This window comes from Elaeis guineensis, chromosome 2, assembly GCF_000442705.2.
Source record: "Elaeis guineensis isolate ETL-2024a chromosome 2, EG11, whole genome shotgun sequence".
Classification (NCBI taxonomy): domain Eukaryota; kingdom Viridiplantae; phylum Streptophyta; class Magnoliopsida; order Arecales; family Arecaceae; genus Elaeis; species Elaeis guineensis.
Window position 1 is genome coordinate 124,869,184 of NC_025994.2, and position 115,287 is coordinate 124,984,470.

The window sequence follows — 115,287 nt, forward strand, 5'->3', positions numbered from 1 at the left end:
TGCTGTGTGTTATCATTTTTCTTACAGTTTTGTAGAGCTACTGTCAGATTGGAGAGTTATTCTTGTCAGATAAAAGCATGTTGTAGTCATTGTTTTCTGATTCCTGTTAAATAGTTATTCGGTGCATCTAACAAAGAAGCTCTTACAAACCTACTTGTCATTAATTAAATTGAAAAAAATTAGAGACGAGAGAAGTTTGAGAGGGGAAGAAACAGAGTGAATCCATGTAGACACTCCTTTATATTTTCTTTTGCTCCACGTGAGGCTAAGGGTTCTCCATTTTCGTCAACGGACCACGAAAGAGAGGGGATCGACCTAATTGAAGGACAGAGGAAAATAGAAATAATATTTTAACCTTGAGAAAAATATGGTGAGGGAAAAAAACACACTACAACAAATATCTGATGCTCCAACTACTAATGGTCTTGCTCTCATTTATTTTATTCCAGTTATCTTTCTTTCTCCTTCCAGATGTTTACTTTGGAAATATTAAATGAAGACAAGCATTTGATGTCTTTTAATTGCATGGACCCTCTAATTACATTTATGGAATGATATGGACTGTCCTTCTTGTTTGTTCTATTCTTCATATGACTTTGGAATGAAAAATATGAGACATGTCAGTTGGAATGATGACGGACCAACAAACAAGATGATCTGGAATGGTGGTCTGGCAACTTGCAATTGGCTTTGGTGTCGTCTAGGATTTGCTATGATAGAAACATGGAAGCTAATTATACAGCGTTTGGAAGCAGTCAGCATTAATCGCTAATTATTTAAATGTATCAAGAGTGGTAGCTCCAATAAGAGACAAATTTCACATATATAATATGAAAGTGTTTACTTGATTGTATTTTTAGTGATTTAACATGGCCTGTCATGCTGTTGATCCAATTGACCTTTAGTGCATGACATGAATTTCTTGTTGGCTACACAAATATAGCGTGTTGGGCAAGGACAAATACATCTTAATAGCTAGGCTACAATAGAATTTTAACTGATTTGTGTATCAGGGAACTTGCTAATATTCAAAAAAAGAAAAAACACTAATCTAGATTGAGAACTCCAACTTATAGGCCGTGTAGAAACTCGTTGGTTATGCATATCGTTTAAATAATAAATTGAGCAAATCATTTTATTACTAAAACAAACTTTGCGGTCAAGCGGTCTTTAGTTGACGTCAATTAGATGATAATTATTTATGGAGAAGAATTTTCCCCTCTTTTTTTTGGAAGGAGGATAATAATTATATATGATTTGAACGATCGTAATCTGAAACGATGGAAGTTTGCAATAGCTTCCAGCATTGTCCAGCTGACCATGCTACGCGTTTTGTCTTCATAAATTTTTTCCTTTATAATTTTTTTGAGCGATTTTTTCCCTGGTAACATATCGATGATGATCAATTCTTTAGATTTTTTTTTTTTAAAGAAAAATCTTGTCTTCTTACTTCTCGGGCATTCAAATAGTCAGGTAAAAATGAAGGACGCACTCAATGCGGAATAAATGATGACCCACATGCACTTATTTTTTTCCCCCAGAAGCCTTGAAACAGTTGAAACTCTTGTTAGATTCTTTAGAAGCCAAAGTTGCATGTATTCTATTCCATGCTCAAAAGACTTGCATGAATCCAACTGGGTCAACGGTTTGATTCCTTTTTTTAGAAAAAAAAAAAAAAGTTCAAACAAAAATGCTTTGATCAAGCATTGAATCGAGTATTCGCCTTTTTTAAATGCCTTCCACAGGAATTCAAGCAAGGTGTACTTATAACATCAAAGAGTAGAAAACTTTAAAGAAGGATTTGCCTTTACAAGCATCCAAGTCTATGCTCAATAGATCTGGTTCAAGAAGTCATCTATTTTTCTCTCTCTCTCTCTCTCTTCTTCTTCTTCTTCTTCTTCTTCTTCTTCTTCTTTTGTGTTGGATCAACTACCAATACTTCATTTGTTAAAAAGCCCACATTGGGTGATGGCATTACGTGCGTAAATCAAAAGTCTTGGCATAGCCTTAGCCCTTAGGCCTCATGAGTTCACCTAAATTGCGTCATTCTTGGGGAATTGAGAGGTTAGAGAGCGGGGTGGACGACTCCTCTTCTCTCTTTCTTTCGTCGTCGCATCCCGAAACCCCTCTGCCGCGCCTCCACTGCCCCTCCTCCCTCCAGAGTCCACCATCGTGCCACCGAGGTCCACCCGCCCTCCCTCTTCCGTCCTTTTTGTAAATCTCTCGCAGCCCTTGTTACCTCTCTAATTGGGCTAATTTTATCTCTCTATTCCTCAATCTAACTCTTCCTACATGCTTAATCGTTGTATTAAATATGTTTATATATTATAATGAATAATATTGGCCACGACTCTTCCTCGATGTGAATACCTGTGAATGATCTTGATTTGGATCTGTTGTCGTAAAATAGAAGTCCCCAACTTGGGATTTATGTTTTGAGATTTTTTTTTTTAATAAATCTTGTAATACATAAAAAGGCATATGGTATTGTCCTGTGAATGATGTGGATAATTGATAGTTCGAAAGCACTTTGATTGTGATATGAGTAGAGGGTTGGGTGAGAGATTTGGATCAGCGGCATATGGTATTCAAGATAATTTAAGCGTGAGTGCAATGGAATTATTCTTGCGGAGCTATCAAAATTGTGTTTTATCTTTTAATGTTTCCTACATTGTATTAGATATTTCTAAAACTTGGAACCTTTGAACTGTAGTTAAATATTGTGTTTTGGGTAGCTACAGATCTTTACCGTGGACGGTTGTGGTGTTTGAATTTAGGTTAGTATGTTAAAGACGTTTACTTGTTATTATCTTGGATCAAAGAAACAAAATTTTGCTTCATTTTACCTCTAATATTGTTAAGTGGTTGACTAGTGATACAGGTTACAGCCTTGCATATTTTTTCTAGGACCATGTCCTGGGAGATATGCAGCCATGTCATGGAGCCTAGCCTAGTCACGGATTTGGGGCTTGCCAGGACTTCACATGGTTGTTTTTTCAACTTCCTATTGTTGATGCTAAGTGGCAAAATATTATGTGCCTCAAGTAAATTATGTCACGTTACAACCAGTGATGAAGTATAAAAGCCTTTCTTAATGAAGTTCGGTGGGTTACCCTCCCTTTCCCTTGGCAAAGAAAAAAATTTATAAGCCATGGATTTTGATTATAAAGACCATCAATTTGAATCTATTGAAAAAAAATTGACCCTGCAAAATATTTTGTTTTCTGATCTCGTGGGGTGCACCCACATTTGATTGATGTGAGTATCCATTTGTAATCAAAAAAAAAAAAAAAAGAAAGAAAGAAAGATTGGCCGACCAAGTAACAAGGTTGTAATCATAAATCAAAATATCTTTATTAAAGAAAGGGAGAGCATGGAGGGAGAGATGGATATACATATTTTTAATCTTCTAACTTTTTGAGTTCTGGTGCCCATTATTGTCGTCACAATGGTGATAGCATGGTAGGGAGAAAGAAAAAGGAGTGAAGGTGACAATTTTGAGATTAAATTAAATTAGAAAAAATTATCGTCATCATCATTATTTTTAGTAGTGGACCAGTGATGTTGATAGAAATCACAATTAATGACTTGTGAGTGAGAAGAGGAATTACAACCAGTAAGAGAGGATAAAAATTTGGATAGAGGAGAAAAATGAGAGGAGATTTTTATAACATCTGAATGATCCTAAAATATATCAAACTGCTTGAAATCAAATAAATCTAAATGGTTAAGCTCAATTCAAACCATTTTAATGTGGACTTGAATTCAATAATCGAATTGTTCCGGTTCCTAACTTGTCCAAGTTGAAATGATTAGACAATCTTTAATTGAAAAGATCAGGCAACATATTACCAAAGTTTGTCTGAATTGGTTCGATCGTAACCTTACCTCCATGAATTTAAATCTAATAAATTTTAATATTTAAATCAAAACTTTGAAATGTTGTCCCGGAGTCTTTGATTGTTCCACTTAATATCTCTTACTATGGAATATTTTAGCTCTATATAGAAAGAGAGAAATAAGAGCAATGCACATCCTTAGTTTAAAAAACATAATATATCAATACTAAATACAGTATAAACAACAAAAACTTGAACTAGATTGGGGGACTTTATCCATATTCATATTTGGATCCTCTCCTTCTTCCTTTCTCAAAAAAAAAAAAAAAGGATCCTCTCTAATCCAGGTTTGGAACTTGGGAGGGTAGTCATACGCTAAATCATAGGTCATTTATGAGCTCGACGTCAGCTCGCAATTTAGAGGCCACTCATTCATGCTTTGAGAAAAAGGCACAGGGGGCCGATATTTTGCAAAACACGGATGATGACCCGTTTATCACTGACCACAATACGAACTGCAACATATGGACGACCTGCGATGTAATAATTAACAATAGCCTCCAGTGATGTATCAAGAAAAAAAGAAAAAAAAAAAAGCCTCCAGGTCAACTCGTAATAAAACCTCTGAAGCCAGCACACCCAAAACTTTTCACTTCTACCAAACAAAGGGGCAATGGACAACAAAGAAAATAAATCATATTTATCAGATGCCATCTAGATTTTTTTTCTTTTTTTTTTTCAAGGATGAAAGAGAGACTCCGGATAAATTTGGTCGCAGGGGACCTGGATGAGGTCGGCGGTCTGTGCCGACTTTAGAATGCGTTCCATGGACTTCGTCGCTTTCGATTTTAGTCTTCAGATTCAATGCCGAATTTACTTGTGTGCCAACGGTGTGAGGCGGGGAGAGCATATTCTCTTCGATTAACTAGTATATATCCGGCACAATGTACGAGATATATTTTTTATTTTAAAAATAATATATATTTTTATTAATATTTAAATAAATATAATAATAATAAGTATCGAACTTGAACAGTGAATATTATCAAATTTGAGTATATCTTGTATATATCTAATGGCTCAAGTTTCACGCGTGCTCTTAAATTCTTTATTTTTTTTATTTTTTTAATTATTTTTGAATACTTCCATCTTTCCTTTCTCTACTCTCACATCCTTCTAATCCTCTAGATGGCTAAGTCGGCTATGTTACTTAGAACTAGAATGATCTTGTTTTATTGAATCGCTACTACCACCAACGACAGCAGTATTTTCGAGCTCCAAACAAAAAGAGGACATATATTAGTGGCAGAATTTAGTCATAAAAACATCTTCGATGGCTACATTCTCATCTCTAATAGAAGAAGGTGAGGATTGAAAGTAGTCTTGTGAGATTTTAATCAAGAATTGATTAATAAAATAGTCGATGCGAGTATGTCTAACTGATAGCTCGCGAGAAAATCTAAGTATTAGAAGTTGAGGAAAAAAATTTTTCTATATGAAAATTTTGGGGGCGGTTAACTAGGAGGAGGAGAGGAGAATGGAAAAAAAAGAGAAAATTTTGAAAACATAAGAGCGACAAAAGGCCATGATTATTCTCATGATATTATGTTTACGTTTATCCTATTGTAGCTGAAATATTTGCTTATGAAATTAAATAATTATTTATTAAATATATTTTTTAAAAAAATATTTTTTATGTATATATAGTGGATATATTTTTTATAAATATAATAAAAAATTATGATTATTCTGTAGTATCTCTCTCATATATATATATATATATATATATATATAATATTTTTAAAAAATTCATATATATGTGATATATTATTCATAAACATAATAGAAGGAGGGCTTTATACTTGAGGCAGCTTTATCAAATATGCTATTTATTATCTTACTTTAAATACATGATAAAAAAAAAAAATATTTATTATTTTAAATAATTTATAAAGAAGATTTTTTATCTTTTTGTTAAATTTATTTTTGATTACAGACATACCATACATAGGTATAGCATAAATATATTTTTAAATACTATTTAATATTTATTTAAATACTATCTATCTTTTCAAACCATATATTAAAATATTATTTATCATTTTTATGTATATATATATGATAAATATACCATGTGTACGGCGAACGGAGGCTTTATCAACACGGAGAAGGCTCTAGTTGATAGAGGCATATATATATATATATATATATATATATATATATATATATATATATATATATATATATAAAAGGTAAGGGCTAATATTTATATTTTGGACAGAATTAATTAATAAATTTAATTTTTATTCCCCGTCCCAACCTATAAAATCGGAAAGGTGACAGCGGCCTCGGCACACACTCGAAAGAAAGAATTGCGGCCTCGCCCAAACAAAGAAACACACAACCTCTATCCTCACGAACTCTCGTCTTTTTGCCTTCTTCCCTTTCCGATTACTCTCGAGGTAGATCTTGATCTCGTCCTCGAACCCCACCATGCATCGGTTCATTTGTTGTGGAGAAATTAGGGCTGGAGCTCGGCGATTGGCCTCGAATTGGTTCTCTCCTTCCTCCAGCTTTACGTATGTTCTTTTCCGGATCGCTTCGAATCTTGAAACAATAATTGGGTCTCGGATGTTCTTGAACAAGTTAGGATGTATGATCGTTAAGTTTTTGCCGTATATGGCATTAATTCGATTCAGATTTTTGCATCCACGCTGCAATTTCTTGGAACCTAGCGTGCCTAGATATAGGCTCAACATTCAGAGGTTTTCGGAAGAGCTGGTTTGAATCGATTATTTTCGTTAATATTTTACTTTTCTTTTATTGATATAGTTACAGCGTTTTTTTTTTGTGTGCAAGTCGTTTGTTTGTGTGCACGTCGTTTGTTTGTGTGTGTATGTCTGTATTTCTTGTTTCTAGTTGCTGTTTGTTATCTGGATTGTTTCGAATGTGGAACAATACTAGGGTTTTGGATGTTCTTGAAAACTGTTTGGGTTTAGGATCTTTAAATTTTTGCAATACATGCAATTGCTTTGACTCAGATTCATGTTTCTAGTTGTTGTTCGTTATCTGGATTGTTTTGAATATGGAACGATCGTAGGGTTTTGGATGTTCTTGAAAACTATTAGGGTTTAGGATCTTTAAGTTTTTCCTATGGATGCAATTGCTTCGATTCAGATTTATCCCTTTATGTTGTAATTTCTTGCACCCACTGTGCCTATATTTAGTTTGAACCTCAATGGTTTCAGGCATAGAAGCTTGTAGAGTGGCTTTGAATCAATTCTTTTCATTAATCTTAGTGAAATCGAGCAGAATTAGATGAGTTGGTAATGGTTCTTTCTGTTCTTGCTAATTGGATGTGTCACTTCTAGGTATAACTCATTTTATGGATCATTTTTGAACCAGCTAAACATTATTGAGTTCTGGATGTTTCTTCAGAACTTTTTGGGCTACTGCTTTCGTGCCTATGCCTCTGTGATGTGGTTTTAGATACTACCATGGCTAGGTTTAGTTTGTTTGGAGGCTTTTGTTCGAATCAATTCTCTTCATGAACCTCCTGCTTTCTTGGAATTGGTCAGAATCAGATGGTTTGAAATAATTGATTTCTGGTTTTATGCTATATATTGAATATCATCCACAAGTTCTTGATTTCTTTATTTTTATCAAATTTATTGTATTGTAATGTATTCTTTTTTCCTTTTTTTTCCCATCTACTGTAATATGTAAGTTACTAGCTTGCAATTATTCTATGGTCAAAAAATCAAATAATCATGGTTTCGAATAGTTACCATTGTATATTATTGACTTGAGATTTTAAGGATGAATTCTAACCTATGTGTTTCGATTTTGTTGATTGTGCCACACAAACAAATTTAGTTAATTAAAGGGTTTATGGCATTAGCGCTTGCTTTTCTTTCCTGTATTTGTAACTGTGGTATTGGTTTGAACCAATTAAATAATGATAATTATGTACTTCTGTTCTTATATATACATAATGCCAAGGTATCTAGGAAGTGCATGGATAACTGATTTATTCTGCAAAAGCTTAAGTCTTCTCAAAAGATTTACTGAAAGATGCTTGGTTTATATTTGATCTTATTGAATTTACATCAAAAGGCTGATTTAATTGGCTGTGAGCCTGTGATCAAAGTTTGGCTTTTAGTGTCATTTGTGCCACTGACAGCTAGTAATTCCATTCCATATAGTTTATTGGTACACGATACGGATACCTTAACTTCATTTTTTTAATCTATTCAATGCAATTTCTTTTTTGTACGTCAATTATTTTGCAACCTTCGATTTAACATATAGTAATTTCTTTTTATAGTTGGCATATTTGATGAATGTCTCTTCTGCTTGTACACAAGTTTATCTGCTGTAATGCATGTTCATATGCGCTAAATGAAGATCTATATATTTATATGATCGTTTCATGTAAATTTAGTACTTCTTAATTTGATGAATCTAGGAGTTTTGTATTTGTGTCTTGTTTCTAACTTCCTTGCAATCTCAATGTTTTGTAGATCCTTACACTCACCACCTTTTGCTACAATTGCTGTGGAAGAAATTTCAGGCTCTCATCCTGCAGAAGTATATAATTTGGGTACATTCCACTTCAGATGACTGATTGTACACATTGTTCTGCATCTGTAAATGCTTGTAGTATTTGTTTTCCATATATGCTGTATGCTCATATGTGAATCTTGTAGAAAACCAGATCTGTCTGGTTAATGGAAAGTGTGTATCTAATCATGCAACCAAGCTGTTCAAGCAAAAGGCTTGTTATAATCATTAAATCATGATGATTAGTTGACTGGACTTTATAGATTAGCATCTCATAATAATTTTTTCCCTAAAACATTGTCTGGATAAGAATATGGTTCATGCAGTTGAGATATAAATCTTGAAGAGTTCCGAGGTTTCTAGCTTCTTTGAATGGATTTTGTTTTCTGTCAACATCATCAAGTTCTTCTCATATAATTACATTATTAGCTTTAAGAATACATAAATTGAGTGGTTACAATTATTACTTCAACTGCTCTGAGACAATGGACTGCTAAAAGAAGAAATAATGGAGAAGTTGCTATTCTATAAGATGTATGTGCTCATGCTTTTACTTAGAGTAGAGCAAGAATAATTGCTTCAATAGCAAGGACAAGCTATGGTTATCTCATTAGTATGCGGTGTTATGCAGAGATTTTTATCCAAATTGTACTTTTAGTGACTCAAAATGATGGGGAAGAGGCATGTTGGTTCATCATTATGCTTTATTTGAGAGACGAATGTAAGATTGTGATGGGATGGGGAAGGCTTTTTTGTTTATTGTTATGTCATCATCATCCGAGGAAGAACAGACAAAGTGTAATGTGATGTTTTCTACTATAGGAGTCTGCAAATATTTTTCTTGTGAATTGGACTTTCACTTAATCATGTACCTGATCATAATAACCTCATATTTTGTTCTAGCACGCAGAAAACTGTAGACATATTGCCTTGTAAAGGCCATTATGATGTTCATTAGAGATTAATAATTCTATTGTTGTGGAGGGAAACTTATGCTGTATTAGTACTTGAGCTAGAGCCAGATCATGATACTTTCGAGCTAGTAGGAAGATAAATAAGAAAATTATTGCATAGTGGGCTCTCTTCTTCCATGTATTAAAGAGATGATTGATGGGGGCAAACACTCATTTATCTCTGTTCTATCTAACATTTTGTATGTTCTTAGAATGAAATTCTGTGGTTAGATTCATTTGTGTTGTATATATTGTCTGCTTAACACTGCTTGTCCAGAAGATGATGTATCAAAAGCATGGGATGATGTCTGTGTTCAGTGCAGGGTGACTGGAAGGCATCAGCGAATTGGAATTGGGTGCCTGATCCATTAAATGGTGAACCATTCATTAAAGTTGCCAATGTGCAGGAAGCGGAAATTAAGGCATGTTACTTCTATGGTTCCACATTATGTTTTCTTTTCCGACCATATCAAGATAATTCAATTGCAGAGTCTGTTTTCTCACTTGATCTCAAATGAATGTAAAGCAACACCATTTTTTAAGTTCCCATTATATATTCCCATTTTGTAGTCATCTTTGTAGATGTCAATATCGTTCTTTGTGATTATGATCTTAAACCTTGGAAATTTAAGGGTTGCACTTGTTTTTTGCAGCCATTTGTGGAGAGCTTATCCAAGTGTCCAAAATATGGGCTTCATAACCCACTTAGAGGCCAAGAAAGGTCTGGATCTCAGTTACTAAAAATAAATATATGGTTTTCAGATAATACATGCATCTACACATATATAATTGAAGAACTTTTTGGATACATCTTTTCTAGATACTATCTTACAAAATCTTGTTTTTTACTTTTTGCCTATCCTTCGAGAGAGCTCCCAACAAGAATGATCTATTTGGGCCATGGTTCTTTATGCCCTTTGTCTTAGGGTAACCCAGTCTTCCTTTTGTAATGTTTGCAAAGATGAATCAGTTAATTTTATCTTTCCATTCTCTTTTTCAATGCAAAGCCTTCATAGGCAGTAATTTAAGATTTTCTTCTTCGTTTCCTTCATGCAACTGAATTAGACTTTTTTTTTTTTGGCTTACTAATGAGGCACAGTATTTTTTTCATGGAAATAACCTTATGCTAATTTTTTAATATTATTTTTTTTAAAAAAATTATGTTAACAGTAATCCACTTTTCATTTTGATTTGAGAAATTTGATTTCCTGTTTTCATTGTTCTTTTATATAGTTTATACAACTTTCTCACTCCTTTTCTGAACCCCACCTCCCCCCCACTTTTTTTTTTTTTTTGTAGCATAAGGTCTTCAAAGGCTTTGTTATAGTCACTTTCCAATACAAAAATTTTAGCATCTGTTAATTGATGTTTTGCAGTTTTCATTGTCTGTAGTAAGCGCTCACATGTCCTCATCAATCTCTGCTCATTCCTAACACCTTAGCATGTTTGCCATCTCTGCTGATACACCACCTATCTTTATTTCTATCTTCTCTGGCAGTGAGACAGGCGCATAGATACTGCCCCCCCCCCCCTTCTTTTCCAATGTACAGTGCACAAACTGTTCTGGAATAGAGAGATGGGGAAAAGATCATCTGTTTGCTTTACCTGAATACTATGGTCTTATTTTCTTGGACTTACTATCTACCTTGACACAGTTTTCAATCTGAATGGAACCATATTTTGTAGATATCTTCTGCTGGGTGATGTATCTGCAAAAGCTGCTCATATGCTTGCTCAGCCAGAGGTAATATCTTTTCCAAATAGAAAAATGGCTCCTTTCCATTATATTTGATTCAAAAGGCAGTAAAACCTCTGGATTTGCATCTGCATGTTTGAACAGTTAACATGCTTTAGACACAACACTATGCTTATTTACATAAATTATAGCTTTTGATTCTTGTGCATGATATTAGGTTTCGGATTTCTTTTCGAGGCTTATTCAAAGAGTTTCCCCTAAGAGTTACAAACAAGCTCTTGGTGAAGTCCATGTCACCCAAAAGTTTTTGGAGAATTTCTCTGGAGATCAGGTATAAACTGACAAAGGACTATTTGGTTCCTTAAACTGACAAAGGACTGTTTGGTTCCTTTCCTTCTGCCTGAAATGATCTCTTAACTCTCTTACTTTAGCTGAACTAATGCATCTTCTTGATGGATTTATTTATTCATACTATGTTTTCTTATGGTCAACTTCAAGATCTATTTCGTATACACTTTAACTCTCTTTGGTTTCTACAAATGCTAGATAAAGAAAGTTAGAAAGAGGGAAATCCTCTTGTCCTGTTGTCAACAGTTATAAGAAAATTCATGGAGGAAAAAGAAACGGATAAAAAAAGTAGCAAAGTTCTTTCCAAGATGCACAGAACCAGGCTGTGTCGTAACCCTGCAATTTCCTCAGTTGTGTGGAAAAGATAACACTGTTAGTTTTAGTCTTTACATGTAGGTGGAGGAAAATGGTCAGAAAATAATGGGAAATATAAGCTTTTCTCTATTCTGTTATTTTTTCTTGGTGAGGCATAATACCTTCAATTCATCATCCTTTCTCATGTGTTGTTCACTGTGTGATAGCATTGAGGTTGATTATCATAATCCTTTTCATTACTTTACAATCTTTTTCTCATTTTTTTCCTTTTTGGTGGTTAAAACTATCCTGTGTTTTGTGGTTTTGCATCTTGTATATGTTCTTTGTCAACCGTAACTTCTGTTTTACCAAATACAGTTCCATTGGTACTTGTTGTCCCCGATCATTCGATTCATTTCCCACCTTTGATCTGGCAGGTCCGCTTTCTGGCTCGTTCATTTGCAGTACCTGGCAACCATCTTGGGCAACAAAGTCATGGTTATCGTTGGCCATACGGTCCTGTAAGGCTTCTATTCAACACTTGTTATGAACTATTTTCAGATTTTATAAATACCTTCCATACCAATATGGACCATTTGGAATACATGATAATTGATGCCTTGAGCGTTAGCATTGAGGGTGGACATGGGAAGACATGAAGGAATTAAAATTTAAAAGTTCAGAGCTGCGTTTTGTACAGTAGCAAATTCATTTCCAGGGGATGGTGTTAAGCTATTAATTACGGATTTCTGCTTTTGGAAAATTTATATTGTTTTTCACTCTGTGATGCTTGTGTTATCAGCCATATTTTCACGGACTCTCTTCTAGACCACTATATGTACTATAAGAAGTTCATATTTGACGTAGCAAACCTTCTAACTTGACAAAATACCTGCTTATGTGCACATGCTGATGCACCTATTACCAATTATATTTGTTTATACATGATAAATAAGTTTCTATTTATTTAATTGCATTCAGACTGTTAAAGACCAAAAATGTTCTAGAATTCATTGTTGTCAATCTAAACAGGTTGCAATAATCACTCCATTCAATTTTCCTTTGGAGATTCCCCTATTGCAACTGATGGGTGCACTTTATATGGGCAACAAACCAACTCTTAAGGTTGATAGCAAGGTATGCAAGTGAAATTTATGGTATTGGAGCTTATCAATTTCATCTATAGAAATTTTGTGAATTGTTTACTAGGAAATGACAATCAAGCTCTTGGCAGCAGAAAGCTAAATACTACCTATTGATATAAAAACTAAAGGATGTTTCAGTGATTGCATGCAAAGATAGTGTCCCGCATGTCTAGGATTTTGAGCTCATGCCTCGGTAATGTTTTCTGGTAGATCTTCTTGAAGTGTATCATGGAAAGAAGGCCTTTGCATGTGTCTAAACCATTTGACATTTTTGCCTGTCATTTATATACACTGATATTTGTATTGGCTGTTCAAAGACATGCTCTGTCCTTTTTGATTTACTTTATTGTTGTATTTTGGAAGAAATAGGTGATACCACCACATGCTTGATTGGTTGATGAATTCTTTGTTTTGTATGCATGTAGGTGAGAGACACCATGCTGTATTCTATACTTGATTTTTTTGGATTGCATATTTTATTTTTAATAGAAGAAGCAGACAATAGGGCCACAAGATACATGTAACAGGCGCAGTCACCACCTCAACCCCATTGGCTGAGCTCCTGGCAGAGGGAGGGCCAAAGACCTACACCCATTGTATCAAGGTTATGATAGAACCCAGTCACAAGAGCACAAAGCTGAATACTTTCCGTACAAAAAACCATTGAAAAAAGAGAGTAGAAGGTGGGGGTATTCCCATCTTTTCTGATAATGCATCACCAGCACTAAAGAGAGATCAGAACTTCGGCCTCCAAAGTTTGACTTGGAACAGTTTCCTGGCCGCATGCAGCCAATGAATGAACTGGAACATGCCTCTGCACCACCTCAAGCAAAAGTCTGGAGCATCGAAGCAGTTCAGGTGATGGATGACCAGGGGTGAGACTACAGATGTTTTTCCTGTCCAAAGATAATTGATCCAGGTGACAGAAAATCTCAGTGGTTCTCTATAAAAAGGGAAACTTTAGGAGAGAGGAACAGGGGGAAATTAAGTTTCTTACTTAGCTGTAGTTGTAGGATTTGTGCTATGTAAAGAGTTGAATGAGTCTTCTACACAACGAAAAGTAATGTGCAGTGCATCGCAAGTGCTTTCCTTCAGATCTAGCATTGATCTAATTAATTTAGAAGTTGGTAATACAAAGAAATAGGAAACAAGTACCAAAAATTTGGCATATGGCTTCCCATCTGATCATCATGCAAGCAAGTCAAGAAGCATGGAAACATGTTGCATGCTTTTTTGTGTCTTTTGAAGAAATTAGAAAGCTTCTTCCATACTTATGCACAACCTTTATTTTTGCATAGAATCTCTGGGCAGAGCTTTTTGAGTTCATTAGATACATAAGTTCTATCACAGTTTATCAATATCCTATAGTATTTCTGACTTCACCTTTGTTCTAATAAACCAATTTTTCCCTTTTGAATTCCTTTACATCATTGTCTTATAATCACTTCTAGTGAGTTAGAAGTTGTTGCTGACACTTAAAGGTGTTGTTACTGTAATGGCAAACAAATTTTGTAAGTTATATGTCTCATCACCAATCCTAATCTAATAATTTAAAATAATTTTTCTAGATCAAGTCCTTACATAACAATCATCATTATTCATTACTTTCTATTCCTCTTTGAGAGTACCTTCCATTTTCATCCTGTCGTGCAGCCGGTGCACATTGGCTAAATGAATCTGTTCAATGCACATTGAGCCAAGAGAGGTGATCGACATTCATGCAGTTTTCCCCTAAGTTTTGTTTTCAAAGTGAGGGTCACCTGTAGTTTTCATGCACCTGCCATTTTATTTGATGCGATGTATGATGATGCCGTGAGTGGTCTCTTTTAGATGGAAACCTTATCCTCCATAGAACCTCTCACTGACACTATCCAAATTTACCAGTATATATGCATTGGATCACATTATGGGCTCTTTCTCTATTCAGTTCTAGAGTTTATGGACATAATAAAAGATAAATGCATGATATATTTGTTGTCGCTAGATGTTTGGGAAGCTTTCCTATTATTATGCTTTTGCTCTAGCATTTTTTTGTTACAAAATCTATTCATGTTTATCAGTCTTTTCATTTCTGTTCATTTAAACTTATCTTGTTGTCTGCTTGCTTCTTTCTTACTTTACATAAACAATTAGTAATCAGTAATGGCTGTGATAGGTAAGCATTGTGATGGAACAGATGCTTCGATTGCTTCATTATTGTGGGCTGCCTGAGGAGGATGTTGACTTCATCAACTCTGATGGTGTTACCATGAACAAGTTCTTATTAGAGGTTTGGTTTGCTCAAAAGCACCTTACATATTGATTTTATAGATGTTACAAAAGACAGTTATACATTTGAAGTTACTGTTACACTTTCTCATGATTTCACTGCATCCTTTGCAAAATTTGTTATCGATATTTGAAATCAAGGTTTCAAATGCTGGCCTGTGCTGTGCCAGAAGCAACATGTGGCTTAGGTCGGCAGAGTGTCCATTATAATAAAATGGCATGAGCATCATTATTATGTTTTCAGTTTTGGCCCAATGCTGTAGTTGTGCTGGCACACCCACTGGCAACAGCATTTGAAACCATTTTCATGCTTATTAATTACCACAAATTACAGTTCTATAGGTCTTACAATTTTATTTTAATTTATTGGCATGCTGAATGCATTATGTCCGGGTTGTTTTCTGATTAAGCCTTTTGGCTTACAAACTTGTGCCTTAATGAAAGACATGATTGTCTATATGATTATCAACTAAGCAATATTAGACTGTATTGTTCTCATTTTATAGTTCAACTCTGTGGGACTCCACATGTTTCTTTGTCACATAATAATCTAAATTTTAAAGTTTGAATTTGTTGATTGAATAATTTGCTTATATTCATCTTGCTTTAGTGGGAACGTTTCTCTGATCTGGTTAAACAGGCAAAGCCAAGAATGACCCTTTTTACTGGGAGCTCCCGAGTGGCAGAAAAATTAGCTGCTGACTTAAAAGGGCGTATTAGATTGGAAGATGCTGGTTTTGATTGGAAGATACTGGGTCCAGATGTACAAGAGGTTCATTCAAATGATCATCTAGTCCACCCTTCCTGTAATCTCAAAGTTTCCATGTGTTCACTTTATACTGACCAGGTTACATCTCAACCTCTTTGACAGGTTGATTATGTTGCATGGGTGTGCGATCAGGATGCCCATGCTTGTAGCGGTCAAAAATGCTCTGCTCAGTCGATCTTATTCATGCATGAGGTATCCTCTGTCATTTTAAAATTCTATGTATGCTTCAGAGATACAATAAAGAGATAATCTGATATACGTAACATGGAAGTTGCCAATATTTAATCCAAGTGTACTCTTGTGAGAATAACATGCTCAGGTAATTTAGGTCGAGGGGAACAGTTATCTATTTTTTATAATATTGAGTTTAACATTAACAACTGACTTACTGAAAAAACTGACATGCTGTCAGAATTTATAGGGTAATGTGCTGAGAGGTGAAACTCTCAGTACAGATGGATATTTTATTCTCTTTTTCCAACAAATGTGGAATGTGATTGGGAATCTCTATCCTATGCGGTGAACTGGAAACTTCTTGGGTATGTCATGTTTTTTTTTTTCAGTTTTCTAGAAGAAAGGGCTTTAAAGTGAAGGATTTTTCGAGCATCAAATGTGTGGGTTTGGCATATGTATATTTATGTGTACATGTAAATATCTGCATATGTATAATTTATGTATATTGATTTGTTTTTCTTAAACAATTAGCGGAAGGAGTAGGACCATGTTGCTATAATTGTGTGTTCTCATTTTAAATTTTTCCATAACCTGATGTTCAGTTGTGATAGGATAAGATTAATTCACTGTATGTACGATTTTTCTGGTACATCAGTGTTAAACTTTTGCTACTATGTGCAGAACTGGGTTTCAAGTGAACTAATTCCTAAAATGCTATGTCTGGCTAAGAGAAGGAAGCTGGAAGATTTAACGATTGGCCCTGTTCTTACTGTAAGTGTATTGATTTTACTGCCAGCTTACAAACTAGTGTTTCTTCACTTAAATTATATAATAGTAAAAATTCTCTAGTCTGTAAAGTATAAAAAGTTTTTGAACCCAGGTTGGAGATCAGTTACTTATTTTTAATATCAACTTGGAGTTCAATCATTAATCTCATGTGCCCCTAAAAAAATCATTAAACTCCTATGTATGTTTCCTGAAGAAAAGGACAAAGCATTAAAATTTTATTAAGATATTATTTGATAAGACCCTGATTAGTATAGGCTAGAAAGGTGGGACAGCATCTGAAGTCATTTTGGAAATATTCTTTCGAAGCCAGAAAATTAATAGGATCTTTTCCTGTATGTTATGTCCTTGTGAGAAGCTGTATGGATTTTTGGAAAGAGTAATTCTAGATTAACACAGGAATCTTACAAAAAAGTCACACAGAGTCCTGCATCAACAGCTCGTACTCCATCAAGTACTACCTTTTAGTGAAAGGTGTAATGGGTGTGTTACACGTCATCTGTGTAAATCTTGAGTGAGATTTATGTCTACCCCAGAATTACTCTCATAGTAAAGGTCAAATCCTATAGAAAACAAAGAGTGTACGATGCCATGGAAATGATGGACTAAGCAAAAGCGGGGGCAGAGATCGAGATAGAGGAGAAGCAAGTGGGAAAAGAGAGATAACAAGTGGAATCCATCACTACATTTAAGAAGAATAGAACAATTCATTCTTTATTGCATGACTTTATATGTCATATCTCTTAATTAATATATCACAACATACTAAAAGACAAACAATAATTACTTCCATAAATTCTAGGACACATGCATGAACCATAATTAATAAGCTTGTAAACACTAAGAAATGCATTTCATATTTATGAACACATGATTAAAATATAATAACCACTAGCTATTCATTGCTCCTATAACTGATGCTTCCCCTGCATGGAACTCACCCGTCACTTAATTTTTATCTTTTAGGCGTGGTCCCAAAATACTTAGTTAAGAATCCAGACAAGCTTGTTTTGACCGCTTATGTGATCTATCCCATTATCATAAGTTGAATCTTCTTTCCTTGATGCATGAAGTAATAAGTATTAGCCTGCACATCATGTTTTGCTCATTGATCATAAAGCCATGGATGTCTGATCAGGATATGTGGGGTTGTCAGGTGTGCTATGTAACATAAACTCGATCAACAAAATTTCTTCCAATGGAAGAGTTGACAAAGCATTTCTTTGTGATCATGACCATCTTTTCAAAATTGAGACTAGCTAGATGAAATAGCCAAGATCTAGGCTGGGTCTTCAATGAGTGCTTGAACCAACTCACTGGACATAATATTAAAAATGGTCCATTATTTATGACAAGATCATAAAGCTGTCTACCACACTTAGCATAACACAATATGCTGTTGCACCTTCAATCATGAATAATGTGGGATGGTGATAGATAAAGGGTCTCTCCTTCATCTCCATATATAATTCATACATCATTATCTTAAGGGGTGTTTGAATCTTCTGGCACATCTTTCATGGAATCTTTGCTTAAATTTACAAGTCTTTTGGGACATGGTGATGCTATGTGGCACAACTCCTTGTTTTTGAAACATCTATTAGCAGATGCTCCTTTGTGGTCATCAAATCAGTCTCATAAGTATGATGCACTGAAAAAGATGATAATGGACATCAAGCATACATTTCTTCAACAATTTTCTTTATGATATGCTTCGCGAACTATTCACATATTACATGTCATCATGTCACACTCGGTTTGACAACAGAGGCCGGCTTGATAGCGAGCACAAAAGATTTCTTAAGGTTCCATTGTTCCAGTTCAAGCAAGTAAGTCAAAATTTCTGTGGAGTCAACTGATTCATCGTCTTGTTGAACAAGGCAGAGCTTTATATGAAGAGATTAAGGATAACATATTATAAGTATTGCCTGAAGTAGTTGCTTCTTCTCCAGCCATCTAGAAATGTCTCCTCTTCAAGATCGTTTGTTTAGCTCCTTTTGACTTTTGCCACCAGATTGACCTTGAGCTGTTTGGCTAAAAAAATTGAACAGTATCCCATAAGTTGATGCCAAAAATGTTCAATGCATGAAGAAGAAGTTTAGATTCCATTTTTTCCATAGAAATCTAGATTATAAAGTTCTGTTGCCTTCATAATATTATCTGGAAGTCTCCTCTGGGCGAAGATGTTTCTAGAACTAAGGAGTAGATGCAAAAGTTTGTGGGGGGTGGTTGGGAGATTGGGATGTTACCATATTATGAGGATGCCTAGGAGAATTCTTAAAATGGAGGAGGTGCAAAAGCTTAAGGAGGAGGATTGGGAGGATGGAATGTTACCACATTATGAGGTTGCCAAGGCTTCATCAATATGCTTGAGTGGTCCCTTTCCTTAAGCTAATCTCCCGTCTGTGGGGAATAAACAACACTGGATGATGATGGTTGCCTGTTCGTAGAAGTTTTGGTTGTTACGACTTCAAATAGCATCAAGTTATCTAAAGTGATGATCAAATTTGTTTGCTTGTTCTTTATTTGATTGGTTAGTTCTTTGAAACCTTCATCTATCCTTCTTTCTACCCTAGAAAAGAACTCTTCATGTTGATGAATTAGCTCCTTGTGATTTCGAAGAAGTTTGCAGTGTTCTTCGTTGTTGAACAGCATTTGTTCATAAGTGATCAAACTGATGCTCTGATACTGACATGAAAATGATAGAAGATTAAGCCCAAGATGAGGAAGAGATCGAGGTAGAGGAGAGGGAGATAATAAGTATAATTCACCACTAAATTCAAATAGAATAATACAACAAATCCAATTCTTCACTATCATTCATTATCTACTAACTCCTGACTTTATATAGATAACATATGATTCTTGATATCCCATAATTACTTTAATAAATTATAGGAGAGATATGCATAAATTATAAATGATAAGCCTAGAAACACTAAGAGACACATTTCATATTTATGAATACATAATCAAAGCATAATGACCACTAGCTATTAATAACTAATAAATGCATTTTGACACTGATGATAGCATTTCATAATCTGTCGTTTCACCATATTGGAATGGAGGACTGGATTTTCGGCTAATAGTGCTTTTCTGGTTCTTGTTGATGGCTTGATACCCCTACTCTTCTAACAATGAAATGATCTTATCAGTCAATAAAATGTTTTAGCTAAATGTGGTTGTCTACGTGGAGAAGTGCTAACTGATTATCTGAGTAGGATACTGGTGGCCATCTTGATTGTCTCCTCTATCTGTGGATGATGGTACATTTGTTTCACACTGATCATATACCTCCCAGTAGACACCCATAATTCATGCTCATATGCAGCTAAAATATTAGTGAACATAGATGATATTTGTACCGGAAATAATTGGGAACTATGCAAAGTTTATAGTTTGGTTTGTTTAAGTCATTGTAATTTTTGTCATTTCAAGTTAAACCTATAGCTTCTTGAATAGGTGATATTTTTGTGTTACATGGTTTTAATCCGTGGTTGGTGGTCATGCCACTTGCATTGCAAGCATTAAGGAATAACTGTTTTACCGCATCTTTCACTATGTTTCTATCCAACATACCCGTTAGCATTGGTAATAGCATACGTTTAGCCCTTCTATATAGTAATTTAGAAAACATTGGCAGGCATGGTAAGATATTTCATGTTATAAACTAGCATAAAGCTTGCACAATGCATGAGACACATCTTTTATTTAAAAAATATAACATCCTTAAAATATTATTTTTATTTATTTCATTTTTTAAATAATAAATATTTTATTAATATATAAAATATTTATTTACTAATAAATATTTTTATTAGTTTTACTAAAATATCATTTTATCAATACATTAATATATTCTTAAACATTATTAATCTTCCAAAAACATTATTGATAAAAATATTATTTTCCTAAAATATATTTTTATTAAAATTCTTATTTTATTATCAATATTATTAATATTATCACATTAAGATTATAACAAACCAACAATAGAAATGTTTGAAGAGTTTGCAAGATTATAAGTTAAAATGTTGTTCATTTTCTACTACACTAAAAAATATATCCTTCAAAAATCTTTTCGTGTGCGTGTACTTACTCATGGACATAATGGAGGGAAGCTTTGCCAACACCACTCTTTTGTTTAGAAAATGTACCTTCTCTAAAATATTTTTTATTAATTATGTAGTTATTTAAAAATAATATATATTTCATTACTATATAAAAATATTTATTTCATCTGTCAATTACATCTCAGTGCACTGATGTATTTCTCTTGTGATCTAGAAATAGAACACCTGCAAAAGCAACCTTATTATATATGTGTAATAGTTTTTATTTTATTTTATTGCTACACCTTAACTTGGATATAGCACAAAATATAGAGGCTGTGTCCCTCCTCCGCTACCCTCCAGACTCCACCATTTCAACGTTGAAATAGATGGAACAAGTAAATTCACTCCCTGTTTTATGTATTTTTCTTGTAAACACTAGGATTGTTGCAAAAGGTGGGGCATACACATCACTCTGGTATATCAGTATCAACTAGTCCTACTATACCCATAGATCTAAACTTGACCACTCGTGCTCAGCACATCACAGTTTTCGCATGTGCCCATTTTCTAAACTTGACTCATGAAAATGTATCTTTAACACCTTAGCCCTTATACTTCTCCTTGACAGTGACACTCAGCATTACATGTGAAGAAAGAAAATTTGCTGCAATTGAAAACTCTATCGAAATTCATGTTAGAGTTCATGATGGTTATGTTTAATTTTGGGACTAGTGTTTCGTTTCTTCAAGGTGCCCCAAACTGATGATACATATTCCATGACTGTTGAATTGAACAAGATCTTCCCAAAAGCTGTACAGTTCCTCTTAGTATACGTTTCAAAGTGTCCTTCACTTTTTTTTTTTTTTTTTGCCACAGGTTACAACTGAGAGCATGCTGGAACACATTGACAAGCTGCTTAATATTCCAGGGTCAAAACTACTTTTTGGTGGTGAACCCTTGGAGAATCATTCTATTCCAAAAATATATGGTGCTTTAAAACCAACAGCAGTATTTATTCCCTTAACAGAAATACTTAAGAGCAACAATTTTGATCTTGTCACAAAAGAAATTTTTGGCCCATTCCAGGTATTAATAGGAAGCTATGGAATTCTTCTTTTATTGAATGCTTGTGTTTAGTTAAAGTTATTTTCTTATTTGTAAATTACAGTATTTAGATGAATATCCACATCATTCATTTACATTCATCATGCTATCCTATTTTCAGAGACAAGATCCTAGCAATTAGCTTTGACATCAGTAATTTTTGCACATTGAATACACATAAGCAGTATATGTGTAGAAGAATTAAGAAATTCTCGTCCAAGATGTTTGTTGTAGTAATCAATATTTTGGAATCTGTACCTAGGTAGGCTTCTGAAAGAATCTACATTATGTAAGACAGCTAATTTTTTTAGAGTTCCAAGATATTTTATTCAAGAGTGAAAGATAAATCTAAAACAAGAAAAGGACCAGGAAGTGGTTTCACTGCAGCTGTAAGAGATTGGTGATTTTTGGAAGGGGAAGAATTTTTGTTTCCTGCGGTATTCTTTTTCATCTGGTTCTATTAATAATAAGATACACTGTATGAATATTGTGGAACTTCGGATGTGAAAAGATACACATTATTTGGTTACCAGTATACTCTGCATGGTGTAATAGTTTTCTTATTTCTTCCCTGTTCTTTGCTGCCTTCCAATGGAATTTGTTACTTAAGCTGGTGTCTGTGCCCAGATTATTACAGATTACAAACATGATCAGCTTTCGATGGTGTTGGAAGCTTGTGAGAGGATGCATGCACATTTGACAGCTGCGGTGGTTTCAAATGATCCATTATTCCTGCAGGCAAGATTTACGACAACCTAAATATTAGCTTTCAGTCTACAGACACATTGATTCACTTAACTGTGTCGAAAGTTCTCAGAGGTTTCTGGTCACCTTTTTCTGATATTCTGAAATTGTATGTGAGATCATCTGAAATTCATGGAATCTAAATAAATTACCTAATTACCTTCCAACCTTTTGTCTTTTAGTTTGTATTTTGATCCCCTCCTACCAAAGAAGAACAAGAAACATTGATAAGTTTTCTCAGCATTTTTTGAAGAAATATAAGACCTTAATGGGGAGATGTCCCCGAAAAAAAGACACTAAAGATTTCAATTGTAACTGCACATTAGATTTGCAATGTTCGATGCAATTTTTTTTTTGACTGACTAATAGTATTCATTCTATTCAAAATCTAATCGTAACTAAGTGCCTCATCTCACCAATTTGGTAATGTCTGGATACTCTTTACTAGCAGTTTGTATAAGGTCTTCTGGAAGTTTCTTTCCTAGAACTTGCATTTGACTTAGCTCTGGTCTTTTCAACTCCATCAGCACATGATCTTGTTATGGTGAAGTCTACTTTTTCCTATTATTAAGTCATTTCTTGAGAAAATTGAAAAACGTGGACAGTATCAGGTAAATATTAGTTCAGGGAACATGTTATGGTGTTGGTTGAGCATCATGCAAACAACATAGTTGGGTTCTGTACATGGGTCTTAAATTATGACTTAATCGAGCTGCAACATTTCAGCTCTGTTAGTGAGATTTTTCCATGATAATAGACCAGTTTCCATGAAAAAAGAAGACCACAGCTTTTTCATCTATAATTATTAAATCTCTTAATGAATTTTGATGTTTAACCATGATTTTTTGCTAAAAAAAAAAAATCGCTAAACTTCTCTCCGCAGGAAGTTCTTGGGAAGTCTGTTAATGGAACGACATATGCTGGAATTAGGGCTAGGACAACGGGGGCTCCACAGAACCACTGGTTGGTAAAACATCTTATGAACTTATGTTTGATTAACTATGTTTCGTGGAGCATGAAGAGTGGACTGTAAATGATTCACAGGTTTGGACCAGCTGGTGATCCTCGGGGTGCAGGAATTGGAACTCCGGAAGCAATTAAACTTGTTTGGTCTTGCCATAGGGAAATTATCTATGATATTGGTCCCTTGCCACAGCATGGGGAAATTCCATCAGCTACATAAATTAATGAGAACAAGGTCACCGTCAGTGTGTGCGTGTGTATGAGAGAGACAGGGATTTTTTTTTTTTTTTCCTCCATTGAAGATAATGAGGCCTTTTTACGAGGTTTCACCGAGTATAAATTAACATGCAAGGCAATTTCTCCTTCTATGGAATCGAAGAAAATGTCATGTTGGTTTGAAGTGCAAATTGTTATCTGTTTCTGAGGACAATGTTCATGACAGCGATGGTGCATGTTAATTACTATTCCTTGATGGTGTAATTGTCGGTTAACCTGTACCATAATACAACTCGTATGAGGCACGTGGTTTATACGAACAGCACACCTGACAGAGCCTCCCCTCGGTATTTTGGACTTCTGAATTCTACAGAACAGATTATGTATCGTTGGTTGGACCTACGGCCTCGACTGAGAAGCAATGTAGGGAACTGCTTGGTCCAGCTCCGTTCGCTACGTATATCATACGATTTTGGTACGTTTTTTCTGGATTGTTTTATTTTGCGAAGCTAATAATATCTAGGACTCATTTTGTTCATGAATAAACCCTAGAAGTGCCAAATAAGGAGCCTATTCAGCCAATATCGAAAAGCTGTGCGCACTTGGCACACTGTTTTTATGGTAAAAAGGTCCATGGCATGTTACCAAAAAGAAAAAAAAAGGGGGACACGGCAGCTGGAGACGGAAGGTCTAACTTTGTTCACGTTGATGGGGAACCGCCTGTCAAACCAACTTTTACATTGTCGTAGTCTTTCCGAGATTTCTAATCAAATAAAGTTTCAGATTTATGATTGGAATCTTTACTATGCACTAAAGTAGAGTCTAGTACTCTTAGCACGACATTTGTTAAGCTTTAAATATGCTATGTGTCAAGAAGCTATGGATATGCTATGTCGTTATTTGTTTATGCTATGTCGTTATTTGTTTTTTTTTTTCACAAATTAAAAGAAGGGTGATTTCCTGTTCCGATACGCAACTCAGATCACCCACTGACCCGTGTCGAGTAGTAGATGGGGTGAGAATGCGGAGAATATGAAGGCATTTCATCCATCCTTTCCTTGTGGCACCCATTTTTCTTGAATCTTGATCCGATCAAACTTATCAGGAGTCGGAAGTTCCGCAGAATTATTTGAATGGTTCAAAAACAACCCGTTCGGCAGAACTAATTGAATGATTCGAGAACAAGCCGGTTGTATCTGATTCTTAATGGCAAGTCTTTAAGATTGTATTAATTATATGGATATACCATAGCTTCCTAGCTTCATTTGTTATTATTGCTCTTCATCTTAGAATTCATTACATTAATGTATCTGCAGGTTAGTGGCATAAAGATATTGATATTGTTATTTAAAAGCCACTTTTTCAAATTGTGAAGGTACTTTGACTATGTCACCTACATACAGATGATTGCTATAATTTTTTTTAATGGATAAGAGGATTGCTACAATGGTGTAACATGATGCTTTAGTCATATTCTTATGGAAGCCATAGTGCTTCAATTGTGGACAGCGATGACCATTTGTAGGGGTGATATACGAGCTTAACATTTAAACCAAGAGGAAGAAAAAAACCCATAAAACAAGAAATTAAAAATTAATCGCGGGTGGGTTGAGCCTTCTTCTCCCAACATGTGATTGGATTGCAAACCAGTTATTATAGTTAGTGACAATTTGGAATAAGATAAATTAATTCGAAAACACAATAGAATTCTTGTGAAATTATTTAGCAAATCTACATTTAGACTCAAAAAAAAGAAATTTAGTGGATATTTTATTTTTCTATTACTACAACAAATTTTCTCTTGAACCAAATAAATATTATTAAAAAAATTCCAGCTCCATCCTATTTCTTTTTCTCGACCATGGCTTCTTCCATTATTCTATATCAGATTATGATAAATTAGCAAAAAAATTTATACCATAACTTTTACTTATAAAATTTATATTTTTTTTTCAACCTGTTAATTTTTGTCCGAGGATCAAGGCATCGCTATGTTTGGGTAATAGATTTAAGTAATATGACAAATGTTTGTTTTATGTGAAAATATGCTTGATAATACATTGTTATCAATGAGACATTTAGTATATTGTTATGATTTATTATTTACTTATTTGTACTTAATATGATTTCGTAGCCTTAACACAAGTCAAATTATAGTGATTTTTTTTTTCAATATAGAAAAATAGTAGATTGGTGTTGGTGTCGGCTTACTAGAGTTGAATAGCTAATATTTTTCTTCTCCTTTGAGGTGTTAGGATTATAAACCTATTTCATAATTTAGAGATTTACGGTGGACATATCTAAAAATTTATCAAAATTTGTTGTTTTTTGTAGATTATTGTTTGATTATTATTTGGTGGTTGAAAAAATTTATTACTACATTAGATGTTAATCTAATTTTCAGATTAGGCATCTTGAAGCTAGAAAAATTTAGTATAAAATTTAATTCAAGAATTATTAATTATTCTAATATCTTAATTAGACTTTTAACAAAAAAAATATTTTTTGTAAGTGACTTTGCAGTTTTAGATCCATCTATTGAGTAGACTTACTTCACAAGGTATTTGTTATATCTTGCTCTTTATTTATTTATTGATAAACAAAAAATTGTAAGAATTTTTTAGAACTTTATTATTTGAAATTTATTTTATTATATTATTTATTACTAGAGCCAATAAATTGAGTGATTTTTTTTCCATATTTTTATGTTACTTGTTAGTTCAGTTATGTATATAGAATGCTCATACCATTTGATTGTGGAAGTATTAGATCATTTAGATGACTTCTCCTTACTATATTTAATTTTATAAGTTAAATTAAATATATTTTTAATTTGAGATAAAATATCATTCTAAAGAGATATAATGTCTATAATGGTCAGTAGTTTTATAAACAAAAAAAGTTACATCAAATTTTAAAATTTTTGATAAGATATTTATAATGATTCTAACTTCATATCCTTATTTATCCACCATATAAAAACTGTGTGCAAAAAAAAAAAAAATATTAATTGTAGTTTTCCCCCTCTCTTTTTTTTTTCTTTCTTATTTTTTCATTACTATTTCTCTTTTATATATATATATGTGTGTGTGTGTGTGTATAAGCTAATTATTTTATCAAATCCTAACAATAGTATATAATTTTTGATCTTTTCTTTCTTTCTTTTTTTTTTGGTCCAACAAAGAATGCGCAGGAAAGAAGAAATATAATCAAGATAATTTTTAAAATGAAAAATAATTATTACTGTATATTTAAAAAAATATTTATAAAATATTTTTGATTATATTTTAAAAAAATTGTTTAAAATCCGCTGTGAAGCGTGGTTACCTTTTTTTTTTTTGGCAAGGTGAAAACTTAAATTAAGAAAACAGAATATGTACATAAAACTTAGGTGACCTTGTACATAACTGGGAGAAACAAAATTAGGCCACTAGAGTGAATAGACAAGATGAGTTTTTATAGACAAAGTGGAAGTATACATAGTTGAAGTAACATAAAAAGTAAAGAAGCTGACAAAATTAGCAGTGAGGCTGCTGACAGAGACAAAGTTTATGAGAGAATGTGAGATCTTTGAGAGTAACTGGCTGAAAACCAAAAATGATGGTCAGAGAGTGCAGAGATTATATATGCTGAAAGTTTGTAAGTTGCAGCAATGCTGGCAGTGTAGAACCTACTCCAAATTATAAGAATCGAAGAAAAGCAGTTTTACCCTATCCCTTGCATTCATGAAAATAAAGGTTAAAGAGTAAGCTGAAGCAAATAAATTCTGAAAGAAGGCATGTATCATCCGAAGTATAACATAAAGTATAATAGCTGTTAAACTTAAAAATCTTCTGTCGAAACCACAGCATTGTGTCATGAAGCGTGCCATGATAAAAACAGCCCTCTTGAAGGAATGTATCTATGTGAGACAATAGCAACAAACAAGAGGGTAAAAACTTGTAGTGCCATAGAGTGGCGTGCTCAATATGAAGTCTGTCATTTTGTAAAATTTATACCAAAGAAGGAGTTGGATCTTCTGACGCCAAGGAAAAGCCACCCCTTGGAGCAAATTGGACTAGTCTGTAGCTTGATTGTGCTCCCTTTTAATATGTGAAATGTAGCAAGCTGGGAGAGTATCCTTAAGAGCCATCAGATCCTTAAAGATTGGAAGATTTGCAAAATCATATGAAGAGGGAGTAGTAATCCAATAGATTATCATTAAGGAATCATCCTTTAGAAAGAATTGTTAGTCAGAGTGATGAATAACTGCAGCTTTTAGGCCCATCCAAGAAGCCAGGAGTTCAGCATGGGGAACAGAGCGATGTGGAAAGCATTTATCTGGAGCAAGCAAGAGACAGCCTTTGGCGTCTCTTATGACGAAAGCAACTCCAATTTTGTCAGGCTGCACTGAAGCATCGAAATTTAAAAAGAATTTGCCAAAGGGAGGGAACAACCTGTTTGAGGTGTTTGTATAAGAAGTGTGCTGGAATTGCACACAAAAATTGCTCCAAGACTCTGGCTGATAATTAGAAGTAAAAATTTCATTAATACTCATAAAATAAGAAAGTAGTTGTCTGACCAGTTGAGGGGGAGGAGTAGTAAGCTGCTGAAAGATCCATTCATTTCTGCTCTTCCATATTAGTCAGACCATGTGACTCATCATCGCTTTGGTCCTCTTCTCTACCTTGGCATTTGCTAAACAGGTTGTCAAAGCCGGCAAAAGAGGAATGAAGAATTGCTCAGAAGTCATGACGAGCTGTGCGCAGCATTGGTTAGCAAAAGGGCAATACATAGTAACATGTTCAGGATCTTTCACCGTATTAGCACAGAGATCGCAATGAAGCATATTGTCAGGAATAATACCCCTTTGATTGAGAGGTAAACAATTCCATAAAAATTTCCGGAAAAAGCATTTCATCCTCTTTTGAACCAAAAGTTTTTAAATCCATTGAAAATTTTGTGCATTGTGATTAATAGAGTTATGTGCTGAAATAACAGTAGCAATATCCAATACAGAAACTTCAGAAGAGGCTGTATGAAGCCAAATAAACTGATGCAAGAGAATTGATATTTGCATGACGACAGACATTATATCAGTATTAAAATAGATTGCGAAGCGTGATTACTTGCTAGCAGCGTAGTAAAGTAGAATGCAGATAAGAAGTGCTGAAACTTCCATAGTCCCGTACTTTCACAGCCTTATCTTTTGTCCCCAGCCTCAACATTGTTTTTTCCCATGGCCCTTTCGCTTCGGGTTAGGGTTTATTCCCACTTGGCACCGCCAGAGTAGAAAACCTTAGGGCAAGGTTTATGGGTTGTGAAACGTGTCATCAAGACGATAAAAATCGTCCTCGACTTAAATGACCTTTTTTTTGGCTAACTGGCTTTAATGCCTTCAAATCTATAGATACCCTGCCAGAAAAAAAGAAAACAAAACAAAACAAAACAAAAACTGCAGATATTGTACTCGCTAAATGCCTCGCAAACCAAGCATGTTCAGCTGTTGCTCAAGATGCACCGTACTACGAGTCCCTATCGCCGCTCGCGTCACACCAGACATCACAACGAATATTCTGTGGAAAAAATTCATGGCGACCGTGATACACGGGCCCTTTAATTGTAACAAAAATAAGAAGGCCATTTATTCCTGTCATCCGCCATCCACGAACCGTTGACCGTCCAAAAGTTTGCACAAGCGTACAGCCAAAACATAGCGGCGCGGAACATCGCTCGCTATCATGTACGACACGCCCGGATGTTTCCGAATTTTAAGGCCCAACAAATAACTATAGCTTTTGCAACCACAAGAACTTTACGTAACGCCACTTCAAAAGGCAAAAAAAGGCTCGAAAGGATTAGGTTCGGCCAAGAGCATCCTTGCACGTCGAAATGAACTAGCAATATCTTACCATGCTCCAGATCCAATCGCTCTGAATGAATATAATGCAAGCTCAGGCCAAGAAGCACAGCAAGGAAAGAAAAATTGAATTCAGATATAAATCTAGTCTTAAATCATTCGAAATTATATGTTTTCCATGAATCAACTTGTCAACACCACAAGCTATAAGCTTAAAACTCTAACAAAGCAAAGTTAATCTATTAAAACTCTAAAAACAACATGCTTTCGGGGCCACGCCACGAACTTTTTCGCCTGTGCTGTGAAACAGAAAATTGCTGTGGGGTGCGCGCAAGCCACCCAGAACCTGTCCCTTATCCCCCCCCTTTACTCTCTCCATTCCCCTCCTCCTGTGTATCTACACCCAACCTGCAGAATTGTTGTGCTTTGCTTGCAGTATCATCGCCACAGATTGCAGCTCAGTGTTCCACAATTTTTGGGCCCTTGTATTCAGCAGCCAATACAAAGCAGTCATCAGGCATTCCCACCCTCTCTTTCAGCCAAGCATACCTCTCGTGCTCATCAGGCACAAAAACCACATCGCCTGAAATAGAATGACATATTTATGTATCAAGGACGTGAAGTCTACATAAGCAAGTTGACTTCTAACATCCAACGAGTTCCATCCATTTGTTCTATAAGTTAGATTTATCGATGATTTTCCCTAGACATGTTTGCAAGAAGTTTTACAAGCCATGGGTTAAGATGTCCTAGGAGGGGAAGAGGAAATAGGAATCCAACAACAGGAAAGATGGGTTTCACTTTCATCTAGTTTATTCTTCCACAAACAATCACTGAGAAATACCAGTACCATTTAAATCTTGAAACTGTTGTGGTCTGCTGTCACATTCGGAAAGACAGAAACAAGTGGGAACTTGCTTATGGAACTTCGGGACATTTAACGGGAAGAAGATGTGGAATTGAACACGAAACTTGTGCTAGCAATTTTACAGGAGCGCTGGGTGGGAAGCTAAAGAGCTCATACAGGATCATCCACATGCGAGCAATAGTTATTCTAATTTCCTTGGTCAACCACAGCATTCGACAACATCCACCGTTCCAAGGTTTTAAGGTGGGAATTAACGTTACATCATGATAACCATAATAGTATAGAAATATAATAACGCATAACACAACAATAATAGTGCCACCATCTAATTATGTAAGCAGTTTTCATCAAAAGAAATGCATACAATGAATTTTCATGATCGTTACATGATGCAAGCGTGTATATATATATATACTATCATTGATGTCTTAATGCAAGTAAATCCGAATGAAATGTATGCAAATGAGTTCGAAATAAGACCATACCAGAGGATCTCAAATATGGGAGATCATCATTATAATATGTGCAATCTCTTCCTTCATATGTAGAATAAGGTGGGCCAAGCACATCCAGCACTGCACAAGGGGTCACTGCAGTAAAACGATGCATGTTGCCTCCAGCAGCTGGATACAGTATGGATGTGTTACATGGCACCTTGAAAACATCATCGGTATTAACCTTCGCTAGCCGAGCACCTGAAGTTTGCCCCAAGAACAAGGAAAAAAGAAAAGGAAGATTAAATATCACAATCTTCAACTCAGCATATTGCAAATCCAAAAGAACTTACCATCTGTGTTCCTAACCATCTCGTTGGAGTTCTGAGGATTGCTAACCCAATCGTACGACTTGATGTGCATGGACCCAAAAAGAATCTTGCTAAATACAGTCATTCCTGGGTGATTATGCAGTGGGATGACAGCAGACTTAGGCATGCAGAAGATGCATATCTGCAGGACGCATTTAGCAATTCAAGAGAAACATGGATTACCAAGTAGCATTTAGGAACAGATGCAACACAACTGTTCGTCTAACAGGAATTTACAGTACCGAAAACTTGGGAGACTCATAAAGGGATAAATATGTTATCACAGGAGGCCCTTGAGACACAGCATTGCTGCGAAAACATGGCAGGTTCGGAGTCAGGCCAACATCTTCTGGTTTCATATCATCTGCAGGAGAACGAAATGAGTGCAATTATCAGACTAAGTCACACATGTACATAACATGGCCCACTACCTATTTATAATTTTTATTTCTAATACATGAGGAAGCTAATCACATGATAGATTATCTCCAACACCCGAATCCCTGTCTACAGAGACACAATGGAACGACTGCAATTGATAGCTGAAGGCTTAAACAGATCATATACACAATAAAGCATGATTTTCACTGAATCCTAATTTTGCATACATGTTTGTCTATAGGAGTCAATACATGATATTTGCTTCATATTAATACGTGTTTGTCTTGGGAAGTCAAAACATATAACCAATAACAATAAGCAGAGCCATCACCATGAGCTTTAGATGAAAGCATCCTTCTATCATAATTCATGCAATGAGTACCCTTAATCCCCGATGCCATAACAGGATCAGCATTGGTGAAGATTTGTAAGTCCAGATATCTCGACCATCAAACAATACTAACAAGTATGTCTCCTTGTCCATATCACTTTGTCACAGAGTCAACAAAGTATCTTTGAGTGATAACTATATCAAATATTACTTCCACTACCTTGAGTCCCTTCTATTTTGTTTGATTTCCTTTGGTATAAGCCAATATCAACATCTAATCTATGCCCAACAGAAAACCGCTAAGAGAAACGAGACAAAGCAATCACTTGTAATTGCATCAAGCATCTTACAATTTGAAACCGATATCATGAAATGCAGCAATAGTTGCAATTCCGAGAAAACCAATGATCCAAATAAGACAAGAATCCAAAATAAACACAAAATTAATATTTTCTTTCCATGGCATCAACTCTGCCGAATCTATAGCAAGCCTTGGCTTATATCATAAAAAGAATAAAATTTTACCATTAATCCAAATCAAAAAGCAGGATTCAAAAGTTCTGCACAATGCTTATTAAGATTTAAGAAAACAGGCGTTTAATCCTATCGCATTCGTCGAACCATCCACCATACAAGATTCACATCCTCCCCAACTCCTGTGAAACGTAATAGAACGCAAATTTTCTGGGACACAAAAATCGAAACTTTTCATTGAAAAGGAGAGAGAGCTCGTACCAAGAATGGCGCGAAGGCGCTCGATGTCCTCCGCGGCGGGGACGACGTCGGCTCCACAATCGGCGAATACCTCCTTGCAGGTATCGAACAGCCTCTGGACGACCGTCGGCATCGGCGGCGACTTCTTCTGCCGCCGCTTGTTCTTCTTGGCCGACCTTCTCTTCTCCTTCGCCGCCACCTCCTCCTTCCCCGCCGCCTCCTCCTTCCCCTTGCGGTCCGCCATCCTCCCGTCAACCCCCATCAAGATCGGCCCGACTCGCTCCACCAACCCCCTCAGACCCAATCAAGATGAGGAGGAAACTAGAATTGCTAGATTCCTACCAGTTGAGAAATGGGGGAAAAGATGGGAATTTGATGGCTTTATACAGGTGTAGAATTCTACTTGTGGGAATTGGAAAAGAGGGAATACCTGTGGATGGGTGATGGCAGTATAAAAAGGGGGAGGGGTTTGGGGGTTTTGGCTGAGACAACTAGTTTGGGTGAAAAAACCAGGGGCCATGCCAAGGGAGATTCCCGCTTTCCTGTGGGCTACTCCCAAACAGCCGTGGATTTTTCTCTCTGGAAATGGACCCAGACAAATATCCACGTACCGCATTTATCACTGTATATGGTATTTCCATATTAAAAATGTTTCGGATTCAAACCTGGCACAAGGAAATGCCAAAATCTACGTGTCAGGAGAAAAATATTGGTCGCTTATACGGGAGTCTGCAGTGTATAACTCTGATATCCTAAACTGGATAGATTCTCTCTTTCTGCCGAATAATTTTTTTCGCTTAAAATAAAATTAAAATCTGATCGAATATGATTTAGATATCAATATATTTATATTCATATTTATTATTTTTAATAAATATAAATATAAATATTATTTTAATATAAAAATTTACATTCATATTTATTTTAAATAAATATGGATACAATTCACATATTAAAAATATAGATATAAATTAAATAATTAAATTTTATAATTATAAAATTAAAAATATTACTAACTAGATTGTAAGTCAAGCCAATAACATATTCATAAATTTATATTTTTTAATAAAAATAATAAATATTATATAAAATTATAAATTAATATCGATAAAATTTTTAAATTTTTATTCATATCTTAATTAATTTGAATGCATAAACATAACCCGACAGATATTGTGCATATTATTTTCATTCTTGTTCTCAAAAACGTAAATGTAAATGTACATATTAATTTAATATTTGATGAATAAAAAAAATTATTGATTAGATGTAAAATTTCGTATATGCACTGTACACAATTGATCAGCAAGAGTGCATCATCTAATATTTTTAATTTTTTTTAATTAATGATATATTTGATATATTTTATTTATATAAATGAAAAAAAAATATTTTTAATTGATCTGTATTTTCTATTCTTGGTAAAATTTGGGCTTTATCCTAAATTTGGTTGTATCCATTGAGTTAATTACTGAAATATTTTAAATCAATAAAATTTTATAAATATTGTACTTATGAATTTTAATAGCATTTGTCATACATGCCAGTTCTTTATAATATAACTATGGATTGCTGATCCTTGGGTTGACTTAGCATTTATCGTCATTTTTTAAAATTGAATATCATTTTTAATAGTATTTAATCTAATGCTTAATTGCAAAAGCCAAAGCACTTCCTTCCTCGTTGGTAACGAAGAAAGCCGGTTGAGAAGTAATGTTCAAGGATATATCTGACCAAGAGGAAGTGGAGGACTGGTTCGAGGCTGAAGAGGGGCACGTGAAGCCATAAGATGGTCACGAGGGAAAAATTTTTTTGGCCGGGGAGAGGTTTGGCCTCGTGAGTATTGTCTTCGCTAAGCTACATGGAAGAATTTTGAGAGCCGCACAAAGAGTAACGCAAGGGAGGGAATGACTCCATCATCCATATATTCAGTTTAACCTAACAGCCGGTAGTAGAAGTGTCCTACTTCGTGCAGTGGTTATGCTTGAAGAGCAAATTGGGACGTGCAAAAAAAATTAATGATTGGTTTTCTTTCACGATGACTACATATTATTAGATTGTTCATTGCATAGGTCTCAAAGCATTCAAAATTCTTCCAATCATCTATCTATATTGATCTTGAAGTAATTATTGTGCAATTCAATAATGGACTCTTACAGAGAAGGATGAATCCTTCTTTTATGTGAAAGATTCATCCTTATTCATTGTGGAATAGGATATGCTCCATAAATAGGCATCCTGATCGGGAAAAAAAAAAAAAGCAACTGCAAATACTGTCGGTGGTTCTTCCTTCCTGTCCCATTCATCTTAAGAGTAGCTTGATTTGCATCCTTCTCTAGTAGGACTGGACTAAATTTTAGGAAGATTGGAGTCCCAGTTCAATGAATTATAGCCCACCCTTCCATTTACCTTATGGCTGATTGATATCCCACGTGTTTCCTGATTTGCTAACTATACCGTAATTTAGGAAATGTGGCACAGCATTGGCCATCAAACTTTATCCATGCCAAAGTATCAGAAATTTCCATGAAAAAAATTATTATTGTGACTGCTAATTGTTTGGAGCTTGGCCATTTGCGCTTGGATGCCATCCTTTGCATTTTTAATTTTGTAAGTTAGACATTGCACGTTGAGTTGATCAAATATGATCAGAAGGGATAGGCATCCTTACGTAAAATAAAATTCTCAAGGTGCAAAGCGAATGCATATGACTGCTAACAGTCCAATAAATTGCATTTTAAGAAAGACATTTGAACATGGCCCAAGTTGGGTGTTAGTCCTATACATATAGTATGTAAAAATTCTCTTAATAATTTAAATTTTGATTTCATCAGTAAGTGATATATATATATGTGTTATTTATATAAATCAATAAAAATTTATTATTGGTTGATCGGCATTTTCGATTCTCTCTTTCTATGGTAAAAGGTGAAGGAGTATATATAGTCAAATAAGTTGTATTTTTGTAACAAGATATTTGAGCATTCCCTCACTTTGTTGTGGATGTTAGGTGTAGAATATGTAAGAATTCTGTTAATAGGTCAACCAAATTATTGTTAATAACAAAGTAAATTATTTATTTTTAAAAGATTTTCTCTTTTCTTCTTTTTTTTTAATTCAATTCTCTAATTTTATATCTTCCCACGTAACCCAAGTTTATGGTCTTTACTTAATGAATTTCAAGTAATAGTTTTAAATTTATGTGAAATAACATCATAGATAATGAGGATTTTCATATTGATTCTTAGGTGATACAAGCATGCAAAAATTATTAAGTATTTAATGGATGGCTGCAATCTCAACAATAAAATGGTTAGGCACACCTCATTGGCTACATGATTGCACCAATATAATTAATTGGTATGTTTATGTTGCTTCTCTCTTTAAACAATATTTGTTGAGAAAAATGTATTAACTAATACAAAAGGCGGCTTAAAGAGTACATGTTACAATTACTTCATGTAAAAAAGTTCAACAATACTGGATGCTTGTAATATAAATATAAGGGAATTGTAACAAAAAAAGTCGTGTGAAATATAGATCTTTATAGCTTGCTTTGACAAATATTCAACTGCATATTTTTTATCGCACATACATCCATTATAAAAAAAACTAACTATCAATGATAATTAATTACCATCACTAATAGTCAAATATTAACGAAGAAACATCGTCACTAAAAATAAGACGAAAATAATCTCATCGTTAATTACCATTATCAGCGACGACAAACTCGCCATTGCTAATAACGATAATTAGCAATGATATTAATGACAAGAGCTATCGCTAATAATTTTAATTTTTTAATTAAAATATCAAAAATTATTAACGATGATTTTTATCATCGCTACTGCCGTCGCTAATAATTTTTTAATAAAAATTAAAAAAAACTATTAGCGACGATAGATATCATCGTTAATAGTTTTAATTTTTTTAAAAAAAATTATAATTAAATATTTTAAAATTTATTTTAATCATATTAACAAGCAATAATATTTTTTAAAATCTGTTATAAATAAAATAATAATTATTTAACATAATTATAAATATAAAATTAATTATATTATATTAAAATATAAATTATATAATTTTATAAATTTATACTGCTTTACAAGTATCAAAATTATATACATATAAAAAGAAGCATGTAAGATCCTCCTCATCCTCCTCCTGCTTCTGTACATCCTCTCCAATAACTGGTGGATGAGAACTGGATATCCAAATATCCTGTAACGAAGAAAAATAAAATATTATTAATAAATTTTGATATAAAAATATATATATCGAGATGGAGATGTATATTTCGATGTACTACTTCGATTCTCGAACAGATTATTCCTACATGTTCCATTCGACGATATGAAGCTATAGACACTTTCGGCCCATCGATTGGATGGTTAGATTGAATTTTTATCTCCTACATCTCTTTTTCGGACTCAAGCCTAAGTATGTGAAGCTTCTAAATATAAATATTTAAAATAAATAAATAAAATTATTAATAGACTTACCTGCATTAAGAGTCGGACGCTGCTTCGTATAACTGTGGAGTCACTGGTGACCTCACGTTGTCTAAATCTGAGTATCAAGACATCATAAAGAATATTATATTAGATAATAAATGATAAAATAACATAAAAGAGAATATCTAAAGTATTAGAGTTTACCGCATTGAAGACCAACAATTACAATGATCTATCTCTATCACGATGAAATTTTTGAAGATTACTCGGACCTATCGGCCAAGGCTATAGACTCATTGAATACATTAGTGTAACACGCGTGCGGCCCAAAATATCTAATTCTAGCACCGCAGGCCAGAGTCGGTCCGACAATGGTTCGACCTCGAACCCCTATCATCGTCCTTTTCATCCTCCTCTTACTCCTGTACGTTCTCTCCAATAGCTAGTGGATGAGAGTCGGATATCCCAGCATCCAGTAATGAAGAAAAATAAAATATTATTAATAAATTTTGATATGAAAGGATATATATTGATACGAAGGCGTATATTTCGATATATTACTTCGATACTCGAACAGATTATTCCTACATATTCTATTCGATAATACGGAGCTATAGATATTTTCGACCCATTCATTAGATGCTTAGATTGAACTTTTACCCCCTAGATTTTTTTTTTTGAACTCAAATCTAAATATGTGAAGCTTCTAAATATAAATATTTAAAATAAATAAAAAAAATTATTAATAAACTTATCTACTTTGAGAGTTGGATGCTGTTCCGTGTGACTATAGGGTCACTGGTAACCCCATGTCGTTCGAACCTGAGAGTATCAAGATATTATAAAGAATATTAGATGATTCAAATGATTAAAAAAGAAAAAAAAGGTTAGATGATTCAAGAGAAACGAGTAAACTTACCAGCACCAGAGAAATTCCAGTTGGCAAAGTAGCTTGGTATAGCAACAAAGAATTTTCCTTCAAAGTCTAGAAGATAGCATTAGAGAGTTTCCAAGTCTCAATTTGTTGAAAGTTAAAAGGAAAGAAAATAAAGAATGACGAAGGAGAAGGGGATGCAAAGATTTAGAGGCCAACATGAGGAAAAGATCCCTCCCACATTATCTTCTTCTCCTTTCCATCTAATGATGGCTCTGTCAGTTGTCTGCGGAGCAACAGACCTTCCAAAGCTGCCTCATCTTATCGATGAGGAGAAGGAGGCATACAAAAAAGAGGAGAAGATGGAGAGGGCATGAGCTGGAGAACTGAGAGGGGACGCGGTGCAGAGAATCCGATAGAAGACAGCGGCGATGGGGAAGTGACGTAGGGATATCGGTGGACACGGTGGTGCATGTGAGCTAGGAAACTAAGATATGTTTTCAACTATTTACAACTTCATTTCTTCATTCACACTAAACTTATCTAATTTCACTGTCAACTTTAAAGGTATCATGTTGGCCTCCTTGACTCCGATTCGAAAAAATTTTTTGAGCTTCGGACTTGATTTAGGATTTAAAATTCAATTGTCGAGTTGTTTCAGCCACCCTCAGAATAGATGAGTAGGTCAAAGCCAGTCCGATGGTGGTCCGATCTCGAATCCCTACCATTGACGGCAGTAGGGCTACTCTCACTGAAGAGCTTCTCGAAGTGGTTCTACCTTTCAAAAATAATATTAATTTTAATAATATTATTAATAATATTATTAATTTTAATAATATTATTAATAATATTATTTAAATTAATAATATTTAAATTTAAATATTATTAATTTAAAATAATCAAATAAATTTAATTTTAAATATTTAAATTTTAAAAAGATAGGAATGGGGTGTGGCGACGGTGACATCGTCGTTAATACTTACAGTACAATGGTGGGACAGGTCCGACAGTGTGGATCCGATGGCACGGTGCTCCGACGACTGGGGCTCCGAAGGAGGGAGGTGAGGCTGCGGGTCAGATAAATAGGTGGAATCTATATTTTGTTGAACGAAAAAGCTTTTGACCAAATGATAAATTAGCTTATATAAATCAAATAAATAGGTGGAATCTAAGGTGCCTGGTAAATTATATAAAAGAATAGAGGCAAATAAGTAAATAAGCAGACCCAACTAGACGAAGCAATCATATTGCTCAGAGACTAATAATGAAGTCAAAATAATTCGCACATAAAGCAAAATTCAAATACCCGTATAAAGGATTCCATGGTCTATCGAGCAGCATCAATGAAAATTCGATCTTGCACCTGCTGAAATGACCTTAAATTTCGATAGCTGTTGTTTAGGTACGTAGTTTAGAAATATGAAAAGATGAAACCAGAAAAGGAAAATCATACAAACTAGTAGGTACTACGGTAGAATGGCAAGAAAAGGCAAGCAAAAGCACAAAGCAGTACTTATGAAGAAATTTGAAGCATCCTGCGGTCCCAACTTGCCAGCCAAGAACATCAAGTGAACCCTCTCATTGCTGATAGGAGTGGAAAATATAAGTCAAATTAAGCAAACAACAGCTGCTCTTCATATGATCAATTACCACACATTATTTAAAGTATCTTCTACAAAATTCCTTCAGTTAGTTTACATGAAAGATTGCAAAGGAGAAAAATAAACCTTGAAACTGTCATCAGAGATTGAATTTCTGGTACATTCAAAGAGCTATTGAGCAATTCTACTAAGCTAAACTTCATCACGAGCTTGTTGATACCAGCAAACACCAAAACCTTAAGATCAGGATTTTCTAAACATTTTGGACATATAAATTAAAGTCTTTTGCCATATTTTTGGAAATTTAACCTAACTACTATATGACAGATATTTGGAGTGCTAGGGCAACCCTCATAACACTTAAATCGATGTTTTTTTTAGTTCATTAAAATGGTAAATCTTGAGATTCTGATCAAAACACAAAAGAGAATATTCATGTACTAAATAGTATATCCAACACAAATCAACTAATAATAACCATCAAATATTGATGGGCCAACACATAAACTTCATAATTAATAAAGTTGAGAGGAGTCAATGTGGTTTCTTTTCTCAGTTAAACCAACTCTGAAAAATAAAGATAATTCAGAAAATACAAGCATGAATTAATATAAATAGGCACAGACAATTCTAAAATATATATTTTAAAATCATGGATATACACAAGTACAAGCATATTTATTTATTAAATAGGCATAAAAGCAAACCCAATATAGGGATATATATGTTGTTATAGTCTACAACTTTACATTAACAAACTGATAGAATATTAGCAACTTAACAAATTGTCAGAAAGAATTCATAGAGCACATAGGTTTAGATATGAGTCATATAACTATTTAGTGAGTCTCTGCAAGCATTGGCATCAAATTATTTTGCTGAGAGTTAAAAGTTAATCAAAAAAAATACTAGATATAAACTAAAGAAGCCCATGTACAGCATATCAATCAAAACTACAAATCTACAATGTAAGCATGTTTAGATCTACTGAGTGAAGAGAGGGGCAGTGGCTCTTGTTGGTGCTATTGCAGCAGGCAAAGGAGCCGATGGTGGCTAATGGCGGTGAGTAATAGTGGCTGTTCAAGGGGAAGAGAGTGGCGGTGAGGCAATTGGTGGTGATTGATCGATGGTCAGGTGACAGGGGTGGAAAGGAGGGGATGTCGAGGGTGCTAAGTAGTGGAATGGTGGTGATCCGCCTTAGGCTATCGATGGATGAGCACACGAGGTGATGAGGTTGCTGGGCACAGTGAGGCACCGACTGATGACCTTGATGGGCACGGGCTACACGATGATGTGGCGCAGCGAGGTGGTGTGGTGAGGCGGCGGCTGATGAGGTTGATGGGAATGGTTGGGCATTCGAAGGGGGGAGGCAGGGGCCACGGTTTGGCGGCTCAGGGAGGTGGTTTGGTGGCTCAGGGAGGTGGTTTGGTGGCTCATGGAGGCGGGCCGGAGGCTCGAGGCTCGGAGAGGCAGTCGGTGGCTCGAAAAAATCGGATCCGATGATGGAAGAAAGAGGGGGACCGGAGGTAGCCAAGGGGAGGCGGGCCGGGGGCTCGGGGAGGTGGGAGATAGCCAAGGGGCTCAGGATCCAGTGGACGGGGGCTCGGAGAGGTGGGAGGCAGCCGAGGGGCTCGAGATCTAGTGGACCGGGGCTCGGAGAGGCGAGAGGTGGCTGAGGGGCTCGGGGAGGTGGGATCCGACGATCGATCGACCGTCGGTAGAGAAAAAGGAGATCCGAAGGCTCGAAGAGGAAAAAATCGGGGAGAGGGGGTCGATCGCTAGTGGAGAAAAACGAGAGGGGGGTAGGGAAAAATGAGGATGCACATTTAGATAAAAACCATGGGAACCGAGGGATGGGCGAAATCGAAAAAAAAATTTAGAGTTACTAGCGATGGCAAAATACCATCGCTGATAAGATAACTCCCTCACTAATAATCTTAAAATCAAATTAAAAAAATAAAATTATTTTTTATTAGTAATGCAACTAGCCGTTGCTAAAAGTCAAAAATACCGTCGCTATTTTTTTTTTACAATGGTAAATTTATTGATCGCCATTTACCGTCGGTAAAAAATATTAATAGCGACGATTAAATTGCCGTCGCTAATAGCCATCGGTAAAAAAGATTTTTCTTGTAGTGACGTAACATTAACACATGGAACAGCAAGGAATATGATAACGTAGATACAAACAATTTCTCATAGAGTTTTATTTTAATTATTAATTGCTTTCAAATGCTAGCCCTAAGTCAGATATAAATTAAAGAATAAAGGTTTAACATTAGATCAATGTACAGTCATATGGAAAATGTCAACCTATAAAATAAATTCAAATATGATTTCGCTTGCAATAGCATTAAAGGTAATCTTAAATAAAAATTACATTTGAATATCTGAAAAACATCAATCCAACTAAATATTTGAAAAGCATCTCTCATATGTTGTAAAATTAGTGATCCAGCTAATCAGAGGTGGCAATGCTCGGAAATATGAGTAAGCAATTATTAGCTAAGTTGGTTGGCAGCCCTCTCCCATGAGCTTAACTTGGAGGAAAAGTCTAATATTTAAACTGACACACTACCATCTTATTGTTCAAAAAGACAGATATATTATTGAATATGTGTGGAGGATAGAGAGCTAATGATCAACGGCATGTTTCTTATCTAATTAGAGTTGGTTATGTCTACATTACATGACATAAATATAGTACTATGGCTCTCTATCCTCCATCACCCTTGCTTAGGAAACAAAGACCATACACTATTCAACATGGCCAACCCTAAGTCGCTTGGCCAAGATCAAATTGTTATAGTTCATCAGTTTTGTTATATTTTTGGCATATTATTATCACTAAGGGTAATTAATTTCGTAGGAATTCTAACATGAGTTGAAGGAACCATGTGCCCAATACCAATAGATTGTGTTGCTTGTCACGGTGTTAATTAGATCAAAAATACGAGGATGTATCATAAAAAAAATTGATAGTGTGCTATGAACCATCTTAGCACACCAACCCCCTACAAATGATCGATAGTGGACACATCAATACCCAAATAAAATTTTGATGATACACAAACATAACTCTAAAAATGCCATATATTATTTCAACTCAATACAATATTAAAAACTTCACCTACACAATTTGTAGCTGAAATTTGGAACACTTGATTCCATAATATGTAATGAGACCACGGAGACAATGCGTCATAAGCAAAGGGATAGAATTCAGAAAATTTATTTAAAGGAAAAAACTAGTTGAAAGTTACTAAATTATTGGTAATCGTACGTCCGTTCCCGGGTGTTCAACAGCTAATTTATCCATTTGCGGGTGGCAGCATCAAAAGCGGAGATGGGCGGAAAGAATTTTCCAGAGCAATGCACGAAAAAAGCGTGGGCGGATATAGCCGCGAATGTCTGCACGCCAAGGATGCCCTCCGTGGACCGTCAAACGAGAGAGGGGCCAGTTGCGGGCTCGGGAGAGAGAGAATAGGAAAGAAAAGATAAGAGGGGAGGCTCATCTGGGCAGTGCCGGTCCCGATATTTTTTAAGTTTAGGATTAAATAAAAAAAATATTTTTTTATTAAAAATTAATATATTTTAAATATTAATTATTATTAAAAAATTAATTTATGTATAATAATTTTTTTATAGATATATTCACTAAATAGTATATAAAATTTATCATTAATTTATTTAATTATTTTTTATTATAATATTATAAAAAATTACCTCTGCATCTAATTGAAACATCAATATAGAATTTAGATTTGGAATGGTCGTCTAGTTCGATCTATCATAAGATCGACCCTGCATTTAGATCGTTATCTTCTTTTTATACCGAAAGTTAATGATGGGCTCCCTTTCTCTCTTTTGAGAAAAAAGCATGCATGCAATATACATTAAAATTATGAAGCACATGTTTTACTATAAAAACAAAGACAGTGGTTGATGATGTATACAATCATATAATGCACGTTACGTAGGATACAAATTATCGAGAATGAGAGACAATCGAGATGGTGCAGCTAAAATATAATATTAATCGAAATGCTAATTATGGCACGAAGAATTCTTGCTTCAACAAAGTATTCCAATAAGTGTGAGGCTTGCGAGTATAATATACTCGATCTCATCTGCATACCGTTGGAGAAATTATTAGATGAATCAGATCTAATATAAATTTAAAATATTTTTAAAAAATATTTTAAATAGATCTATTTTATCCTAATCGGAAAATATAAGATGGATTCATTTTACCCTGGATCTGTCCACCTAAAGGTGCGAGCCTAAGAGCATATCTGTGGGCATAACCTTCTCCTCGGCACGCAGGCTTGCATTTATGGGTACATAGGATTGTTGGTGGTCCAGTTACGACAGACATCGCATGTGCCATGCTAGACCCGTCATCATGATGATGTCAGAGAATCATCTGGTTTCAAAGTCTAGAAGGGAGGACCATATATACCGTTGTTCAAAAGGGAAGGGCCGAGAGAAAACCAACAATAGCTTGCATGCATGACTTGTGCAACTCTACCTCTTGGCAATATTCCACCAAATCAGCTAAGGTGGTAAGATTGTACCCAAAAAAAACTAAGGTGGTAAGGTTTGACCTAATCGAATAGACTCAAGGTGGGTTCAGATTAAGTAGAAAAAAGAGACCTCCAACGGCCTGTTTGTCATATTAATTAAATCAGATCTCTTCATTGAGAAATTACGATCCAGATTGTTTACTTGAAATATTTGGACGGTATCTTGAGGGGACGTGTGTTTTAAGTCAGTGCTCTATGTTCCTATCCTCAGTTTGAACTTTGGATGAAGCCCATCTTTGTTATAGCAGTAGATGAGAAAACAAAATTTATAGAGTAATGATTCATGGCTCCAAGTGCACAGAAATATTCCCAGATTTTAATTGCATATTTTGTGTGAAAGAATGATTGGTTTTCTTTCATAATATCGAACATTGGATCATGTCCACGTTCACATAGATCTCGAAGTATTCTGAACTCATTCATTAATCCACTTATTGGAATCTCAAATCACCTTGCACGATCGAATGGTGGGTTTGTGTGAAGGAGGGTGAATCCTTTTTTTTGCGCATAAAATACAACCCTTAGTGACGAGGGAAAAATGGTGCAACCACAAAATACAATGGATAGGTTTATTGTGGAGTTGCCAAGTCCTCTACTGTGAACCGTATGAGCTTTTTGTGTGCATTTACGGGCACCTGCAAAGTATTTTTCAGATCTGGATGCTATTATAGCTTGCTTCCAGTATAAATATTATGTTTGTGTACGTGAAAGATTGTCATGTAATAAAGCCAGTAAATTGAGTGATTGAAACAGGTGATCTATAAAAGTACACGTTGCACGTACAAATCTACTCATGCGGTCCATTGGAAACATACGGCAACATTTTCGTTTCCCAATCAGATTTGGTTGCTGCTACTTGTTCATGCTGGGTTGTTTAGTTGTATTTTTATTAGTTGTTGAGGCCTTTGTCCACTCATATTACAAATTAAAAAAAAAAAAGGTTCAGTCTGTTGGCTCTCCATGCCGCAATCTTTTCACAATACTATTTGGCATGCACATATATAACTGGATGCAAATAGACTTCTAAGCCGTATATGCGAGACCACAGTAAGCAGCACATTGTTTTGTAAAACTTTGGATGAAAAGTATGAAACTGTCAGACCCAACCACCTTTAAATTCGTCAGGATGAGAGCAGCCAGTACTGTAAAGCTGGAAATTTTCTGGAGTCATGAGAACGTCCACCCAACAACAAGGATTTTATCTGAGAAAGTAGGCAAAGATAACCTAGTTTTTCTCAAAAAAAAACAAAAGGATAGCCTGGTTGCTGCTTGCCAGCCAGCGCAGCACATTAAAAAGATGGCAAGGATGAGAACAAGAAAAGGTAAGACAAAAAGATTGCAAACATAGAGAAAACAAGGTACAGGCATTTGATGGCTGTTTACATGCAACCAAGCTAACCACGTTCTGTTGGATGGTTGTATCATAATTAGAGAGCCCGGCCAATATTGTTTTATTAATTTAGACTAAGGAAAAATAAACTTTCAGCCCTGCAACTTGTACGTTCCCACCAGTCGAGGGGTGTGATACGAAACCAAACTAGGGGTGGAGCATCAAAAACAGGGGGTGGCTGTTGTAATATTCTTGATTAATTAAACGACACAAAGTTCAATACTTCTTGCTATATGGGTAGGCCAAGTGATAAAATGTTGACAGTGTCGTAAAAATCAGCTACGCATCAAGCGAAGATTTGTTTCCTTCTTGTTTCCGTGCATGCCTGGTAATTCAGATGACATAACCATTTTAAAAGGTCTCACACTTAAAAAAAAAAAAGAAAAGAAAAGAAAAGAAAAGAAAAATGGACACTGGAATGGTTCATGGTGGCTAAGGTTCTAGCTTTCTTTTTTCTTATTCTTTTTTGTTTTTTGGCTGGCTTTCTTTTTGAAGAGGTCAAGACGTTAAAGTCACGATCACACGAAGTTATTAAGTCCTTGCACGAGGTTTTTTTTCCAGCGAACGTGAGTTGAAATAGCTTATGAGAGAGAAACGAGTTTGTGAATCCACCTTTCTGGCATTTCAAAAATTGCTCTTGCTTAGCAAGTCAGCAATTTGACATGAGAGAAGTGGACAGCGAATCACCCCATTTACACGTTAGAGTGCTTCAGATATTATAGTTTTTCGAGTTTGCACCAAAGAAAGACGCAGTGATCCGTGTTGGTTGGTCTGTTTTATAATTGCTATAAAGCTTACGTACCTGTATTATCAACTTACACTTGGAAAACAACTGTGCTAAATTTCAAAGCACTAGAGCATTAGCATACGAGAACTTAATGCTTTAATAAAGTGGATGCTGGAATATGGGATGCTCTTATCACCCATGGACACAGTTTCATGGGAAAAAAATTAAAGATGGATGCGTAATCAAAGAGAACAAGTGGCCTTTAAACTTCATGAGATCAACTTCTCAGTCCATATTATAGTGTACATCATTCCAAAAGGTGGGATTTATGTTCGCTGGCTTAAGGGATGTAGCTTAATTTATAACCAGAAATAAAGGTACTCACAAACTTTTACAACATTCAATATTGTTAAATATGCCAGAACACTTTTCTGGCTAGTGGCGTGAAACAAAGTAATAAGACTTTTGACATCTTTCCTTTTCTTTTTTTTTTTCTTTCAATTAACATTAAGAAAAGCTGCAGACGCCTGCACCAGCCCCACGTACTCAAGAGCAGAACTATTTAGGTTGCATTTGGTAGGCAGAAATCTATTCGGATGGCTGATAATTTAATATAATATTTAAATTATTATATTTAATATATTTTTTAAATAATAATTTAAATTATTTTATAAAAAATATTTAAATTATTTTGAAGAAGAGTGACTATCTAAATTATTATTTTTTTGATAATATTTTTATAAAAATTTTGAATAAAAATATTTTTAAAAAAAAATCATACAAAACTCATTGTCTAATCCTCTCTCTTCTCCCTCACCCACGTACGCCCCGGCCCGTGACTCCTCCATCTTCTTTTGCTTGCCCATGGCTCCTCCATCCGTATCCCCCACCACCTCCGAGTCGCTCCTTCATACCCATCCCCACTATCTCCATCGCTTCACACATGCCTGCCCCTACCCCATCTTCCAATGCCTGTGATTTTCTACACCCCTTGATCTACCACTTCTCTATGCTACCACCATACCCACATCATTTTTGTTATTTCTCATTAGAAAAAAAAATTGTATAAGGGCAAAATTATTGGAAGTATTTTGGAAATTGAATTTTACATTATCGGTAATCAATTGTCATACGAAACATTCAATCAAAATTTTTAATAATTTTACTACAACATTATATATATATATATATATATATATATATATATATATATATATATATCAAATATAATAATCAATATTATAAATTATTTAATGATAATTATTTTGAAAGTAATCCACATTATTTTTCAAAGTTATCTCACAGATGCACCAAATGCAACCCTAGGTTTTCTACCGTCTTTCTTTTACTGTGCTCGCATAGACAGGGGATCTATATTTATGTCCTCCTTTAGGAGGCCTGGTAGGTGATGGGCTATTGAAAAGGTTAGCCCTTCATGCAATTCCACTGGAGCCCCCTCAAATTTGATAGCAGTAGGATTTTAGCCCAAATCTCAGGTGCAAGCAGCAAGAGACATTTAACAGGCCAAGCTCGGATTTGTAAATATTTCCTCAATGTTGTGTTACAAATACCATGAGACAGGGAATTGGAAGGAAAAGTTTCGCTTGGCTCCTTTTTTTCAAGTTTGAAAAACGAAATAGATCAAGTTCAGCTGACATAAGGGTTGAGTAAACTCTGGTTAACAAAAAGTTAGAAAACTAACAACTCGAAAAATGCTAGATATGACGTCTATAAATTTATAAGTAGCCTAGCTTTTACAACCAAATCGTCGTCATACTCATGTCACAATCTGCTGCTGTATTTAGTTTATCCAAGGGGTCTGGAAGGAAGATACGTGCCAGAGAATTACATTTTGTCCTGATACTGTTCAGAAGAGTTTGACAATCTATAAGCAATCCATGAAGTCCAGAAACAACACGAAGGAAAATGATAAAAATCAAACTCAGAGAACATTGTGCCTCTGGCTACGATAAGGTAGAGAAAACAAATGAAGCAATATCATTTGGACCTGTGCGTCCATTCTTGCGTCAGGATGATGGAAGACAAAACTGTCGTACCTTTTTTTTCAGTTCTTTTCAAGGATGGAGCTATCGTTCAAACAACCAGGTTTTCTCCTAAAACTTCAATTTTCCCGGATGCCTTCTTGGCCTCAAGAAAAATTCCAGAGCCCCCGAACGGTAACTAGATCCTTACAGATTGAAGAGACCTTTCCGATGGTTTTTCGAACTGTAGTACTAATAGAAAGATTAGATTATAACATGATCCAGAATGGCACGTGATGGGAATGTGGTCCCTCGGAGCAGACCAGCAATTGGTGCGGCCATCAGAACCCGGAACACAATAATGAGCAAATGGTAGAGGCACCTTAGTACATGATCCCCATAAATTCGAGTCCTGAGGTCTTCTTCTTCAGATAGCATGAGGATTGAGGAGGAAAACTTAAGGTAAGAAGGGTGAAGAGATCTTCGGTATTCATTGGGAAAAACAGTTCCTTGATGCCGTCCAAAGACAAATTTCCTTGTTCATCTCCCTTTGCCTTTTGTGCTGTAAATGACTTGAAAATTTTGCAAGATAGACAAAAGCATGAATCATTTTCAAATAAACAAACATTTGACCATCCACTCCTCCAAGACCCTGATCTTGGACCATTATTAGCAACACGGCGATTTAGCTGCTTATAAAATACAGCATCTTTCCCTAAAACGAATAGTTTACACATTATTTTGGTCATGCCATGATCAACGATATATGATCCTATTGACTTCAAACAGTCAACAGAATAGATTTACAGCCAAAATACAGGATGAACGGTTGCGTCCCTAATTAATCTTGAGAGTTCGATCTGAAAACTCAGAACATGTAGACCACGCTGTCATGAATCCGGGACTTCTGATTCTGTGCCACGCACTCAGAGATCCACATCAGGTTCCTTATTTCCTGCTCCCTCAGTCTCATGTAGGCAAAGAACACAGCATAGTGAAACTGCATCATGATAAAAAAATTGTTAAAATATGTACGTCCCTACTAGAGTAGCCAAGCAGAACGGCTTAAATTCTAGAAACACATACGAGCCATGGGAACACTTTTCAGAATAGCACAAGGCAGAATTCCAGAAATCCTAAGAATTTAGTAGTGTCTGTATACTTTTGGACAATAATCCCGCTGGCCATTAGATTACATGCAAGCCATCAAAATCAAACTGATAAAGTCTTAGATTACATGCAAGCCATTAAAATCAGACTGATAAAGTCCTGAAAGGGATGAATCCTCAAAATGATCAAAGGAACTGTGATAACAGGTCTACAAATTAATTACCCAAGTTACTAGCAATAGTTCCCAAAGATGCTACCAGGAGCAGCCTACTAGCATTTATTACAGTATTCTACTCCTTAAACCTGAGAGCAGGTGTGGGTATCTAAAAATACTTCTAGTATGTTCCGGGCGCAGGTTTAACATTCTGGGAAGATTACAAAGCAGGTGTGTTAGTCTACTACGACATTATAGTAACTATAATATACTTGCCCTACAAACTGAAATCAGTTTACGCACGTCTCCTGAACCTAAAGGCAAAATCTTCAAACCCCTTAAAACAGATAGCAGCAACCAAAAAAATATCTTAACAAATATGATAAATAGAAACCAAACTGAAGCAAAAGCATGCCAATATTTGCTCTGAGGTCAGTTTCGTTTCAACCCTTTAGCAAAATGCAAATATTTTAGAAACTTGCAAATTGTAAGTGGAAATGACAGGAATATGACATGGCATAGTTATGTACCCATAATAATGGCCTTAATAATGTACCTATATATGTGTAGAAGAGAACAAAATGCAGACATGGCAAAATAAAACGCCCTCAACAATTGTTGAAAAAAGGACAGTGATCAACTCTAGGCACGAAATTTTCCCTCTCTATAAAAGGATAATCAAGAAGGACAAATATACCAAGTCAAATACAAGGAATAAAGACAGTGGATATAATCATTATAGTGGTTGAATATGACTAAAACTAAGATCAATCAATAAGAAAAAGCAGATATACATCAAAGTTATGTGCTTCCAGAGAACAGCATAGTATTGCAACTATAATTCCATAGAAGTAGTAAAACGAGACAACTCAAAACAGCAAATAAAACCTTCTGCACCATCAAGAGACTTGCCAATTATAGAAGCAAAAGGGAAATGAGTAAGTCTTATAAAGCATGTCTGACCTATGCAGACACCTGAGCAATTCTAAGAGCTTCAACATATGACGACACAAAACTATCAATGCAAAGCCTGAAATTGTACCTGCTGTTCAAAAGCTAAGCAGAGCCTTTTAACTTCCTCTTCATAGAATGCTTTGTCCAGCATCTGGCTTTCACCATAAGACATTTTGGCAAAAATTGACTGATATGGAGGGTATTTTTCCATAACACCACGAACCTGCAAAAGTTGTCGACATGCAATGGGACATGGTAATGATCACAGACATCGCACTTTCATAGAACTCACAGAACAAAAGGATTAATCCAAATTACTGTATGCAGGTCAAGAATGCACAGTGAAGAACTAAATATGGAAAATATAAAGTCATTATTTTTGGCTAAAACACAGTGATCACATATTAATATCTTGCCAGTCAAAAGTGAAAAGCACAAAAAATAATAGCATATGCAGGAATATTTATATCTACTCTCAAGTCCCTGTAGTATGGAACACTGATCCAAGATGTCGTTTGTTAAAATGGGTTGGGGCATGCAAAACACAAACTATGAGACTGAAACAGACAGCAAAATTGAAGGTACAAAAGGATAGATAAAAACGAAAAAAGTGGAGTGTTGGCCAATCCCATCGCTCTAGCTGCTCCTCATGACAGCAGAGCGGCCAAAGGAGGCCACATCTTGATGTATGCCCATCACACATCATGTGTGCCACATCAACCTCTCCCGTGGAATACCACGCCACCCTATCACTTAAAGGGGAAGCGCTCGGCCTAGGGCATATTTCTTTTACTCAAGAAAGATAGCAGCATACATACTGAACAAGATACGTACAAACATCCAATAGTCAACGTTAAAAATGAAAACTTTCTACTTGTTTCTTGGTTTTGAAAGCAACATGAAACTGCTGAAATTTCCAATTTGGCAATGCACGTACACCGCTGAAGACACGCACTTGGACAGAATGCCAATTGCATTGTCAGAATTATTCATCTTGGACCAATCTGCAATGCAATTTAGACTGCAAAGTATACAGTTCTGGAAGATGCATAAAAAATTTTTAAGGTACCAATGAATAGTAGCAGCATTTTAGAGATAGACAAACTCATCAAGAACGCTACATAGGTAAAGGATGAGCAAGTTCTTTGGATTATTCAAGATACTACACACAGCCACACATACAACTGACATTACCGCCTTATAAATTCTCAAAGGAAATCTGCCCCAGAAACTTACCTGGTCAATGTCCTCACAGACTGCAAGTTCTTCATGACCATAGGGATACCTACAAAGCACGAAGTTGTTAATCTATCAAGCAAATGTGCTAAGAATCATTTAGACCTAGCCCAGTGATCAAAGGGTCAGTAGATACTCACAACAAACCAAAATTAGAATAAAGCTTCCGTCGATCATCTCTAGTCAACTCAGTTCCGATACTGTACAACAAAAATAAATAAATAAATATATTAGCAACATAAATGGTATGATGCAATTATAAGATGCTTTAACCAGATTCAGAGCAAAACGAGCAAAACATTTCCAACAGAGCATGCAGAAAATTATTAGACTTCCAAGTAGGTAATATACAGGGAAAGAATACATTGATAACATGGCATGTCCAAAAAAATACAGAAATTCCTTCAAATAGATGCACTATCTTACGGACCCACCTGTTTATGGTAATATTGACAGCTCTTCTATCAGCTTCAAAAGCAAGGAGATCAGACATTATCTCAGCAGTTGCTCCACCTAGTTTCTATTTTACAGCATCATCAGACAAAAAATGTAATTAACATGTGCATACTATTGAATAGATGATTATTATTTACCTGACAGAATTTATAAAAATCCTCGAGGTAAGCTTTGTAAAGAGTGTTCCTCATAATTTCAATATTCATGTCATCCAAGTCCTACCAGAAATTGCCAATCAGATATGCTAAAATATTGAACGTGGCAAAATAATGAATCTAACAGAAATTTTTGCACCTTCCAAAATATGCTAAATCAAATTTTAACTTAATATTTAGCCACCAAATTGGTACCTCAGATGTTATGCATTCTGAGAAGTATGGAGCCAATGGTGTGTCAACAAGAACTAATCTGTATAGCTCACGCATGTTTTGAGCAACAGCAAGGGTTGCAATGCTGTGGAAGAAAGGAAACACCTGAGATATACCATCATAGATGCTTGAAACAACAAAAGCAAAACTCAGCAGTACTGCAAATAAATACCTGTCAAACATACCCAAAGGATGGCATTTTTCTAATAACTCCTGAACATCTCTCTCATGCAAGGTCCCGGTAACAATAAGGACAACATTGTCAATCATGTGACCATACCTATAAGCAACAATAGACGAATAAGGTTTCCTTGCAACCCAAAAAAATATGTCTTGCAATCTGAATTTTAGATAAAAATCACATTGAAAAGTGTGCAGAAAGAATGGATATGATAATACATACGTTATGTACTCCAAAAAAGTAGACAATGGCTCCGTCGCTTGGCATAACATATGTTTGTACTCGTCAACCAGTTTCAGAGTGCACTTCTCCACAATTGTAGTTGTATGTAACGGAGAAGGCTCTGCAAGCAGCAAAAAAGGCTTCATCTCAAATAATCAAGTTACAATACCAAAAGAAAACAAGAATGAGTAATTTGTATATAAGAAATCGACATAGAAATACTAAGATGCGCAAATATTTCTCATGCAATTGGATCATTGTAAGCATACTGTGGAATTTTGGTCTCGGTAGTCCACATACGACCATCAATCTTGGAGATCACAATGAAATCCAGACCTACTTATTCTTCTTCAACAATAATATTTACAATATTGACATGAGATCATGCTTTCAAGAAATCTTTCCTCGATCCATTACTGTTTTAAATTTTTAATAATAAAATAGATCACGCGACCAACACTCCTATAGAGAAAAGGAAGATCAAGACCGCAAAACCGGGAGGCCAAATGAAAAGGGAGAGACCTTGCGAGGATAAATGGAAGCCAATATGAATCGTATGGGAGAGAGAGAGAGAGAGAGATGCGGCTCACCGTTCTGGAGGTAGGGACCGTACTCCGTGGCGGAAAGGTGCATCTTGATGTCGTCTAGGGTTTCGCACTGGCAGAGATTGTTGTAGTCGGCGACGGTGAGCAGGCCAGACCTGTGGCCCCGGACGATCGCCTCCAGGTAACCGCCATGGATGTTGAATGTTAGGGCTTCGAATCCGTACATCTTCGCCTCGAGATCGTCCCGCGGAAAGGGAGGAGACCCGATTCGACCGCCAACCTCTAAGATCTGGGACGAGATCGAAAGGAATTCGAGAGATCGAAAGAGATAAAGAAGAGGAAAGATGAGGCGAAACCCTAGAACGCCAGAGGAGCGACCAAGAAATCGAGAAGAGGAAGGCGTGGGGTGATGGAATGGAAACCCGTGTCCAAACGCAGGAACCGTCAAATATATTAGCTGGATTGAATATTGGGCCGGCCCAATGTTAAGTATGTTGGGTTTAATGGGCTTTGATTATCTTGCTTTAGAAACATTCGCCCAAAATGCATTGGTATACGTTGGACCAGTGGTTGTGGGCCTGCTAGCCCAGGACAACCCACATAGGGTGTAGGGATTTTCCATCAAACATCCATGATTTTACAAGAAAAAAAGTTTTTTCTTCTGTTCTAATGATGCATCCAGGGATCTTTTAATGATTTTTTGTCCTTGGATTTAAGTATGAGACAAGCAGCATTCTAAACAAATATATATTGGATATTCTAGAAAAATATGCTTTATTTTTTCTTGCTGGACCTTGCTTCTATTTCTTGGTCATACTTGCTAGGAAGGAAAGTGCAAAATATAATGTCATAATAGCCTATTAGATTTCTAAAGTTTTTATTTATTGATAATTATAACCTAATTGGAGAGAAGAAAATAATTCTTTCAAGCTACTTAACTCAAGTCTCTCAAGAAAATTTAGCAATAGTGATAAGATTGATAAGATTGATGAAAAGAATCCTGATTCCTCTTTTCATTTATTAATCTCTCATGAGCTAAGATGCATAAGCTCTATTTATATTTATAATGTCCATTTTTATATAGTTCAAATTAGATTTCTTTTTTAGTTCAAATAGCATTCAGCTTTTCCAAAATATACGTGACTAGTGAAATAAATATGAAAAAACTAAAATTCTACATGAGATAGATATCGATTTCTATATTGATTTTGTCTTCAATCATCCTTGTTAATTCTTATTGGATAAAGAGACAGCTCTAGGCTAAATTTTTCTCAAAAATAAAGGTTTTGGCTTGAATAAAATATTTTTCGAGACCCAAATAATAGAATTCGGCTTTAGAATGTTGTATAACTTGAAAACTTATTCATGTTTTATAGTTTTAATAAAAAGAATATATCAATGGGATATTATATGATTAAGTTACAGCATTCAAGAGTTAGACATATGATTCTCGAAAATAGTCTATATCAAGTTTGATAATCTTCCTAAATTAAATTATGATGCAAATGAAGGATCATATATTTATCATATTTTTAACAAGGCTCAAAATCATGAACATCAGGGTTCTTCTAATAGGATCCTATGAAGATTGAAAGTAAGTGACTGAAAATTCAGCAAGAAAGTGAGGTGCAAGGTTTTCTACTTATTCCATTAGTTTTAGTTTTAAGTTTCCAATTCTAAAGTTCTCCCTTGTTGTTCTATTTTCCAATTCTTTTGCTCCTAGTATGATCTTTCTTTACTTCTAATTATAATTTTGCTTCTTCTACTTTTTCTATGCTATTTAATTTGTCATGCTCCAAATCTGCCTCTTAGGGTGAGATCGTGACATGGCCGCTTATTGAATGGTTATTCGAATTCAAAGGTTTAATATATAGACTCCCAATTCACATACCTATCCTAGGTCTTTCAATAAATTTGTCACATTTTTTCTATCCCCACTCTTCTTCATTTAGGACTCATTTATTTGGGGAAGAATTTTTCTTTTCAAAAACTTGCTAGAAAGTTTTTTTCTGAGAATAAAATTTTAACATATTTGATTAACTATAAGAAAGTAATTTGTTATAGACCAGTTTATATTTAATTGAACATCTATTTTTCTAAAAAAAATTGTATAAAATATCTATTATACTCTTAGTAAATATAAGACCATACTTTTTGCTCACAAATTTTATATAAATATTAATATTATAATATATTAATATATAAATATCAATATAAATATAATATCAATATATGATAATATAACATTAGACCATAATAATTTATTATGCTAATATAACACCAATATATATTAATATTATATTAATATAATATTAATATTTTAATATAATAAATTTATTAATATATATAATATTAAATATAAATATGATATTAATATTAATAAAAAATAATATATTAATATAAATATTAAAATATAATAAAAATTATAATATCAATATTATATTTAGATAAATATTAGTATAATATTAATATAAAATTATATTATTATTTAATATTCCATCCTAGCCATCAGTTGATATTTTGCAAAATCTGAGTGATGGATGTTAAAAAGATATTTTGAAAAAAAAAAGTATCATTACTTTTTATTCCATAGGAAGTATCAAAATCCATCTTCCTCATGAATTTTTACTTCAAACGTTGGAAGTGACTTCCCATGAAAAAAAATTTTCTACTTTTTTTTTCTTAAAACTCCAACCAAATAAGAGACTCTCTCTACTTTCAGAGATTGCCACTTCTCCTCTCCACTTTTCATCAATTAAACAAATCCTTAATGGTTTGGATTCCAGACACACTATAAGAATCTAGACTATTAGCAATGGTTAGTTGCCATCGCTAATAGTCCACTTACCGTCGCTAATAACCGCACTGTCACTAATTCTATCATAATAGCCAATATGAAAAAATCTGATTGCTAAATATTTTTATCAGCAATGGCAATCCTAGTCGTTGCTAATAAGACTATTAGCGACGGCTTTAGCGATGAAAAAATTCTATCTTTAATTATTTTTTAATTTTTTAATTAATATTTTAAAAAAATTTTAAAAAAATATTAGCGATAGTATTTTCGTGGCTAATGCCATCACTAATAATTATTAGCGATTGATAATACCGACGCTAATATCATTTCTATTTTTTTTTTAATTTTAAATTAAATAAAAAAATTTAAAAAATATTAGTGATGACATTATCATCGCTAATGCCATCACTAATAAGTATTAGCGACGGTACTCTCCATCACTAATACCATCTCTAATAATAAATTTTATTTTTTAAAAAAATTAATAATAATATTTTTAAAATCTATTTTAATTAATCATAATGAATTAAAATTCTTAATACTTGTTATAATTAAAATTCAAAGATAATATGACAATCAAAAATTTAAAACTAATTATATTATATTAAAAATATAAATTATAAAATTATTTTTTATAAATAGTATTAAAAAATATAATACATAAAAAAAAATCAGATTCGATCCTCATCGTCGTCCGTCTCCTCCTCCTTCTGCTCCTCTTCAGTAATTGGTGGATGAAAATCGGATGTCCCAACATTCTGTAATGAAAAAAATAAAATAATATTAGTAAGTTTCGATACGGAGATGTATCTTTCGATATACTTTTTCGATTCTCAAATATATTATTTTTATATATTTTATTCGATGATACGGAGCTATAGACACATCCGACCCATCGATTGAATAGTTAGATTGAAATTTTAGCCCATAAATCTCTTTTTCAGACTCAAACCTAAATATATGAAGTTTCTAAATATGAAAACTTAAAACAAGTAAAAGGATTTAGTAATAATTATCAGATGTGGTTGAAATGATGAGCTCAGCTGGTCGCATAGCTACGGATCTCGGAGAAGCTCCATGATCATATCACGGATGGCATCCAGAAGGCTCTGAGGTCGCTAGCTTAGAAGCCTCTGTACGACCTCCTCCATGTGCGCATCACTCCAGATTTGGGACATCGAGGCCTATGAGGATGTCTTAGGATATCGAGTCGGTGGAGGATCGAAGCTGTAGTCGAATCCTATGATCCGACTCCAACTCACCCCTCCAATGGCCCTGAGCCATCCCTCAAGATTAACGAAGGCTGAGAAGATGGATCATCGTCGTACCTCTCAGCAACATACGTCGTGCAACGCATCTGCACAGTTCAAAAATATATTAGTTCTAATATAAAATCAAATCCTATAACAATTTAATTAGTCAATAAAGTGTGAAGTTCTTACCACGATCTATTGGACGTATAATCTAAATAGTCAGCAGTCCTCCTTGACTGGCGTGTGGTCTGCCACAACTGCAGCTGGTTTGATGGACGATTTAACTGTCGTATCTATAATAAATAAATAATAAAATTAAATTAATTAAAGCATGCATATAATAATTTTTATAATTCTAATGAAGAGTTTTGGTATATATTTCTTACCAATCTGTCGGCCACAACATGTGTGCCAATGGAGTAGCCGTGTGCCTGATCGGATCTTGCTGGATGGCCTGGTTCTGTCAGACCCTCTACCGCCTATCGGTATACTCCTCGCTGCTCCACTGGTTGCAGAAGGCCTCCCATACATCCGTCCGCATCCAGTGATCCCTGTCTGACTTTTAGTCCGATGGTGACTGAAAATCGAAATGCTTGATGGCAGATTACTGTAGGCTGTGTAGTCCATCTTGAAACCTACGTATGGCCACCTGCTCGAAGATCGGACGGCCAGCCTCCTCATCTTGAGGAGATAAGAATCGATAGTAGTCCTGTAAGCAAAAGCATGCGTGTATTAATAAATAGAATACAAACATACTACGAATTATTAAATTAAATACCTTTGACTTATCCGAAATATCTCTCAGGCTGCATCACATGCCCTCGATGACCAACTGGAGAACGTGTCCACCGGCCCCAGCACCAATCGTCGAATGATTTTGGTAACCACACGAAGCATGGAGCTCTCTTTAAATGTGCTGCAAAATTGATTTTGATCAGTAAATGTTGGACATCACAATGGTTAAATTTTAAACGTATTCGGTAAAGATATAGTACTTACGAGCAGCTCTGAATATGGATAAGCAATCTATCCTCTGGTCAAGTTGGGGGTACCGCGAGCTGGGTGGATCTTCTACCACGCCTCCATATCTGAGAGCCAGTCGCTGCTGCATGTGACTATGGAGTCACTCGTGACCCCTGTCGTCCGAATGTAAGAGTATCAAGACATCGTAAAGAATATTATATTAAATAATAAAAAATAAAATAAGATAAAAAAGAATAACTAAAGTATTAGAGTTTACTACATGGCATACGTGCCGCAGAACCATGTGAGCTGGCTGTATAAGAGCTCTCTCCTCTAGAGCTCCCTCCTCGACTATGACGGCTTCGGTTTTGAAAAAATATGATTTATAATCTCTGTAAATAAAAATAACTATATATCATATTATATTAACTGTGTACTAGAATTAAATAACTATGTATCATATTTATTTAACTGTATATCATGATACCTTAACTTTATATCATGTTTATAAAAATAACATGCATAATTTATGATTAAAAAAAAGTAATATTGGTTTGAAACATAAATCAAAAAAAAGATACCTGACTACATCAATAAGATATTTTTGCCCAGATCTTGATGATGTACGATTCTAGTTCCCTTTTGAGCATCCTAGTTTCTGCAAGAAATAGTTTTTCTTCGATGAAAGGCAACTTTTCACAAGTATTTGTCATCCGACGGAGTTTGACTTCTATCTTTGTAGCCATGCAGACCAACATATTATCATATACTACTGGATGAAAATCATTTTTCTGTTGATACATTGCAGATGCTAACTAACAATCTTACATAACATCTGATCTCTTTGATGAAGGATCGACATCGACTGGCGAGTCTAGGGATAGATCTACTGTGGTGCATCATCTGCCGTAGATTAAGAACAACATTACTAGAGGCATCAAATTGATCTAGTAAAAATAAATAGATATTTAGACAAATGGAGCCCCAGTCTATGACTTCCTAGACTTGTAGGATTCCAAGAAAATTACTATTTGTGCAGGATGTTTAAAGAAAGACAAGTTTCAGTCTATAGTGTATCAGTAAGTTACTGCTCCAGGGCTAATGACCTCCCAAAGAGAGAAAAAAAGATGTAGGACTTCGAACATACAAAAGAAGAGATCAGTTCTTATTGCATAAAATCTTCTGTTGTCCTCAAAATTGGCAAACAAAATCCATCGACACCTATTAGGTTTTAGATATCATATGGGAATAAAAAAAAGAGCCCATAACAATCTGTGGAGCCATTTTCTTCAATATTCATTAATTAAATTTAAATAATTATTAAAAAAAATAAGAAGACAATCATAAGAATATAGCAAGCAAAGTCTATCGACATCCATCAGCTTTAAGACATTATATAGATAGAAGAAAAAGAGGCCAGTACCTTCAATATCCATTTAATTTGGATCATCATCAGGAAAAATAAAACGACAACCATAAGAATATAGCAACCAAAATCCATCAGCCTTAAGACATCATATAGAAAGAAAAAAAAGAGGCATATTCCTTCAATATCCATTTAGTTTGGATGATCATCAGAAAAAATAAGAAGGCAACCATAAGAATATAGCCATTGGAAAATAAGGCATTGCAAGTTCCTTTACACCTTTAATCATGAGACAATACTAGCCATCGCTAATACTCATAATAGTAGGTGCGCTGGTGTGGGGATGAGGCCACGGGGCAGGGAACGCAAGGTCAGGGCAGTGGGACAGGGGTCGCGTGGTTAGGCCGATAGGGATGGGGCCACGGGGAGGCTGGCGGGGCGGAGATCGATGGGGCAGGGGCCACAGGGTCCAACCAGCAGGGTCGGGGCGGCCGCAGGTGAGGTGGGGCTGGGGCGGCTGGTTCGGGGCCATGGCATAGGAGGCACCGACGGGGTCGGGGTGGCCATGGGTGAGGCGGGGTTGGGGCGGCAGGCGAGGGACCGTAGCATAAGAGGCACCGACGGGGTCGAGGTCGGGGCGGTCGTGGGTGAGGCAGGGTCGAGGTTGCTGGCTCAAGGTCTCGATGTAGGAGGCGGCCGCAGGCAAGGCGAGGCCAGGGTGGCTAGCTTGGGGTCGCGGTATAGGAGGCACCGGCAGGGTCGGGGCGGCCACGGGCGAGGCGAGGCTGGGGTGGCGGGCGAGAGGCCGTGGCGTAGGAGGCACTGGCAGGGTTGGGATGCTGGGAAGGAGGATGTGCGGGGAGCGGGAACGTCGGGAAGGATGCATCGAGGAGGGGCACCGTCGGTCCAGAGAAGGCACCGACGAAGTGGGGAAAAGCTGGAAAGGAGGAGAACGAGAGGAGATTCGCAGGAAGGAGGAGTACGAGCATAGATTTTTTTTTTCCTCCGACGGCCTGGGGGTGTTATTTTGTCGGACTATTATCGATGGCAATGGCGATCGTCGGTAATACGGTCGGTACACCTCCATTTTGCATGTCAAGGTATTAGCGATGGTATTTTCCATCGCTAATACCTATCCATCGTCGCAAATACTATTATTTTTTTAAATATTAATTTTTAATATTGATTTTTTAAAATATTTTTTTTTCAAAATTATTAGCGATGGCATATTATTCCATCGCTAATGCCGTCTCTAATACTATTATATTTTTTTAATATCAATTTTTTTCTTCTTGATCAATTTTTGGATGGTTAAAAATCATTATCTGATTTTATTAAATTTTTGGGCTTAATTAATTTATGGATCAAGTCCTAATTGATTTAAATTAGATTTAATTTAACTAGATTTGACTTAATTTAAGGCTAATTAGGTTTTAATATTCTAAGTAGGACTTGGATTCAAAGCCTAATTGAATTAGGTTTGACAGGATTTCGAATTGGATTCGAATTGAATCTAAATTAAAAATTATTTTTTTTAATTGATTTAAATCAGATTAAATTCAATTAGGCTTGACTTAATTTGAAGATAATTTGATTTTAGAAATTAAGTAGGATTTGAATTTAAAGTCTAATTGAATTAGGATTGATAAGATTTCGAATTGGATTCGAATCAGATTCGAATTAAATTTGAATCAGATTTGAATTGGATTCAAATTGAACCCAAATTGAAAATTATTTTTCTTAATTGATTTAGATTAGATTTAATTTAAGTAGGCTTAACTTAATTTGAGGTTAATTGGATTTTATAATCCAAGTAAGATTTAGATTCAAGTCCTAATTGAATTAGGTTTGATAGGATTTCGAATTGGATTCGAATCGAGTTCAAATTAGATTTGAATTGAATTATGGATCTAGTCCTAATTGATTCAAATCAGATTTAATTTTATTAGGCTTGACTTAATTTGAGGCTAATTGAGTTTTATAATACAAGTAGGACTTGGATTCAAAGCCTAACTGAATTAGGTTTGACAAGATTTCGAATTGGATTCGAATTGAATCATGAATCGAGTTCTAATTGATTTAAATTAGATTTAATTTAAATAAGCTTGACTTGATTTGAGACTAATTAGATTTTATGATCTAAGTAAGTCTTGGATTCAAAGCCTAATTAAATTAGGTTTGATAGGATTTCGAAATAGATTTGAATTGAACTTAAATTAAAAATTATTTTTTCTTAATTGATTTAAATTAGATTAAATTTAATTAAGCTTGACTTAATTTGAAGATAATTAAATTTTATAATCCAATTAAGACTTGGATTTAAAGTCTAATTGAATTAGGTTTGACAGGATTCCGAATTGAATTCGAATTGGGTTCGAATTAGATTTAAATTGAATCTAAATTAAAAACTATTTTCTTCTAATTGATTTAAATCAGATTAAATTTAAATAAATTTAATTTAATTTAAAGATAATTAGATTTTATAATCCAAGTAGGGTTTGGATTCAAAGTCTAATTGAATTAGGATTAACAAGATTTCAAATTGAATTCGAATTAAATTTAAATTAAAAATTATTATTTTTTAATTGATTTAAATTAAATTTAATTTAAGTAGATTTGTCTTAATTTGAGATTAATTAGATTTTATAATTTAAGTAGGATTTGGATTCAAAGCCTAATTGAATTAGGTTTGACAGAATTTTGAATTGGATTCGAATTGAATCCAAATTAAAAATTATTTTCTCTTAACTAATTTAAATCAGATTAAATTTAGTTAAATTTAATTTAATTTATAGATAATTGAGTTTTATAATCTAATTAAGATTTAGATTCAAAATATAAGTGAATTAGGTTTGACAGAATTTCAAATTAGATTCGAATTGGATTCGAATTGAACTCAAATTGAAAACTATTTTCTCCTAATTGATTTAAATCAGATTTAATTTAATTAATATTAACTTAATTTGAGACTAATTAAATTTTATAATCTAAGTAGATCTTAGATTCAAAACCTAATTAAATTAGGTTTGACAAGATTTTGAATAGGATTCGAATCGGGTTTGAATTGGATTCTATTTGAACCAAAATTATTTTCTGAATTATTAGCAATGGAAAAGCATCACCATCATTAATTCTATCGCTAATAATTTTTTTAAAAATAATTATTTTTTTAAATTATTATTCAGATTTTTAAAAAAAATATTAGCAACAACAAGATTTTCATCGCTAATAACCTAAATTCGCCGTCGCTACTAATTATTTTATATTTAAATATTATTAAAAAATTAAAAAATTTAAATACTTGTAGGGACGGTTTTTGCCATTGCTAATAATTAAATTATCATCGCTAATAGTATTAGCGACAGTAAAATTTTTTATCAATTTTAAGATAGTTAAAAGTTATTATTAACGGTAGAATTTTTTTTCATCACTGATACCTTTGCTAATATTCAATATTTTTGTAGTGATAATCTTTATTCATCTGGTACATATGAATCCAATTGCTCTCTCTAAAGACTTTATCCTAGTGATTGTTTTTTTTTTTGGTAGAAGTGAAAAACTTTCATTGATGTAAACTATAAAAATCGCTAGGTTGAAACAAAGACCTGGCAGTCCAACAACCATTTAAACTTACATTCAAAACCCCTACACAAAAGTAAAAAAAACAAAGTAGAGACAGGACCCAGGTATGATGTAGACTCCAAAAAGAAAACAGTAAATGATATATTATAGCTTTCAACCATCTGAAGACTCCGGACAAAGCACAGGAAGCTTGAACTTGATAAAGTGAACTGGTATGTTGAAATCTGCATAAAGTTCTTCTGTGAAGAAAATCCATCAGGTTGTCCTGTTCGCCAAAATGTGGATATGATTTGCAAGAGGCAATGCAGGCATTTTTCTAACTGCCAACAATCCTGCATCTGAGACAATATTTGAAACAGAGGCATATGAAGTGAACTTGAGAAATTGTAGTACCTGCCGGTCCCTATGTTAAACTTATAACAAACTGTATTGATAACAGATTATCCTTCAGAACTTGATATTGCAGCAGATACCTCACAGAAAACCACAAGATATAATGTGCAGCGCATAATCATAGGACCAAATATTCCATATATCTGAAGACTGATATGTGCAATATTGAATGTTGATATGGCAGCAGTGAATCTTGAAAAGTATCATGTCATATGGACAGTAGAAAATGTCATCACCTTCTGCATAACAAATATGAGGAAGTAAAGAATCAATTCCAAGTATGTAAGTAGAGGGATTAAACAAGTCATTTATAGCATTAGAGAAGTAAACAGCTACCAATGAAACCTGCAAATAAGAACAACAAAAGTTAGTAAGAATCTTTCTTTTTTCTTTTTTATTTCTTTCTTTTTCCTATTTTTCTCTCTTTATTTTCCTTTCCTTCTTTTTGTTTTCCTATTTTTCCTGTTTTTTCCTTCTTCTTTTTTTTCCATTTTTTCTATTCTTCTCCTATACTCCTATTATATTTGCATACAGTGAAGGATGACACATTGAAACAGGCATTAATGCCATGTAGCTCCATGATGAGTAATTTGTAGAATCCGTACATGATGATAAGAGCAGCATAGAATTATAGTGGCGGTGCAGATCAAATAAAATCTGGTAGCAATTGAAGATAGTATTGAAACATATAACAGCCAGCCTTTCAATGGAGAAGACTATTTGGCATGCATTACAATACAAATCTGGCTGTTGTAGACATACACTGAGCAGCAGCATCAGGATTATAATGTAGTTAACAATGTGAAATACACACACCTCAGTAATGAAGTTGGTCATGATAAAACTATAAGATAGTATCAAAACCTGCACAGGACTAAGAAATAAAAAAGGTAAGCCCTCTCCACTCTTCACTGCTCACTCTACCTATCCCAGGGATTGTTGTGAGCGGGAAAAATGAACTGCAATGGAATAGATATGGTGCTGTATCAACCATACTCAAAAGCTTGCTACTCGGGAAAAACTCAGATGGATGTAAAAGTATGGAATTACAAATAAAAACCTGATAAATTTATCCAAAGTTTGGAAATAATTCCAATAGCTAAAATCACAAATAAATACAATAAAACTAAAAATTGAAGATTTTTATAATTTTTTTATATTTATTTACCTAAAAACAGTTACATGAGAGGCATGAATGGCAAATAATAGCAAGAGGCACCATCTGTGGCAATAAAACTCCGCATCATTAAGTTACCGCATATAAAGACTGCCTAAATTACTTTTGCGTAACTCACAAACAAATCCATATATAATTCAATAACAATTGGATATTTTTGAATCAGTTCATTTATGGATAAGAATTCTGAGAAATATTGATTTTAAAAAGAAATAAGAAGAATTCGTGTATCTCCGGACTGTATTCAACTTCCAATGCGTCCTCAGCAGATCTCGGCTCTCAAGAGAAAAAAACAATGCCAGTCCACCAGCTTAGCGATGGACCGATCGGTCCAATCCAACCACAATGGGTGACGCAGGAGTGATGGACTGTGTCCTTTTGTAGTTGGGCTGGTCCACTGCTGACCCGATGGACCAATAATTTTACCTACACAACGGACTAACATGCCAATTGGAAAGGGTCCACGTCACAAGGGGTGGACTATGCGGCTCGAACAGCGAAGGCATGAGTCCCTTACAAATGTGTCTACTTTTTAGCCTTTTCCATGCGACATCGCTCCGAGCATTCGATCAAAACCGGTGCAGTAGGTGGACCTGGCTGCTGTATATGATGTTAAAACATTGATATTGTAAACTAAGTTTGTGGTTTTTTAGATGCGAATAATTTAAAACAAAGGAGCAATTCGTGTCTCTTCCAATCATAACATCCTGAATGGGATCCATTGGAAACAACGACCCGTAACAAAATCACACAGCTTGTGCGGAGAAAATGGACGTCTCACTACAAGGAGGTCCCTTTCTCAATCGAATAACAGATCCCAAACCAGCTATAAGCCATGTAGTTTTATATGGATTGTTCTTTATTGGCATCATATATTATTTTTTCTCTCAATGTTTGTTTTACTTTTACTGTACCAGCATCATGTACTATTTTTCTCCCAATTTTGTTGTGTTCCTGCTGCTGCTCATTTTGTTCTGCAGCAATGGGTGCTATATACGACTGACTTGCCTTTGTTAATGAAGACTTAGCGGCCTTGTTTTGGCACCAAAAATGTATAAAAAAAAAAAGAAGCTCCAGCAAGAGTTTGATGGGCGAATTGGCCAAGGGATCACCTTCGTCATTACCTGTGCCTACCCTGGGGTCTGCTTGAGCTCCAAGAAAGCTCGACTCCATCTCTATCCCAGGAGACAAAATTTACAGCCCACGGCTCACGTTTCTCAGCTGTTTTCACTTTTTGTCTTGTGCTGCCGTGATAGCCAGTTTTAGCTTGGATTAATCTAATCGTCGTCTTCTCATCGATCCGTCTATACTTCACCTTCTCATCTATCTTCTAGATGTAAGTGCATAAACTTGTTGTCCAAGTTTGGCATTGGAGACAAAATGAACTGGACATTAGCTTTGCCTTTTTTATTCTCTGAGACAAGGGCAGGTGATGTTTGTTAACAATCTCAAGGAGCCATTCGATCAGCAGTTCGGTTTGTATCTTTCATGCGAAAGAATGATTCATCTTTTTCTTGCAACGTCAACTAGTGGATCATACAATAACCGCTTCGAAATCTATGCACATAGATGGAAAAAAATATTAGAATGCTTTGAGATCTATGCAGATGCAATCCAATGGTTGACATCACGAAAAAAAATCAATTATACTTTCGCATGGAAGATACAACCCAAACCCCTCAATCAAAAACGACCAAGATTGTCTTATGCATGGTAGCAGTACAACAGCAACCCTTCCCCACGCTTGAAAAAAAACAAAAAAAAAAAAAGAGTGACCAATACCATTTATGTTGTCTTCACCATTTTTCACTAATATATAGGGATCAATTAGCTAACAGCATAAATTGTTAGACTAAAGAGGAGTAAATATATCATATCAAATAATATATTTAGGGGAAGTGAGGAAGATAATGCAACGATTTTAGGCTAAAAGTCACTCAATACTCCAATGTCTAAAATGAAGAGACTTGAATCCATGCCGATGCCCTTTATTATCAGTCCTTTTTTTTTTTTTTTAATCTAAGAGGAATCTACAAACCCAGCAGTCCTAATGGAGAAAAAAACCTCTCAAGGACAAACGGGCATGGAGATTAATGGCCAACCAGAGATGTACAGGTTGAACTGGTTTCATTCAGTTTTGACCATACTCAGACTATAAAAGCATATCCTTGGGGTGGCTTGCGCTGGCAGGCACAGTTAGGACAAACGGGTTTGGCTTGGAATGGTCCTGAAATCATCGTCTGCCTTTGTCTCATTAATCACACAATACAACAAAACCACGAGCCCCAGTATTGACTATATAAACATGCATGCGTTTGTGATTGGTCCTTGTGAAGTTTTCAAAGCTTAAGACTAGCCTATTCCTCATTCATCTTGCACCACCTTACAGAGGTAGGAAGGAAGGCATGGATGTGATGTTGGTGAAAAGTGAGGTTGATAGCAGCGGAAGGCAACCAACTGGCATGGCAACCCCTCCACAGGACAGCAGTCCATCCGTCAAGTGCAACAAGAGGCGGCGGCGGGAGATGGCATCGCCGGCGATTGCAACCGATCCCAGTGGGGAGATCATTGATCAGCCTGCTACCAGCAGCACTGTTAAAAGAAGTTCAAGGTTTCGCGGGGTTAGCAGGTATGGTTGATGGTCAAATAATACGTTTTCAGCAATTATAACTCATATGTTTGTAATCAAAGTTTGGCTCATGATATCATCCTTGTATACAAAATAGCCTAGCCTAGAGGCATGAGAGCAATAACATATACCATGAGCTAACGTTGCCTTAAGTTCAAGCACTCAATAAGTTTTCAGCAGTTAAAAATCATATATCTGTTACTGAAGTTTGGCTCATGGAATCAGTCCTTGTATACAAAATAGCCTAGAGGCATGAGAGCAATAACATACATCAAGAGCTAACATTGTCTTAAGTTCAAGCAGTCAAATAATAAGTTTTCAGCAGACAGCAGTTATAACTCATATATCTGCAATCAAAGTTTGGTTCATAGTATCAGTCCCTGCATACAAAGTAGTCTAGAGGCATGAGAGCAATAACATATATCAAGAGCTACCATCGTCTTGAGTCCAAACACCAGAAAGAGCAAAATAAATTCATGTCTAACAATTTATTTGCACACTATTATTCCACACCATTCTTAAACAGTTAACCAACACAAAGCAATCATGCAGGCACCGATGGACAGGCCGTTTTGAGGCCCATTTGTGGGACAAAGGTTCCTGGAATGCCACGCAGAGGAAGAAGGGGAAACAAGGCAAGATTTGTTATATTTCACTTTCTATGTCTTTTACCTTCTTTCTTTAGCAAGCCTTATCTGTATTTAAATAATTTGTTGGAAAATTATGTCAATTCATGCAGTTTACCTTGGAGCTTATGATGAGGAAGAAGCAGCAGCAAGAGCTTATGACCTTGCTGCACTCAAGTATTGGGGGCCTACCACCATCACAAACTTCCCGGTATGTCATCGATTGAAATTTACTCCCATTTTAACTGCTAAAGCTTTTACTACATCAGGATCTCGAGCAAGTTGGATAATCTTTTTGTGGAATAAGTGGACTGGATTCCCAATCTCATCTTTTCTTTCAAAAAAAAAAAAAAAAAAAGGGAAAAAATGTAAATTTGGGATGGTCACAAACAACATAGTTTCATTTGAGGGAATATGAACCACAATTTCACTTAATCAAACTAACAAGATGATCAGGTGGAAACTATTTGATGAAACAATCACTTGAAGCAGTTCTTAGATTTGGAAGGCATCAGTTGATGATGTGTGCACACTTTTTCAACTGAATTATATATTTGGCTGACACAGGGGCTGCTGTATCAACACTAATCCTAACAGATACAAAATTCCAAATTTGGGGTTATCAATCAAAACCTATATGACACCATGACCATTTCAATATTTTGGCATTTGGATTGTGCATAGCAGCTGATAACTACAGCTTGAAGTTATTCTCGTCTGTATTTTTGTTTTCTATATGAAACGTATAAACATTCACATGCACATAAAAAGAGAGACAAATAGAAAATCAGAATCAGGCTTAATATAAGATAATATAGAGGTACAGTGGTGTCATCCCAAAATAATTATTGACAATTGATAAACATTTTGAGATTTCATGGCTGGAATTTAATTTAGGACATCTGACTGAATCATAAGAAATATTTTGTGGAATTATGATGGTACATCAATGTAGGCATGCCATAAATAGTCTCCACTTTCTTTTCTTTTTCCCCTCTGGAAAAAATGGAAAGTTTTGGAAGGATGTTCATGTGGTGGGTTCTATTAACTCTTGGTCCCGGTTGTATAGTATTATGATGAGAATTATCTTAACATCAAGTTTGGAAATCAAAGCTTTGCTAGTTCCATTGACTTCATGAGACATAATTTATTGATCACTTGACCTAGAAGACTTTTCACCACTGTACTCAATACGCAATATTGTAATTCATTTATACGTTGTTCTTGGATATATAGTGCATATGGTTCGTTAATTTCATGTTCATGTGCTTATCAAGTTAATTCAAAAGAAAATCCAATCCACTAATATTTTCGTAGTTGTCTTTTGCTTACAAAGTTTTTTGATATTTGTTTCAGACAGATTGCACCTGTCCTTAATTATTACCTATGTGGAAAAATTCATGTTTCCTGATGAACAACTGAAAATTCATGCTTGTTCATCTTTTGTATGCTTGTGGATACATAAAACAAATATAAAAATATGTGTTTCTATTCCAAGATTCTAACTGAAGGGAAAATCATTTCAGGTTTCTGACTATGAAAAAGAGATACAAATAATGCAGAATGTGACTAAAGAAGAGTATCTAGCCTCAATAAGGAGGTATTAAGATCCTGCTCTCTTTGTGAGCTCTAGAAACTTACAGAACCTTCGATTGTCAGAATTTAGCTTCTTAACCTAGCATTATTTGGTTCGATATCAGGAATAGTAGCGGTTTCTCACGAGGTATGTCCAAATACCGTGGAGTTGCAAGGTACAAATTCATGAACAGAGTACATCAAATTCTTTTTCATGCTGAAACTCATTAATAAGAAATTTTAACAACCAAATAAATTGGAAAAACTGCAGGCACCATCACAATGGAAGGTGGGAAGCAAGGATTGGAAGGGTTTTTGGAAACAAGTACCTCTATCTTGGCACTTACAGTAAGTACTGCAACTTCAACAACTCTCATGTACTACAACCTCTTGACCTCCAAATAAAAACCTATGAATCTACTATAATTGTTGCAGGTACTCAGGAGGAGGCAGCTCATGCATATGACATCGCAGCAATTGAGTATAGAGGGATCAATGCTGTGACCAATTTTGACCTGAGTACATATATCAGATGGCTAAGGCCAGGGGCCACCAATGCCTTGAATATTACCCAAGAGCAACATGTCAATGGTGAAGCTCATGCAGTGCAACCACCCACCAACCTCTTTTCAACAGCCAAATCCGAAACATTCTTGCACTGCAACCCCTTTGTCGCAGAGAATATGATCTCATCATGTAAGGAAGAGTTTGTACCTCATGAGTTCCCTGGTGAGCTCCCTGGTGGTAACTCAAGCAGCAAGTCTTCCTCTACTGCACTAAGCCTCCTACTGAAGTCCTCAATGTTTAGGCAACTTGTGGAGAAGAATACTAGTGCACTCAATGAAGAGATTGAGGAGGAGGATTTGAAGGATTGGAAACAACAGCTGGGAGCTGATAATGAAAACCAGGGGATCTTTTACGAAGGAATTGCTGATGTGCCATATGGTTACTTCCCAAATGGTGACAACGGACGGGGAATTGAGCTACAGGAGAGTGTTTCCTACTATGAGCAAAGTGAGCAGTCAATATGGAATGACATAGAGAGTATACCCTCACTGCAATAGCAGAGAGACCAATGGAGGAAGAGAAGAGGGGGCGAGAGAGAGAGATCTGAAAATTATGTGAGATGATTCTGTCTTGTATAATATATACATTCATCTCTCACTTTCCAGTTGCTTGGCCCAAAGCTTCTTTCCTTTGTGCTAACTAGTGATATGAATAAGAGCCAGGAATTCTTTAAGAATGTATCCTCCTGAATATGTGTTATATGCTTACATGATACCTAATGATTGGATGCTAGGATGATATTGGTATCACTGTGCAGCTGGATCTGAGATCAAAATCAATAATAGTTCATTATTTGAATCACTGAAGTAGACTTGTTCTAACAGAGTAGTGAGGAAAACAGCTAGCTAAATTTGGGCTCTGGTGCTGCCAAAAGTAAACAATAAATAAATAAATGTTTGCATATAGGCATTCCTGGATGACTTATGTCTGCTGAAATCCCTTCAGAAAACAGGTTCCATAGGTTTAGTCAAAGCACAGACATAAGTTAGTTTGTTCGAAAGGAGCCCTAAGCCATCTTTTTCTAATTCCACAACTAGCCAACCAAGTTAAGGTATTTGCACAGCTTTCAAAGCACAGATCACGAAGCTAACATTGTGCTTTGAAAGCTGCACAGAGCGCGATCCAATGGTTGCTGTCACAAAAGATACAACCAGAACCCCCAAGTCAAAGCCTGAACCCCCAATATGGGCTTGTTTCCCACCTGGAGCCTGGCCTAACAGTGCAAGGATATGTAGAATGCCTAATATTGTTCCGGTAAAGAAAGTTAAGAAAAAGGTTAGCATACCTTTACTTCATTAAAGATTATCATCATCACTAATCTGTAAGTTAAAAGGCTTGTTTGAAAAACATAGGGAAGAACTTATTTTTTCTATTACTCTCTTCTGTGACATTCAGATGCATCAGAACAGATGGTCTGAAGAAATGGAATGAACACAACCGCATCATCAGATTCATGACCAGGGTGATTCTGAAATACAACTAGTTCTTTAATGCTAAATTCAGCATCTATTGTCATCAAGCTCCGAAAAGAAAGGATAACCTTACAGAGAGGTGTAGATCCAGCGCTTACAAACATGTAAAGACATGTTCTTGATGTACTCACGGAACAGATTCAATTGATACTTTGATAGGATGCATTGTAAAAGAAGAAAAACAGGATGGAGAATTGCAGAAATGTCAGTGACCATCCTGAACAAGATAATAATGTTTTGTTGGATGCTCACAAATGGCTCAGCTTTGTTCCCCAAAAGGTGGCAAGGTGTAAGGAAATAGCGCTAATAGAACAACAGAGAGGTTAAAAAATAATATTGTCCCAGATCAGTGGGGATCAGGTGGGAATCTTTTGTGTTATAGAAAAGCGGTAAGCAAGCATACCATGAGTAACCAATGATTATAGAAGGTCCTAAATGCAGCTGGTATGAAGGCTAAACATCAAGCACAGTACAATTAACATCAACTAGTAGTGCATGCGAAAGTAAGAAGGTAGACACATTCCATTTTATTACATGATAAGGATACGAATTCAAAAGCATTCCGGCTTGGAAGAGTTAATTAATCCCAGTAGACAAAGGAAACATTAGTATGAATATGTGTATGTATGCACGTATGTATGTGCTAGCTGACCTTGCATACGAAATCACTAAAGATATCCCCACGGTTCTATCATTTGGTAAAGAAGAAAATGATTAATGGAGCGTCGCACATTGGTTTTGCCATTATAAAATGCGCAAAATATTACTCCAATATATAAAAACTTGCTGAAGAAATAAATAAATCCAAACTGCTAAAATGTTAAACAATTTCTCCACCCACTTCTAAGAAGGATACTTATTACTGTTGCCGTGACAAAAACAAATAATAGGAGCAGTTTTTTTTTTTTGAAAAAAAGGAAGGTCAGGGAGATTAGAAATCCCGGCAAAATAAGGTGAATGAGGAAGGGGAAAAAGTCAAATCTCTGGAGGGAAAGAAGAAGAAGAAGAATAAGAGTGAGACAAAAAGCTTTTTCCTTCAACGACTAAACGTCATCCAAGAAGACCTGGAGGGAGGCTCACCATGGCAAGAACCACAGTCGAAAACAGGAAAGATTAGATTTTGATGCCGAAAATTGAATCTGGGATGAAAGAAAGATGGAGGAGAGATGAAATGTAGATAGCAGTTAGAGTTAGGTTTTTTTTTTTTTTTGGGAATAGAACTGTTAGGGTTACGGATGTAGTGGAAACTGTCCGCCCCCGCACCCACGAGGGCAGTTCAAGAATTATGTTCGAACAGGAAGTTTAGCGTACATAAAATCGCATGAAGTCGCGTCAACTTCACGGACCAAAACTTGACCTGCCGAGGAGCGACAAAAAGATCTCCGAACGAAAGAAAGAGAAAGAAACAATGCTATCGGCCCCTGCAATATACAAACCATCGCTTCTCTCCTCCTCCTCCTCCCACGCTTTCCCCTCCCTTCTTAATCTTTCCCACCGCCACCGCCGCCCAAGGTAAGATACTCCCTTCGCGCTTCACTTCAATCGATCGGATGCGCTGTTCTTGCGCCTTCTATCATCGTCCGAGAGTTCAAAGCCACAAATTTGATTTTTGTGGATAAACCCGTCTTCGATCATCTCTATGGCACCTTTTGATCACTTTTTTGGTAATCTATGAGGTCTCAGGCGAGTAAACTAGGTTTTAGATTCGTCAACAGATTTTGATCAGCTAGAAGGCATATGGTTGGACAGTCTATAATTGTTAGCTCTAATTTGTATTCAGAAATGTGTTATGCTGGTTTGTCGATGTAACTTCCTTATATGATTAACTGTATTTTTTTTTTTTTGGTGCTGTTATGATGCCCTATTTTTTGCTAATATAAAGGTTTGCTGATGCCTTGTATTTCATGATTTCTGATTTGTTATCATGTTGGATTTTTTTTTTTTTTTTGGAAATTTGATGCTCTGTCACCAGATGCTTGAATCCATGCTTTATTTTTACTCCTCCTCAGCTGGTGTTGTCTTCAATGTAATAATGTATAATTAGTAGCTTCCGATCAAAACATTCATTGATGTTTTTCTTTGGTGATGTGTCTCTCTGTTGTCACTGAGGGTTTACTTGTTAATCCATATAAATATGTTTTTTTTTCAAAAAACATCTTAACCAATTTACTGTTCCTTCTAGAGTGAAAAGCTGACATTGTAGTATCACTGGATGTTGCACAGTTATCTACGGTACTTCTGAGAGTATCATTTGTAATTTTTTTCTCACTATACAAGCTTGCTTCTAGTTTCATTCAAATGGGCCGTGTTAGAGCTGTGGCTTCACATATTGTCGGCTATCCTCGCATTGGTCCAAGGAGAGAGCTTAAGTTTGCTTTAGAGTCTTTTTGGGATGGAAGGAGCAGTGCTGAGGATCTGGAAAAGGTTGCCAATGATTTGCGCCTGTCTGTCTGGAAACAAATGGCTGATGCAGGAACCAAGTTCATTCCCTCCAATACCTTTTCATACTATGATCACATCTTAGATACGACTTCCATGCTTGGTGCAGTACCTCACAGATATGGATGGACTGGAGGTGAGATAGGATTTGATGTTTATTTCTCTATGGCCAGGGGTAATGCCACTCTACGTGCTATGGAAATGACCAAATGGTTTGATACAAATTAGTAAGTAATATAATCTTATCATCCATAATGCTAAAGCTGTCAGAGGACATACAATTGTTCTTCTCCAATTTTGCATGATTTCTCTCAATTTTGCTGAAAAGATGAACTTAAACCTAATAAGACTAATTACCTGTCAGGTGCATGGTTTGCAAATAATCAAATGATGTTGAGTAAAATGATGCTTCAAATGCAGTCATTATATAGTACCTGAACTGGGACCAGACCTTAAGTTCTCATATGCTTCCCATAAGACAGTTGCTGAATACAAAGAGGCCAAAGAGGTATGGAATATGAAACCAGAACTTCCTTTTTCTATTAGGCCTTAAAATCTACTGCTTTTCTGTTTATCCAAACCTTGTACACCGGATGTTGCTTATGTTCTGTTCTCACTATACAGCTTGGTATTGAGACTATCCCAGTACTCATTGGTCCAGTTTCCTACTTGCTACTGTCAAAGCTAGCAGAGGGTGTTGAGATATCATTTTCCCTTCTTTCATTGCTCCAGAAAATTATTCCAGTTTACAAGTAGGTTCTTGTGCAGGTTTTTCTTGCTAATTTTTATTAACTCCAGTGCTTGTCTAAATATTTTTATCTTTTCTTTTCTATGTCTTGGAAAGGGAAGTTGTATCAGAGTTGAAAGCTGCTGGAGCTACCTGGGTGCAGTTTGATGAACCGACACTTGTGCTGGATTTAGACTCTGATCAGCTGAAAGCATTTACAGATGCTTACACACAGCTTGAAGAGTCATTACATGGTTTGAATGTTCTTGTTGAAACCTACTTTGCTGACGTCCCTTCTGATGCATACAGGTAGGACTGAACATGGTCAGATATTATCAGACCATATCCCTTTCCATATCCGGTTCGGATTGTGTTAGGATAGAAATCTTTATATCTGATTGGATCCTGATACAGATTCCCATACATGCTCATGAATTTTGTCGGACGTCAAATCTGGATATGGATCCCAATACATGCTTATAAATTTTGCTGGATCGATCCGCATTCAGATATCCTTTAGAAAAAGTCTAAAAACCACATGGTGGGCAGTTTTGTGGGAACAAGTCCCATGGAGAAGTTAATGTGTCATATATCTTTCATTAGGGCTGAAAATAGGTTGGTATTATCCAACTGCATCTGTTTCTATATCTGATTGGGATCAGATTCGGATAGAAATCTTGGTATCGATTTGGATCATGATGTGTAATTATGAATTTTGCTAGATGTCGGAGCCAGATCTGTCTTTCCGATAAAAGAAAATCTAAAAACCACCTATATCAGGGAAAAAACCATTTACATACCACCTGTTGGTGACATCTCAATCAGATAGCAGCCACTGAGCTACCATGGCAATATTTAGTTTCGTTATATAATTATGGTTTATTATACTTATCTAAAACTTATTCACGTTATAAAATATAGTCATTTGAAATATATTGTGATATTTCATATTTCAATAACTAATTCTTTTCATGGCAAATTCAATCCTTTTATCCTTTTGATAAAAATGAAAAATAAATAATTTCATTTTATTCTTTATGATATTTTCAAAATCTTTTTATGCAGAATATCTATGACTTCAATATATTCCTATATTTGTATAGATTATTCTTACAACTTCTTTTAAACTTAGATAATTCATGATTCTTTTTATTTATGTTGCAATGAAAGAGCAAAAGTGGTATTTAATGTAAAAAAACTTTAATATCTTTTATACTATATATTTATTTATGTATTTCTTTAGTTTTAATATATTTTAATATAAATTTGGTCAGATTAGTGATCCAGAGACTTGGCCAAATCAGTCTCCATGCAAATTTAGTAACGATGCCTTTGACCATTACCCAGTTATTGTGCATCACATGCGATCTTGATAGTTGATTTCATTCCCATCCTTTATGATTATGCCACTTATGTTAGTTTTTATTATTGAGTTCTGCTCAAAATCTGATTCATATCTGAATAATATCTGACTTATGTTCATATTCGGGTAGAGAAAATATAAGTATAACTAATAATATCCCGACTTGTATCTATATGCATTTAAAACAAATACATGTGCTAATTTCGGTAGCTGTTTAATATCTGTAATCACTAGAAAAATATGCATACAAATATGGATATACCAATATCTGATTCATAATCGATCTGTTTTCAGCCCCCTATATAGGTCCCCTTTTTTTATCTTGTGAATGTTACAAGTCTGACCTATTTCTCTTTGTGCCTTGGCCCACCGTTATTTGACCTGCTATATTGAACTGCTTGTAGGGTTGTCACCGGATTGAGGGGAGTCTCAGCTATTGGGTTTGATCTTGTGCATGGAGAGAAGACTCTTAAACTGATCCAGAATCTTGGTTTTCCTCCTAACAAGTATCTCTTTGCTGGAGTTGTTGATGGCAGAAATATTTGGGCTAATGATCTGTCAGCATCTCTGAGAACCCTGAAAACCCTTGAGGGCATTGCAGGCAAAGGTTATTTCTTCCTTGTCTATATGGAAAATAATCTTCTATTTAATTTTATATATCATTTTAATTGTATTTCCAGGTCTAATAAGATTGCCCCTAGATCTGAATGGGAATATATTTTTGTTTCCAATGCCAAAAGACTTGTTTTTGCGAGACTTAGCTGAAGAGCTAATGTAACTCTGATGTTATCAATCATTTTGAGTATATTTTCCTCATTAGTTGTTTTAATGTGGGAACATTCTCATGATCGAGATGATCATCTTTCTTCTTGGTTGCAGAAAAACTTGTTGTTTCTACTTCCTGTTCACTTCTGCACACTCCTGTTGACTTGGTTAATGAAACAAAGCTGGACAGTGAAATCAAGTCTTGGCTAGCCTTTGCAGCACAGAAAATAATGGAAGTAAATGAGTTGGCAAAAGCATTGAGGGTTGAAAAGAACGAGGTGGATTTATCTTCTCTGCCTTCTTCTCTTACTAATAGTCCTTGTCCATGATTCATTCGATGTATTCTTTTACAGGCATTCTTTTCTGCAAATGCTGTTGCTCAAGCATCTAGGAAGTCATCTCCTAGAGTCAATGATAAGGCTGTTCAGGAAGCAGTAAGCACTGGAAAAATCTTTTTCCTTTTCTTTCATTCTTTTATGTCACTCTGCTCTAGTTTTGTTATTGTAATATTATGCATCTTAGGCATCTGCTTTGATGGGTTCTGACCACCAACGTCCCACCCCAGTGACCTCCAGGCTTGATGCACAACAAAAGAAACTGAACCTTCCCATTCTTCCAACAACAACCATTGGGTCCTTTCCACAAACTATGGACCTCAGGAGAATCCGTCGGGAATACAAAGAGAGCAAGTGAGTCTATCCATTTTATGCAATATACTTCTAGATTTATTATGTTTTACTAAATGAATTTCTATGATCTTGTTAAGTCATGCTGCAAAAGTAGGTGTTACAGGGTATGTAATTGTTTAACAAGAACCCTCATACTGAAAACTATTTTACACTCTTTTCTATCTCTAGTCTTGTTGTCTGAAAGCCTATGTTCACTGGACTCCATGTTTTGGTCAGAAAATTCTAATTGTAAAATGCTCCCGCTAGCGAAGTTTGCTATTATTCGCACCCTAAAGAGGATCATCTATCACTGCTTACAAGTTTGTGAATCATATCAATGATCGTCTATTTCTCATTGATTTTGATGGCCCTGCATATATTGGCAGGATATCTGAGGCAGAGTATGTCAAGGCCATCAAAGAAGAAATCAGTAAGGTTGTTCAGTTTCAAGAAGAACTCGACATCGATGTCCTTGTTCATGGAGAACCTGAGGTATGCTTGTTTCATAAATTATAAAAGATTGCATTCTCATCTGTTTTTTTTTTTATTCATTTTTCTTTTGTTCCTGAAACTCAATCACAAATTGACCACCCATATCATTTCCATTCATAATCTTGCAGCGAAATGACATGGTGGAGTACTTCGGGGAACAGCTGAAGGGATTTGCCTTCACTGTCAATGGCTGGGTTCAATCATATGGTTCGCGCTGTGTCAAACCACCAATCATCTATGGAGATGTGAGCCGGCCCAAACCTATGACTGTTTTTTGGTCTACAGCTGCACAGAGCATGACCACTCGTCCAATCAAAGGAATGTTAACTGGGCCAGTCACAATACTCAACTGGTCCTTTGTTAGGAATGATCGACTGAGGTTAGTTCCTTTTGGAAATTCTTCTTGTTCTTCATTTCTCTGTCATTTTTTCCTTTTGACCAATGAATCTTATAAGTTTTATCAGGTTTGAGACATGCTATCAGATTGCCTTGGCAATGAAAAATGAAGTTGAAGATTTGGAAGCAGCCGGTATTTCAGTGAGTATAATGTTATTGCTCAGGTTTAGTGTTAAGGTGGGAGAGGGATTTTCATATAACATGCTGTTGGTTATGTAGGAAATACATTTCCCCTAAAGTATAATCACGGATCTAAAAGTTCCATGATTATCTTTTTAATTTCTAAACTTATATATGAAGTTTCGGTTGCAAATAATTCATGGGTGATCTAAAGCTGCAGCTTTGAGAAAATCTAGGATACAATTAATTGCAATTTTACCAAAAATATAATGCTTATATTGTAATTCATTGTTTTTTACTCTAATGGCATTTGCAGAATTGAATCATGAACATTGAGTATGATGTCATGATTAAATGCATGAATTGCGTGGTTCTTATAAACTTAGTAAGGAAATCAGTAGAAAAGAGATTTCAGCTCTATGAACTTTATTATGTGAAGAACAAAAGTATGAATTATCTCAAAGCATTTTAGCCATAAGTTCACAGAACAAATCACCTATCATGCATTACATGATTTGTATTGCCTGAATACCTTTTAATGAGCCTGTGGAGGCATAGTTATTGGCATGGTGAGGTTTTTCTTTTATAGGCATTAGCTCAATATGTTTCTCTGCCTTTTCTTTTGAATCTTATTTTGCTCAATATGCAGTTGTAGTTTTTAGGTCAGTTTTTATATCTTCTTGTTTTATCTGCAGGATTATCTTTAACTTATATGTGAGGACTGGTTTTTCAAATTAGTAATGCTTTATTTATTATGCTCACTGCATAGTGTTTGTCTATTAGTTCTATTATGTTCTTAGTAAGTTCTTTAACATTTCAGCTCAGGAAATCAGGTGAACATTTGAATCTGGAACAGTTAAAAAGAGTTTGTATGAACTTATTACAATCTGTGGTGTGTGAATAGGTGATCCAGATCGATGAGGCTGCTCTTCGAGAAGGGCTACCACTACGCAAATCAGAGCAAGCCTTCTATCTTGACTGGGCAGTGCATGCTTTCAGAATAACAAGCTGTTATGTGAAGGATACAACTCAGGTATGGTGATAAACCCACAATCATTTGATCTACATCTTATAGAAATATAATCTTGCCCCAAAAGGGAACAATTTAAGTTGTCTACGGCCTCACAAACTATTTTTTTATGTGCTGCCTACAACAGCCATTGCTACAATGCTTGGTGATTTATTCTCTTCTTTCATTTGCTCTTCCGATGTCTACTTGATACATCGTCATTTCCAAATTTATGGATATGCTCTTCTCCTACATTCCCAAGTTGACGTCTTATTTTGCCGCATCAAGATACTCTAAGACACTTTATTATGTTCTTAGAGTTGAAATCCAAATCTGATTCTCAACACGTTTACAGTATCCTTTTCACAAAGTCAAGTCTAATACAATGACATGTGATATTCTAAAATTTTTAGAATGTTTTCTGTACATATTACCATGAAGAAGTTAACATACTTTTAATCTTGTTGATTATTTTAAAGGGTGGTTTATGATATATGTTTATCTAACATCTTGTCTTTATGACGTACAGATCCATACGCATATGTGCTATTCCAACTTCAACGACATAATTCACTCGATCATTGACATGGATGCTGATGTGGTCACAATTGAGAACTCACGATCTGCTGAGAAACTCCTTTCAGTCTTCAGGGAAGGGGTGAGATACCATGCAGGGATCGGTCCTGGGGTTTATGACATCCATTCCCCTCGGATCCCATCTACTGAAGAGATAGGGGACAGCATCAACAAGATGTTGGCTGTCCTGGAGAAGAACGTACTCTGGGTTAATCCGGATTGTGGTCTCAAGACCAGGAAGTTCTCGGAGGTTAAACCAGCTCTGGCCAACATGGTGGCTGCAGCACAATTGCTCAGAACTCAGCTGGCAAGCGCCTAGTGATTGTATGAGCTTATCGATAATTCTAGGCGTTGTTGAACTTGTGCAAGAGATGTAGATCTAGCAAGTCGAATTTGTTTATTTGAAGTTTTGTGGCAATATCTCAGCAAAATCACTTTGCTTTCTCTTTCTACTCATTGCCCAACTCACAGATTACAAGGATTCAACAGTTTCATGGTCAATATCTTCAAGACAAAACATAGATGATACCACAACAATTTAAGGAAAAAAAAAATGGTTTCACAACAAATGCTGGGTTCCTTGCTCCTACGAGTACAGGCAAGTCAATTTGTGTACACAATTGTTATTAAAATAACTTTTTCAGTGAGGGGAAAACATTTTGCATCTATCATTTGGATAACTACCAACTCTTTCCTCAAGCGCTGTACAGTGGCTCCTAGAATGGATCTTACAGAAATAAAAAATAGAAAAAAAATGCAAAGACTATTAAACGGGATGAATACTAAAAACTAATGTGAAAATTCTCCACCCCCCACCCCCGCCTCTCTCTCTCTCTCTAAGCTTTTTCATGGTTAGCAGACCATGGCATCCCAAAAGTCATCTCAAACTGCAAAATTACAAATACTCATGTCTCAGATAGAATCTTTCCTAGGACATGTTCTTTTATTATGCCCCCTCTCTAAGCAGAAACTACATAAATAAGTACTTTTAGTAGAAGAAACCTGTGTGCCTTCTTGGGTATTTGAAAAGACTGCTTCTGTTTCAGTAGATTTTGGACATGTTCTACGATTATGGCCATTCTGGCCACATAATGTGCACCGACGGGAGGTACTCTGGTTTCCCCTCTTCGGTGCTCTCTCTACCTTGGATCTTCCACAAGTCCGACGGTTGTGTCCCTTTTCCCCACATAAGCGACATCGGAACTGCAACTTACCTAAGTTTTTCCTGATTGTTGGGCAGTAGTATCCTCTGTGCCCTTCCTCCCCGCAGTTGCGGCAATAAAATTTCACTCCTGGCAAGCAGAGGAAAGCATCTTTACTACAGAATGTTAAATTCATACAACAAAATAACTATCTAGTCATCGTTGATGTGCATAAAGTGATAACTCTCTCTATGTAAAACATAGTTGAGGATATCTTCCATAGATTCGCACAGCACACAGGATGTTGTCTAGAAACTTTGCTATGGCAAGTTTGGAGCCAACATGCAAAACCATAAATCATGCCCTCTGGACCGCATTCCACCTCCACTCCCCGCTTGCCTTCCACTTCCACCTTATCACTTCATGATCATACTTAAGCACATCTCCCTGTCTATTCTTAAACCTAAAAACAACCCTTATAGATGGAGCACACTTGTCATTGCTCCTCCATAGCTCACACGATTCTTGGTGATGGTTGCAAAAGAGTGACTCATGTGGCGTGAGCTGCTGTTTGGTATGTTCATATCAAATGTGGTGCCAACCAAAACCAATCCACTGATGGATCAGGTTGAAGCTACTCGATATAGAATCTGATGTGACTCACACCAAAAATGGCCCATTGCCACCCACACTGTGTACCAAATGCCATGTAAATCGAGAAGAAATCTAGTTAGTTTCGGTAAATGAACTCAACTCTAAAGAATCAGATAATATTGCTATACATTCTGTTGCTTAATCCTATGTTTGGTCACCACAACTGTGGACCAAAAGCTTGTTCCAAGTATGCAATTTTCTTTAACAAAAGTGAATCAACTAACCTTTCATGGCTATGCTTCTCTTAATGCGATTCTCTGGATCACCAAAAAAAGCTTTCATAGCTTCAGAAGCTTGCAACCTTGCTTCAGCAGTCCCTTTTGCTTTCTTTATAAAAGAATTAACATGGACGCACAAATTAACATCTATGTGATATTCAAAATATATGCGTATCCACTGCCAGCCTCTACCATGTGTATATAACAGACTCAAGTTTTAAAAATAGCAACGGCTGTTACCTTGATTGAAGCTACTCTTTGAGCATGTAGAATAGGATCTCTGTGTATAATCTTCATACGCTTACTAAACAATCCTGTTTTCGCATTGAGACTCTGCAATTAAAAAACTAATAACTACTTAGTAAGCAATAGGTTTAATTAGCCTGCCAAAACAAGCAGTGGTTAAGTAACAGTTAGAACTTGCAACTACATTTTTTTTTTTTAAAATTCCAAAATACCATGAAACACCTAAAAAGGCTAAAACAATCTTTTTACAGTAATCTACATCTATATAGCCCGTGTATATGTGTATCTTGGGGAGGGGAAAGGACCGGTGCATGGACTTAGGTGCAAGCTGATATGATTGTTTTGATTGACACATGAATACTACTGTAAAACATGCATTCGTATGTTTAAATATGAAAAGGCTAATGTGAACAGAGCAGGCACTGGGAATCTGGGATAGCAAGGACAGGGAACACAACCACAGCAGATGGTACAATATAATGGGTAAACAGTAGTTCAGCTGACTTGGAGCTTCTCCTTTCTTTGTGAGCATGAAAGCTCCTGTTGTTTGGTTCCCATTTTGATGTTCATGAAACTTTTACAGTTTTACTGCTTCTCAAATATCATCAACCATATAATACTTCATGACATGGGAATATATATGGCATGCTTGCCTGATTAAATAAAACACAAATTTGATGACATTATCAGCCATATCTATCAGATTAATTATTCATTTAAAGTGTTCAGAAGTACAGGTTTTGTCATTTTTTTACATAAAGTTGCAAGCTCCTGGTCAGAAAAGAATATACTCTTGCATGTTTAAGAGGCCTTGTCCTTTTCTCCTCTTCAATAGAAGATACGGCAATGCATGGAAAGCAAGTAGTATAACCAATGAAAGATGGGAACTAATTTCTAAAGTTTCAAGGGGATTGGAATATGATTATTTAGTAAACACAAGAAAGAGAAACTAACCCTCAGTGATCTGCTGATCTTTAAGCTAACTTCAGGAGATGGTGACTGGTATACACGTTTTGATTTTCTTGAAAAATCAACATTTATATCCAGTTTGTCGACTTCATCATCTTCCTTCACCTTTAGAGGAGAGCTGCAAACAAAATGTTAATAGGAGATAAGCATACTAACAGCCCTCAGAAGTTAGAATCAACCACAGTTTTTTAAATTGTTCATTAATATATGCAAAAATATGACATGAAAGCAAAATAAATTCCATAAGAGTTATCACTTTAGAATCAACTCTCTCATCTCTTATAGCTCGTATGCAGGTTTTTTCTTTTCATACCTGAAGACATGCGTTCAATCTTGGATGCAGTCTAAAATGATCGAGAGTGGAGTAAGTACCTAACCGATGCAGTTTGCATTGGGATGGATGCTTTGCCAACCACTATAAAATACAAATATATTGAGTCACTGCTGTTAGATGTATACCCTAGAAGTCAATCTTAACTAATACATATCATATTTATAGAATATGATTTTGCACTTAATGGACAGTTTTAATTCCATTCATGTTGTAAATGTCCATGAATCATCCAAGAGATTAACAAGATGATGACACATATTCTCAAAGAGTTACAAATTTGAGACATGTGTCATTGATGGTTAATTCCTAAATTGCTTCTAGTCGTAGGATCATCATGGGAACGATGATTGATCCAGATAGACTGATGCACGGATTGCTTCCTTTGGATAGATGAGCCTCGAATCTGCAGTGTAAAAACACTGGAGCAAGAGTGCAGATGGTTATTAGAGAATAACTAACACTGAGCGTGACCAACACGAAAAATCACATGGATGTCTGCTCACTCATTAGTGACTTTCTCAATACTGCAGTAGCGAGACTGATCTTTTAACCTGCGATGCCACGGCTGCTTACAGTGAGGCTGCTGGAGTTTGACTACACATAAACATGATCTCAATAAGTCCTTGAAGTAGATATTGGTGACAGTTGGTCTACTGTAGGAGCAAGGTATATATTTAGATGGGATCTATTGACCTTAGCAGAAAGTAGTCCTATGTGATTTATGAGACTGAGTTCAAAAGTCCTAGACCAAGGCAGTGTGATTGATGGAAAAGAGTTTTCATGGATATTCACAGTATGAACTCGAGTCGAATAAATCTTATATATGACTGACAGTGAGGTTTGACGAGTTATCCATGACCTCCGTCTAGTCGGAACTCACGATAGAAGGATTGTATCACACGTTAACTGCACCTAGAGGTTCATCACTTTTATTCTATTGGATTGCCACTACATTCTGCTAGGTGTTACTGATGGATTATGGAGCTCATGAGCATCATCTTGATGATCGATGATTCTTGATGGATAGAGTTGAAATGGTTCCAACTCATTGAAAGGAATTTCGATGATGTCGTGGTAGAGATCATAATATACCTCATTACCAGACAGAATAGAACATATGCGGTCACACACAAAAGAGGCTTTTGACTGATCAGATGGTTGAGTTGCGATTATGAATCGTAATAGGATTTAATTATCAATTTGATTGATGATTAAATCAATGTAAAATTTGCAATGTTCAATTCACTAAGTGTTAGTGAATTTTTAGGAGGATTCAATTTGCAATTGGATTGCAATAGGACTCAATATGATTGAGCTATGGGGTTCAAATTAGATTTAATTGAATTTGATTCAATTTAGTTTGATTTGGTTTTGATTGGATCAAGCTCTATTGGATAACAAGCTTGATTGGATCATGCCCTGTTGGTTATGAGATGACCTTATATCCAAGAAATCAATCCCTAGTTTGATGAGATTTAGCCTAACTAATTTTCTAATTGGATTAGGACTTAATTGAATTCCTAATTAAGCTAAGACCTGATTAGTTATTTGGTTATAACTAATTCCTAAGTTAGTTAGAATTGATCCAAGAGTTAGTTAAGGATTTGAACCAAGATTCAAGATTTTCTAGTTTGACTAGGAATTCATCTTTTCTTGGCCGCCTACCCCATCTTCACACCACTTATTTGAGGCTGCTCCAAATACTCCATGCTACCTATTATTTGCGCCAAGAGTTCACACTAAAACAGCCGAGCCCTTTTATTTCTTACATGCCAAAAAGATTGGGAGTTTGGCTCCTAATTAATTCCCTAGTCCATGCGCAAATAGGACTCCTATTACATGTCTAGAAAAGAGGATCTTTTGGGCATCAAAAAGGAGGAGAAAAACCATGATACCTGCTGGTTGTTCATGGCAAAAATCAGAGGAAGTGCTGCTGGTTTTGAGCATCAAAATCAGATGAGTGCTCCTTCCTTGGCGTGAGAAAAAAGTGAGGAACAGGGTCTTCCTCATGGGCTGAAGAAAGAAAGAAGAGTCTTCCTTCTTGTGGTCTGATTTTAGAAAGGAAAAATTCCTTTTAGAGGCATGCAAAGGAAGAAGAAAAAGAGTTTTCTTCATGACGTGAAAAAGGAAGAGAGATGGGTTCTCTCATATGTGGAAGAAAAGAGAAAAAAGGATTCTTCTCTAGATCTCCAGCGCAGAGATCATATGCATGGTTTCAAGAAGAAAAGAAAAGGGTCTCCTTGTTCTTCTTCATTTCCCTTTCATTCTCCCGATTTTTTTCTTCTCTAAGAGTGTTTTGAGAGAAAAGAATTCTCATCAACCGTCAAGATGCGATCTTTGTAAGAAAGCTAATACTCCAGTGAGATCAAAGACTTTTGATCAAATCAAGGTCTTCTGTGGATATCCGTAGAGGTCGGATGCTTGTGCGACTTCAAGGGACCTATTGAAGATATCCGAGATTATCAGATCACAGATGAAGATCAACCCGTGCAAAGATCCAGACTTGAAGAAAGAAAAAGCAAAACAGGTACGCGATCTGATAGCATGTTTATTTTCAGATTAAAATCAGATTACGTTATTTTTTGTATATGAACTAGATCCTTAGGTGTTTACATATGATGTATGCGTGTTTAGATTAAAAGCGTTTTAATTTGTTATTCCGCTGCATTTTGATTTTGAAAAATTTTGAAATCCACATACACGAACACCTACAAAATTCCAATAGTGACATCAGAGCCATGGGTTCATATGTATGAAAATAACATGCATGATTTGAAAAAAAATTTCAAAATCTGATTTTTAATCCATACATGAGATGTATACCTATTTAATTTAGATCTGAAAAGGATTTTCAGAACTGATTTTGATTCGTATATATGATATATGAAAGCATGCTTAGATCTGAAATTAATATGTATAATCAGAATTTTGTTCATATATGTGATATGTGATTGCATGTTTAAATCTGAAATTAATTTCTATAACTTAAATTTATTCATATATATGATGTATGATTGCATGCATGATCTGAAAATTATTTTGAGATTAAAAACTTACTTTTCATGCAAAAAATTTAGATCTGAAAATTTAGATTTAAGATCTGAAATTTGTGTTTGTACATGAGGAATTGATCATAGGTAGATCAAATTAGGTCATGTAATTGGATTAGACCTAAGATTTTGATTAGATCATAATGGATCTAAATCGATTTAGCGGTTGATCAAACCGAGTCTAGTGTTGATTAGGGTTAGGTCAATAGAGCTTAAGATCATACAATTATTGTAGATCGAGTCGATTGACATCCATATGTAAAATCAATTAACCTAAAGACCTAATTTGACTTTATGGGTTGGGCCTGATTTGCCTAAGCTAACTTATTTGGACCAATTGACCAATTGATGTCTAAAACAAGTAATTGAGAGGTGGTTACTTAATTAGGACTCTTGATCCAATCAAAGGGAAGCCTCCCACTGATCTTCACTTATCTGGTCAATTTGGAAGATTGAGTCTTGAATGTGGTTGCTTGACGGTTTAATTTAATCTATGCCAATTAGATCAGTAATGTGATGACTGATTAGATCAGACCTGAATTAAACCTCCCCATAAATATTAAGCTTTCGGTATTCCAACATTATAGATGTGCAGGCATGCTATCGACGTTGATTGTTCTCGACTGATCACAGTGATTCAGTTGCATCGGGAATACACAACCACTCTATTAGCAAAGAATTGCTCTAGGATAAAAATGAGATTGGACCCAATATCTGTCAGATGAGGAACCTAATGACGACTTTGCATCTGCTTGTGAACGGTGAATCGAACTTAACTAAGAAGTGTGGTCAATATCTGTCAGATGAGCCCACATGACTTAGAGACAATATCGCTACAACATGCTTAGAGAAGCATATGGACAAGGAGTTGCCCATGCATCAGTATTCATGTTACCAATATCTGTCAGATGAGATACACAGTATGGGTGAGACGGCAACATCTACTAGAAATCCAGTTGTCGCGTTAGGATTTTCGCTTCTCCACCCGAAAAGTGTCGAGATCCGACAAAATAGTAGGAGTCTATTTGTTTCTTAAAGTCCCTAGAGCAAATTATAAATCAAACACAAACATCTAATTAGAATCTTTGCTCTCTGCAGTTTACTGTGTCAGCTTCTAACCTTCTAGGTCGAATCCTAGATATCAACTGTTTAATCGAAACTAATTACATAAACTGGCTCAGAAATCTAAGAATCATTTTTAGTTTTAGAAATTAAGTCATGTTCTTGATATTAGCCCATCCATTCCATAGTCAATGAGCTATTCTTGACAAGTGGATGGATAATGACAATAGAGATAGGTGCTGTAAATTGGAATCCATGCGTGATGAACTCCAATGCGTGCATAAAGATATGTACACTGCCAACGACACATGCTGATTCATCTACAAAAGTTGTGAGATGATTAGAGTCGAACAGCGCATAAGATGCGCAATGGGCAGTCAGTCCATGATCACTGTTTGACAATGATCAAGGACATTAAGGAACTTGAGAAACTTGACATGACCATGCACAAAGAATTGCTAGTGAATTTGATCCTGCAATCCCTTCTTATTTTGTATGAGTAGTTTATAGTAAACTACCATATGAATAACCCTGATAGCACCTTATTTGGATTGGTCAAAATATTGGTAACTAAGGAACCTTGAAAAATTTAGAGATACAAACCTGGAGAGCCTAAAGAAAAGGACACGCCTTGGGAAGGCATATCGGAATTGCTCAAACTGATCTTACGATTTTCATTTCTCCCAGTTGAGTATTAGACTCTAATGCCTGTTGATGCACTTTAGTACAGAATCTAAGAGAATGCAAAAGATTGAGGAAAGGTAAAGTAACCCTTCGAGTTGACAATAGGGCAAGAGTTGCTGCTGTGACTGTGGACACCTAACATCCGCGACTACCGTTTGGATTTAGTTCTAAGAGACAGTCTTTATCATTTGCATGGTGATGCATCTATGAACTTATTTGAACATACAATGAGTGCCAATGGATCTGAGAGATCCAGAGTTGAGATGAACCTGAAATATGTGGTAGCTTAGGCTAGGTCATATAGAAGAAGAAATGATTTACAGACTGGAGAAACATGAGCTCTTAGGGACCACTGACATACTTGCCCTTATACACATTTGATGTGTGCGGTGCATTTGATGTGCCAAACAAGGAAGGTTATCTCTACTTTATTACCTTTACCGATGATCAATCATGGTATGGATAGGTGTATGAGATACAATTCTGATGCCTTTGAAAAGTTCAAAAAATTCAGATGTGAAGTAGAGAAGTAAATCGAAAAAATCCTAAAAATACTTCGATTAGATCGAAGAGGTAATGCCAAAATAGAGAATTTCTCAGTTATCTCAAGGAAAATAACATAGTTTCACTATGGATCCCTCTTAATAAACCTCAGCTCAATGAGGTATTTAAAAGGAGAAATAGGACTTTATGAGATATGATCCGATCCATGATGAACTTCACTAATTATCTTTGTTTCTTTAGAAACATGCTTTAAATTTATCTATTGAATAAGGTGTCCTCTAAATCCGTTCCTACTATGAGATATGGCATGATAAAAAATCGAATCTCGATCATCTTAAGATTTGAAGATGTCCAGCCCATGTCAAAGACAGTAGGTGGACAAGTTAGAGGCTAGGTCTATGAGAACTCATTTTATAGGATATCCTAAAGAGTTTGGGATACTACTTTCCTTCCTAGAGGATCACAATGCGATTGTGATCCATCATCCTATCTTCTTGAAAAATTATTTATCCAAGATAAAGATAGTCGGAGGATAAGCTCAAAGAGTCTCTGAAAGCAACCAGTCATGGAACCTATGGAATCTATTCATGATAAGCCAATACATGTATTACCTACACCTCATAGATAATATAAGATCTCCCATACTTCTGAAAAGTACTTGGTATGCTTACAGAAGATTTAAGAAAAGTATTTCTCATGAGAGATAAGAAACATAGAGATGATTCCAAAACCTACGAGGTGATGTCGGACATCGATCCCGAGAAATAGATGTGTAGATAGCCTTCCTAAATGAATATCTTGAAAAGATATCTATATGGAATGGCCTATGAATTTTACTTCCAATGATGGAGATCACAAATTGCTATGATCCATATATGGACTTAAACAAATATCTCAGAGTTGGAGTATTCGTTTCAATGGTGTAATCAAATTATTTGATTTCATCAAGAACGATAACTCATGTATTTACATGATGATCAATGGGAGTGTCCCATGTTGACATCGATTAAAATGTGATTGTATATAGAATTCTCCATAAAAGACCTAGGGCAAGCATCCCATATTCTGAAAATATAAAAGTCTATAAAGATAGATTGCTTGAATTTTCATAGAAAAATATGTAGAAAAGATGCTGAAAGGGTTCAGCATAGAAATCTTCAAGAGAGATCTGCTACCCTCTTAGGCATAGGAGTATGCCATGTTATGTACTTGACTTGATATAACCTTTGCTGTAAATGTCACGAGCAAATATCAATCGAATCCAGGCTAGGAGCGCTGGATTGTTGCGAAAACATCCCTAAGTACTTAAGAAACATTAAAGATTTGTTCTTGATTTTTGGAGAAGAATCAAAGCTAAGAGTGGGAGGATATACTGATTCAAACTTTAAGTCTGATACTGATAATAAAATGTCTACATCAGGGTGCGTTCTTGTGCCATGTTGGATCGATATGTTGAAAGGGTTCCAAACAATTGATCAATAGAAGCTGAATACGTTGTAAATGTGTACGATGCACTCTGATTCTTATGATAGTTATGAAACTAGATGTCATACCATCAGATGCCATGACACTAACCGCAAAGATAATGGCCCATAGCCCTCGCTAAGGAGCCAAGATCTCATTAGATATCCAAGCACAAAGAGCAGCAGTATACGCGACTACCTTGAGTAGAAATACATAGAGGTGTAGAGAGTAGACTCCACATAGGATGTGGTAGGCTCAAGTCACTTAGCCAGCCGAAGACCGAAACATGTCTTGAAAAGAAGAGGCTTAAATACATGACAGATTGACTTTACTGCAAGTGAAAGATTATTAGATGTATGCCCTAGAAGTCAATCTTGGCTGACGCATATCATATTTCTAAGCAGTGTTATTAAACCCGACCCGGCCCGACCGATCGATCGAAAACTCGATGACCCGACCATGGGACCGGGCCGGTCATTTAATTGGACTGTTTATGTTTAAAACCTGGGATAAATCCGTCCAAACCGATCGATTGGATCGCGAACCATTTGACCCAGCGTAACCCGATTGAGCTTTGGGCGTAACATGATTGGTGGCGACGCCGGAGGCGGCGAGGGACGCAAGGCGATGGTGGTGTCCGACCGATATAAGATCTTCGTTAAGATGGGATCTTTGGGCTCGAAAGCGACAGAGAAGCTTCGTGAGTGGGACAAAAAATGAGATTTAGAAGGTGGAGAGGGGTTAGTGGATGGGCGAGTGTCTACCTTAAGGAGAAGGACGTTGGTGGTGGAATCAAGGGAGCAGACGGCATTGGGGAAGAGGGAGTCGTCGGCAAGGTCGTGGCTGTGGAGGAATAGGAGTGAGGGGGCACCATCGAAATTGATCAGGATCTCAAAAATTGGGGTCTAAAGGAGGCGGCCAGCATCGAGGCCGAGAGGGCCAAACTCTTGGGGGATAACGTGGCAGGCCGCGACAGAGAGGAAGCCCCAGAGGATGCAGACGATGTTGCCGAGCTCGGGGTTCTGGTGGACTTAGATGCCGAGAAGGGGGGAGACGGCGGAGAGGAAGTGACAGAGGGCGTTGTAGGAGTGGACGCCGGAGCACCACCAGAGGAGGTCGGATGGCGAGCCGAGGCGGCGGCACTGGGCGAGCCAGGCCTTCTCAGAGGTGGCGACGGCAGCGCGAAGGCCGCGGCAACAGAGGGCGAGGCTGCATAGGTTGCAGGACTGAAGGTGGCCGGAGATCAGTCCCAGCACATCCGCCTCCTCCTCCCTCCGCCTCCTCCGTATGGGATCTCCTCCCTCCACCTCCTCCACCTCCGCTTCACCCCCTCCACCTCCTCCTCTGTTTGTGCATTGATCCGTCAGTTCAACCGTTGACCCGATGGTTGAACCGCTGACCCACTGACCCGATGCCTTGTCTGGGTCAATACCCGGGCTGGGTTTAATAACTTTGTTTTTAAGATATGATTTTGTACTTAACGGACAATTTTAATTTCATTCATGCTGTATGTGTCCATGAATCATCCAAAGGATTAACAAGATGATGACACATATTTTCAAGGAGTTGAGAATTTGAGACACGTGTCATTGATGGTTAATTCCTAAATTACTCATAGTCGTAGGATCATCATGAAAACTATGATTGATCCAGATAGACCGGTGCATGAATTGCTTCTTTTGGACAGATGAGTCTCGAATCTGCAGTGTAGAGACACTAGAACGAGAGTATAAATGATTGTTAGAGAATAACTAACACTGAGCATGACCAACAGGAGAAGTCATATGGATGTCTGCTCACTCGTTAGTGACTTTCTTGATGCTACAGTAGTGTGACTGATCCTTTGAACTATAGTGCTATGGCTGCTCACAGTGAGACTGCTGAAATTTGACTACACATAAACATGCCTTTAATGAGTCTTTGAAGTGGATGTTGGCGACAGTTGGTCTACTATAGAAGCAGGATGTGCATCTAGATGAGATATATTGATCTTAGTGGAAAGGAATAGTCCTATGTAATTTATGAGACTGAGTTCAGAAGTCCTTGATCAAAGCAGTGTGATTAATGAAAAAAAATTCATAGATATTCATAATTTGAACTCGAGTCGAATAAATCTTACATATGATTGACGATGAGGTTTGACGAGTTATCCATAACCTCCGTCTAGTCAGGACTCACGATAGAGAGATTGTATCACACGTTAACTGCACTTAGAGGTTCATCACCTTTATTCTACTGGATTGCCACTACATACTGCTAAGTGTCACTGATGGATTATGAGTCTCATGAGCATCATCTTGATAATCGATGATCCTTGATGGGTAGAGTTAGAATGGTTCCAACTCATTGAAAAGAATTTCGATGATATTGTAATAAGGATCATAATATACCTCACTACCAAACAGAATAGAATTTATGGAGTCACACACAAAAGAGATTTTTGACTGATCAGATGGTTGAGTTGCGATTATGAATCACATTAGGATTTAATTATCAATTTGATTGATGATTAAATCAATACAAAATTTTCAATGTTCAATTCACTAAGGGTTAGTAAATTTTTAGGAGGATTCAATTTGCAATTGAAGTGCAATAGGGCTCAATATGATTGAGCTATGGGGTTCAAATCAGATTTAATTGAATTTGATTCAATTAGTTTGATTGGATCAAGTCCTATTGGATAACAGGCTTGATTGGATCAAGCCCTATTAGTTATAAGATGACCTTATATCCAAGAAATCAATCCCTAGTTTGGTGGAGTTTAGCCTAACTAATTTTCTAATTGGATTAGGACCTAATTGGATTTTTAATTGGGCTAGGATCTGATTAGTTATTTGGTTATAACTAATTCCTAAGTTAGTTAGGATTGGTTCAACAGTTAGTTAAGGATTTGAATCAAGATTCAAGATTTTATAATTTGACTAGGAATTCATCTTTTCTTGATCGCCTACCCCATCTTCACGCCACTTATCTGAGGCCGCCCCAAATACTCCACGCTACCTATTATTTGCGTGAAGAGTTCATGCTAAAATAGCCAAGCCTTTTTATTTCTTACACACCAAAAAGATTAGGAGTTTGACTCCCAACAAATTCCTGAGTCCATACGCAAATAGGACTCCTATTACACGCCTATAAAAGAGGGTCCTTTGGGCATCAAAAAGGAGGAGAAAAACCATAAGATACATGCTGGTTGTTCACGGCAAAAATCAAAGGAAGTGCTGCTGGTTTTTAGCGTCAAAATCAGATGAGTGCTCCTTCCTTGGCGTGAGAAAAAAGTGAGGAAGAGGGACTTCCTCATGGGCTAAAGAAAGGAAGAAGAGTCTTCCTTCTTGTGGTTTGATTTTAAAAAGAAAAAGTTCCTTTTAGAGGCATGCAAAGGAAGAAGAAAAAGAGTTTTCTTCATGGCATGAAAAAAGAAGAGAAGGGTTTCTCATATGTGGAAGAAAAGAGAAGAAATGATTCTTCTCTAGATCTCCAACGTAGAGATCATGTGCATGGTTTCGAGAAGAAAAAGAAAGAATCTCCTTGTTCTTCTTCATCTTCCTTTCCATCCTCTTGATCTTCTTCTTCTCTAAGAGTGTCTTCAGAAAAAAGAAGAATTCTCATCAACCATCAAGATGCGATCTCTACAAGAGAATTAACATCCCGGTGAGATCAATGGCTTTTGATCAGATCAAAACCTTATGTGGATACCCGTAAAGACCAGACGCTTGTGTGGCTTCAAGAGACTTGTTGAAGACATCCAAGATCATCAAATCACAGATGAAGATCGGCTCGTGCAACGATCCAAACTTGAAGAAAGAAAAAATGAAACAAATACGTGATCCGATCACATGTTTATTTTCAAATTAAAATTAGATTGTGTTATTTTCTGTATATGAACTATATCCTTAGATGTTTACATTTGATGTATGCATGTTTAGATTAAAAGTATTTTAATCTGTTATTCCGTTGCATTTTGATCTTGAAAAATTTTGAAATCCACATGCACCAGCACCTATAAAATCCCAGCAATTGCATGCTAATTAGACCCAAGGAAAGAAGAATTAAAAGAAAATAATAAGACCAATATTGTCAAGTATTAAATGTTGGGCAATAGAAGAGTATGGGAGCAAAAAGTTGCTAGGATGAACCAACATGGAAAGCTTGGACAAATATAAGCACAATGAAGGAATCTTCTATATGGGACAAATTGGGATACATTCGTAAAACCACTGTATTCAACAAATTCACTTTTTTGAAAGTACCTTCACAGATCCATTGTTTTCAACACATCCTCTTGTTGAAAGCCACATGCCTTTCCTTCTTTTATCGAGATATGAAGAAAACCAATGTTTTGCTCATGAAATAGTCAATTGATTGTACAAACTGCTGCTTTAAAAATCAACTGATCTACCAAATCAAAACAGATTATAACTGAGCTACCCAAAATTAAGTTTGTCTTGCTAGTTCAGCTTTTAAGTCATTGATTAGGTTTGAAAAATATCCCAAAATCTAAAAAAATTGTGGTTGCTTTAAAAAAGCATGATTGGTAGGATAACGTTATGCTGTTTCAGATTCATTGCAAACGAGAAACTCATATCAAATGCAATTTGTAAGCATAAATGAACCAGATGTAACATTTTCATCTATGGAGAGCAAAATATATGGAATCAGTAACATAGGCTTATCAAGACGATAAATAGATATACACATCACAAGGCTGAAAATACAACTTTTTGTAATGTCAGATTTACCTAGATCGAGCTTTCTCCCATAGTCGCTCATCAATTGACTCTTCCCATATTACACAATCTCCCAAGCACTGGCGACAAGTTCTAATACCCTGCGGTCATCTATGGTATAGTTAATATGCACTATTCATAATTTAGTATTATTTGCTTTGTAAGGATTATGGAGTTATTACAATATAATCATTAAAAAGAATAAATGTATAGATACCAAGATCAGCAAATATCAAAGAAAAGAATAAACGTCAATAACCTAGCTTTATGCTATATTACACATAACAGTACGAGAACAAAATTATCCTAGTTTAAGATACCAAGGCACCAGGAACATCTATCCGTTGGTCAGAAGGGAGACAATCAATTGTTACTACATAAGGAAGTTGATCAGGTTCAAAATTAAGCCTTCCATGCTAGCAATCTCTATCCTTCTAGAATAATCATAAACACAAACATAGACTCAAACCCGATATCATCTACCAATTATCAGCTTTCTGGGCAAGGCATTGTCATTGAATCCTATAGAAGATAACATACACCAAAATAGATAGCCTAAATTGTGAAGTATCATTTATCTATGCCCATCAGAGTGTTAATTGTTCTCCCTTGATAATCTCTATTCCTTATACAAGAAAGTTTTGCGATCCTTCCTAACTTAATAAACCACGTCAATAGTTCTCCATTGGATTACTCCTAGCAATTCATAGTAGATAGAGGTTAGTCTAAGGCATTCAGGTTGTTCGTAAAAATCTGCATTATGTGAATGAATGCGCAAAAACTGACATGTTTTACAACATAGTATGTTTATCCAGTGACATGAGAGAAATCCAGCGACAAGATAAAACATGACATTTATCACAATACTTAAAGAAGTGCTAGAAAATACACACCTTTCCATTACATTGAGAACAGTCAGATCTCGATCTCTCAATTCCACACTCTGTACAGGGTGTATAACCCCTGCCCCTGCAACTCGGACAAGGTAGCTCCCTTATGTATTGGCCATTTGGACCAAACCAGGACCTTAGTTTTGGTGCACCACGATTAGCATGCCTGAAAAAACAGATTAATGATCATCACAGCTGCAAATATAATCAGCAATAAAGTATCTTATACTAGGAAAAAAATTATTTTACAAAACCAGTATATGATAAATTTCATGCATCGCAAAGTCTGGTCACTGAAAACTCTTTAACATCCCAGTTCAGCTCCTTGAAATTTGAGCCAAGTTCTGAATATTCTAGCTTTCTAAGAAAATCATGCAAAATATCTAGTAGTGGAAAAAAATGGATATATTGGGACGACCATCTAAGATGATAATATTCTCCAACTTGCATGACATCAAAGTGTAGGATAGTTGGAAAATTCTAATAAAGGAACATCAGAAAGTAGATCATTACTAATGTAATGATCTAGAACCTCATCTAAGAAAGCTAGTCCGAAGGTCTTATTTATGTTACTTGGCCTTGTATAAATATCTAGAAGGACTAAGCATACGTCCGTATGGGTCCTTACATACTCTCTCCATGACATCCTCGTCAAGCTAAATGTCCAAATCTATTCAAATCTAATTAAAAGTATCACAAATTCAATCACAGAAACCATGATCAGCTCGTGGTTAACCTAAATAGGCATATGTTGCAATATACTCTAATCTATATGGATTGTGTACCATATTTGTTCTAATAACATTTGTAATAACCCAGGACTTATCCAAAAAAATTAGTCTGATGATATTATTTGAGTTCTTTAGCCCTGTATACACATCCAAGATCTACTCAATGCATAGCTGATGTAGAACTAAAAAAATATGCCTGCATGGGTCACAAATGAGTTGTTGAACTTTTAAGAGTCCTTTCTCTACTCAGCAACTCTATAAATTTGACATTATTTAGGATATGTTTGGTTTGGGGGAGTTGGAGTCTAGAGTAGGAATGACAATGAGTGACTCCCATTCTGGTGGTTTGGTTGGGGTAAGACTCATTCCCATTCTGATTTTAGAGGGAATAAGAATGTCCCAATCCTCCAAAACCAATCTTTATCCTTCTCTAGTATTTAAAGACCATTCCGATTCCAATTCTGGTCATGAACCAAATGCGCTTGTACATGTTCATTCCGATTCCCATTCCAATCTATTCCGATTTTGATTTCTGTTGCAAACCAAATGCAGCTTTAGTGATTAGAGCACTGAATGACTGCTAAAGAATCGGGACCGGGTAAGTTACAAAGAAACAATATTATACAGAACACAGCATCAAAATATTTTCATATAGCACCAAAGACATGAGAAGAATTATAAGAGAATAAGAGACTGAAAGGAAGGAAGGAGTGCAGACTTTGACTGCGGGTCGACATCGAGACCTAGGAGCTCCCTCGAAGGATCGTAATCGAGCTGCCAAAAATGAAGGACCATCATCAGAGGAAGCCCATAGATGTCGAGTTCTAGAAACACAAAAAGAAATCTATGCAAGATTGGGGTAAGAAATGGACAGGGTTTTTGAGTGCGGGAACCGAGTCTTCGTTCCTGGAGGATGGGTTGGCCCGAGGAAGGACGCGGATCGTAGGAATGGGTTGGAGAGCCGTTCGGAGTCTCCCACTCCTCCATCTCCCGAGAGGCAGCGAGAGCCGAAGGGAGGAATAGATCGAGAACATCCGACGAAGGGCGGGAAGAAGAAGAAGAGAGCCGAGGCGTGAGATTTTTTTTTGTTTTTTAGTTTTTAAATGCAAGATAATAGCAGGGAGAGATTATGTGGGGAGAACAGGGTTGGAGATGGCAAAAGCTCAGCTGTCTCAGTTCAAACAGAGAACAGCTGTGTGTCTTGGTTTGTTTCGTTCCGGGCATTGTACTTATAGGTAATACTCACATTTTAGACCAGCTTAAATGTAAAGAGCTTTGTGCTTGTGTTTTACATGTAAGAATTATTGTTGTTACATCTTAGGTTTATGTTAGACCATATTTAGTCCATTTGATGACGTGTCTAATTTTCAAAAATGTGGCAGACATTTGGTATTATGACTTAACAGTTTCAAACACATGATCTGAGCAACATCATATGATCCGAACAGTATTACAGATATCAACATCTAATTGATCATCATATGAGATCAGTAACACAGCAATGTCTACATCGTTGGATTTTCACCAATTGCATATTATTTTCATTTTGGCTTCCTACAAGTCATTCCTCAGATCGAACTGTCCCAGGAGTACCTAACATATGGATCTCACTGGATCAGCACTCTACTACGCAGACTCGTGATTCTTCCAGATATGGATGGCAAGTTCCATGGTAGTCTGCTGACACCCACTCCTCTAACTCTAACAACTATGACTTCAATTCTGATGGCATCTATTAACTTGACTCTGACAATCACTACTCCAATATGGATGAACGTCAATCGCCTAACAGACTCTCTCTCGCAAAAGGAGAGACAAAAGCAAAAATAGAAAAATTTCGTCTTCTTCTCAATTCGAGACTCCCGTTCTCGTCATCTTTCTTCTACTATTATTTCTTTTCAACTACCATTAACTTAAGTATTAGAGGATCTTTCATTGGAGCACTCTCACTCTGTTCTCTAGTTGCAGGTGTTCAAGTTCGATCGATGTTTGTCTGCTCCAGTGGGATATTTGTTTTGAGCCATCCGATCTAGTCACTCTACCACGTCATTGTCATAGAGGCACCTTATAATATAGATTGTATTTGGTGATTCAATTTTTTTTTAAATAGATTGAATGATATTTTTATTTTTAAATTTCAATTTAAGATTACTGTTTTGAGATGGTTGATCCTAAGGATTGGACAATAATTTGAAAGATGGGAGTGATGTAATCAACTACGAGGATTCCATTAATCTATATCATTCCCCCCAACCCAACGCTGGTTCCATTAATCTATATCATTCCCCCCAACCCTGCAAAACAAATAAAATAAAATAAAATAAATATTCGTTTTGCCATGTTCGTGAAATTATTCATAATTTCGGCTAGTGAGTTGCCGATTTCAATTCTAGGCGGATAGACGATAGCACGATATCGCGACCCCTGGGTGCCTTTCCTTCCGCTCCAGCTCCAGAGTTCTGACCTTCGACGAATCCATTCGCCTTCCGACGTCTTCGTGCCGTCGAGAGGCGATCCATCCATGGCGCTCGCTCTGCGCTCCCCGTGCGTCTCAGCGTCCATCCACTCTTTTCCGCTTGACGACCTCTCCTTCTCCTCCGCTGCCAAAAGAAGACATCGCGTACTAGGGCATGGATCGAGCTCCTTCGTGCCCTCTTCAAGGGTACTGTTCTCGGTCCCCTCTTTCATCGCTCCTCCTTCGCGAAGAAGGGCAATTTGGAGATGCGAGTCGCGGTCTTCCAGCAGCTACGACCACATCCCTAAACAGTTTCGGGAGGAAAATCTCAAAGATGGATGTGAGTACCTCGCGAACTACTACTCCTCCTTTTCGATCCTTCTGTTACTTTATATTATATGATTTATCTTGTTTCCCCTGTTCTTTCTTTTTAATCTTAGGTTCCATCTTGGTCGGTTATTCTGATTTCTAACAAAAGCCACTGCCTTGTTATTTTTCTTTTCTGGTTTTGAAATCCGCGTTGTTTTTTATGGCTCTGGTAATTGATTTGGTACCTAGGTCTAGTGAGTTTGATGGCTATATTGTGCTATCGCTTATTATTCATCTTTTGCATCTCGTAATCTGTTCCGATATTTGTGGTGACAGTCCTTTTCTTTTAGTCAAGCTGCGATTTAGTACTTCTTCCTTAGCTTGTGTAAGTAATTTAGATTCTACTTCATTTTGTCATCAATCTAGGGTTAAGATGAATTCAGCACCTATAATTGTTATTTTGGTGCTCATGAGTTGCGGGCCGATAAGAAGGATAAACATCATTCATGCAAAGTCAGCTTGCGAGGATTGGAAATCATTGTTCACGGAGGCTCTACAGAAGGGCAGAAGTGGATGATCTTATAAGTGGTTCGAGGTTTGGGGGAGGTGGAGGTGTCAGTTTCTCTTCTGGGACACCGAATGAAATTGTTCTGAAGAACAATCAATTGGGGAAGCTAATGAATCTCAATTTCTTACCTATGTATAATGGTCTTTGGGGCTAAGGCCTTGAAGGTGAACTGTGACATGGCTTCTCTCTTTGGGACTAGGATGGACACACGGAGAATAGTTTGGGGGAAGATTTCTCTTTCCATGCAAAGTGGAGAAATTGATAATCAAATACGTAGGTTTTGTATTGTGCAACGGGTAGAGGTCACGATGAGGAACCAATTCTAGAGAGGTTTGGCAGAAAGTGTATGGATTAATAAGCTAGGAATTTTGTATTATGCTCTTGAAAGCAATATCTTAGAATTTGGATGTTTATATTTGGTTGGTTTTCTAGTGCGCTAGCACATACCTGGTGGGAAACTTGGAAGAAGGATAAGCTGATGTATTTAAGATTCAATAAAGTTTTGCGAACCCCCTTCCCTTGACATGGCTTCTCTAGTTGGGACTAGGGATGGACATGCTTAAAATAGTTTGGGGGAAATATCTCTTTGCGTGCAAAGTGGAGAAAAAATGATAATCAAATACCTAGGTCTTATATTGCACAATGGCTAGAGATTATGATGAGGAACCGATTCTGAGAGTTTTGGCAAAAAAAAAAAAAAAAGAAGAAGGATTAGTTAGGGTTTTGTATTATGCTCATGAAAGCAATAGCTTTGAATTTGCATGTTTATTTTCTGGTTCACTATCACATACCTAGTGAGAAATTTGGACAAAGGGTTGGCTGATGCATTTAAGACTCAATAGAGGTTTGCCGACCCTGTTCCCCACACAAAACTACTCTTTCTTTTCTCCCAAATCTCTCTTACTCATCTCTTCCCAAAGCTTAAAATCTTTTGCTCAACTTGTAGGAAAAATCTGTCTCCCCTAATTCTTTTCCATTCAACTAAAAGCATCTGTTGGGTTCCAATCAGCCATGGTGCTCTTTGTCACTGCCTTGCTGTCTGATGTGTCCCTCACATGCTACCACACCCAGAGGCCTCTCTTCTCTGCAACTAGTACAGATGTTCATAGGCCAGGCCAGGTCAGGCTTTGACTTGGGCTTTATCCAAAGGTCAACTCAATTTAGTTAGGCTTGGACCCAAGCCAGGCCCTTAGTCAAGCTTCAGCCTTTGGCCTGGGGCTTCCTACACTTTTAAAAAAAAAAATGAAAATACTAAAAAACTCAAAAATACTTTAAAAATGTTGAAGATTAATAATTAAATATTATCAACAATCTAAAACATGTCTATTATTCCCTTAAGTTCATACCTGGTGTGAAATTTAGGATATTTTTATTTTGCCGAAAATGACACTTTTTTGGGTGCAGATGTATTAAAGACTCAATAAAGGTTTGCTAGGCTAATGTGAGAGAAACAGTATGGATGCTGGTTCTCTTTAGGAAAAAAAGGATATGCATATGGGGGACTCACTCCCTCACTGACCATCCCTTCCCAGTGTTATGTAATACGAGGTAAGCGGTTGGCTATCTGAACAAGTTAGTTGAGTATTTCGAAAAAAAAAAAAAAAAACTGGGATTATAGATCCTGCATGGTAATAGTAATCTTGCAACCTATAACTTGTCCAAGTACACATTTGGAAAATAAATTTTAAAAATTTATTACTTGAAATTTTCATGCATGCCTGAAGTTGTGGTCATCACCTAGTATTACTTCACTATCACTTGTCCACTTTATTATAAAAAGGGTTAAATGACCTTAAACTGACTGTATTAGGTCAGGTACTAAAGTGTAATTATAAAATCAAAGTAGATTGAATGATGATCAGTGATGGCAGAAAGAACAAATGAGCTGCGATGGAGTGAAAACGGTGTTTTCCTTTTTAAGTTCAGGTAAATTGTCTTAATTTATGACAGAAAAACATGTTTAATGACGGGAAATACTGTGTCTGTTGTATGTAGAAGGATATATGCTGGCCATCAGGAGTGACTACATAGCAATCTAAGAAAGTACGAATCAAGAGGTTCTAGATCCAGCCTAGGGCAATGTGCCTTGTGTCGAAAAGATCTAGCAGAAAGTGTCAACTATCTCCATATCGTATGTTCTCTTTCTGAAGAAGAATGGAGGTTAGTTGTGACACAATTGCACTTGTCAGTGCCCAGCCTGTGGTAACATAGGCTAACTGATGATCCTAGGTCTGTAGCTATTGGAACTGACTATGTTGATGATGAAGCTTAATAGTACTTCATTTGTTTTAGGGGTCCGAGACAATTTCTCATGTAAGCAAGAGTGCATTTATCAAGGGATGTTCTCTAGTATCTCGTCTACATGTTTGTTTGTCTCGTGTCTTGTATGGCCTAATCTTTGTATATGGTTTATTTTGCTCGCATGGTTCTAAACATATTTCCAAGCACATCTGTTAATTCAGTGAACTGGAGCTTGCAGACGCTCAGCAAGTAACAAATGGTATGAAAATTTTGAGATGTGTTACAAAATCTCTTCTTTTCTCTTTTACAGTAATGGACAATTATAAAAATGCTTCTAGATATCTGTATGGCCTTAGCGCTTCACAGATGGACATGTTCATGACTGAAGACAACCCTGTTAGGCGGCAAGCAGAAAAAGTTACTGAGGTAGGCAAAATTTCATAAAATTTAAGTTAATGCTATTTGAGACAAATTTTTTGTTCAGCAACAAATGTAAAATGAATGGCAATCTTATGGTTTTGTATGCAATGACAGGAAAGCATTTCATCTGCCAGAAATTACCTTGACAATGGAGGAATGTATAGCCTAACAGGCATGAAAGAGGGTGCATCAAAGTACAGTATGAGTGTAAGTATGTATCGTGGAGGGGCCCGAGGATATGGAAGGCCGAGAACTGCCCCTCCAGATTTACCTTCTTTGCTCTTAGATGCTCGAATTGTGTACCTTGGAATGCCTGTAAGACATCATCTTTTAAGTTGATATATCCTATTTCGCATACAAAGTTCATATACATTTTTTAAATATACACTTATATTTTTTCAGAATAATATACACTTATATCCTGCTTCCTTTTGTTCACAGATAGTTCCAGCAGTGACTGAGCTTCTTGTTGCTCAGTTTATGTGGTTGGATTATGATAATCCCTCTAAACCTATATACCTATACATAAATTCACCTGGGACACAGGTAACTGGAGGTTTTAACAATTAAAATGGAAAGATTCATTAATAACAGTTCCATCATTTTTTTTGGGAACAACATTGTTTATGCAGGATACTCTGCTGTGAGACGACCTTAGACACTTGTTATATGTACTGATTCATGTTATCATACCATCTTCCAGAATGAGAAGATGGAGACTGTTGGATCTGAAACAGAGGCATATGCCATTGCTGATACTATAGGTGTAAGTTTATCAACCAATTCATATCTATATGACCTGAGTCATCTTAAAAGTCAGTAATTAGTTTGTGAGGTACAAGTGACGCATGCTACTGTATGACAATCTTTTTAATAATTTGCATGTAAATTTCATAGCACTTAAACTATCTCTATCTTCCTTCATTCAATAATCCATGTGCAGCTATTTTTATGTTGGCCTTAGTTATCGTTCCTGTATTTATCTTCATTGTAGTTATTCATACGTTAGGCAATGTCATTTATATTATTTCCAATTTCCCAAAGATATGTATAGCCGGGTGCCTTCTTTGCTTGCCAATCTAAAGAAACTCGAATACATCGACTGGCATATCTGATGCTAATTATGTGATGTATGATTTTGGTTTCAAGTGGTGCAGTTGGGCAGTGTTTTTTAGAAAATTAGGAATTATCAACTGTTCTTTGATTGATGAGTATACTTTATTGGACGAGGAAAAATATTTTTTGCAAAAGCTCCTCTGTTCCATGGAAGAGGAGAATGTCAAGTAGGGTGCGTCTACATATGAATTTGCACTTCCTATATCTCCTATATGTAGTTCCATCATTGTGGGGTGAGTATTTGATCTTAATGGTTGGTCGGTAAGTTTTCTCAGGATCTTGAACAGAACCAGGTGGTGAACCTAATAATCAGATATATTTTCCCCAATAAAACAACATATACACAGTCATAATTCAGTCAAGAGCACTTGTAACAATCTTGAATTTAGGGGCAGAACCAGGATAGTGCTAAGTGGGGCAACTGATAGTTTAATTGTATAATCATCAACTACTCTAACAGAAATTACATAATCATCAACTAACGTCAAATTTTTTGTTTTGCAACAGTACTGTAAATCCAAAGTTTATACAGTGAATTGTGGCATGGCATATGGTCAGGCAGCAATGCTCTTGTCTCTGGGTGCCAAGGGCTACCGTGCTCTGCAGCCAAATGCCTCCAGTATGTTACTAATTGTTTTTTCTTTGTGTGCGTGCTTTATACCTAGGGAAACTTACTGTGTATATCTCTGTATTGCAGCTAAACTGTATCTGCCTAAGGTCAACAAATCTAGTGGAGCTGTCATTGATATGTGGATCAAGGTGATCTGTTTCCCTCTCTCTGCATCTATCCATCTACCTATTTATGTTTACTGACTTATCATTAATTGTCACTTCTTCCAGGCAAAAGAACTTGATGCAAACACCGACTACTATATTGAATTGTTAGCTAAAGGGATTGGTAAGCCCAAGGAAGAGATTGCAAAAGATATTCAGCGTCCAAAGTATTTCCAAGCACAAGAAGCCATTGCCTATGGAATAGCAGATAAGATTATAGATTCACGTGATGCTGCATATGAGAAACGGGTAAGTTTTTTCATGTAATGCCTTCATCCAAGCTTTTCTCTAAACTTACTCTTACTGACTATGATCTCAACCAGAACTATGATGAGATGCTGGCACAATCAAAAGCCATGCGGAGGGGAGCTGGTCCACAAGCTGCTCCGTCCGGGTTTAGATAGATTTAAAGGCACAAACCATATAAAGCAATGTACAATGACGCGAAGAGCTATCATCAGATGAACATACAATGCAGCACTTATGGTGTCTCTTTCATGCCATAACATGTATATTAATGTCCCCACCAATAGGAAGAACTGGTTCTCTGCTGACGGATAATGTGTAATGGTAAATGGGAGTACTTTGAAATGTCACGAAAGTTGTTTTTTCCCAGTAATCAAAACTCTAGAACAGTATTGAATGCTAAAAATGTGTTAGTAATGCATCATGCTGTCATCGGCTATATTGTCGTGAAAGGTCTTGAGAGGAGTATGGTTGTTTATTTTGGAAATATTGATGCGTTGAATTGATGATTTCATTTGTAGAACCATGAAGAGAACTTTGTTCATCCCCGCTGCAGTCCTTTTGAATTAGTACTATTGGCATTTTTGCCTTCGGCAAACATAATGAAATGCCCATGATCTTGAACGCACCTCTTTGGGATAATGAGCCCTGATAATCCTCCAAAGGCAGGAACCCATGGATTCTAGCGTGGAGAAACTTCTGGTTGTTTTGATGTTTCTGATCATATCCATTGTCTGTCTGCAGCATCTTCTAACGTAGAAGGGTTCTTTGAAGTTGTTGGAATCAATCTTTGTTGGGTATAAAATACCCACAGCCGAAATCCTTAGCGGAACCGACTGCAGCACAGCTCCGCCCGGAATCCTATGGGAGCCAGGTTCCGCCGCCGACACCGACTGCAGCACAGCTCCGCCCGGACTCCTACGGGAGTCGGGTTTCGCCGCCGACACCGACTACAGCACAGCTCCGCCCGGACTCCTACGGGAGCCGGGCTCCGCCGCCGACACCGACTACAGCGCAGCTCCGCCCGGACTCCTACGGGAGCCGGACTCCGCCGCCGACACCGACTACAGCGCAGCTCCGCCCGGGCTTCTACGGGAGCCGGACTCCGCCGCCGACACCGGCTGCAGCGCAGCTCCGCCCGGACTCCTACGGGAGCCGGGCTCCGCCGCCGACATCGGTTACAGCACAGCTCCGCCCGGACTCCTACGGGAGCCGGGCTCCGCCGCCGACACCGACTACAGCGCAGCTCCGCCCGGGCTCCTACGGGAGCCGGACTCCGCCGCCGACACCGACTGCAGCGCAGCTCCGCCCGGACTCCTACGGGAGTCGGGCTCCGCCGCCGACATCGGCTACAGCGCAGCTCCGCCCGGACTCCTACGGGAGCCGGGCTCCGCCGCCGACATCGGCTACAGCACAGCTCCGCCCGGACTCCTACGGGAGCCGGGCTCCGCCGCCGACACCGACTGCAGCGCAGCTCCGCCCGGACTCCTACGGGAGCCGGGCTCCGCCGCCGACACCGACTACAGCGCAGCTCCGCCCGGGCTCCTACGGGAGCCGGACTCCGCCGCCGACACCGACTGCAGCACAGCTCCGCCCGGACTCCTACGGGAGCCGGGCTCCGCCGCCGACACCGACTACAGCACAGCTCCGCCCGGACTCCTACGGGAGTCGGACTCCGCCGCCGACACCGACTACAGCGCAGCTCCGCCCGGACTCCTACGGGAGCCGGGCTCCGCCACCGACACCGACTACAGCGCAGCTCCGCCCGGGCTCCTACGGGAGCCGGACTCCGCCGCCGACACCGACTGCAGCGCAGCTCCGCCCGGACTCCTACGGGAGCCGGGCTCCGCCGCCGACATCGGCTACAGCGCAGCTCCGCCCAGACTCCTACGGGAGCCGGGCTCCGCCGCCGACATCGGCTACAGCACAGCTCCGCCCGGACTCCTACGGGAGTCGGGCTCCGCCGCCGACACCGACTACAGCGCAGCTCCGCCCGGACTCCTACGGGAGCCGGACTCCGCCGCCGACACCGACTGCAGCGCAGCTCCGCCCGGACTCCTACGGGAGCCGGGCTCCGCCGCCGACATCGGCTACAGCGCAGCTCCGCCCGGACTCCTACGGGAGCCGGACTCCGCCGCCGACATCGGCTACAGCACAGCTCCGCCCGGACTCCTACGGGAGCCGGGCTCCGCCGCCGACACCGACTACAGCGCAGCTCCGCCCGGGCTCCTATAGGAGCCGGACTCCGCCGCCGACACCGACTACAGCGCAGCTCCGCCCAGGCTCCTATAGGAGCCGGACTCCGCCGCCGACACCGACTGTAGCACAGCTCCGCCCGGACTCCTACGGGAGCCGGGCTCCGCCGCCGACACCGACTACAGCACAGCTCCGTCCGGACTCCTACGGGAGCCGGGCTCCGCCGCCGACACCGACTCCAGCGCAGCTCCGTCCGGGCTCCTACGGGAGCCGGGCTCCGCCGCCGACATCGACTGCAGAACGGCTCCGCCCGAGCTCCTACGGGAGCCGGGCTCCGTCCTCAACAATGACTGCTGGTAATCCCCGTCCGACTCCTACAGGAGCCGGACTTCGCCTTTAACTCTAATTGCAGGGAGACTTCGCCCGTACTCTTATGGGAGCTGGGCTTCATCCTCGACGCCAACAACTGCAGCCGCCAGCAGACTCCGCCCGGACTCCTGCGGGAGCCGGGCTTCGTCCTCGGCTCCAACGACTGCAGACAGATTTAGTCCGGGCTCCTACGGGGGCCGGACTCCGACCACTGCCGAACTTCATCCGATGTGTCTGCACCCTCTGGCAGGCCACCATAACGGCCACGACCCTGTTCCACTTCCTGTGGCGGATTCCACGCAGCTCCATCATTCCCTGGCAGGCCGCAGTAACCATCGCCGCTCTGCTCCACGTCCTGTGGCGGATTCCACGCAGCTCCACTACCCCCTGGCAGGCCACAATAACGGCCACGAACCTGCTCCACCTCCTGCGACGGATACCAGGCGATTTTCCCACCCGCTGGCAAGTCACGACAACGGACGCTGCTCCACTCCCCGCAACTGATTCCACGTGGCGAGCTACAAAGATAGCCACGATTCAGCTCCACTACCCCTCGCAATAAATTCTCCCTGACTACGGGCGGCCCACGACCAGACGGTTACAGACGTCGCCATCAATCCGTTACCTCCTCCGCCTATAAAAGGGGGACCCAGATACGTTATTCTCTAGGCTCATTTCTTATCTCAAAACTCTGCTAAATTCTCCGTTCGAGCACTCTATTCTTGTTGAGGCAGAGAACTGACTTGAGCGTCGGAGGATCTTGCCGGAGCAACCCCACCTCTGGTTTAGACTTCCTTTGCAGGTCCCGGCAGCGACCGCGGCTTCCTCGACTCCAGCTTCTCCGACGCAAGCAGATTTTTGCACCAACAGGATTGGCACTAGAAAGAGGGCTTTGAGCCTTCGCAGCACCATTGTTCTTAAAGGAGTGTTCAACGGAGCCGTCCCCGACTGTCTCTCCGTCACCCACTCCTAACCTCCCTTCGCGAGATCGACACTCGATGCCTCCGCGCAAGGCGTCCACCCGGCGGTCTACGGCCTCCGCGGCCAGATCTCAGGCTCCGGCCTCCCCTCCAGTTTCTCAGCCTCCTCCTCCCCCCCTCCGGCGGCGGCGGTCGGCGCGGAGCAATTCGACTTGCTGGCACAGCAGGTCAGAGGCCTCGTCGAAGTCGTACAAGCAATGCAGCAGCAGCAACCGCAGGCGTCGGTGCATCCGGAAAGGGCATCTCCGGAATGCCAGAACCCGGCGGCGGGGCGGGCCACCTGGGCCAGCCGCCCCGTCCTTCCCGGGAAAACAAATCCGAAGGTAGAGAGCCCTCAATCGGATCACGACTCCACCCCTGGAAGATCCCTGCCTCCGTTCTGCCAAAGGACCCTCGAGACTCGGAATCGAGAGGATTTTCTGGACCGGAGGCTCCAGGAGATGAACCGGCGGATCGAAGAACTCCGCCATGCGCCTCCCGCTTATGGTGAGGATATTTGCACTGACCCTCCCTTCTCTCAAATGATTATGCAGGGACCGATCCCGCCAAACTTCAAGCTCTCCCAGTTCGAAAGCTACGACGGGACTTCGGACCCGGTTGATCATCTGGAGGCCTTTCGGACGATGATGCTGCTTCACGGCGCTCCTGACGCCATTTTGTGCCGGGCTTTTCCGTCCACTTTGAAGGGAGCAGCGAGGAACTGGTACTCGGCTTTGAAGCCGGGTACCATCTTTTCCTTCGATCAAATGAGCCACCAATTCGTGGCCCATTTTGTCAGCAGCCGACGTCCCCGGAAGGGTTCGGAGTCCCTCATCAACATCAAGCAGAGGGAAGGGGAGTCCATACGGGCCTACGTCAACCGCTTCAACATCGCGGCGTTGGAGGTCCAGAACTTGGACCAGTCAGTTGCCATGGCCGCCCTGAAAGGTGGTCTTCAGAAGAATGATCTTTTGTACTCCCTGGAGAAGAAGTACCCCAGAGATTTTGCCTATTTACTGGCTCGGGCTGAAGGATACGCCCGAGCAGAAGAAGCCTTCAAAATGAAGGACGATGAGACAGCAAGGGAGCGTCAAGCGGGAGATTCGAGTAAGCCCGCAGTAGAGAAAAGGCCAAAGGAAGCCCGGCCACGTTCCCGATCCCCTCGTGGACATAAGCGCGCCCTCACTCCACCCCGGGCGCGCAGGCAGAGAAGCCCGGACCGCAGGGTTCGACGGGATTCCCCACTAGGGAAATTCCGCAGCTACGTCCCTCTCAACGCCTCAAAGGCCCAGGTACTGATGGAGGTCAGGGAGCAGCTCCCTAGGCCGGAGAGGATGCGCACACATCCCGGGAAGCGCAACCCCAACAAGTTCTGCCTCTACCACCGCGACCACGGCCACGACACCGAAGAATGCATCCAGCTCCAGGACGAGATCGAGGAGCTCATTCGGCGGGGTCGACTCGACAGATTCATCCGCCGCAGGCCTGAGGGTAGAGGAGACCGGCCAAGAGCCCTTCCACCGCCTGAACCGCAGAAAAGGGAGGAGCAGCCCGGGGACCGGCCTCCCATCGGGACCATCGACTCCATCACCGGAGGGCCTCAAGGAGGAGCGGAAAAATCGTAAATGTATCACTTACGATTTCGCCTTGAATCTACTTTTCTTTCTACCTAACGTGCCCCTCCCACCTAGCGTGGATGTATTATGACTGGATATGATCCCTCCAAAAACACAGCCGTGTCAGGAACAGGAGGAGAACCTCGTCCTGACATGAGCAAAGTCGAATGCCCGGTTCTTTTAGACCGGATGGGGGGAGAGGCCTTACAACGCCCTAATGTGCCCCCACAGCCGTGTCAGGAACAGGAGGAGAACCTCGTCCTGACATGAGCAAAGTCGAAGGCCCGGTTCTTTTAGACCGGATGGGGGGAGAGGCCTTACAACGCCCTAATGTGCCCCCACAGCCTTGTTAGGGACAGGAGGAAAACCTCGTCCTAACTTGAGCAAAGTCAAAGGCCCGGTTCTTTTAGACCGGATGGGGGGAGAGGCCTTACAACGCCCTAATGTACCCCCACAGCCATGTCAGGAACAGGAGGAGAACCTCATCCTGACATGAGCAAAGTCGAAGGCCCGGTTCTTTTAGACCGGATGGGGGGAGAGGCCTTACAACGCCCTAATGTGCCCCCACAGCCTTGTTAGGGACAGGAGGAAAACCTCGCCCTAACTTGAGCAAAGTCAAAGGCCCGGTTCTTTTAGACCGGATGGGGGGAGAGGCCTTACAACGCCCTAATGTGCCCCCACAGCCGTGTCAGGAACAGGAGGAGAACCTCGTCCTGACATGAGCAAAGTCGAAGGCCCGGTTCTTTTAGACCGGATGAGGGAGAGGCCTCACAGTGCCCTAAAGCGCCCCTGCAAGCCGGGCTGGTAACGCGAGGAGAACCTCACGCCGGCTCGAGCAAAATGAAAAGCCCGGACTCCTACGGGAGCCGAGTTCCAACGCCAAGGAAGACCTCGCCCGAACTCCTACGGGAGCCGGGTTCCAACGCCGAGGAAGACCTCGCCCGGACACCTGCGGGAGCCGGGTTCCAACGCCGAGGAAGACCTCGCCCGGACTCCTGCGGGAGCCGGGTTCCAACGCCGAGGAAGACTTCACCCGGACTCCTACGGGAGCCGGGTTCCGCCTACAAGGAAGACTTCGCCCGGACTCCTACGGGAGCCGGGCTCCATCCGCGACTTCCGCAGCTAGGGTCAATGGCGACGAAACTCGGCTGCCTAACAAGATCGGACGAAAGGAAAAAGCCCCCCCCCGACGACGTCTACATCAGACAAGCCAAACGTCAAGAAAGGTTCGGCAGACAACAATATTAGCGCGGCGCGTGGATGAGGTAACGCAAAATGCTCTTTTCATTTCATTTCCGATATATACACACTACGAGGCCAGGACGGCCAAGGAAAGAAGGACAAAATGACAAAAAGAAAATAACTACATGATAAGACAGAAAGGCAAAGGAGCTCTAAGGAGGTCCTGCTCCCTCCGACCTAGGGTTATCTACTCCGTCCCTCAACCAGGATTGCCTCAGGTTCTCTATTGCTCCTTCTAGTTCTTCCCTCTTCCGCAGCGCATCTTGGAGCGCCCGACGAAGCTACTGACTCTCAGCCTCCGCTTCTCGATGCCACTTCCGCAAAACTTCGGACTCTGCCTCCGCGTCTGCGACGGCCTTCCGCTCAAGTGCCAGTTGGATCTTCACTTGTTGCAGCTCGGCTGTCTTCTCCCCGAGGGAAACAGAAATCCCTTCGACAGTGCCTCTCAGGGCTTGGAGCTCTTCAGAGTCTTGGGCGGAAGTAAGCTGCGCCCTATTAGCCAGCTGCTGCTGGAGACGAACGACCTCGTCAGCCGCTGTCCGAAATCTCCCTTTGTACTCTTCCGCTTGCCGGCGCCAGCTGGCCCGCTGCACGTCGTGGCTCATCTCGGCATCTTGAAGCTGCTTCTGAAGGTCGGAGACCCTCTGTGACCACTTTTGTTCATCATCAACCCGGGCCAAGAGCCGGGATGAGTTTCCCTCCAGCTGGCCGATCTTCCTCTTCGCAGCTGATAGTTCGACCTTAAGGGCGCTGATCCTGGCTTCTTGAGCCCAAATTCGGTCGCTGGTGCTTTTCTTGCATTCCTCGAGCTCTTTGGCGAAGTCCGCTTTCCTCCGACTGTAGTCCATAATTGCCTTCACATGGAGACTCCGAAAGTGGGCGGCCTCAGCGGCGGCTTCAGAATGGTCTTCTCTCGATTTGCGGAGCTCGCCTTCCGACTTCTTCAACTTCTTCGTCAGGTGAAGGACCTCCTTTTTCAACCGCTGGATTGTTGATTTCAGCGGGACCCCCAGGGGCAAGGGGAGTGCTTCAGCAGGGCACTGCCATCGGAAGGTGCAAGCGTCAAAGATCGACTCATTACAAGAAGAAGAGCAGAAGGAAGGAGGAGGGGGAAGGAGAAGCCATCCACAACAAGAAATTTGACTTTATTGATTGAATAACTTTGAAGACAAACAGAAAGGAAGTATGGCGACAAAATAAGGGCACAAGATCAGAGATCTCAGACCTCAGGGGCAGGAGGTGGAGAACTCGGCGCGGGGGGTGCGACCGCGGTGGTGACGGACGAGGGGCCGGCCTCGTCTTCAGACTCCTCAAGAAAGCCGAGGTCGAGTTCGGGGAACTTGCTGGCCACCTTCTCTTGGCAGAGTTCGAACCCCTTGGTGAACGCCTCCTGGCCGAACTGGACGTTCAGTTCCCTCATCTCCGCGGAGGCCTTGAATTCCTCCACCGCAAGGGCCCTGGCCTCCGAGACCAGGACCGGAGTTTGCTCAACCAAATGGGCGACCTCGGCCTCCGCCTTCCTCGCCGACTCCTCCAACATCCGTCTCTCCTCTTCCTGGGCTTGCCTTTCTCTTTCCAGGGCCTCCTGGAGGGCGACTACTTCGGCCGTCTTCGCTTGGAGGCGGGCAACCTCGGCTTGACAGCATTCCTCCGCCTGAAGGAGGTCTCTCCTCATGCGGCTCGTCGCCTCGACATAGGCAAAGAGCTGGTGCCCGATCTGCAAGGACGGATAGGAAATTACGACAAAGGCCGAGTGACCGTATAAATAAATATCTGCTTACCTCGAGGAAGGACCCCAAAGAGTCCCAAGCCCGCTGCTCAGGATCGGCACGGTCGATCCTCTGCACGACGTCGGACAGGATGCAGCCGTCGAGCAGCCGCCTGATCAAGTCCCTATCGTTGAAGGGATTCTCCGATCCCTCCTCGGAGCAGACGGACTCGTCCGCAGCAGCTCGGTGGCTACTCGTCCTGCGAGCCACCGTTTTCCTCCTCCCCGCGGCGGGCGCCTCCGTGGGGCGAACCCCCAGAGCGGGGGCCTCAGTGGCCGGGCTCCTCGAGGAGGCCCGGGGAGCCCCTGGCTCGGCATTCGAAGGAATGTCGATGGCCGGGGCCGCCTGGACGGGCGCAGCCAAGCTCGTCTCCTCCGCCTTGGCCCTCTTCGCCGATCCGGAGGCCGTCGCGCCCTTCCTCTTCTGAGCCCTCATGCCCCTGGCGAGCATCCGCGTTGCTTCGGCGTCCATTGCTAAAAAAAAAAAGAAAAAAAAAAGAAGAAGAGAAAGAAAAAGAGGAGAGTGGGAAGGAAAAAGAGGCAAAGAGAAGAAGAAGAGGAAGGTGAGAAAAAAAAAAAGAGATAAGATGAATACTTGCTGGATCTTGAGGGCTCAGGCCGATGTTGAAAAGAAGCTGCTCCCTCAGAAGATTAGGAAGGGAAGGAGCGGGATAAGTTAGGAGCTTCTGGGCGGCCTGAAGGTCGTCCTCCCCCAAGCTGGGAGCCCGACGGATGGAATCCCTCAGAGACCCCCAAGGGGGCAGGCCCAGTTCCAGGGTCGGGCAGTGGACGAAGAGAAATTTTCCCTTCCAATTGTGAATCGAAGAAGGGGCGCCCTTCAGCAACCCCTTCTTACCAAACTGAGGGGAGAAGTACCACCAGTCCTTCGTCGAAGGATGGCGTTTGAAGGTATAAAAATGCCTAAACAAGGAGAGGGACGACTGAACCTCGGCTATGTGGCAGAGAGAGAGAAACCCTATCAAAAATCTAAAGGAATTCGGGGCCACGGAAGCGAGAGAAATGTCCAAGAAGCGGAAGAAGGCAGTGACAAAGACAGGAAGCGGAAGCCGGAGTCCGGCACGGAACGCTTCCTGATACAAACAGAAGCGACCGGGAGGAGGAGTGCTGGCCCGGTCAGAGGGGCCAGGTAGCTCCAGGTCGTACTCCGGAGGAACCCCATACCGAACCCTTATCAAAAGGAGTTCATCCGAAGTCGACGAACATGGAATAGCGCCCGGTGCAAAAATCGGGCGAGGTCCTGCCCCGGACGTGGGTTCGTCCACAGAGACAGCGACCTGGGAGTTTGAAGCGGAAGAACTCTCAGAACTGTCGGGAGCAGAAGAGTCAGAGGATATTTTGGGTAGTTTCGAAGGAAGGATCTAAAGGACCCTAAAAAGATAGACCGAAAGGGGAACGAGAGGCCGAAGGCTAACTCGGGGGGAGGCACAAAAGTAATGAAGAGAGGAGAAGCCCCTAGGCGGTGAGAGGAAGGTTGGCACTAACCTATGTTACTCTGAGGGACCTGGGGGACGAGAAACGGGAGGCGCCTACGGCTCGAGAAGACGATCACTAGAGCAGGGCTCTCGAAGAGAAGACAGACACCAGCGAAAACTCAGGAATGGAGTAGGGCGCCCGAAGGGGGGAGGACGGGTTTAAATAGACCCTGGGATCCGGCGC

General features: G+C 37.9%; 7 protein-coding genes across 15 annotated transcripts; 4 read left to right on the plus strand and 3 right to left on the minus strand.

Annotated features, from left to right (window-relative positions):
* The first annotated feature begins 6,195 nt into the window (after positions 1-6,195).
* LOC105054405 (probable aldehyde dehydrogenase) lies at positions 6,196-24,104 on the plus strand. Of its 4 annotated transcripts, none has more exons than XM_010935931.3 (16): positions 6,196-6,418; positions 8,363-8,442; positions 9,674-9,777; positions 10,009-10,076; positions 11,042-11,099; positions 11,269-11,382; positions 12,131-12,214; positions 12,726-12,830; positions 14,994-15,107; positions 15,747-15,878; positions 15,978-16,067; positions 16,731-16,820; positions 21,770-21,979; positions 22,625-22,735; positions 23,625-23,704; positions 23,786-24,104. In XM_010935931.3, exons 1-16 carry the CDS (start codon positions 6,333-6,335, stop codon positions 23,922-23,924), a joined length of 1,665 nt encoding a protein of 554 aa, XP_010934233.1. In that variant the 5' UTR covers positions 6,196-6,332; the 3' UTR covers positions 23,925-24,104. The 4 variants fall into 4 exon arrangements, with proteins under 4 accessions (XP_010934233.1, XP_010934312.1, XP_073107052.1 ...); XM_010936010.3 differs by having other exon boundaries at positions 15,015-15,107; XM_073250951.1 differs by having other exon boundaries at positions 6,358-6,418; positions 11,011-11,099.
* A 5,771-nt stretch (positions 24,105-29,875) lies between these two features.
* Positions 29,876-33,292, minus strand: LOC105054306 (plant cysteine oxidase 2). Its single transcript, XM_010935837.3, has 5 exons — positions 32,880-33,292; positions 31,675-31,796; positions 31,415-31,574; positions 31,113-31,322; positions 29,876-30,342 (listed from the first exon to the last, which is right to left on the minus strand). Exons 1-5 carry the CDS (start codon positions 33,118-33,120, stop codon positions 30,218-30,220), a joined length of 858 nt encoding a protein of 285 aa, XP_010934139.1. The 5' UTR covers positions 33,121-33,292; the 3' UTR covers positions 29,876-30,217.
* Positions 33,293-49,068: 15,776 nt separating this feature from the next.
* On the minus strand, positions 49,069-54,128 carry LOC105054220 (V-type proton ATPase subunit d2). The gene is made up of 10 exons (XM_010935728.2): positions 53,750-54,128; positions 53,160-53,280; positions 52,929-53,036; positions 52,739-52,841; positions 52,526-52,606; positions 52,367-52,452; positions 52,073-52,132; positions 51,933-51,981; positions 50,785-50,919; positions 49,069-49,478 (listed from the first exon to the last, which is right to left on the minus strand). The coding sequence occupies exons 1-10, from the start codon at positions 53,928-53,930 to the stop codon at positions 49,347-49,349; spliced, it is 1,056 nt and encodes a 351-aa protein (XP_010934030.1). The 5' UTR covers positions 53,931-54,128; the 3' UTR covers positions 49,069-49,346.
* Positions 54,129-67,457: 13,329 nt separating this feature from the next.
* Positions 67,458-98,441, minus strand: LOC105054087 (uncharacterized). Of its 5 annotated transcripts, none has more exons than XM_073250956.1 (8): positions 98,050-98,440; positions 96,604-96,766; positions 95,723-95,811; positions 83,874-84,006; positions 82,914-83,006; positions 82,680-82,782; positions 81,662-81,951; positions 67,458-67,827 (listed from the first exon to the last, which is right to left on the minus strand). In XM_073250956.1, the coding sequence occupies exons 1-8, from the start codon at positions 98,316-98,318 to the stop codon at positions 67,816-67,818; spliced, it is 1,152 nt and encodes a 383-aa protein (XP_073107057.1). In that variant the 5' UTR covers positions 98,319-98,440; the 3' UTR covers positions 67,458-67,815. The 5 variants fall into 5 exon arrangements, with proteins under 5 accessions (XP_073107057.1, XP_010933913.1, XP_010933839.1 ...); XM_010935611.4 differs by lacking the exon at positions 67,458-67,827 and having other exon boundaries at positions 81,253-81,951; positions 98,050-98,105; positions 98,225-98,441; XM_010935537.4 differs by lacking the exon at positions 67,458-67,827 and having other exon boundaries at positions 81,253-81,951; positions 98,050-98,105; positions 98,204-98,440.
* Positions 67,685-71,297, plus strand: LOC105038741 (AP2-like ethylene-responsive transcription factor At1g16060). Its single transcript, XM_010914618.4, has 7 exons — positions 67,685-67,864; positions 68,417-68,499; positions 68,604-68,701; positions 70,017-70,090; positions 70,191-70,241; positions 70,337-70,413; positions 70,501-71,297. The coding sequence occupies exons 1-7, from the start codon at positions 67,698-67,700 to the stop codon at positions 71,127-71,129; spliced, it is 1,179 nt and encodes a 392-aa protein (XP_010912920.3). The 5' UTR covers positions 67,685-67,697; the 3' UTR covers positions 71,130-71,297.
* Positions 73,070-81,111, plus strand: LOC105054007 (5-methyltetrahydropteroyltriglutamate--homocysteine methyltransferase 1). 2 transcript variants are annotated; one of them, XM_010935410.4, is made up of 14 exons: positions 73,070-73,616; positions 74,393-74,770; positions 74,964-75,051; positions 75,168-75,295; positions 75,388-75,579; positions 77,038-77,240; positions 77,513-77,676; positions 77,752-77,832; positions 77,921-78,087; positions 78,453-78,558; positions 78,687-78,937; positions 79,023-79,095; positions 79,979-80,107; positions 80,613-81,111. In XM_010935410.4, the coding sequence occupies exons 1-14, from the start codon at positions 73,426-73,428 to the stop codon at positions 80,976-80,978; spliced, it is 2,517 nt and encodes an 838-aa protein (XP_010933712.1). In that variant the 5' UTR covers positions 73,070-73,425; the 3' UTR covers positions 80,979-81,111. The 2 variants fall into 2 exon arrangements, with proteins under 2 accessions (XP_010933712.1, XP_073107054.1); XM_073250953.1 differs by lacking the exon at positions 73,070-73,616 and having other exon boundaries at positions 74,537-74,679.
* Positions 98,442-99,740: 1,299 nt separating the features above from the next.
* On the plus strand, positions 99,741-105,912 carry LOC105053922 (ATP-dependent Clp protease proteolytic subunit-related protein 1, chloroplastic). Its single transcript, XM_010935300.4, has 9 exons — positions 99,741-100,126; positions 103,215-103,330; positions 103,439-103,639; positions 103,766-103,870; positions 104,028-104,090; positions 104,948-105,059; positions 105,138-105,199; positions 105,281-105,463; positions 105,538-105,912. The coding sequence occupies exons 1-9, from the start codon at positions 99,853-99,855 to the stop codon at positions 105,616-105,618; spliced, it is 1,197 nt and encodes a 398-aa protein (XP_010933602.1). The 5' UTR covers positions 99,741-99,852; the 3' UTR covers positions 105,619-105,912.
* Positions 105,913-115,287: the final 9,375 nt, after the last annotated feature.

Excerpts from the sequence above, each read along its gene's own strand:
- LOC105054405 (XM_010935931.3), top strand. The coding sequence starts at position 6,333 with ATGCATCGGTTCATTTGTTGTGGAGAAATTAGGGCTGGAGCTCGGCGA. Across the intron at positions 12,215-12,725 it reads ATCGTTGGCCATACGGTCCT|GTTGCAATAATCACTCCATT; the intron begins GTAAGGCTTCTA and ends CAATCTAAACAG. Across the intron at positions 23,705-23,785 it reads GGGGCTCCACAGAACCACTG|GTTTGGACCAGCTGGTGATC; the intron begins GTTGGTAAAACA and ends AATGATTCACAG.
- LOC105054306 (XM_010935837.3), bottom strand. The coding sequence starts at position 33,120 with ATGGGGGTTGACGGGAGGATGGCGGACCGCAAGGGGAAGGAGGAGGCG. Across the intron at positions 31,797-32,879 it reads GCGCCTTCGCGCCATTCTTG|ATGATATGAAACCAGAAGAT; the intron begins GTACGAGCTCTC and ends GTTCTCCTGCAG. Across the intron at positions 30,343-31,112 it reads CCCATATTTGAGATCCTCTG|GCGATGTGGTTTTTGTGCCT; the intron begins GTATGGTCTTAT and ends ATTCTATTTCAG.
- LOC105054220 (XM_010935728.2), bottom strand. The coding sequence starts at position 53,930 with ATGTACGGATTCGAAGCCCTAACATTCAACATCCATGGCGGTTACCTG. Across the intron at positions 52,842-52,928 it reads CCTTTGGGTATGTTTGACAG|CATTGCAACCCTTGCTGTTG; the intron begins GTATTTATTTGC and ends TTTCTTCCACAG. Across the intron at positions 51,982-52,072 it reads TATTCTAATTTTGGTTTGTT|GTATCCCTATGGTCATGAAG; the intron begins GTGAGTATCTAC and ends CGTGCTTTGTAG.
- LOC105038741 (XM_010914618.4), top strand. The coding sequence starts at position 67,698 with ATGGCAACCCCTCCACAGGACAGCAGTCCATCCGTCAAGTGCAACAAG. Across the intron at positions 68,702-70,016 it reads CCACCATCACAAACTTCCCG|GTTTCTGACTATGAAAAAGA; the intron begins GTATGTCATCGA and ends AAATCATTTCAG. Across the intron at positions 70,414-70,500 it reads CCTCTATCTTGGCACTTACA|GTACTCAGGAGGAGGCAGCT; the intron begins GTAAGTACTGCA and ends TAATTGTTGCAG.
- LOC105054007 (XM_010935410.4), top strand. The coding sequence starts at position 73,426 with ATGAAGTCGCGTCAACTTCACGGACCAAAACTTGACCTGCCGAGGAGC. Across the intron at positions 73,617-74,392 it reads CACCGCCACCGCCGCCCAAG|TTTCATTCAAATGGGCCGTG; the intron begins GTAAGATACTCC and ends GCTTGCTTCTAG. Across the intron at positions 77,677-77,751 it reads TGAGGGTTGAAAAGAACGAG|GCATTCTTTTCTGCAAATGC; the intron begins GTGGATTTATCT and ends ATTCTTTTACAG.
- LOC105054087 (XM_073250954.1), bottom strand. The coding sequence starts at position 98,318 with ATGGAGGAGTGGGAGACTCCGAACGGCTCTCCAACCCATTCCTACGAT. Across the intron at positions 84,007-95,722 it reads TGGGAGAAAGCTCGATCTAG|CTCTCCTCTAAAGGTGAAGG; the intron begins GTAAATCTGACA and ends TTTTGTTTGCAG. Across the intron at positions 83,007-83,873 it reads AGATCAGCAGATCACTGAGG|AGTCTCAATGCGAAAACAGG; the intron begins GTTAGTTTCTCT and ends TTTTAATTGCAG.
- LOC105053922 (XM_010935300.4), top strand. The coding sequence starts at position 99,853 with ATGGCGCTCGCTCTGCGCTCCCCGTGCGTCTCAGCGTCCATCCACTCT. Across the intron at positions 103,871-104,027 it reads TAAATTCACCTGGGACACAG|AATGAGAAGATGGAGACTGT; the intron begins GTAACTGGAGGT and ends ACCATCTTCCAG. Across the intron at positions 105,200-105,280 it reads TCATTGATATGTGGATCAAG|GCAAAAGAACTTGATGCAAA; the intron begins GTGATCTGTTTC and ends CACTTCTTCCAG.